The sequence below is a fragment of the Myxocyprinus asiaticus genome, chromosome 39 (assembly GCF_019703515.2).
Source record: "Myxocyprinus asiaticus isolate MX2 ecotype Aquarium Trade chromosome 39, UBuf_Myxa_2, whole genome shotgun sequence".
Lineage (NCBI taxonomy): Eukaryota > Metazoa > Chordata > Actinopteri > Cypriniformes > Catostomidae > Myxocyprinus > Myxocyprinus asiaticus.
Window position 1 is genome coordinate 22,145,832 of NC_059382.1, and position 144,179 is coordinate 22,290,010.

The 144,179-nt window shown below is 38.3% G+C and overlaps 5 protein-coding genes and 2 pseudogenes across 21 annotated transcripts; 3 read left to right on the plus strand and 4 right to left on the minus strand.

Moving 5' to 3' along the window:
- Nucleotides 1-30,562: 30,562 nt before the first annotated feature.
- Nucleotides 30,563-35,667, minus strand: LOC127430219 (zona pellucida-like domain-containing protein 1; annotated as a pseudogene).
- A 3,267-nt stretch (nt 35,668-38,934) lies between these two features.
- On the minus strand, nt 38,935-46,567 carry LOC127430011 (zona pellucida-like domain-containing protein 1). Its single transcript, XM_051679410.1, has 10 exons — nt 46,462-46,567; nt 45,430-45,650; nt 44,030-44,211; nt 43,486-43,558; nt 43,160-43,257; nt 40,949-41,029; nt 40,130-40,301; nt 39,516-39,621; nt 39,401-39,430; nt 38,935-39,098 (listed from the first exon to the last, which is right to left on the minus strand). The coding sequence occupies exons 1-10, from the start codon at nt 46,565-46,567 to the stop codon at nt 38,935-38,937; spliced, it is 1,233 nt and encodes a 410-aa protein (XP_051535370.1).
- A 9,672-nt stretch (nt 46,568-56,239) lies between these two features.
- LOC127429835 (phosphatidylinositol-binding clathrin assembly protein-like) lies at nt 56,240-86,231 on the plus strand. 14 transcript variants are annotated; one of them, XR_007895362.1, is made up of 24 exons: nt 56,240-56,774; nt 64,477-64,619; nt 64,751-64,826; nt 64,966-65,068; nt 65,424-65,517; nt 65,680-65,791; nt 65,965-66,071; nt 66,160-66,201; nt 70,844-70,929; nt 71,074-71,197; nt 71,532-71,665; nt 73,177-73,268; nt 73,410-73,562; nt 77,853-77,936; nt 78,193-78,282; nt 79,822-79,932; nt 80,261-80,389; nt 80,512-80,542; nt 80,650-80,749; nt 80,836-80,895; nt 80,995-81,099; nt 81,335-81,446; nt 83,854-83,925; nt 85,536-86,231. XR_007895362.1 is itself a non-coding variant. In XM_051679099.1 (23 exons), the coding sequence occupies exons 1-22, from the start codon at nt 56,645-56,647 to the stop codon at nt 81,425-81,427; spliced, it is 2,199 nt and encodes a 732-aa protein (XP_051535059.1). In that variant the 5' UTR covers nt 56,240-56,644; the 3' UTR covers nt 81,428-81,446; nt 85,536-86,231. The 14 variants fall into 14 exon arrangements, 12 of the variants coding, with proteins under 12 accessions (XP_051535059.1, XP_051535061.1, XP_051535060.1 ...); XM_051679099.1 differs by lacking the exon at nt 83,854-83,925; XM_051679101.1 differs by lacking the exon at nt 81,335-81,446.
- Nucleotides 86,232-92,518: 6,287 nt separating this feature from the next.
- Nucleotides 92,519-113,916, plus strand: LOC127430246 (synaptotagmin-like protein 2). 3 transcript variants are annotated; one of them, XM_051679897.1, is made up of 19 exons: nt 92,519-92,636; nt 94,295-94,518; nt 101,145-101,296; nt 101,752-101,863; nt 102,388-102,454; nt 102,891-103,017; nt 103,134-103,958; nt 104,618-107,275; nt 108,449-108,541; nt 108,797-108,850; nt 109,046-109,140; nt 109,239-109,352; nt 110,126-110,295; nt 110,377-110,479; nt 110,585-110,746; nt 110,861-110,954; nt 111,085-111,184; nt 111,340-111,545; nt 111,777-113,916. In XM_051679897.1, the coding sequence occupies exons 2-19, from the start codon at nt 94,418-94,420 to the stop codon at nt 111,923-111,925; spliced, it is 5,382 nt and encodes a 1,793-aa protein (XP_051535857.1). In that variant the 5' UTR covers nt 92,519-92,636; nt 94,295-94,417; the 3' UTR covers nt 111,926-113,916. The 3 variants fall into 3 exon arrangements, 2 of the variants coding, with proteins under 2 accessions (XP_051535857.1, XP_051535858.1); XM_051679898.1 differs by having other exon boundaries at nt 108,797-108,838; nt 111,777-113,915; XR_007895426.1 differs by lacking the exon at nt 111,777-113,916 and having other exon boundaries at nt 111,090-111,184; nt 111,340-111,375.
- A 4,849-nt stretch (nt 113,917-118,765) lies between these two features.
- Nucleotides 118,766-120,289, minus strand: LOC127429684 (zona pellucida-like domain-containing protein 1; annotated as a pseudogene).
- A 4,013-nt stretch (nt 120,290-124,302) lies between these two features.
- Nucleotides 124,303-129,550, plus strand: LOC127429870 (heat shock cognate 71 kDa protein). Of its 2 annotated transcripts, XM_051679182.1 has the most exons (9): nt 124,303-124,449; nt 125,412-125,628; nt 125,749-125,954; nt 126,864-127,016; nt 127,103-127,658; nt 127,748-127,950; nt 128,076-128,274; nt 128,361-128,593; nt 128,688-129,549. In XM_051679182.1, exons 2-9 carry the CDS (start codon nt 125,424-125,426, stop codon nt 128,871-128,873), a joined length of 1,941 nt encoding a protein of 646 aa, XP_051535142.1. In that variant the 5' UTR covers nt 124,303-124,449; nt 125,412-125,423; the 3' UTR covers nt 128,874-129,549. The 2 variants fall into 2 exon arrangements, with proteins under 2 accessions (XP_051535142.1, XP_051535143.1); XM_051679183.1 differs by lacking the exon at nt 124,303-124,449 and having other exon boundaries at nt 125,414-125,628; nt 128,688-129,550.
- Nucleotides 129,551-129,695: 145 nt separating this feature from the next.
- LOC127429871 (lens fiber membrane intrinsic protein-like) lies at nt 129,696-132,786 on the minus strand. Its single transcript, XM_051679184.1, has 5 exons — nt 132,705-132,786; nt 131,908-132,104; nt 131,646-131,795; nt 130,060-130,194; nt 129,696-129,885 (listed from the first exon to the last, which is right to left on the minus strand). Exons 2-5 carry the CDS (start codon nt 132,080-132,082, stop codon nt 129,827-129,829), a joined length of 519 nt encoding a protein of 172 aa, XP_051535144.1. The 5' UTR covers nt 132,083-132,104; nt 132,705-132,786; the 3' UTR covers nt 129,696-129,826.
- Nucleotides 132,787-144,179: the final 11,393 nt, after the last annotated feature.

A 144,179-nucleotide genomic window follows, 5' to 3' on the forward strand; every position in this document is an offset into this window, starting at 1 on the left:
ACCTGCGGTGGTAGACACGTTCACTCAGGCTAGGGCTCCCTCTATGAGGCGCCTGTATGCCTTTAAGTGGTGTCTGTTTGCTAAGTGGTGTTCTTCCCATCAGGAAGATCCCCAGAGGTGCGCAGTCAGATCAGTGCTTTCCTTCCTGCAAGAGAGGTTGGAAGGGAGGCTGTCCCCTTCCACCTTGAAGGTGTACGTTGCTGCCATAGCAGCACACCATGACGCAGTCGACGGTAAGTCCTTAGGGAAGCATGATCTGATCATCAGGTTCCTAAGAGGCGCCAGGAGGCTGAATCCCTCCAGGCCACGCCTTGTTCCCTCATCGGACCTCTGTAGTTTTTCAAGGTCTACAGAGAGCCCCCTTTGAGTTTTGCAGTCAGCCGGGCTTAAGGCACTCTCCTTGAAGACTGCCCTCCTGACTGCGCTCACTTCCATCAAGAGGGTAGGTGACCTGCAAGCGTTCTCTGTCAGCGAAACGTGCCTGGAGTTCGGTCCGGGCTATTCTCACGTGATCCTGAGACCCCCGACTGGGCTATGTGCCCAAGGTTCCCACCACTCCTTTTAGGGACCAGGTGGTGAACCTGCAAGCGCTGCCCCAGGAGGAGGCAGACCCAGCCCTGTCGTTGCTGTGTCCGGTGCGCGCTTTACGCATCTATTTGGATCGCACGCAGAGCTTTAGACTCTCTGAGCAGCTCTTTGTCTGCTTTGGTGCACAGCGGAAAGGAAGCGCTGTCTCCAAGCAGAGGATCGCCCACTGGCTTGTTGATGCCATAACTATGGCATGTCTCGCCCAAAACATGCTGCCCCCGGTAGGGCTACGAGCCCATTCTACCCGTGGTGTAGCGGCTTCTTGGGCCCTGGCCAGAGGTGCCTCTCTAACAGACGTTGCAGAGCAGCGGGCTGGGCAACACCCAACACCTTTGCAAGGTTCTACAACCTCCGGGCGGAACCGGTTTCGTCCCAGGTAGTGGCACGCAACACAAGCAGATAAGCCCGGGATAGCCGGCCGGGTGTATCGCTTGCACATAGTGCCTTCCACCTCCTTTTGAGCTGAAGACGTGCGCTGTTAATTCCCAGTAGTGTTCACAAAAGTTGTTCCCTGGTTGACTTCCTCCGAGCCCTGTGGCAGTCGAGTTTTCGGAGAGACTCGCTGCCGGCCCAGTACACACGCTAACTAAGAGCCCGGTTCTGGGGTAGGTGCTCCGCATGTGGCGGTTCCCTGTAAGGCTAACCCCATGCGATCTATATCTTCCGCTAGTTCGTTTCCCTACTGGCAAACTGCGTCTTCCTTGGGCAGAGCCCCTCAGTCTCCATGTTGTAGTAACTCCTCCCCCATTGGGTAGGATCTACCTTGAAGGCTCTCCACATGGTTGGAAAGACCATGTGATGTATTCTTCCACTTAAATATCCCCCCTTTCTTGGGGCGAGGTGTGGTCTCCGCGGTGTCCTCCCCTTGGGAGGGACACCCCCCGACTAGACCTGGCGGCCCAGTCGGATAATCCCCCTTCTTTTTTAGGGAGTGGAAAAAGAGAAGGGGAAAGAGGCCATGACTGGGTTAAGCCTGTCTCTATCTCTGGGTAGTCGACTTGTCCCCAAAAAGGGCCGTTCGACACTCATAACTGTGTTGGGGGAGGTTACGTGTCGACCTGGTGTGCTGGCTATGAGGCACACAGCAAGTCTGCCCACCACACACCGCCAGTTCACGTAACACAGTTCAGCCTTGTGGCGTTTTGTATAGGGACCCTTAGTGTCACTACATCGACACCAACGTCGAGTGAGTGACAGATAGGGAACGTCATGGTTACTGGTGTAACCTCCGTTCCCTGATGGAGGGAACGAGACGTTGGTCCCTCCTGCCACAACGCTGAACTACCCGCTGAAATGGCCGGACCTTATATCGGCTCCTCAGCGTAAAACCTGAATGAGTGGTTGCATACCAGCTCCTTTTATACCCGTATGTTCGGGGGAGTGGCATGCAAATACCACTCGCCAATTTTCATTGGCCTTTTATCAAAGACCAGAGGTGTCTCGGGCTCCCAAGAGTGACCCCTAGTGTCACTACATCGACACCAACGTCTCGTTCCCTCCATCAGGGAACGGAGGTTACACCAGTAACCATGACGTTTTAACAAGGCATGGCAGCCCCTCAGTATATTAGAGCAGAACTGAAAAAACATTGACTTACATTTATGTGCTGAAACTTTGTTTGGAGCACAACAATCTGGAATAATATTAAACAAAGCAACAGTTCCCTCTATGCAACCTGAACTTGTTCAGAATGTTGAATCTTTGTGACAACTGCAATATCTAGATGCAGCGCAAAGAATAAAACAGAGCGCAGGTGTCTCGACATGCATTTTTGAAAATTTGAAGTTCTTTTTAACTTGACACGGTGTTTAAACAGTGCCTGTCCAGCAAGAGATGCTGAAAAAACAGTGAGACACCACGCAACAGTCAAAGACATTCATCTAGCATGTGTTTGCATAGAAAAACAATGGGAAAACAGAATAGACATGTGCAAATTCACATTTGGTGTGAACGGCCCCTAACTCGTCCGTTTGCGAGTGTCTGTGAGTGAGAGCGCATGCGTGAAACAAGCTCGGTAGGCCGTTTTTATTTTTTATTATTAATACAAATCCGACCCAAACCCAAAGTCCTACTTGAAAAACTGACCCGAACCCGGCCCAAAACCCGTCGGGTTCTCGGGTCCCGTCGGGCCTGGGTCGGGTTGCAGACCTCTAGTTTGACAGGTCCAGACATGAATTGTCAACTGACAGTGCTTGCAAATCACCGACCTGTTTTACTTAGGCCAATGCGGTCTTAAGAGAAAGCACACGCAATTCAACCTAGTCCAGAGGCTCGAAGGGAGACCCCGTGAACACTTTTAGGACTAAAGTTAGGTCCCAAGTCAGGACTGTAGCCGGGCGAGGTGGATTTAGCCACCCCGTCCCCTTAAGGAATTATGATTAAATCATGTTTGCCAATAGAGGTGCCCGTTTCAGGTGCGTGATATGCAGATATAGTCACCACATAAACTTTGAGCATTGATGGAGTGAGCCCTGGGTCCAGTCGCTCTTAAAGAAATGTACGAATTTCAGGTACGGGGCAGTTCACTGGGTCTTTGCCATGTGAAAAGCACCAATTAGTGAACACATTCTATTTCAGTGCTAAAGGAGTCTCGTGGATGGTGCTCTAGCTTGTAAAATGGTGTTCATAACAGACTGAGCCAATTCTGTGGGTTCTGTTCAAAGGCCACATGTGTAGGCTTCACAGCTCTGGCTGGGGATGCCAAATCGTGCCATGTGTTTGAGAGAGAAGGTCTTTCTTCAGCGGTATTTGCCATGGAGGCCCGTCCAGAATTTCTACCGTCTTCAGAAACCAGGGCTGACTGGGCCATTTCGGTGCAATTAACAGAGCCATGTCCACTCGGAGTTTGCTAATGACAGAATGGAGACACATGAGGGGAAACGCATACTTGCGTTTCGCCAGCGCATCCTGGCGACTTATATATGGCACTACTGTTGTGTTGTCCGAACGAATCAGAATGTGGTGATTCAAGATGTTGGAATGAAAAGCTCACAAAGCTAGAAAGACAGTTAGTAGCTCTAGGCGGTTGACATGCCGTGGCCGTTTAATCTGTCCAGTTCCGACACGCCCGTGAGGAACAGCAGGCTTATTAATTCATCTGAAACAACCTCTATCACATTCTATGCGAGAAGATTGTGTTTTTTGGCTCGTAACACCAGCGCATCTTTGGATGGAATCGTGGAAGACAGAACACCATTGAAACGGGGCAGCCGACGTGCAAATTGTATCGTATAACGATGTTCGATCGTTTTTAGCACCCAGTCGGAAATGCCAGCAAGGCTAGCCATGCGTCTGTGTAACGGGACAGAGGGCAATATGGTTTGTTCATTGTATGATATAATGTGCCACTCACCATTTGGAAGTGGTTGTGCATAATGTGTGGGCTTTGAATTGGGAAAGCTTTTTATTGAAAAAGTGTGAGCGTCTTGTGCATGTGCAACTAACACTGTACTCTTTTTTGCATTTTTATTGCATGTGATTGAATGTGAGACACAGAAACAACATTTTGACCAACAATATTCTTTTCCCGACAAACAGCAGTGGGGAAGAGGGGAACAGCATTGTGTGTCGGGGGGGATCACCTTGGCACGGGGTTTGCTCTGAGGCGGCTACCTTCATTTGGGCCAATGCTTGCATGGCTTTACCGGCGGCTTGGCGGCGACATTTTGCGGCACTGAGGCAGCAGGTATTGGGTTTTTAGCCGAGACAGAGCGGGAGCGAGCTGGTTGTGATGAAACACTGCTCCGTTTTGGCATAAAATGTCTCATAGCCTGTGAGCATCAAATAGAGTAGCTTTTTCTGTGTCATGCATTTCCATGAGGGTCAGCCAGATGTGACAATCCAAAACCACCAGGTTGCTCAGTGACTTGCCAATGGCCTGTACAATGACTTTCGTGGCTTACAGCGCCAAGTCCGTAGCAGTGTGGAGCTCTTTGAACGTCTCTGGATCGTAGCCTTGCTCATCCATTTGCTTGAGGAGCTTAGCTTGTAAAACTTAGAGCACTGCCATTGTGTGGAGTGCTGAACCAGCTTGGCCCGCCACTGAGAATGCTTTTCCAGCCTGTGCGGACCTCAGTTGACACTGCTTTTGAACAGGCCGTGATTTCCACACCCTGCAACTCGATGGGCAGAGATGTGCCGCTACCGCCCCTTCCACAGGGGGTAGTTCGGCATAACCTTCGTCTTCCCCGTGGTCCACTTTAGTGAGGGGAATGGAATTGCTGTGTGAGCAAGCTGAATAGTGTGCGCGCCAGGATTTTGTCAGTTCGTTATGAACTTCCGGGAAGAACGGGGCAGATCTGCAGAACACAGTCAATTGAAGGCGTCCAGACTGCAAGAACCATTCATCAAGGTGAGATTTTTCAGGTTCCTCTGGAGAAGACCAATTGAGATCGAGCTCTTTGACCTCCCTTGAAAGGACGCAAAGCATCTCCTTTTCAGTGGTGCGTGCACGCTCCTCACCCTCGCTGGTGGAAGGGGCGGCAACGTCCTCTATTGACCACTCGCCAGATGCAGGGAGAGACATAACATCATCCCCAGCGTCAGAACCGCCGAACGCGCCAAATGTATGAGAGCCGTCTCTGCGTGGGCATGGCCCAGACAGTGAATGCAGCTCTCATGCTGATCTGATGGCGGGATGTGTCCCTCACAGAAGGAACACTTATAGAACGACATCTTTAAAAAGACACGAACACACAAGCAGCTCTTTTAGTTATAAATGTGTATGTGTGTGTATGTATATATATATATATATATATATATATATATATATATATATATACACACACACACACACACACACACACACACACACACACACACACAATATCACAATCATTTATAAGGAGAATCAGGATGCTGAAGCGGCCCATTCACCAGCAAAGCGTCAAGTGCGAAGCGGAGTAAATATTCGCCGGAACAGTGCAGGGGAGTGGAGAGTCTGTCGATGGCGAAGTAGTAGAGGGTTTCTAGAGGAGAGATGAATCGCTGTCTTGAAGGAAGAAAATTCTGAGGAATGATGTTTGCACACCTGCTTTTATACCAGACAGCTTTGCGCCTAAAACAGCGGGGCTTAAACACCATAGCCAATTTTAGAATTGCTGTTATTGTTGAAAGGTTTCAACTAGGTTGCATAGAAGGACACTCCCAATAGTGTCAGCTTCCTGACGCAATGTCAAGTGTATTGAGTCGTAAGGGAAACAGGTAATTTACAGTGTGACAGACATATGGGAAATTGGTACCCACATCTTACTTTTAGAAGCAGAATGAGCTTTATTGCCTAGTATGCTTATACATACAAGGAATTTGTCTTGGTGACAGAAGCTTCCAGTGCACAAACAATACAGTAACAAGACAGAGATAATAATAAAAAAATACTGAATAAAAATAAAAAGTGAATAGAAAATAAAGTATTTATAGAAATACACAATAGGACAATATATATATATATATATATATATATATATATATATATATATATATATATATATATATATATATATATATATATATATATATATATATATACGTATGTACAATATACAAATACAAATACAAATCTGCCATATACAGAAGCTGTTGTGAAAGTTGCACATCTGCAAATATTGTATGAAGATAAATCAGTTGCAAAATTTAAGAGCTTGCATATTTGGATTTGAGAACTTGTACAATACATATTTATACTCGTAAGTTGATACTTACTCTGACAGCACCAAAAACTTGTAAAATAAAAATTGTAATTTGGAATGTTGCAATCTGCACTCACAGACAGTAATTCAAAGCTTGTGTTCTGAATTCACAATTGCAAACAAGTAGTCATAAATGTGTAAAATAACATGAACATAAATACAACTACAGACATTACACATTAACTTTTGTATTAATTAAACTTTTCATTTTCGCAGTACAACCACAAATCGGCACTTACAACCTCTCAAATCTGGCACTGCAAATTTAAATCTTCACGCCTTGACTTTTGCAACTAATTTTGCGAAAAACCTGTAGCAAAACTCACTTGTGATTTTGTAAATACTGATGCGAGAGAGCAAGATCAGTGTTCCGCGGGGGAGGGGGTGATGAAGTTGATTGGTTGATGTCTAGCCAATGAATGCCACCGGTGTGGATTGGGTTAACTGGGGATGTGCGCATGCATGTGAATAATTTCACTTGACTTTTCAGCAGATTTGTTCAGTGTGAATTGCCAAGGAGCAAAGAAAACACGTTTTGCACATTATAAAACATTTTTGGTAACATTATTAACCCACTTTGTTTCACTTATGTCTGTTCTAATGAATTTGACACAGTTTAAGAGCGATTAAACAGCTTCAAAGGGTAACATGGTTACTGTGACAAGTTCTTTAACTCCCTTTGTGAAGGAGGAAGCTGGAGCTGGTTAAACAATCCACATAAGCATTTATTTTCCACACTTTTCAGTCTACACACAAAGGGTTTTGCTTTTCAGCAACAATGCACACACAATCACTCTGCTGCATGCATCTCTCTCTCTCTCCTCTGGCGGTTTGGACTGACCTTTTATCCTCCTCCAGCTCTCACTGCAACACAGAACAGCTGTTAGAGATAATTTCCTCTACAGGTGTCAATCCTTACCGTTCTCCTACAAACATCGCCGACTCAGGCCGGGGAGCCATCCGGCCTGTCAATTACTAAAGGTTCCTTGCCACTTGGCGAGTAATTTAGAGCTCGATGTGGGGAGCAATACAAGGACTTTATCTCCAGATGTAAATTCCCGTAGTCGAGTACCCCTATTATACAGCTGGCTTTGATGTTCTTGAGCCTGGAGCAAAATTTCCTGTGTTCATTGCCCCAGTGTGTGGAATTTTGCTCTCAGGTCAAATATGTATTGAATTTAGTTTTTGCTGTTTGACGGTCCCTCCTCCCAATGTCGAGCACGCCATGTGGTCGATGCCTGTACAATAATTCAAATGGGGAGAACCCTGTGGAGGCTTGTGGGACCTCTCGTACTGCAAATAATAGGGGCTCGAGCCAGTTGTCCCAATTTCGAGCGTCTTCGTGCACAAACATACGAATCATATTCTTTAGGGTCTGATTAAATCGTTCAACCAAGCCATCCATTTTGGGGTGGTAAACGCTGGTTCGAATCAATTTAATCCCCAATAATTCGTACAGTTTGCGTAGTGTACGTGATGAAACGTAGTGCCTTGATCAGTGAGGATTTCTTTCGGAATCCCCACTCAGGAGATAATTCCGAATAGTGCCTCCGCAACATCTTACGCTGAAATGTTGCGCAGAGGCACTGCTTCCAGGTATCGTTTTGCGTAGTCCACCAGAACCAACACAAAGTGATGCCCACGTGCCGTCCACTCTAATGGCCTGACGAGATCCATACCAATTCTTTCAAAGGGGACCTCTATCAACAGATGCAATGGTGTTCTTGGGGTGGCCGGTGGATTCACCGGCTGACATTCACGGAATGCCACACACCACTTGCGAACTTCCCCACGAATGCCCGGCCAATAGAAACGGGTCATTAGATGGTTTAGTGTTTTTTCCTGCCCTAAGTGACCCACCATTGGATTATAATTAGTGGTATTAACAATTGGGTTGTTTTCTCCTTTGTCTGAGTGTCCTGTGTCACTCAATACAACTGATCCTTGATAATTGAAAAATACGGATATGCAAGTGCAATGTCTGGCTGGAGGTGTTGACCATCAATCACTTTCACCTGGTCAAAGGCATGCCTAAGGGTCTCGTCTCGCATCTGCTCCAGAGGGAAATCCCCTGCAGGGAATCCTCCAAGGGCTGGGGAAGCTGAGACTTCCCCCTCCCACCCATCTTCCTGATGTGGAGCTGACATAGACAGCCCTGGCACCACCTCCCCAGCTAGCGAATCACACACCACTCTCCAATACACTTTGTTTCAGTATATGTATCCACACATATTCCCATCAATAAAGTAGTAAATTCCGGCCAATTCGTACCCAAGATTAGTGGATGGGAGAGGCGGGGACTAACCGCAGCCTCAACACTATGCTTTTGTCCCCAAAACTGAATAATGACCGTCACCACAGGGTCATTTTGAATATCCCCATGCACACACCTTACCTTCACCCGCTGGCCTGTATCCAGAGCCTCAGACTGAACCAAGCTTTAGTGAATGGAGGTTTGATTACAACCTGAATCCATCAAGGATTGGTATGTACCCCACTTAATACTCACAGGTATGCTCCTGCTCAATCAGGGGTGGCCTGTGGCATGTCGGGGGTCCAGACCAATGTCTCTACCTCCATCGTGGGGCATCAGTCCTGGAAGTGCCCAGGCTCCCCACAGCTCCAGCAGACCGGCCCAGACTTCACGCCCATACCCATGGCAGCGGGTTCAAAGGTCCACAGGACCGGGGAACCAGTTTTGTTGTCTTAATTTCCCGGTTCCAGGGAATAGGAACAGGATGAGGGGAAGGAGAGAGAGAGAGGGAGAAGAAGAGGGCTCGCCAGCCCCCAAATACTCCACCATATGGTCCTCAGCCAGCTGGACCGCCTCATCCAGCGATGCCGGTCAGTGGCACTGGACCCACTCCGCTGTCCCTTTTGATAAACTGCTCCAGTATCACCAGGTCTATCACTGCCACAGCGTCGCGTTTGGCTGTTAGCAGCCACCGCCGGCAAGAGTCACGGAGCTGTTGGGGAAAGGCAAATGGGCGACATTGCAACACAGAACAGCTGTTAGAGATAATTTCCCACAGGTGTCAATCCTTACCATTCTCCCTCTCCTGGCCTCACTCTCCACAGACATCGCTTGACCACGCCCACATCACCACAGTTACCTATGTTAACGTGAGACACTGGTTTGAATGGGAACTGATGATTACACTTGTCAGAGCAGTAAATCGCAAGTGGAATTATTTTATTTGCAACATGAAAGCATCATAGGCTGATATGTGTCAATAATATACTTTAAATTGCCTTTATGTCTTTATAATGAATAATGACTTGATTAACCTGAAAATCAACAAAGTGACAAATCAAACAGAGCTGTGATGCTGGTCCAGTGGTTAATTCTACTGGCAGTACATTCAGTTCAAATCCAGGTCAGACACAATTCATTTGTAGCTTTGCTGCAGATTTTGATATATTTTTAACAGATATAATGAAAACAATTTTGTAAAACACACATACACAGACAAACGATTTATAAAATTGTTTTAAATAAATAAATCCAAATTGTAACTGAATCTGACAGCCAGCAATTACAGTATAATCTACTGAATTTTCGGAGAATGCTTGAATTACTGAGAAGAAAAAATGAACTAAATTTTCCATATATAGTTAAGAGGCTTTTTCAATTTGTCAAACCAATTTAAGATTGAAAATCTTAAGATTTTGACAAACAAACAGAATTCAGTTAGGACAACTCTCAAGTAGATTTGACAAAATAGTTTATTGTGTAAATGGTACTGAGAGTAGGTTTGGTCTTGGCAGACAAGATCTGCTAATGCATGCAGCTGCTGCTGCTTGACATGGTCAATACATGGCTGCTGTTGAGATATGCTGCTGCTGCTGCTGCTGAACATGACAGTTACCCCTGTAAGCAGATCTAGACAGGGGGATCTGGGGAGGTGGAGGGTGAATGCCATATAACACTGCGCTGTTGGACTGTAGTCGAAGCTGTAGATGTGAGTGCCTGCTTATAAATGATTTGACAGAGGGTTAACAACTCCTGATTGGTTAAGGAAGAGGCATGTCGGGAACCGGACATATCGACCTGCACCACATAGAGTTTCCAAACTGAACTAATAGGATATTTATTAAGTTTCTGAAGAAATTTCTCATGCTTACTCAGTTTATTATCATTTATTTTCACCCATTGGTCAATTTGGCCTTGCTCTCCACACACATACACAAAGCGCTGTTCTGAAAGATCAAGATTTTGGCAGTGTAATGGGTAATTATAAACATACGACATTGTCATGCACATAACCTTTGAAAAGTAAAGGATGCTGTTATAACAATGCAATTAAAAATACAGATGTTCTGTTCACAGGGGACTTGAACCCAGATCAATATACATGGTTATCAAACATGCTACCACTTGACCAACGGAACCAATGAAAAAATATTAATAATTTTATCAAGATATTATTTTTCATAAATAAATGTAATTTGTGTATAGGCCAATTATTGAGACATTTCAGCCTATGATGCTTTAATTTTGCACATAAAATAATTCCACTTATGATTTACTGCTCTGACAAATGTAATCGCCAGTTCCCATTAAAACCAATGTCCCACATTAGCTTAGGTAACCAGATGTTACCTTGTGAATCTGTTAAAATCGCTCTTAAACTGTCAAATTAATTAGAACAGACATCAGTGAAACAAAGCGGGTTAATAATGTTACCAAAACATTTTTTATAATGTGCAAAACATCTTTTGCTCCTTGGCAATTCACATTGAACGAATCTGCTGAAAAGGCAAGTGAAATTATTCACATGCACACGCACATACCCAGTTAACACAATCCACACCGGTGGCATTCACTGGCTAGACATCAACCAATAAAATGACTTAATTGCCCCTCCCCCTCCGAACACTGGTCTTGCTCTCTCGCATCAGTATTTACAAGCGCACAAGTGAGTTTTGCTACAGGTTTTTCGCAAAAGTAGTTGCAAAAGTCAAGGCGTGAAGATTTAAATTTGCAGTGCCAGATTTGAGAGCTTGGAAGTCCCGATTTGTGGTTGTAATGTGAAAATGAATTAAAGTACAAAAGTTAATGTGTAATACAAGTTTGTGTCTGTAGTTGTATTTATGTGAATGTCATTTTACACATTTGTGACTACTTGTCTACATTTTGAATTATTGTCTATGAGTGCAGATTGCAACATTCAACTTAAGCATTTTATTGTACAAGTTTTCACATTGGTTCTGTAAGTATAAGTTTCAGCTTACAAGTACAAATATTTATTGTACAAGTTTTCAAATCCAAATATGCAAGATCTTGAGTTTTGCTACTGATATACCTTCATAATATTGCATTGATGCAGGCTTAAACATTGTGAGGTTGCAGCAAGTTCTCTTGTGCAAAAGATATGCAGAATACATATGGAAGCAAGAGAAGTCCATATGAAGAAGTGCATATATATGTATTAAGTAGTAGTGTATAGACAGTATACACATGCACATTTGGAAATATGAAATTGTATATAGAAGAAATTATATATATATATATATATATATATATATACACTTTTATGTGTGTATATATCGTTTATATATTAACGGTGACGGATCATGAGGGAGATGCTTTTGACTGTGACCACGCGAGTGACAGGCAGTGGCAGGCCGAGTGGGAGCTCTCCCATCCACGGAAAGATTTTACCCTCTCTCCAATTTACAACTGTCCTGATATGCATTTTAAAACTTTCAGGCATACGTATGCCAAAGGCTATAATAATTTAGAAAAGTAATAATTATATTTTTTATCAAATTAAATCAATTAAAAACTAAACTGGATTCTTTAGAGAATCTCCATCAAAACCTGGTCACATAGATAGTCATAATAGCATGAACTGGGTTCAAATCATTTGCATCTCTCTCATTCTCTCTCCCTCCATTATCACTCCCTCCTCCCTGTCAGCCACCAAGCCATTTTTTCTCCTCCTTTGCATTTTATTGCCCCAATATTAGCTGAAACCCCCCGTCACACACACACACACACACACACACACACACACACATCTCAGTGGCAGGTGGGCGCATGGGGTTGGGTGTTCCCTCATCTAATTCAGTTTGCATTGTACTTCCTCACACCTTCTAATGGCCTGCCTGATAGATACGAGACCAACATGAATGCCCAAAGAACAAAGGCAAACCATGACAATTCCAAGGATAAAGAAGATAAAGATAAAGGAGTGCCTACCACTGCTCAGAGAGAGTTCATAAACAGGGCACAGTAGTCCTCTAAATGCACATTCTTACCTAGTTGTTTTAGTGTTGTCGTTAATAGGGGCCCCTTGCTAAGAGAGCAATTTTCAAATGATTATGTTCATGTTTATTGGATGTGTTGATATTAAATTTACCAGATTCTTTTGGAGAAGAGAGCAACAAAGATGATTTAATTAGCAAGCACAATCTCATGGGGTAAAGATTTGCCTCTCAAAGCCAGACCACAGAAGCAAATTAACAAAACAAAGCCATGAAATTTTGCTTTTAGGATCAGTGTGTAGATGGACTGACACTTGAGTACACATATGCGCGCGCGCGCACACACACACACGCACACACACACACACACATTTAGTTTATCCAGTAAGGGCATACCTAAGATTTCTATTGTTAATATATAAAGCTAATTACAAATACTATAGACAAACCCAATCCCTTACCCTATCCTTAAAAGAAAACTGTTTGCACATCAACAAATGTCCCCAAAGAGAAGTTTTGTCCTAAAAAGTAGGTTATAAATTAATGCAGTCCAACGTGTATTGCTAAAAAGTTGACTAAAAACTCTGATGGTGAAATGATGCTGATGAGAACCATTTGCCTAAAATTTGTGTCTGGGCTTCACAAAAGATCATCAGCACAATTATAAGTGAAGTGGGAAGCTCTCCTCCAGTATGCTCAATGGGACATTAATTCACTCATTCCACAGAGTGTGAATGAGAGACTATAGCAGCAAAGCCTCATTATATTGAAAGCAAAAGAGAGTGCATGGGTGCCAAGAGTGGAGGGCGGCACTAGGACTGTGACATAATCTCCAGGTCTGTAGGAGGTGTGGATCCTCTTAATGACCAGCTCAGTATCAGTCAATAGCCAAAACTCAAATGCTTCATTAGTTCATCTGACTGTGCTTGGCAGTGAGAACATAACATTGGCTTGGTATTCACTGTGCATGCTCTTATTTGTTATCTGGGCATATATATATATATATATATATATAAGATAGATAGATATTACTTTTGTTAGACTATTACAATTACAGTATACTACTACTACTAGTATTTATAACACTAATAATACTTAATAGTAATAATAATAATAATAATAATATATTTTTGCCATTTTTGTTAAGTTTACTTTTCTGAAAGTGAAAAAGAAATCCAGTCCCTGTAATCATCTGTATGAACTAATTTAATATAATTTATCATTAAACTTACAGTGGTTGTTACATGATTATATTTATTAGTTTAAAAACTTTATGATGGATCTTTACAGCCCTGTTTAAATATGAGTATTGGAAAGGGTGCACACACAATGGAGTTGTTTTGTGTGACACGGTTCAGGTGAAATATGAACTTGAGCACATCACTCTGGATTATAGCCCAGAATGACTCTCAGCCCCAGGCTTTGAATTACAAGGTGGTGTCTCCTGTGTGCACATGCTCCCTATAGCAATGTTGGGCTTTTTTTTTTTAACAAGTTGTTCACAAACAATCATTAGTATGTTAATGACAAATCTGCTGAAAGAAACTGGAATGTTTAAGAGATCAGAGTTCATGCCTCCATAACTGGACTGGACTGAAGTTATACAAATGTTCATGCAGTTATTTTCACCTCAATAAACAAGTTTTACACAAAGCAATAAATAGAAATTTATTTCTGTAACCCCATTATTGGACATTTTCACTCGTGGAATAATTTAATCATGGCTGGCTGTGAGTAGCCCATTTCTACAATGGTAGATCAGCTTTTTCATGATCCTAAAAGGATCTAAAAGGCCAACCACATGTAGTGCAAACCAAACTATTGATTTCTTTGATGTTCTAATACTATAAAAGCAATCTTTCCCCCAGATTTGTAACTTGCTGCAATATATTCTTATCTGTCTTAGTTATAACATTACTTAAAGAGATAGTTCATGAACATTCTGTCATCATTTAGTCACCCTAATCTTGCTCTAAGCCCATATGTCTTTCTTTCCTCAATGGAACACAAAAGTAGATGCTAGGCAGAATGTTAGCCTCAGTCTCCATTTACTTTCATTGTATGGAAAAATTATGCAATGAAAGTGAATGTTGCCTGAGAGTAACTGCTTAGGGCTAACTTCTCATCCGAACAAGGGTCTTCAGCAGGTAAAATGGAATCTTTTCTTTAAACTGGATTTAGAAAAGGAAACTTAAAAGGGATTGAGTGAGGGGAGTGTTTTTAGTTGTCCTGCAGGGTCTGGTCTCTGAAATGTCCTTTAGTTCTGTTTTTTTTTTCCCAGTGGTTTATTGTATAAGGTTTAAAAAGCAGATTTACCATTAATATATGTTCATTTCATTATAATCTCCAGAGCAACCTAAACCCATTTTTGGAAAATCATATCATCATATATATCTCACACAATTACCATGGATAATGTTTATCACATTCTTTGTGCATCAAAGCGTTTGAGAGGTTTCACATGCTCTTGGGTCCTGATATGTGGAAATCTGGAGTCTGTCAAACCAAGACCAGACGTCCAGACAAAGACCCAATATCTGAAACTGAGATCAAGATATCTGACAAAAACAGGCCGAAGCCCTATAAACAATGATGTAGAGTGGTATCTGTTGGATGGTTGTTAGTGTTTTCCTTTAATGAGCACCACATTTTATGTGAGATTGAGAAAGACAAACAGTGACGAAATGTCGAACACACTGATCACAAAGACATGTGGACTCAACCTCAGCTGATCAATAGATACAAAAAAAAAGTGACTCTCTAATGAATCCTTACAGAACAGGGTGTGTCTGCTAATGAAAACTAACAAAAAAGCTAATGAAAGTATTAATATTTCAGGATGGGATAAATCGACAGTTGTGGTAAAACTAAAAAAACTTGTTCTACTGGAGGCAAGCTCTGCGCACTTTGCTTGTTTTATTACTATTTATGTCATAAACTGGTGAGATTCGATACACCCTGATTCTTAACTGTTCTAGTAAGACAATATGTCAAAGAATTCAAAATCCTCGGGCTCTGGAGATATTAAAAGACACTTACAAGCTCAAGCTGATTACCCTCAGTGGCAGGCCGAAATGGCCGGACTCAGTTCGGATGGTGAACTGAAATTCTCTGAGTAGGTTACAAGATTGTCATACGTCGATTATCTGGAGTCATCGGAGAGGGAATTAGCTGCTAATCCGCTAGCGACCAAGATAGACTTGGAACGCGTTTGGGAAAAACTGGAGGATTTGGAGAATCGTAATCGATGAAACAACATCCGAATTGTTGGCATTCCTGAGCATGAGGAAGGCCGAGATATGGTGAAATTCCTAGACAAGCTTTTACCGAGTCTGCTCGACATAACAGGCCATAAGCTGGAAATCAAATGAGCTCACAGGGTTCCAGCTCAGAGATCCACAGAGGGAGACAGGCCCCGATCAATTCTGGCCAAATTTCTGAGATCATCCGATAAAGATCTCGTGTTACGTGAGGCAAGGAGTAACAGAAAGCTTTCTTGAAAGAACCACAGCATTTTCTTATTCCCAGACTTTGTGAATTCGACAAGAGAGAAACATGATCGATTCAAAGAACGCAAGAAACTCTTACATCAACGGAAGATCCCTGCTGAACTGATGTTTCTGGACAAATTGAGAATAGATACTAAGGATGGCCGTAGAGAATTTATATGCCCACAGCAAGCATTGTCCTACATAAAAACATTGGAGTAAGCCATTTGGTGATTTTCATGTTGCCGCCTAGTGGACCTATCTCACTGAACATACACTTGACTGTCTGAGGAAACTGGGCACCTTTTTCATTTCGCTTTGTGCTGGTTCCACCTAGCGGCTGGAGTTTGTGTTGTAAGGTGTCATTTCTTCCGGACAGCTTGTGGATGAATCTGCTCGTTTTGGGTGCTTATGCCTCCTGTTGGCTGGAGTTGGTTCTGTGCAATACTTCTTGCAGGATATTGGAGTGAATTTGACTGCCTGAAGAACTGAACGGCCCTTTTTATTTATTTTTTTGTGCTGGTTCCGCTAGAGGCTGGAGCTTGTTTTGTGGACGAACACACCTCAAGACAATTAAGTGGATGAATCTACATGTTTTTTTGTGTGTGTTTATTCCGCATATGGGCTGGAGGTTGTTTTATAGATTATCTTCTGTTGTGTAATTATGTCTCACAAATTTTTGTATAGAGGCACTGGACTTGAGCAATCCAACGGCAAAGCTGTCGCGGGGGCTCTCGTAGGCGTACATGGACTGTTTGAGTTTAGAGGGATGGACGCCAATTGGCGCTGTTGTGCGCAGGGTTAATGCGCACGTTTTTCTTTTTTCTGTTTGTTTTGTTCTGGGGAAAGTTCGGGGGTTGATTGTTGCACCGATATGGACTTCATAATTACATTTTTGACACACAATCTAATTTTTCTAGTATGTCAAAATGTCAAATGTTAATATGAGTGGATTATCTCTCTCCACGTGGAATGTAAATGGGTTGGGGCACCCCATAAAAAGAAAGAAGGTTATTTATTTTCTTAAACGTAAGAAATATGATATAGTGCTTCTTCAAAAAATGCATCTTTCCCTGCAGGAAGCTGAAAAATTTGGGAAGATATGGGGTGGGCATGTTTACTTTAGTGCTGGCTCAGGTAAGAGCAGGGGAGTCATTACATTGATATATAAACATCTACAATTCAAGAGTCATCATTGTTTTAGCAGAAATTCAGGGGCAAAGGTTGATTTTGGCTAATATTTACGCACCTAACGTTGATGATCAGGGCTTTTTTATAGATCTTGAAGGGATGTTGCAAACCGCTGGCACCCCTCATGATATAATATTGGGAGGAGACTTTAATCTTTGACGCTTCATAGGATGTGTAAAAATATTGGTCTTACAGATATTTGGAGACTTTTGAACCCATCATACAGTATGCCTCATTCATCAAAAAATCCAAAGCACGAGAACTCGTGGAGTTGGAAGGGAATATTAAAAATGCCAAGGCAGAGCTGAAGCGACGAATGTCGTCTGATGGCCTCAGAAAACTGACCCGATTGAAATACAGATATAATACTATTTTGTCGCGGAAGGTGGAGTTTTGGCTATTCAGGGCAAGACAGTCATACTTTGAGTCGGGGGACAAAGCAGGGAAGCTTTTGGCTAGAGACATAAAGCAGAGAGAGTCTTTTTCTACCATTCCCTCAATGAAATCTGCTGGTGGTGAAATATTTACCTCAGCCATTGATATTAATAATGCTTTTAAAGAATTCTATCTTGATCTTTACAGTTCTACATCTTCGTCTACCAATGAAGATATTAGAAACTTTGTGGAACCATTAGAACTCCCTAAACTGATGACTGAGCAAAACCAGATAGTTTTGCCACTGAATGTTTTAGATCTTATGCTACAGAACTGGCTCCACTTTTGTTAGAAGTTTATATGGAATCATTAAAGAATGGAAAGCTTCTGCCAACCATAACACAAGCCCAGATCAGTCTGATTCATAAAAAGGACAAAGATCCAAACAAGTGTAAGAGGTACCGTCCAATTTCCCTGATCCAGCTAGACGTAAAAATATTTTCAAAAATTCTGGCTGACCGATTAAGTTATGACATCTCTTATACATATAGATCAGGTGGGGTTTATTCGGGGCCACAGCTCTTCTGATAACATTAGGCGTTTCATCAATATCATGTGGTCAGTGGCGAATGATCAGACTCCGGTCGCTGCCATCTCACTTGACGCTGAAAAGGCGTTTGATATGGTAGAATGGGATTATCTTTTTAAGATTTTGGAAATATACGGGTTCGGGAATACTTTTATTGGATGGATCAAGTTACTTTATAGACACCCGGTAGCGGCGGTACAAACAAATGGATTAATTTAAGATTATTTTACTCTGGATAAGGGCACCCGGCAGGGTTGCCCTCTTTCCCCATTATTGTTCTGTCTTGCCCTGGAACCATTAGCAACCGCGATAAGAAAGGAGGATGATTTTCCAGGGGTGGTGGCGGGAGGTGTGGCGCATAAGCTTTTGCTTTACGCAGATGATATTTTATTATTCGTCTCCGACCCCACTAGATCTATGCCTTGCCTCCAAAGAATTATTAATTTATTTTCTAAGTTCTCAGGATACAGAGTCAATTGGTCTAAATCTGAAGCTTTGGCTCTGACAGCATACTGCCCAGTACCTGTTTTCCAGCCGGGCACCTTCCAGTGGCCCAAACAGGGCATTAAGTATTTGGGTATTTTATTCCCAGGAAATTTGTCTGATTTTGTTAGAGTTAATTTTGATGAATAAAAAGGTTTTCGAGCGATGTGGGCAGGCGGGCTTCATTTCATTTATCTATGATTGGGAAGGTTAATGTTATTAAAATGAATTGTATTCCAAAATTTGACTACCTGTAAAAATCTCTCCCTGTAGATGTCCCCCTCACTTCAAGCAATTTGATAGCATATTGAAGTCCTTTATTTGGAAAGGTAAGTGTCCTAGATTACATTTTAATAAGTTACATAGACCGACTGACAAAGGTGGGCTAGGCCTACCCAAGATTTGGTTTTATTATTATGCATTTGGTCTCAGACATTTGGCTCACTGGTTGCTTCCACCTGAAAGAGCCCCTCCCTGGTTTTGTATTGAACAGGAAGTTCTTGCCCCTATTTTCCCATTGCAAAGCCTGTCTATCAAACTAATCGGAAAAGTTAAATTACACCCCGTTATCTCGCATTTGCACTCGGTATGGACCAAAGTGTCCAGAGTGTTTAATTCGGACATTTATTTAAATGTTGCCTCAAGCATATATGGCTGAACCCTAAATTATGTATTAATAAGTCCCCTTTCTACTGGTCAGAGTGGATTGTGAGGGGGGTTAATACACTCGGTGACCTGCATGAGAGTGGAGTGTTGGGATCTTTTGAAAATTTGGTTCAACATTTTGGAATTCCCAGATCTCAGTTCTATAGGTATTTACAGCTGCGCCACCTGCTGTGTACTGTTTTTGGGAGTAGTTTACACCTCCCTAAAGCGGTAGATTCTCTGGGAGAGGAGATTACGGCTTTCGGAAAGGTCATGAGGCATCAGTGTATTACTCCTTGCTAATTCAGAGTCTGGGGGATGGAGCTTCAACTTCTCTTAAGAGATTATGGGAGAAAGATATACATTTGGTATTGGAGGAGGGAGTGTGGGCTAGGATTCTAAAAAATGTCAAGTCTGCATCTAGAGATGCAAGGGTGCACCTTATGCAATTTAAGATTTTACATAGATTCTATTGGACACCCTCTAGATTGTATAGGCTTGGTCTTAAGTCTTTAAGTCTACACCCACCTGTTGGCGATGCCAGTCAGAAAATGGAGACACAACCCATGCTTTTTGGGTGTGTGTTAAGATCCAGGAATTTTGTGTGTGATGTTTTAGGCACTCGAATTTCACTCTGGGGTGATCATAAATTTTGGGGATAAACACATAAGAAATTGGGTTCTGACCAGCATTATTGTTGGCAGGCAAATTATTTTAAGGGGATGGAAGTCGAATAGGGCTCCCTCGTTTCCGGAGTGGTGTGCGGAGATGGGGAGAGTGGCTGCTTTTGAAGGGATGTCAAGCAGAAGGCTGGGGGTTCAGAATTTGTTCGACATGAAGTCGGGCAATTACTTAGTGTTTTTGGGGAACTCTCGGGGAGGGGCTGGGGGGAGAGATGTTTAGTTTTAATTATAAATGATTATTATGTTTTTTGTGTGTGTGTGTGTGTGTGTATCTATTTGTGACCATAGGGCTGTTCGTTGTGGTTAGGGTGAGTTTGGTGATTGGGGAGGGATATTAGGAGGGGTTAAATGTGAAATGTTGATTCAGTGTATATATGTTGTGTTTTTTTTTATTTTGTTATATGTTTATGAATCAATAAAAATATTAATTGGAAAAAAAAAAAAACACTTGTTCTCCTAAACGATTTAGTCTCCCTAAATACAAACAGAGGAGAATTCAAAGAACTAAAAATCAAGCTAGGAATTGCTGAAAGTGTTCTACTCTTATTATCTTTTATCTGTTAATATGACAAAATTTTTTTGGGTGGACTATTCCTATAAGGCAACCTTTGAAACAGCCTGTTGTTTGGAGAAACAACCTGCTCCTGGTTCATAATAATACATTTCATCATAGGAAGGAAAAAAATGTCTGAGGAAATATGAACACATGATTTATTGTTTCCTCTCATCCCATTAGTGAGATGCGGCACTATGTCAAATGATAAGAGGAACAGAATTACAAGAATAGGAACAAAGATTCATGACTCAATTTGTCTTTTCTGATAAAAGTGGAATTCCAGTTTTACACTTTAAATTTCAGTGGTAAAAACTGAGATAGCAGGGCAGACACTGAGGGAGGCATGAGGAAGTACAATTTACTACTCAATAAGAGATACATTGGAAAACAATGTGATTTGTTTTTTTGTTTTTTTAAAAGATCACAGACATAAAGGTATGTAGAATACCACAGATCTGCTTTAATTCATTGCCATGTTTTGTCCTGTTGGGTTCATAATTCTTTGCAATCCTCTGTTGTGGAACCATGGAAGTCTGTTTGAGATCCTGTCATGCCACTGACTGAATTTCACAAGCCCTCTGGCAGTTTTTCAGACAAAAAAAATGCCTTTTGCGCTTTTCAGACATACTCACATTCCAACTGAGGTCAATCTGCTCTAAATTTCCAAAGCCCAAAAACATCCGCACCCAAAGATCTGCTTGAATATCATGACAATTGTCAATTGTCACTTGTCACTGACTAAACCTCCTCCCCCCCCACCCCCTGTATTTTTCACTTCCCCACCATGATCATTATTAGATAGTTTTCATATATCTGTGTAGACTGACAAATTCCTCTTGCAGATTCATTCCATTCTTGTGTCTGTTGTCTTAACCTTTTTGATACCAAACTGCAGTAAAGCTACATAGTCTGAAGGAAGCCATTTATATGAAGAACATTCTCACAGAGTAGTGTAGACAATGATAGTGTTTGTACTCTTAACTGAAATGTCTCTGGATCTCTTGAGGCTATAAATCTTTAATCAAGTGGTTGTCTGCGACTCACAGTACTCTGAACCCCTCAGCCCCAACCATCCCTATCAAAACCAAAACAGTGTCTAAGCCACTTTGGAACCGGTAAGGCTTGTTTCGAGTCTGTCATAATGACTGCATGCTAAGTTACTGCTGAGTCCTGCTCAAAACGATGTTGTAGTTTAAGCATTGTGAACATTTTTAATTAATGAGATTCCCACATCTTTTTACCAAAGAATGATTTTTCTAGTCATATACTGTATTTCCATATTTGTTAAAAATTAAAAAATTTTGTGAATGTACTTAAAAAGAGCACTTTCTAGCCGATTAAATATGTTTGAGCTGAGCTTTAGAAAAAATTATATATTTAATATACACTGAAGAAAAGTTAACCTAGAAATGTGCTTCATGTGCTAACACATAAATTAACTGGTTTTATTCAATCACTGAATAAACCTGAATAAATTAGGTACCAACAAAATTAATTTTAAGGCTTCGATCAGGTAGAAATAGCTCCTTAGGGTTACAGTTGTGGGTTACCACTTTTTACAGTGTAGAAATTTCCAAGCCTTTTCCATACATTTTCAAGATTGGATTTTTTTTTTCATTACTTTTTCAAGCCTGGAAATCACATTTTTAAAATACCCTAATCTACTATCCTCTAATTTGCTTCAAATAACTACTGTAGAGTTAACACTTCATTCGTTTCCTGGTACATTCACCATAAGTGATGCACATTGTCCATTCTTTATACAAGGCTGTTGTTATCGATACCTCTCTCTCACAGCAACAGTTCCTCACTTAGCCTTCCAGTTAATTCTATGATCATTCTTGTGTAAAATTCTGCGTAGTGACAGTTTCGTGCTGATCAGGCACATTATTTGTGAGGAGCATTTTCACAGATCAACCGGGTCACCACAACACAAATTGACATTTGCACTCTCTCCCAGTCACTCAATGATTCAAGCCAGACCTTTGCTCAGTCAGAGACCGAAAACATAACATATCCTATGCATTATACAACACGTTGGTTTATACCCTCATAGCACAGCCTGCAGACAGCCTGCATTGTGCCTAGGCCCCACAATAAATAATGAAAGACAAGCAGCTCCTCAGCAGCTGGAGCAATTCGGGAGATGTGTGGCTGGCCCGTTCTCAGTAGGGGGTCTGCTATAGGGGCACTCAGCCATCCCATAACCAACTGCTGGCATGGTCTGGTGCCTCGGTCTTAACTCTCCTTAACATCTGGGTCAGAGACGATAAATGGGCATGCATTCCTCTGGTGCAGTATGTGATGGTAAGACCACATGCTGCTTTCACTGTTAACATATAAAGCGTCCTAAATCAAAGTAATCAAGAAGATTAAATAGAAAATGGTTTGGGAATTGTGTGGCCAAAAATCTGTGCAGTATATCCTGTGTTCTTCAGAACTGTAAATACTAATTGCCACACTGATGATACATGTTCCAAGCAGCTTGTGAGTGTCTAAATGAGTTTACAACTCCATGAATGAAACCAGTTTTTGCTAGACTTGCCATTGCATTGCACATTACAGACTGTAACTGCAGAATCTTCAAATGGAAGTTGTGTCATTTGAGCAGAACAGTATAATTCAAGAGAAACGTGCATGGACCAGCAACAAACGTAGAAAATGTTTAAATTAGGTTTCAACTTAAAATCATACTTAAAGGTGATTTAAAATTTGCCCATTATTACCCCCAATGAAAGCTGTTAGACTTTACATAGAGCTGGGCTGCTTCACGGGGGCCGCCATGTTGAGTTCACATTAACAGCGGAATACTACTTGCTTTATCCATGTATCCACCTGATTTCAGACACTTTTGCTGACTGTGAATAACACATTTTAACAATGGAATTGGTGGTGATTTTTACGGAGATTTTCAACCTTTCCCTCTCTTTGTCTGTAGTCCCCACATGCTTTAAAACATCCACCAATGCACCTGTTCCAAAGCAATCAAAAATCACTTGCTTAAATGACTGGCGTCCTGTTGCTCTGACCCCCATCATCAGCAAATGCTTTGAGAGACTAATCAGAGATTACATCTGCTCTGTGCTGCCTCTCTCTCTAGACCCATTGCAGTTTGCTTACCGCAACAACCGCTCCACTGATGATGCCATTGCATCTACAATACACACTGCTCTCTCCCACCTGGAAAAAAAGAACACTTATGTGAGAATGTTGTTTGTAGACTACAACTCAGCATTCAACACCATAGTGCCTTCCAAGCTAGATGAGAAACTCCGGGCTCTGGGCTTAAACAGCTCGCTGTGCAGCTGGATCCTGGACTTCCTGTCAAGCAGACGCCAGGTGGTTAGAATAGTCAGCAACATCTCCTCATCACTGACCCCCAACATTGGAGCCCCACAGGGCTGTGTTCTCAGCCCACTACTGTATTCCTTGTACACACATGACTGTGTGGCAACACATAGCTCCAATGCCATCATTAAGTTTGCTGATGACACGACGGTGGTAGGTCTGATCACTGACAATGATGAAACAGCCTACAGAGAGGAGGTGCACACTCTGTCAGGAGCACAACCTCTCCCTCAACATCAGTAAAACAAAGGAGCTTGTGGTGGACTTCAGAAGAAAATTCAGAGAACACAGTCCCATCACCATCAATGGAGCACCAGTGGAGAGAGTCAGCAGCTTCAAGTTCCTGGGTGTCCACATCACTGAGGAACTCACATGGTCCATCCACACTGAAGTCGTTGTGAAGAAGGCTCATCAGCACCTCTTCTTCCTGAGACAGCTGAGGAAGTTTGGAATAAACCGCCACATCCTCACACGGTTCTACACCTGCACTGTAGAGAGCATCCTGACCGGCTGCATCTCCGCCTGGTACGGCAATAGCACCGCCCACAACCGCTAAGCACTGCAAAGGGTGGTGCGAACTGCCAGACACATCATCGGAGGTGAGCTTCCCTCCCTCCAGGACATATATACCAGACGGTGTGTGAAAAAAGCTCGGAGGATCATCAAAGACTCCAGCCACCCGAGCCATGGGCTGTTCTCACTGCTACCATCAGGCAGGCAGTATCGCAGCATCAGGACCCGCACCAGCCGACTCCATGATAGCTTCTTCCCCCAAGCAATCAGACTTTTGAACACTTGATCTCCCACGATCAAAATACATCAGCACTGCACTTTATTACTCTTACTCTTATATCTCACACCTGACTGTCATAAATTATATTATTATTCTCTCTTAACAACACACTGGCAACTTACTATCAACAGACAGCCTGAATGTCAATACAGTACAATACAACCTACTGTACATTCTATATATACTTTTTTTTAAATTGTATAATGTGTATCTATATTGTGCATATTGTATACTGTACAGTGTATGTTATTATTTGTATATTGTGTTATGTGTAATTATGTGTATATAGACTTTAAATTGTGTTGTGTTAATTTGATGTTATTGTAAATTGTTATATGTCTCATCACTGTCACGACTGCTATGTTGATCGGAACAGCACCCAAGAATTTCACACACCATTGCGCTTGTGTATATGGCTGTGTGACAATAAAAGTGATTTGATTTGATAACTGAAAATGTTTGTTTTTGCATTATACTACATTCAAGCCACTAGGTGTCAGTATAAGTCCAAGATGACTGCCATATTGGCCAATGCAGTTCATGTACCCTGAACCCCAATTTGCCAAATTACTGACAAGCACCATCCCCCATCAGATATTTTTGCATCAGTTCAAACATGAATACCTTTCTCTCTAGCGCTACTTATAGGGTGTCATACAAGCAACCTCTAAAACATGCGTTCTGGTCTCGAGGAAACCAGGGAGTAAAATACAAACAGTGTTGAGTGAAGTTACTTCTGTTAGCACAAACCGGTGTCAGCAGCAGAACTTTCAACCTACTGTCGATGAATTTACGGATAAAGCCTGGGGGATAATATCTTCACGCAAAAAGCTAAAGGTCCTTGAAAAATTATAAGAAACATGCAAAGAAAATGTACAAACACTCACATTTTATGAGATTTTATACTGTGTTTTGAGCTTGTGAATTTTGATAACCACAGGATTGGTTTCGCAAACACAGATTAACCCTGGTCTTAAATTACATACAGAGAACTCTTCATATTTAGTTATTTAGTCTACGCCTCACTCTTTGCCTGGGTATTTGTCCCTTAATGTTTTGTTTGGGTAAAACATACGAGCTAATTTTCCAGCAGACTATTTTCCCATTTCCTCGTTCTTAGAACAAAACAGGTTTCATTATATTGTCCAAAAAAAAAAAAAAGAGCTTAACTCAAAATCATAGCAATATTGCACAGCCTCTAATAGACGGAATATTTCATTTGGTGCTAATGTTTTAGCCACAGTCTCCAGAAACAGACAGAGGCAGATAGACCCATCTGTCTAGATACGGTACAGTGCATCAATGTTTCATGACTCTTTTTCTGTCTGGTAATTTCTCACAAACTCCATCTCCCAAAAAGACACTACATGTCTACTTTCAATATATCTGCTCTCCATTAATTAGCTTAACCCTGACATGTAATTTAACATAACATGAAATGACATCATAGAGAATTCCATTATGACACCATAAATCACCTCTCACATATAACCTTTATCCACTGCAATTAGTACATTGCACTGCAACTGAAACCGTGTCATCCTTCTAACTAATGAAGGCACACCAGTAGTTTCTGTAAGAGGGATACTTCACCTAAAATGAAAATTCTGTAATCATTTACTCACCCTCTGTTGTTCCAAATCTGTATGACTTTATTTCATGGAACACAAAAGGGGATTAGGCTAAATGTTATTCTCAGTCACCATTCATGTTCATTGCATCTTTAGTCAATACAATGAAAGTTAATATTGACCAACATATAGGCCAACATTCTGCTTAACATTTTCTTTTGTGTTCCATGGAAGAAAGAAAGTCATATGGGTTTGAAATGACTTGAGGGGATGAGTAAATGATGACAATACTGACAGGTATTGTTCCAGTGACATTTCATGGACAACCTTACTCTCCATTAATTCAACTTAACCCAGTGGAGAACTGTCATATTTACCTCTTATAACCTTCTTCCCCCTCTCATATATTATTCTCATAAATTAACTCCATCTCATGACTGTATAATGAAAGTAATTTTTCTGTGCATTTATCATGACCTACTTAGCACCATTTACATTTTTAATTTGCAGTGGGTCTGACATTAGAGCAAGTCATCTCCTTCCTTAATAACACTTGAATATATCTAACTGTACTAAATGTTTCTCACAAATGTAATGTGTGGGAATATAGCATCTATAAACAGGGACAAATTTGCACTTTTAATATGGTGCAAATATCCAGTGTCAATAGATAGTCAGTACTGTATGTGTATTTAAACAATAGTAGTATTATAGAACATATGAAAGCAGCTCCAATTCAGGGAACATGAATGTGCGTTTAGCTGAAACAACAGCTATGCTTACATGGACTGCAATATTCAGACAATTGACTCACTTAGACAATAATCTGAGAAGAAATTTGCCATGTAACATTTTTTTTTTTTTTTTACAATTGTTTTAACCTGAAAAAGGTAATTTTTTAAATAAGAATAATCGAATAAAGGTGCAGAGAATTCCCATTTTAGTTATATCATTCAAGGTGTGTACACCTTAATCATAGTGAGCAACAAACTGCTACTCTTTGTGACATCCATTTCCTATGATGCTTCATTTTAAAAAGGTATAGTTCACCCAAATCCATGTGTTCATGGAGTCCCAAACCTGTTTTTGCATATTTTTTATAAACTTTTTTTTTTTTTTTACATGGAACACAAAAGGAGATGTTACACAAAATGTTACCTTTGGTCACCATTTACTTTCATTGTATCTTTTTTTCCATACAATGATAGTGAATGGTGACTAAGGCTGTCAGTCTGCTTTAAATTAAAATAATTCATTTGGTCTTATCATTTACTCTAAGACCTCCTAGATGTTTATGACTTTCTTCTGCTGAAAAAAATAAATAAATAAATAAATAAAATAAAAAATAAAGAAAAGATTTTTAGAAAAATATCTCTGGTCTGTTGATTCATTAAATGCAAGTGAATGGTGGCCAGAACTTTGAAATTCTAAAAAGCTTATTAAAGCAGCATAAAAGTAATCCATACGATATGGTTAATTCCATGTCTTCAGAAGTGATATGATAGGTGTGGGTGAGAATCAGATCAATTTTCAAGCCCTTTTTTACTATAAATGTCCACTTTCACAAGCCCTCCTAAGTGCTCACTTCTCTCGGAAGAGTTTTTCTTCTTTTGTTTTTGGCGATTCACATTCTTCATGCAATTCGCCACCTACTGGGCAGGGAGGAGCAACAGAGGTGAGATATATATATATATATATATATATATAAATTCTTAATTTGTGTTCAGCAGAAGAAAGAAAGTCATACACATCTGGGATGCCATGAGGGTGAGTAAATGATGAGAGAATTTTAATTTTTGGGTGAACTATTCCTTCAACATCTCACTAGAGGCCCTAAAGTGCTGCAGACATTATGCATACTGTGGTATAAAAATAAAGTTGAATTCAATTGGCAGTGTATACAGAGTATAATTATGATGCAATAAATAAGTGTTATTGGTATGTTGTTTGTATCTCTCATATGATAAGAATTTCTAAATTATGTGGCATGGAGAAAATATGCTGTGAGTAACATAAACTGGATAAAAGGACAACCAAAGAATTCCCTATACATTACTGTCCCGACTGTTCCCTTCATAATGACTAAAACTTAAAGTAGGAAAAGGTAACGTCCATCTGTGAGAGAAAGTTACACACAGCAGATCTCAATAACACCAAGGAGGTGGGAAATATTATACTTAAAAGACAGGAAGGTAAACAGATCAGTGGTCAGGTGGGAGGAGTCGGTTTTGACGAAAGCTTTACTTCATATGTATGTATGTATGTATGTATGTATGTATAAAATGATAGAAATAACCGCTCAAAACACCGTTTTTTGTAAAAGCTTTCTTTAGAAGATAGCCACAAGGCAATACTACTGTAGCAACAAGACATTAATAAATATTTAAATACTTTATTAAATCATTTAAATACTTACATACGTAAAGTCTGTGGAGGACATTGCGTCTTCAGGCATTACTAACGATATTTTCCATAGTGCTTTAAATATAACTCTGACAGTTCTGTAAACAGATTATTTGCAAAATGCTCAGTGTGCAGAGCATTGCTAGTCAACACGCTGTTTCAAATGACGGTGAGGCTCCCCCTAGTGGTGTTCAGTATTAACAGGAAATCATTAAGGATGTTCATACAATCCTACAATCCTGTATTAATGACATTACATGCAATAGGACAAATTCACCAAATACATTTCAGAAACAATGTGATTCTTGGAAATAAATATAAGATCAATTACCAGTTTATTTTTTACATATTACATTAATTGAAGTATTCAAAATAAAAAAACCATGGCTTTGCCTACTATCCCCTACTGTTCCTTCGACATGAATAACATACAAGTTTGCTAAATCAAAGAAAGGCTCTTAATGCAGCAGTTAGAATAGCTTTACAAAGCAAGTTTTTCTCTTACTTGTCCTTTTAAAGCTGTCAGTCTTAAAGCCCTGAATGAAATACAAAGCAGTCTTAAGAAGATAAAACATTTTTAAAATCCCTTGTTTGCACTCTTGATTCAAGAGCATGGGGCTCTTTGAAATTATCTGTCTTACACAACATGCTTTAGACTACTTAAGTGTTTTGCATTTAAATGTAATGCAGCTCAGTTGTATTTGACACTCTAGATAAAACTTGTATCTGAAGTACATAGGTAAAAAAATTAAGTGTAAATAAATGAATAAATTCAGCAAAATACTTACTATCCTGATACAATTGGAAATATTGTATTTGTTCTGTAACTGCATTATATGGTACTCGACTGCTACTGCGTTTGGAGCTACATTCTTTTCCTTTGTCCATAAATAATTTATATTTTATTTTATTTAGTTGCAATTTTATTTGCTTTTCCAATGACAATCATGTTGTCTGCTGTGCTGACGAAGTTTTCATTTTAAAAGTCAGACATTTATAATAGTATGGTTCCCACCTCCACCAGCGCTGTTTTTTTCCTATATGAAAAGAGCTCTGGGACCTTGTGCAGTTAATGTAGCATCCTGAGTTTGCAGTAAAATGACAGAGCCATGAGGGCAGCAACAGAGCCCGCAATGACAAGGACAGCCAGAGCAATGCCCAGTCCAACAGAGGCCCCGTTACCATTACTGTCTTTTTGAGCACCAGTCAGGGCTGTACAGGGATACAAAAGGGAGAAAAAAGTTAGTACAGTTTAACTAAAATGACATGTTTGCTGGCACTCAGTAATCATTTTTAGTAATCTTACACATCGAAACTCACCTTCTTCCTTAGAGGTAATAGCTGAAAGAAAGTAAGAAAGAAAGTACAATGAGATATTATCCTTCTCCATTTACTGTATATGTCTTGAAATAATTTTGAAATATTCTGGCTCAGGCCGCTGATTTAATAAAACCCTAAAAAAATATGATTTGTAAGTTTGGACACGAGGATGTTAGAAATTGGAATAAGTGGCTCAATCCCCTTTTATTTGCAGTTCGAGAGGTCCCACTAGCCTCCACAGGGTTTCCCCACTCGAGCTGCTGTATGGGTGTTGGCCACGCGGCATGCTCAACGTCATACAGGAAGCTTGGGAGGAGGGACCTACAAACAGCAAAATGAAATTCAATACATTCTTGATCTTAGAGGAAAAACTCAACACTTTGGGTCAACTAACACAGAAGAATTTGCTCCAAGCTCAGGAATGTCAAAGCTGACTGTACGACAGGGGCACTCAACCACGGGAATTGGCAGTCCGGATGTTGCCCCGGCCTGAGTCGGGTGGTGGGGGTATGTGGGAATGGGGGCGTGGTCGTGTATCTGTCTGTGGGAGAGAGAGAGTGGTGAGGCTCGTCACCTAGGTTGTCATTATCTCTAACACCTGTTTCTTGTTGTAGTGATGGCGGAGGGAGACCTGAAAAGGCGCACAAAGCATCAGAGTGGCAGAGAGAGAAAGCAGAGAGAGTGTTGGCTGCATGTGCCCGCCAAATTATCAAAGACTCGTTTGTGTGTGTATTTGGCCACTAAGAACCCTTTTTTGTTAAAGTTTTTGTGTGAAGTTGAAGAGTAATAAAATACTCACGTTGACAATTTGCTACCTCCTGACTCCTCCATTGCCCAGAAATTACGAACCTTGTCACAAAAGGAAGGCTGGGAAGCTGAAGCGAGCCTTCTGACTGTCCCCGTTCTCCAACATGGTGATCAACTGATTCCTTGAGCACCTTTCAAGAAAAGGTGAAACTCACAAGTAAACTTCACAGGACTAGATACGGTAGAATATAAAAACTACACTGTAAACCCTAATGTTGTCATTACTTGAAAAATCAAGTTGTTTTAATTAAACATTACTTAAAATGTCAAGTTTGGGGCTCATAACTCAAATACATATGTTCATTGAACTTATTTATCTTAAAAATCTATAGACTTGTGTTAGTAACTCAAACAATTGAGTACAAATTTGAGGATATGGGGAATATCCATAATCCCTTGCGCTTGAGTTATTTAATTATGTTTACTTGGTCAAAGGGAACATTTGGAGGCATTTAAATACTTTAGTTAAATAGTAGGATTTATAGGGCTTTTTTGTAGTATAATTTAAATGCATTTTGTTGCAAATAGTTGTTTCGTGGGATGACACCATTAAAGTGATCTGTCTCCTTTGTCAAATTGGACACTGTTAACTCTATTTCAGTTCACCTAGTGCGTGTGAAACAGAAGTACAGGTTTTTCAGAAGTACATGCATTTCAGTGGACAATAAAGTTTATTTAATGATTGACCTAGAATCGTTTATAGGCTAGTCTTCTTTATTTAAGCTGTTTTTGTATGATTTAAATTTGAGTCAATTCTACTAAAATTATTAAATAGAATGAACAATATTTAAATAGAAAATCTGAGTTAAGTCTACTTGCATCTAGTTACCTTAACTTAAATAGTTAGGTACATTTTATTTGAACACCAAGTTAGAAAACTTTATTACACAAGTTTTGGAGATGCCATTACTCAATTCAATTAAGGGAACGAGTTTACTCAGTCAATTGAGTAAAGTCTACTTATTAGGGTTTTCAGTGTAGAATATATAGAAAATATACAAAAATATATTGGTCTAACTGATTTCATTGCATAGCCTATTCAGTAAATTTTTTAAGTATCTTACAATACCAGAGAAATTATTTTAGAAAGGAGTTAATTCAATTCAATTCCAAATTTATTTATAAAGCACTTTAAAAACCACAGAGTGTACCAAAAAGCTGTACAATTACAAGAAGATAAAAATATCTTATAAAAAAATGAAAACGAAATTAAAATACATAACAACAATACACAGCACAAACGCGACTGTTCAACACCTATTGATCATAATAAAGTAACAAAGGCTTCACTAAACAGATACGTCTTAAGATGGGTTTTAAACATGTTTACAGTGGTTGAGGGCCTAACAGATGGTAACAGTGGTATTCCTTTCCACAACTTTGGGGCAGCGACCGAGAATGCGCGATCTCCTTTACCCTTTAAGCTTGACCGGGTAATATCAAGAAGCAGCTGGTTATTAGATCTAAGCGATCTGTGGGAGCGGTGGAAATTAATAAGCTTAGAAATATATTCTGGTGCCAGTCCATGTAGAGCTTTAAAAACATATAGCTACACCTTATATTGTGTTCTATATTGAATAGGTAGCCAGTGCAGTGATGATAGAATGGGAGATATATGATCCCTCTTTCTTGTATTCATCAGCAGTCTTGCTGCAGCATTCTGCACCCTTTGCAGTTGTGTAAGCGAGGACTGACTTACACCCAGCCAGGGCCGTAGCAAGGTAATCCGGGCCCCCTGACTGTACATTGCTCTGGGCCCCGTTCCTATTAAAAAATACAGTTTAGAATTTGTTGTGGGGTCCCCTGGACATTTAGGCCCCTAGAATCGTTACCACCTTTCACTCCACTAGCTACGGCCCTGCACCCAGATATAAAGCATTACAATAGTCAAGACGTGATGGAATAAAGGCATGGATTACTTTCTCCAGGTTATTAAATGATAAGACAGATTTGAGTTTAGCGATATTTCTCAGTTGAAAGAAACTATTTTTCACAACTGAGTTTATTTGCCTGTCAAACTTTAGGTCTATGTCAAAAATAAAACCAAGATTTTTGACATAGGCATGCAAATTAGATGGCAGAGGACCTAGACACTCTGGGATAACATTAACACAGTTACTAGGGCCAAAAATTAAATCACTGTCTTTTTGTTATTTAACTGGAGAAAGTTATTGTCCATCCAGCATTTTACATCTCTCAGACACTCAAAAACAGATTTAACAGATACATCATCACCAAATAACAAATTTCCAATGCTCTCTTTTCAATTACCACATGAAAATGGTTTGAAATGACAAAGATAAGCAGAGTTCATATTTGACTTATATTTCAATATTGGTTCAATATCAGTTAAAAATAACAGTCTTGTTTTTATGGACTTACGGGACAAAGAGATTGAAAAAGGTTGAATTGGACTGTAGGGCTGAGACAGAAGCATAGCATCGGTCCAGCAGAACATAGTACCTGTGGAGGAAGTGGAGAACAGCTTCAGTCATTTTCTTACACAAACTAATGGAGGGATATCTAATGAGAAAAATCAACAAATGTCACCCACTGTGATGTCAGGTTTTGCTGCAATGACTTGCACGTAAACATGGATCCTGAGCTCAATACACAGAGATGGGATTATGAGTGGAGAAGTGTAGTTCACATCCTGGAGACACAGTTAAAAGTTGAAATGCTTGGCAGAAAAAATAAAATAAAAAATTCCAACACGGAAGGAGTTCTTGGGAAAACAGGCTTTCCCCAAATGTTTTATTGCAGGTGTGGTTACGTTAAAGAGCTGCATGCTTAAAGTGCTAATGAAACTTCCGTTGTTGCCCATCACTGCAATGGAGGAGGATGACCTATAGAGGTCGGTAAAGGTTAGATATGAGAAGTGCATTGGAAATAAAGATTCTTCTGTCTGTCAAGAATGGCACATATTTAAATGTTTAATCTGTGGGAACATTTGTAGGCCAGTCCAAAAGCTCAAACATTTCCTGTGTAATAATCAAAGCTTCCACTTTCAAGAACAGAACCAAATTAAGAATCCATTAAAGAATAAAGAAGATCTTACACATCAGTTTGTGTATTGTTGATCATGTATTCGATTGGGTATGCACAGGAGTACAAATATTTGAGCTTAGCATTGTAGGTCACTGTTCCAACTGTGGGGCCAGAAGATCGGACCACCCCACTGATGTTAACCGACTGGATGTTAGAGAAGTCAGAGAATGGGCCGGGCGGTGCCTGGAGTGTTGGTGGTCTAAAATATAAAACATAAGTTGTACTTGTATGTGTACTTAGTACAAGAACAAGTGAGCTAGAGATAGTGAGCAAGGGAAAATTTATAATATTTTCCCCCCTCAAAAGTTATTTCACAAGATTCCAAATAAATTATTTCAAGACATTTTCACATGTTCAAACATTTTGAACAGCCTACTATTAAACAACACATCGTTAAAGGTCTGCATAGGATAAGAAGTAAGGGGCCGTTCACAACAAACTTGTTTATGCATCCATCAGCACTGTTTTTGAATTGTTTCCCTATGTAAAAAAGAGCTAGACAGACATCTTTAAAAACATGTCTCTAGACTACTGCGGTCTATTCTGTTTAGTAAGTTGCACTGCGTCTAGAAGAACGCATTCAGTCTGAATGGCCCCCCAACACTGCTCCCTTTTGGTAAGACTCAATAATCAGCCTAAGCGTAGCTTCGGATGTGACATTACTTACTAAGAAGATGCTGCCACAGGAGTCCACTTGTCTGAGTGGGAAACTGAAACACACGACAGGTGGAGTCACAGACGAATCCAAAGTTCCTCAACACAGCGGGTCATTTGCAATTTGGTTCAATATCAACAGACTCTTGTTATATCCTGTGTAAATGACCAGGCAAACCTGGATTGACAAATGTATAAATTCGGTCCCGCAACTCACTGCGATGTCAGTGCACTCTGTCAAGGCAAAGATATATCAATGTTAGACTGTGAAGGTCCTGAATGATACTCCTACAAATAGCACTTAATAATTATTTTAGTTAGTTTTAAAGCAGTTGAGAAAAATCATAAGAGACAAAAACATTCAGGTTGCACAATTTCACTGTAAACAATGTTTTGTTGATTCAGCTCATATTTAGTGCCATTTTTGCAGGCACTTTTTTTGAGTTTAACTGACTTAATCAGATAAATGTATCTCACAAATTAAAAAGTGATCTGAATCGATTGAATGTACTTGTGATAACTAGTTAGCTGAACTGAAATTGGATGTAGTTATAACAACCTCATTTTAGTTTAATGAATTTGAAGGCCTGCCACAACAAAGTTAGTATTTAGTGAAGCTAATTTTAATTGTTAAGTACATTTTGTATGTTTTGCAATGCAGAATGGCCTCTTCTTCAGAGACAGATTATAGGCATGACAACTTGATGTGGAGGCACATTGATGTCAACACTTGACACACACAAACCTCAGTAATGGTGATACTCAAAAAAAAAAAATCATTAAGTCATTAAGATGAGCTCTTAAAATCACCTCACAACTATTAATCAACAGCAATTACAAAAACAACAACAACAGCACAAATGAAATCTGCAAATAGCAAATTAAATAAATAAATAAATAAATAAGCCTACAACACTAACCTCATTATTTATTCATGCTGCAATGCATGCTGGGAGCTGGCAAATCTTTCTTTGTTGACAATGACAAATACACTTGTTGATTCAGCTTAAGTACAAGTTGATAGAATCACAACTTAACATGTTAAGTTGACAGGGCAATTTAGTTGGATCAACTCAAAAAAGTACCTTGATACAGCTAGATGTCCAAAAATATTTTTACAGTGTAGAAAAATACCTGGGCATCTGAAGTAAGTTCCACAATCAGTCAAAGTGAGAGCCAGGTGGCCTTGAATGAGCATTCCCAAAATCAAGAGGCTGAGTAGAGCCATGTCAGCTATCTTCCCTTCATCAATTTCAAGATTAATAAAAATTGACCATCAAACAAGCCGGGTCCCTATCAGAACACCAGAAAAAGTCCTTAATGCCTTGATCGTTTTTGAAGGTATTCCTGCTGTTTATTGTAAGATCGCTCTTACTATACCTCCTCAATTTGGCTGTTGGATTAAGTTTGACTAGCTTCACCCTGTTCTTTATATATATATATGTGTGTAAGAGAAGTTAGTTAGAGCACTGCCACAGGATTGGACCAAAACAAGGTCATTAGAGATCTTTAGAACAATTCATTTTTGTGGATAAGGACTTTACCTTCAGGCAAAAAAATTAAACCTTAAACATCACCTTCAAAGTTAGACCATAAACAATGACCACTGTCTTTGTCATTTAGTGTGCCTATTGAACATCCTGGAACACACTAAGATGTAATTTAATAAGTGCCAACTCTACTGAAGAGACACACAATATGTGGGAAGTCCCTTCTTCTCTTTGGACTTTAAAGTGTAACTCTGTCAACGTGACATCTGACTGTGGATGTCTTTTAGCCGATGCATGTTACCTGGACACCTTTGTGGACATTGCCAGAAATCACAAGCATAATAGTGCACTATAAATAATAGCTATCTCAAATTGAAAAAAAATTGTGGACTGAACTTAAGCTTACGTTTTTACTATTCTTACTAGTTTAAATCAAGTTACCATTACAACGTAGGCCCTAAAGTTGTCATTATTTGAAACAATCAAGTGGTCCTAATTTAACATTACTTAAAGTGTCACATTTTGGAATCATAACTCAAATACAGTATATGTAGCCAAGTGGAGAAATTCCATGTAATTCCATGTCTACCATATTTCATTATACCAAATTTTTTTCTACTGAGTTTCATTGTGCTGAAATTCACTGAATCTTTTTTGCTCTGCTGGATTGTAATCCAATTTTTCATTCTCCAAATAAGTACAAAACAACAACAACAACAACAACAACAACAACAACATCAACAACAAAAAAACACACAGTTAATATATTTTATTTTATTAGTCTCTTTTTCTATACAGCCCCATCAACTGTTGTCCTTTTTCTGAGACAGTAGTCAGAATAAAAGCCCAAAAGATATGTTTGAATCCTGTGTTGTTTCTTTACAACCCACCGGCTACATAAATACATTCCTTAAACTTTAGCTTCAAGTGCTACTAACTCAAAATTGTCAAGTACACAATTGCATCTGTATGGAATACCCATAAGCTGCTGCGCTTGAGTAAATTTGGTCAATACAAGAGAACACTGGTCAAAACAAGGCAGCAAATGTAATAACTGTTAGTAAAAATTAATAATGTTTTTGCTCTTTTGACTATCATTGTTGTTATGTTGTAGCTGATTGGTAGTTGTGATTTGTGTGAGGTCACTAGGTGATTAGAGTTGCCCCTGGTGAACCTGGAGCCTGTTAAACTCAAGCCATTCCATTCCACTCAAATGTAAGCACTTTACAAATGTGCAAATACTGTAAGTGTTCACTAAGAAGTATTGAAGAGCATCCAGTATGCTCTATAACTGATCTATGGTCAAGTCATATTTTCTCTAGATTGAATAACATGTTATAACTCATTGTAAATAATTAAATAAAAACAACAATGCTTGACTCACAGATGAGTTAAGTCCACATATAACTAGTTAATTGTACTTGTACTAGTTTACTTTAGTCAAATAAGTACACTCTCTTAGATTTTTTAGGGCAATCGGTTTGCATGCTTTACAAGTAAGGTCAACTAATTGGATTTTACAGTGTGATGGTTTGTCTTATATGCCCAGTGATGGTTGTGACAATGATTTAGCCTGAAATGCTGCTTTACTTTGCAAAAATTTGGGCCATTTCAATAGGAGTGTGATAAATCAAATCCAAGTTTTCATCCTTCAAATAAAACAATAATTTACTAATTCTGAAGCTTGATTCCAGCAAATCCTATAGTTATACTGAGATGGAACTTTCAAAACAACTGAAAACCCATCATCAGTACTGGATTCTTGTTATATTGTCACACTTATACCATGTCAACAGATAATGAGGTGAAATCAGTGACAGCTAGACTCTAAATTGGTTTACCTTTGGTGTGAAAATATAGTACAGATTCACAGGAAAAGCCATTAGAATGGTAATATGATCATGTCAGCTAAGCTACCTGGGAAGGAAAACATTTTTTTTTTCTCTAATTGGGGTCAAAACCAGACTGCTGGGTGTTGCCATTCCTCTGTTGTAAATGATAGAAAACCATAGAATTTGTTACAAACCTATAAATAACATGATCCTGGCCATGACATGTTCATTAAATTACATTGATTGAGGTCTTTACCATGCATAGGAATTTAATTTCAAATGGTCCATGGCATTGTTTTGCACTCTATAATATTGCAGCAGATATTTTCCGGCTTTTGAACAATTGTTCAGACTCATTGCAGGGCCTGCTGCAGTAATCTGGGATTATGTGGAAAAAGGATTGTGCTGATTGTGTAGATCTACAGTTTCACTCTGAGAATTAAATGGTGGTTGTACTGTATCTATATATTCAATGTCATTACTTATAGTTGAATAGAAAATACTCTGTAAAATGTATGATTTTTTTCCACTTTATGTTGGTGACCACCTGTTGCTGACTGATGTGAACACAGACAAATGACATCTAAATATGTGAATTGAGACTTCAGTTGGATTGTCACACATAAAAAATGTCCAATTCAGTTGAGAGAGTCTACAATTGTATGACATACAATCATAATACATATTGGTCAAGCAGGCTACAAAGGCACCTCATTGCAAATAACACTATAAAGAATATCTCATAATATTTCATATTTGAACCATTTTAAACACATAGAAAAAACATAAGAAGTCATGAACAAATCACCTGAAATCATCTATGTGTGGATGCTAGATGGTACTCTTGTGCTCTGCACTTAAAGACATAATGGATCACAGACCCTAAAATGAATCATAATTAGGTAATAAATAGGTATTAGAAACATTACCAACAAAACCCCATTAAAATGGAAATATAAGACTCATATACAGTCTAAACTCTTTGTAATGTGGCCATATGCTGATTTTGGAATATAAGAAGCACACACACGTTGTATACTGTAAGAGTAGCATTGAGGATTAGACTGAAAGAAAAATGTCAGATTTCACTGAAATCTGCATTGAGATTTGTATACACATCTTGCTGTAAATATATGTACAGTTCAACCAGATAGGCAGGTCAAAGAGTGGGGGTCATCTGAAGCTGGGGTTCCAGACCCATGTCAGACCTGAAGGGCTGGGTTTCCTGAGCAGCCTGAGGGACAGGATGAAGAGGCCCAGAATCATCACGCCCAGCACGACCACACCCGATATCAAAGCACTTGTTACAGCATTCAGCTGCTGGGAGGAATTGTTCACTGAAGGGGCACAGAAAGGGGTAAGATGATGAAAGTGTGGGGGATGGTGGTGTTGGGAGTGAAATGGGAATGGGGTTGGGGTCAAAGGACAGAGGCAATGGAGAACAGATTTCTGTAAACGGGATCCATGGTTGTCATGGATCTTATTTAAAGAACTTGACTCTGGAGTCCATTATTTCATTGTGAAAACAGCTGATGTCTAAAGGACACAGCAGCGGAGTGGTAGGGTGGGGTGTGGGTTGGTCTACTAATGAAAAAACTAGTCAAACATTAGCCACTTGTTAAGTAAAGAAATGTCTTACCAAGTTGTGAGTTGTTGGTTGGAGTTTCATCTGCAAAAGAGGCACAAGACGGACGTTTTAAAACTACTTAAAGACATGGAAAAGAGTAATAATAGTGACGCTGAGAGGCTCTCACCACTTCTAGTGATTATTGGGCCTGCAGTTATGACTGCATCCCCAGAGGATGAACCCGACACTACATGATCATCCACAGTATCTCGCCTCCTGCGCTTTCCACAGATCTGCCACAAAGTGATTTTACTCATTCAGTCAGGACACTTTTTTACTTAAAAGTAGTTTTGCTTAGAATATATTATTAACCATAACATTCTTCAGCATTAAGGCTGAACACTGTGTACAACAGAATATTATAGAATAGTACAAATGCTTTTGTATAAAAAAAAAGGATAGATCACCCAAAAATTAAAAATTGGGCATCATTTACCCACCCTCATGTTGTTTCCAACCCATATGATATTCTTTCTTAAGTGGAACACAAATGGAGATGTTAGGCAGTACGCTAGACTCCACATTCATTTCATTGCATCTTTTTTCCATACAATGAAAGTAATGGTGACTGAGGTTATCGTTCCCTAATATTCTTCCTAATATCGACTTTGTGTTCCACAGAGGAAAGAAACTCATACAGGTTTGGAATGACATGGGATGAGTAAATGTCAACAGAATTTAACCCTTTAATATTATTAACTGTGTATTTGAGCTCATGCCTGAATCAGTGATGCTGTTTACCGGCATTAACATTGCGCAGTCATCTACTCGACACAGCTTGGTGACACAGTGCAAGAACACAGTGGACATCTTCTGGTTCTTATGTTTTACAAAACGGAAGACTTCAAATGCAAAGCGGCCTATCTGACTCTTTCCGTTCTCAAAAACTGTAGTCTGTGGATCCTTGTAACACCTGTTTAAGCCCCCCACAGAGAAAAAAACAAAAAAAAATCAGTATATGATTACCCAGATCTGCTGAAATTTAGTAGAGTGATTCTTTTCAGTCATACCCAAATGTGCACACACATGCAACTGTACGCAAATGCGCGCACACACACACACACACACACACACACACACACACACACACACACACACACACACACATACACACACACACACACACACACTCATGTTGGTGCAGCTATCATTATGAGGTCTCTCCATAGACATAATGATTTTTATACTGTACAAACTATAGATTCTATCCCCTAACCCTAACCCTAACCTTACCCCTAAACCTAACCTTCACAAAAAAAATTCTGCATTTTTACATTTTCAATAAAACATCATTTAGTATGTTTTTTAAGTGATTTAAATTATGGGGACACTAGAAATGTCCTCATTAACCACATTTATAGAATAATACCCTTGTAATTACCAGTTTGTAAACTACAAAAAGTCCTCATAAACCACTTAAACCTGCCCACACACACACACACACACACACACAAATAATTTCCTCTAAAAGGCCTTTGTGCATTGTATAGTAGTCATTTGAGCAGGTAATGGGGACCCACCTACTTAATGCCTACATAATTTCAGAAAATACAAAATTACCCAAAGAAAAGGTCATAGCGTATCTCATCATTAGGGTTCCCAAAGGGGGTGGCGTAACAGTGATCCATTAGAACATTCCACCTGTGGGAAAAACAGTCATTTTTGCTATCAATGGGAATCTAATCTCAAATCTCTGTTGCAACAAAATAGAATTAGTAATAGCGGCCCAGGAGCATTTACTCAAGAAGTCAAGGGAGTATTTCTCACAATGGATACCACTGACCTCTCCACATATTCTTATACACAGGCTAACTAATACATTTTGATGTGATATAGTTTCACAGCAAAATGAATTAGTAGTGTTTCACGAATTATGAATGATAAATTTAACCTGGGTGCACAAAGAATGTTTGGGTCGAATTCATCCCCAAAATTAGAGGATTTTTTTTAATTATTTTGCATAAAGATTTTACATAAAGAATTAAGCCTATCTACTCCCCCAACCCAAAATCCTCATGAAAAACAATGCTTTATTTAATGAAACATAAATACAATTCAGTAAGAGAAGTACTGCCATGATGTACACTTACCATTACATTACAGTAATGACAATACATCAATGACAATAACAATGTTTTTTCGTGTTACACGAAAAACATGTGCGTCTCTCGGCCGCGCTGCATGTGTTCATCTTATGGTTTATCTTTGTTTTATGTTGAGTTTGATATTGAAATGTATGTTGACTGTTCAGCCAGTTCCCACCTACTCCTTGACCATCCTTTAACTGTTACAGTGGTGCTGAAACCCGGGAGGGAATCCTCGGTGCTGCCGTTCGCCAGAGGAGCAGCCGCAGCCGTCTGCCTGGGGACGGAGGGGTCGCTGCTGGCCACCTAGAGCCAGAAGAACCGCTGCTGTCTGCCGAGAAGGGGAGGAGCGGTTCCGTCCACCAGGGGTCAAAGGGCTCGCTGCCATCTGCCGGGGGAGGAGCGAGCTGTCGTTCACCAGAGGGCGGAGGAGCGGTTGAGGACTGGGCTACAGCGTGTCCGGGGACCGGCGAGCAAGTTTTACTCTCTCCTCTCTCTCTCTCTCTCTCTCTCTCTCTCTCTGTGTCACCCGCTTACCCTTTCCCTCTCCCCCAGGTTCCCAGGAGGTGGGGTGGACCACCGGCTGACAGAACTGTCGGAAGGGCAGCGTCTCCCCTCTAGAGATGGGGGGGTAAGTCAGTCCGGTGGCGCCCTGGCCTAAATCAGACAGGGGAGGGGTGTAACGAAGAGGAGGGCGTGGCCGGGCCGTGAGTGTGCACGGCCGGCACTGAATCAGATGATCAGCAGGAGAGCGAGATAAAGGGGAACCGGAGATGCCAGTTTGAGAGAGAGAGAGACGCATGTGGCCGCACTGCATGTGTGTGTGTGTGTTCGTCTTATGTTTTATGTTGTTTTATGTTGAGTTTTACATTAAACTTTATGTTGACTGTTCAGCCGGTTCCCGCCTTCTCCTTGCCCATTCTATCTGTTACTGAGGGGTTTAAAATGTGCTTAAAGGAATAGTTCACCCAAAAATGAAAATTCTCTCATTATTCACTTACCCTGATGCCATCCCAGATGTGTACGACTGTCTTTCTTCAGTAGAACACAAATAAAGGTTTTTAGAAGAAAATAGAGGTCTGCCAGGACCATATAATTCTAGTAAACAGGTGCTAGCACTTTGACGATCCAAAAGTCACATTTAGGCAGCATAAAAGTAATCCATGCGACTCCAGTCAATCAATGAATGTCTTCTGAAGCAAATCGATATGTTTGTGTGAAAAATAAATTGATAATTAAAACATTATTCATTTTTAAAAAGCACTTCCTGCCAGCAGTTGATGCATCATGTAGCTGTTGAGTTTACGTGAGAATTCGGAAGCGGTGCTTATTTACAACAGAAGAATGAACATCACGCGAGATTTCAGCCATTTCAAATAGCATCAGAGCCCTGGACGGAAGCGGCGATTTGAAATTAAAAACTTTTTCATTATCGACTTTCATTAATTGACTGGATAAATTTTATGCTGCCTAAATGTGACTTTTGGACCGTCAAAGTGCCGGCACCTGTGAACTTGGACCTGACAGAGCTCTATCTTCTAAAAATCTTCATTTGTGTTCTGCTGAAGAATTTTCATTTTTGGGTGAAGTAATCTTTTAATTGTCATGGAAAGAATGTCACAATGGTAACAATTTCTTATTTTTGGAAATGCAAACATATATTTCTCTGCACTCCAGGATGATTTACCTCCTGTCCAGATTTGTAGCCTTAACTGCAGCAAACACGCGAGTCTTCAAAGACAGGCCAGCCACTGGTATAGAGATTAGCTGACTAAAGGTTGAGTCCTGTTAGAATATGAGAAGAAAGTTAGCGTCGCAACTGTGATCTCGCAAAAATATTTGAAATGTATGATAAATAATGTGATGAACCTTTACTGTACAGTTGGACATGCATAAATATTTTCTTATCCCTTCTTTGCGACATACATATTTTATATTAATATAATATAAATTTTAATATGTATACTAACTTTGTGTAGTTGTCAGTGTAAATAAACTTTGGAGGACACTCACATTGTAAAGAACTAAACTGAGAGTGCTTAGGAAAGTGCCATTGTTGTCCTTTACTGATATTGCAGCAGATGAGCTGGTAAAGGAGAATGGGAGTAGATCAAGACATTGTTACTATCTATTCACAGCAGAAAGTATCGTCAAAGCATGCTCTTGTTAAACAGTGCACTCAGTCAGAACCTGTGGTGCATTTTCATAGGTTGATAAGGGAAACAAGATAAAGAAAATCTTTGAGTTAAATTTTGGGGAAAATACTTATTTAAATTCGGTCGTCATTTACTCACCCTCATGTTATTCTAAACCTATATGACTTCCATGGAAAACGAGGAGACATTTCAAGGCATGTTGATGCTGCTCATTTTTTCTATACAATGAAAGCAAATGGTGACTGAGGCTATCAGTCCCTAACATTCTGCCTAGCTTGTTACATGAAATAAAGTCATACAACAACAACATGAGGGTTAAGGCATGCAGTGCAAGGCTAAGCTGGGTTTCAGAACTAGTAATGTAAATAAAGGTGTTCCATCACACAGAAAAACAGACGTACGATGCAAGCTGGCTGTTGTTGAGCAGATACTCCAGAGGATAACTGCAGCTGAATTTATACACCAGACCTGGCAGGTAGCTGATGACAGTAGGAGGGTCATGGGTGTCAATGTAGCCCGATATACTCCCCATCTGCACCATGGAGATATTCCCATAAGCATTATTGCCCTGAGCTGTAGAAACCTACACACACCGAAAAATATTTAAAGCTCAAAATGTTACCTTAATGTAACTCTCATATGCATAAGGGAAATCAATCAATCTCCGTATTTATCTTATCTGTAATAACTTTAAAATTACATGTGCAGTTCTAGCACATCCAGTGAGTAAATAAGTTACATTATCTAATACAGTATTAACACACAAAAAATATCTAGGACAAAAGGTAATGCTGGCACAAGTTCAGAAACAACAGGAATATTTATTCATAAGGAATGATACTAATAATTATGAACATTGTTCATCATAGTTCATTCTATGGACATGCACTACACAGACTTTCCCTGCTGAATGCATTTAGACGCACTCCTCCCACAAATATAGACTGGTGAGAATAGGGTAGCGGACACCAAGAATGGTGGCACCCAGGAAGTTAGGGGTCCTTGTGTTTCAGCCTGTGTAAGCCTGTGCATTAATGCTCTCCAGCTAAGGACAATGGTCTAACAATGTATTTTTTTACTGAATTATAGCTTTTGTACTGTTGGTGGTGGTGTACAAAACTGAACTGTACCAGTACCGTGGTGCAATAATGATATCAGATGGTGCACGGGAAGTCTGCTTGTTGTTTCTGAGAGTTCCAGTACCCTAGGATCGGTCACATAATGCGGACTCTCTGATATGCGCCATCTCCTATCAGACATTTTTGCACTGGCTCCACTGTGTTTACCTTCCCTTGTGGTGTGACTGAAAGCGTGTTGCATTAGCTGTGTGTGAGATACCATGGTACTCAAACACATCTTAGGGCATCTGCACCAAAAACTACAGTTAAAAAATTCACATACAGTATGTGGTATGTAAGCTCCAAAGCAATTAAATAAAGAGGTGGAAAGCTCACACTCTAGATCCATGGAAAGATTTCTGGAAAATAATTTATTTCGAGGCCAGTGGAAGATAAAAAGTGCAATGTGCAAAAAGTGTCAGGTGACAAAAAATGTTTGTGTTATCCCTTCATCTGTGCTATAGAGTTAAACATGCACACCTATGTCTATTTTAAACCCATTTGTTTACCATCAGTAGTCTAATACATTGTGAACATACCTCCATGGTACTAACATGTTTGTTAATGAATGATTATATTTAATGTGAAGAACTTCAAAGAATACCCTAGTATTACCATGGTACCATGTCCAAGAATGATGAGAATACTATGATGTTTGTTTGTAAGTGTAATGTATTTCTCACCACCAGCGTGTTCCCACAGGCCTCCAGAGTGCTCAGACTGATGCTGAAGAGCACAGCTGTGGGGAAGGTGTTGTTGTTGATGAAGCCTCGACATTGGGCATCTCCATGACGACCATTCAGTGCCAGGTCAGCATCAGTGTATCCAGAGTACAGCACAGGGCATAGGTTAATCTTTAGTGTGATTGTCTGTACACCACAGTAAACACTAATATCTCTCTCACCTCATGGGGAAAACAGAGAGAAAGACAAAGTTAATAACATGACTTGAACACCTTAAAATATTGTATGTGTTGCTGTTGGGGACAGCATTATTCACTAAATGTGTGCCCATATAAAACAAGAAAGAATATATTGTGGGTTTCCAAGAGTCTGAGACCACTAGTGAAAATACTTTCATTTTCTAATTTAATTCTCTAATTTAATAATCATTTTTTTAAAATCAGTAACATTATATTATCAGCATAACGATTTGAGTGAAAAATTGAAATGAAAACAATTAACATAAATTTCAGAATGCGACGGTATTTGGTTTGTTCCCTTTTTGCAGCTTGCACTTGAGCTGTCATTGACTCCACAGGTTTGTGCAAACTTGATGATCCATGTTATCCAGCATGATCTGTGAATATTCCAAAGAGCATATTGTGTGCTTCAATGGAAGCAAGGAAATCTGACCTTTTGTATAAAGGAGTTTCACAGTCAATAATGTCACAAATTTGCTTATGTGATTATTAGTGCTGGAATAATGCAGAATCTTAAATACAGTGGTGCTGATACATTTAACATCAAAACATATTTGATGAATGACTGGTCACAGAAAGTTTTAGAATTTAAAAAATTTAAAACCAAGAATTGTTTGAAACTTTTTCAAAATTCTAAAACTTTCTGTTAATTTCCAGGTTTAAATTAGATTTTGAAGCCCAGGTGTTCAATGTGGTCTCAGATTTTGGACCCCACTATTTCTTTAATATGGACAAATTTAAATGTCAGTGTTTACATACTGAGACATATAGATTTTGGGGGTTGATTTCTTACCAGGAAACCTGCTGTGGTAGGTTGGATCACAGTTGAATCCACTGAATTGTGTAAAAGCTAAATAAATCCCACTGAAAAGCAAAAGAATTACACATATCCACTCCATTTCAACACCTGGAAATGAACGAGAAAAATGTCATTCTTATCATATCAAAAATACACTCAAAACTAATGTAACAACTGGCAGAACAGTAACGGTTTTTGCCTTAAAGGGATAAATGGACACCTGAAACTGAAAATTCTGTCATCATTCACTCACCCTTATGACTTTCTTTCTTCCATGCAACACAAAAAGAGTTTGTTAGACAGAATGTTAGCTTTAGCCACCGTTCATTCATTGCATATTTTTCCGCAATGAAAATGACTGGTGACTGAGGCAAACATTCCAAGATCTCATTTTTAAGTTCAACAGAAGTCATTCAGGAAGAAGTCATTTAGGTTTGGTACAACATGAGGGTGAGTAAATGATTACAGAATTTTCAGTTTTGGGTGAACTATACCTTTAACATAGACATTGTAATAATAGTTACAGTGATGAATTAAAAGCGCTGAGGGCCCTCTCTTACCTCAGTCCCCTGATGCAAGTAAGCTGCGCTCCATGTGTTTGGACCTGCTGCCGGTAAGTGAATGGGCAGCCTGGCATTTCCACAGGGCCTCCTGCACCACGGGCCCCTACTGCAGCCAAAACAATGAACCATTATCAGAACCCTTTAACAAAAAGAGCTGTCCTAGACGACATGGGAAAATCCATCAAAACCTCAATCCCTTGAACAAATCTTTTTTAAGGACCAAGAAATATGAGCAGCTTTTACGATTTCCCATTCGCCTCCTCATGCCTGGATCTGCCTCTGTCATCGCTCAATAATGTCTGAGCTCAGTGAGGGACTGAAAGCAGGAATTATGTTTTCATCATTGGCTGAAGCAACTAAAGGGCCTATTCTCTCTGTCAGTTCATCAGGGTTGATAAAGTGAGTGTGTGGCTGCTATTGTCACTGTGGCCTCCCTGCTCCTTGTACTTAGCACAACTAGAAACGTTCACTGATCCACTAGATGCAGACACAATCACAAACTGTCCATTTCTGTACATTAGACAGTAATGCTAATAGTTGGATATAGCTGATAATAGCAGATAATAGCTGTATTGTCTATGCTGCATTGTAAAAATGCAAGGTAACAAAAAATGCTTTATCTAGTAACATCTAATTGTAATGCTCAAAATTTGAGAAATTAGAATTTAACATAACTGAATAAAACTAACTATATTCGGTTACAACAATCAAAGCAATATTAAAGGGTGCCTTATGGCTATACTTTTGAAATAGTGAGTATTTAATGTTTACAGATCGGCCCCATTCATTTCCATTGTAATTGCCTCACTGTAACCCAGATGTTTTGTGTTTTTTTTTTTTAAGAAAAGGTGGGGCAGGTCAAAATACATTTTTGTGGTAATCAATATTATACCACAAATGCTTTCAACCGAGCGTAACTTGTATTGAACTGGGAATATTCTTTAAAAACAGTTTATTATACAGTCTGTATTCTTAGTTTTATCCTCACAATTTATACATTTACAGTAAAATGTATAAACCACAAGCATATAGGGCACTACACTATAGTTTACATCCTCTTATGAGTTAAATCACTACAGGCCGGTATCGTTAACCTCTATCATAATGAAATGCTTTGAGAAAATGGTTCAAAACAATATGCTTCCATATGTTCTACCATTTTTGGACTGTCTCCAATTTGCATATAAGGTGAAGAGAGGTACAGAGGATGCAGTGGCTTTTTATTGACTTTAGCTCCGCCTTAAATTCAGTTCAGCGTCATCAGGTAATCAAGAAACTACAGTGTCTGCAAGTTCCATCACCACTAGTATATTGGATTTATAATTTCCTTTCTAATAGACCACAAGCGGTAAAGGTGGACAATGCATTATCGCCTATTATTGTTCTCAACACTGGCGCCTCTCAGGGGTTTATAATTAGCCCATTTCTTTATATTCCCTATACAAATGACTGTCAGAGTCCAGTTGCCACCACTCATTACTTTAAATATTCAGATGATACTGCCATTCTTGCACTGTTTACTAAGGACAATGATTCTTTTTTTGGACTATCAACTCTCTATAGCACATTTTAGTACATGGTGTGATGATAACTTTCTCCACTTTAATATATCAAAGACAAAGGAACTGGTTCTTAGCTTTTCCAAAACATTGATCCATCCTTCCAGTATTATCATTAACAGAGAGATAGTTGAAAGGGTGGAGCATTTCAGATATCTTGGCATTAAATTGGATAAACATCTCAGCTTCAATCAGCACACTCTAGGTATTTACAAGTGCTGTCAACAGAGACTTACAGTTATTCGTAAACTTAAACATCTGTCTGTTCAGCCTAGTCTTCTTCTTCTTCTTCTGTATCGAAGTATTATTGAGTCAGTTCTTATGTATGGTGCCATTTGTTTTTTTCATATGCTAACAGTTACCAATAAGAACAAACTCTTAAAGATAACTAATTTAGCGAGAAAAATTATTGGCATTCCTACCCCTAATTTATCGGAATGTGTCATTTCATATACGCTCCGGAAGGCACATTTGGATCACAATTTTAAATGATCCAGACCATCCACTTTATCAGTATTTCATCCTCCTTCCTTCTGGCTGAAGGTATAGACTACCCATGTGCAGAAAGGCCAGCTATGGTAGGAGTTTTGTTCCTATGGCTATACGAGCTTTAAACACATAGGTAATCTGCCATTGTGATGCCATCTTATGCTCTGGCATTTGTTGTATGATCTTGTTTTTTTTTTTCTCCTCTATGTTTGTGATTGTTTTGATAGTTAGTTTGTAAGGTGTTGTTGTGTTTATGCTTTCTACGCACCCACGGTGGAAACAAATTTCCTCTTTGAGGACAAATAAATGATCTATCTATCTATCTATCTATCTATCTGTATATCTCTTCAGATGCATTCTACAGTCAACCAGATACAGAAATAAAAATCATCTAAAATTAGATGACTATGCCTGTAGAAACACTGTACCTGTATAGTTCTACATTACTATCAGATAGAATTATTAAAACTAATCACATAGATTATAAGTAATTTATTTATTGCATTTTTAATAGGCCTATAACTATTCATTACTGACTTTCATATCTAATAGCTTATATGGTACATATCCATTTTCACAGTTAATGCACGCACTACTTATACTAATACTAATGTAAGTGCATACTATTAGTTAATAAAATGAATATAAAAAAAGGTAATAACATTATGGCAACAGAGTGACAGCAGCTCTTGTTTGTTCTGTCTGTTGTCTGCAAACTGGTGTTTATCTCTCATTGGCAGAACTGTCTAATTAAGACTCGTGTTTAGAGCATCACAAGCGTTATTATGCTTCGTCATCGCCCTCTTGTGTTTAAATCAGGCGGTCTGAGAAACGCTGTATTCTGTAGCCATGATTTCTTGGTATTAGCTTATATAGATATAGGCCTACTGCTGTTTACATAAATACAGAAAAGTAATGTTAACATTTTCAAAAGGAATTATTAATTGATGGACATATGGAAAGTTTAATTTTCCATAAAGTTTAACGTTTAACCCTTAAATGCATGGGTTTTTCACCAAACACTCTTACATACTCAAGTCTTTAGAGACCCAGCACATATATCTATCTATCACAAATGGATCTACAAAATGCTAAGATAGTGTAAAATTTTCAAAATACTTTCAAGACAATTAGAATATAATAGAATATAATATATTCTGATGTATTCTAAAGTGTTTTATTTATATTTTTTATATATATCAAAGACACAATGCAACAAATCGTGACAAATCTAAAACAGGATTCATTACTTTCACACTGAAATTTTAGAAGCAACAGGCTGTCAAACACATATTGAGGTACACATAACACATAAGATACACAGTATTTTCTCAGGCAGTAATTATTAAGTCTAAACAGATGCACAATTTACATAACTTCAAATTATACACCCCGATGGCAGTAGGCAAATCATACTGTTCATGTGTTGTACTTGCTATAGTTTACTTCCATGTTATTTTTTTTTTCATCAAATAGCAATGTCAAATGTAAATCAAGTCAACCACTGAAACAGCAGCGCCACCTTGAGTAAAAATAGCATGTATAAAATGTATGTGTTCAGGCAATACAGACAATTCACCATTGTTGCACAGAAATCAATGTGATATAGTATTTATTTGTATGAATACAGTACTCATTTGTCTTGTAATCAACAAAGAAATAGATATCCTGTGATAGTAAACTTATATAGATATGGAGGTAGCTTTGTGCTCTAATTCAACCTGATGGATGACATATTGTTTTTAGTGATCACTGTACTGAGCAACTGGTGAGGTCAGATTTGTGGGGACAAAATGTAATTATATTATATAGATATGAAATAATCATAAAAACTTGATTTATGGAAGTGCAAATAATAATAATAAAAAAAAAAAAAGAAGACACTATTACACAGGGTCCCTAATGACCCTATACACAGTATTCTCAGCGAGTCCACCGTATTTCGCAAGGTGGGCGGAATTTCCGGTTGGCTAGAGGAAGTGCGATTTTGGCGTTTTGTGTGTTTTAATTTATTCAGTTCCTGAGATATTTGGTTCCAGTGGGCAGAGCATACATGAATATTCATGAATTATCCTGACATGCGTGTTGAAGTGGAACTAAAAATGTTACCGCACCACCGTCATGTCTCAAGTTCAACTTGTCTGAAGGATTATTTCGAAAAGGTAATTAAACCTTGACAAAGTTAGTTTAAACTACAACAGTTTACATTTCTGTAACATTTGATAATTTGTCAAAAGTGCTTTTGATTAGTCTGTGCACTTTGCATTCTTCAGCCACAGGAGAGCAAGCTTAAACCACTAAACTTCCCCGTAGCTTTTTAAATTCTTAATTGTGTTTTCTGTTGTATATTATTAAATAATTTTTTGCAACAATTCATAGGTTGTGTAAAATTTTTCAACAAAAATTTTATTTTGTTTTATTAACAATTAAGGTTTCAATGCTACTATAATTGGCTGTCAGAAAACAATAAATAAAAATAAAACAAGTTTTCAGTGAGTCTTAACATTTTATGGCAAATTTGCTTTACAAAGGATGTTTAAATATTTCTACTGGAAACAAGAAACAAGTTTCTGCCTTTATCACAGTTAACAACCTGATAGCGATTCATGTGGGTCAATTATCAATATATGCCGTAATATAATGTTGCAACATAAAATGTAGATTTATGCTTTGTTCTTGTGGCACGTTTATTATTATTATTATTATTATTATTATTATTATTATTTTGATTTTCTCCACTTTTCTCTCCAATTTGGAATGCCCAATTCCCAATGCGCTCTAAATCCTCGTGGTGGCGTAGTGACTCGCCTCAATCTCAGTTGCCTCTGCCTGAGTCCGTCAATCCGCCCATTTTATCACGTGGCTTGTTGAGCACATTAACGTGGAGACATACCGTGTGTGGAGGCTTCACACTATTCTCAGTGACATCCAGGTACAACTCACCATGCGCCCCACTGAGAGCGAACCATGTTATTGCGACCACGAGGAGGTTACCCCATGTGACTCTACCATCCCTAGCAACCGGGCCAGTTTGGTTGCTTAGGAGACCTGGTTGGAGTCACTCAGCACACCCTGGATTCAAACTAAGGACTCCAGGGGTGGTGGTCAGCGTCAAAACTCGCTGAGCTACCCAGGCCCCCATTTATTATTATTATTGTTGTTGTTGTTGTTGTTGTTGTTATTGTTGTTGTTGTTGTTGTAGTGTGCAGAGGCACCAGTTCTCATTGGAATTTATGGAGAAAAAAAAAAACAACACCGGCCAGCAGCTACCACAAGAAGATATTTTTTACATTGATATGATAGGAAATAGTACATATGTTATCACTACCAATATTATGAATGTTATGATTTAGTTTTGCATTTGTGATGCACTTGTTTCTACAAAAGACAACAGATTTGTGTTTAGTATTTAAATATAATTTCACAGAAGACACTGTGAGTGGACATTTTAGTGTTAATATGACAACTAATTTATTTCAGTTTGCTTTGCAAAATTCAAATATGTATTAACCTAACATGATCTTGTAAGAATAAATTCATACTCATGTGTTGTCAATGTCCTTGTCTCTTTCAGACTGAATGTGAGAGCTGCAGTGGCTGGTACCACTGGCAATATGTTATCCAAGCAAATATAGAGGCTGTTTAATTTGTCCAGTGTGCCAAATAAACTATTTTCTGGGGCACTTGCTAATCTTGTGTTTAATTTCGTACAATGTTTTTGAAGCTTTCATTATCTTACCAAGAAGAGCCATGCTCATTGTGACTGCTTCCTCAAATTATTAGGCTTTGGTAACTTTGTTTCATGTGACTAATATTTATATAACTGATAATACAGAAGGCCGGAATTGGTGCAACATGCCTTTAGTGTGTGCAGCAGATGACTTTCTCATTATACATAGACTGGCTAAACTTGAAAATAAGAAATGAGAAGAACACCTGTGAATACATACTTATGAAGACCTTTTTAAATGAAATGACTGAAAGAGGTTGTATATTGTCCACAGTGCAACACATGGTCAAAGAACAGACAACAGTGTCTATTTCATGTTCGCATGTGGTACTAAGCTATTAGTCCTATAGTCATAGCCTGTTTACAAAATGAGCAAGAAATAAAGAGTGACACAGAATAATCACACCAAGGTAGGTTACGAAAATTGTATTAAATCACAGATACTTCTGCATGTTTATTTTAGTCGTTGTTGTTAATGATAACAACTAACAGAAATATGAAATTAAAGATATGAAAGAAAAACAAGGCACGATAACTGTAGACTACTGTATTTGTATTTGCTAAAGTTTGCTCTGCTGTACTCTAATTTTGCCTTATACCTACTTCAGTAAATGCTGTATTCAGGAACACAAAACTAATCAAAACACATATTGCATTTATAAACTGCAAACTGTTACGAATATCTGAATATTGTAGTTATTACATACTTCGTTCGACACTGAAATTTATACCTTTTCGAAATAAGTTGAAAGTCATGACGGTGGTGCGTCAACATTTTCAGTTCCACTTCAACACGCATGTCAGGGTAATTCATGAATATTCATGTATGCTCCGCCCACTGGAACTAAATATTTCAGGAACTAAATAAATTGTAACACCAGTCACTGTTTACTTGCGTGTCATGCGGTTAGAGTCTTGCTTTTTAAATGTTGTAAGATGTCTTAAAAATGTCCCGGACAAAGTGTGCAGTTAATGGTTATCCTAATAATCAAGCGAAACTAAAGTTTTGTCTAAAACAGCAATGTTATGATCAGAAACCACTCGCAAAGCAAAGCGCTCCAGTCCCAGATGCTGCTTCTTCCATTGGCTGCCTACAGAAGGATTGACTTAGAAACATCTGTTTGAAAAAGCTTTAGAATAATTTGTTCCTGTGCTCTTTTCACTTAACTGGCAAGAAGTTAACAGCAGGGATTACTTATATTATCCACCATGACGGTCCAGCTACGATAGACGATCAGAAATGGAGTGCAATGAGTTACATATAAATTATAGCATTATTGTACAGGTGTGTGCGCATGTGCTGAAAGTTCATTAGACATTTTGTTCATTTCTATTTAGCATCTTTTTTGTGAATGCTTCACATGTTTTGAAATGGCATTATTACTGAGTATAAAATGGAACAGTGTTTTCCTGAACTGTCTGTGAATGTTTTCAACTGTTTTCATGCTGTGATGCTAAATGGATCAATTCTACAGTGGAAGACCATAATTATTAGATGAGACATGTTTGAAATTAACTGTATTCTGATTTTCCTCTTTCCTGCATTTTTCCTGCTTGATGATTTGGAAAACAGTGTGGACATTAATTCAGTATCAATTAAATGTATTTGTACAGTACTTTTAATAATACATACTGTTTTATAGTTACTTTACAGGGAATATTGAACTTTTGTGTACAATGTTTATAATGTACTGTATGTCCAAATAAATATGTTTATATGTATTGCATGTAGTTCTTTTTGTATGGTACAGTTTATTGTGTCGCTGCTAATACATTGTTATTTCCTACACAAGGACAATAAATTCAATCTATCAACAGGATCAGTTGTTCAGTCAACACTAAAACATTTCATGTAGGTTATAGCATTTAGATACAGAGATTATGTATATAAACTAACAATTATAAAGCTAGATTGAGCTTTCTACACAGTCATCTCCCACAAAATACTTGTATTTTATCTGGAAAATGGCAGAATGACAGTCTCATTGCCTGAGTCCTGTAATACACGAGCAACCTGCTGTCTGGAACTCCTCTGTATCTGCAGTAAGTACATAATCTCGGTATAACAAACTCTTCAGGTTCTGACTAGACTCAGTATATGCTTTAAAATAAATTATCTACAGTTCTCAAAACATGTCCAACTTTACAGTTGTGAAGGCACTAAGGCTACATAGCTTTTCAGGTTAGTCTGCTCAGGTTCTTCCATCGATGGATAAAGACTCAACAAAATACCTAAAATGCTTCTATATCTGGCCATCATCCTCAAACCCATAATCATTAACAGATAGGTGGGGAAGAACAATATCGCCTCGCTATAATTCATTTTTCTCAAATTTCTGTCATTTTTATTGCTGCTTAGTACTTAAAGATAGTTTATGTTTAACCAGAAGTTCCACCCACATCGCTCGCAAAGCATCATGGGATTCAGGAATATTGTGGATAGGTACTTAAGCCATTATAAAAAATATATTTTATGCAATTTTGGCTTTGTGTGTGTGTGTGTATGTGAGTGGGCAGGTTTAAGTGGTTTACGAGGACTTTTTTTTAGGTTACAAACTGGTAATTACAAGGGTATTATGCAATAAATGTGGTTTATGAGGACATATTTCTGTAAAACTTCAGAAAGTTTTTTGTGAGAGTTAGGGTTAGGGGATTGAATCTATAGTTCGTACAGTTTAAAAACCATTATGTCTATGGAGAGTCCTCATAATGATAGCTGCACCAACATGTGTGTGTGTGTGTGTGTGTGTGTGTGTGTGTGTGTGTGTGTGTGTGCGCGCACGCGCGCTAAACTATTTATAGGTGTGGGCACAACTCCCAAAAAATGTATTAAGTGCAGTGGGTGGAATGAGGTTCTGGGTCACTAAAGTCTGGAATGGCTAGTCTGGTTTAAAATCATTATTTAACTATTTAAAACAATCTTCTAAATCAGAAGCTCTTCTGAAAGACATGTCTTCTACTCATGAAATTAGTAGCACATTTCTCTTTGAAAAAAAAAAAAAGGAATAGAAAACCTGTTGGTAAATTATTGTGAAGGAGATTTCTTTTAAGGCTCCTTTTAAAGGTTTCATATGTGGACAGAAACAGTGAACTGGAGCCTTTACTTGTCTTTATATTTCATATTTCACTTACTAGTCTTTTTTTAAATTATGTTTATTATTAGGAAACCAGTGATTATTCAGAATTACAATTCAAGTATAAAGTATATATTTAAAAAGCAAAAAATTATGAGGGGAAAAAACTTTTAATCAGTAGGCTAAATAAAATAAATTACGTCTAGATGTGGAAATATAAGTGACTATATATTCTTTGCTACATTATTCCCTCACAAATCAAATGCATGTATAATGAGTAAGGTGTGGGTGACGGCAGCACTGCCTGATCCTGGATCAGTAGCAGCATCAGCGGGCAGTGTCCTATATTCACCCAGCTCTCATGGAACAGCACAGGCCCGCCATTTCACTCAATGCCTTCGCTGCTTTCCAATCCTGCGGGTTTACTAAAATAACACAGGCGGCGGTTAAACGGCAGGATTAGTGTCGAGACAGGTATGACAGATGAGTCAGCCAACGAACCTTTAGAACGCGCGTTTAAAAAGAGTAACAATGTAACGATTCCGCGGGAGATATTCAGTAACATCATTTCTGGATTCCTCATCGTCTCGCGCAGTGGATGACTGTATTCCAGAAGGCTTCCCATCTTTGTCTCCCCGTGTACTCGTTGCGTACGCTAGGAGGTCGACCTGGAACTGTGAACGAGGGTGGCAACTGAGTAGCATCACGATTTTAAATACACATATTTACTATTCCTTACTTGATCGCTGGAGAGCTTTGAAGATGTCTGGGCAGAGCATTACGGACAGGATAACTGCTGCTCAGCACAGCGTTACTGGATCAGCCGTGTCCAAAACAGTGTGCAAGGCAACAACGCACGAAATTATGGGCCCTAAAAAGAAACATTTGGATTGTAAGTATCACACGCGACATAGGTTATATTAAGCGTTATGAACGTGCGATAATTCGTCTTTTTACAGCTGCTGATTTGATTGTTTTGTATTTTTAGGCTATTGCTCAAGGGACAGGCCCTGGTTGTGCTAAGCTAACGTGCTCAGACAGACTCCTCTTATAATATTGGAAATACCGGCCTTTTATTAGAAAACATGTATTACATTAAACTTTGTTGAAGCAGATCAGTGCGTGTGCAATGAATTTTATTTAAGAAAAAATGTCATATGTTTGTAGTCAAATTTGATCCGGTGAATCTGATGATTTTACAATTGTATTTCTTTTGTAGTGCTAAAAAAGTTTATTATACGTTCAAACAGATCTCCACAGCATTGTCATACTATGTTGTTTTTCTTTTGTACATTAGGCCAGTTCATTCCCAATACTGCTGATTGGGTTGTTATACATTAGTAATAATAGCCATTGTGTCCAGGTTAATGTTAGGGAGATGTTTCATATGTTTCTGATGTGTTACAAGTCTTGGCTGCATTGCACAATGCCCATTTGGCTACATCACAGAACAAGGTTGTAGGTGATGTCAGTGAATTTTTGCACCTTCTTAAAGCAGTGCTGGAAGAGTGCCAGCCTAGTAAGTCTGTGGTGCTCTCTAATTGAGAATAGACCTCTAATTACATCTGTCTCAGTCAGGGGTGTCAGTTATTTCTTTGTGTTTTGACAGCATTATAAGACATCATTTGTTTTGCCTCTAATAATGAACATTCTGCAGGGGAGAGTGTTTTTATATAAACTACAGGTGTGCTCAATGCATCCTATCGTGAACAAGACGAACAATCTATTAATATATGCATTAAACTCACTAACGTTGTTGACAATTTCTGGTACATTATCCAGTTTGATAAGAAATCAGTTTACAAAAATGAGCATTCTGGACGGGAAAATTTTATAAACTGCATCAATACTCAATGCAATATATCAATTATCAACACAAAGATTGATCTTTCAGTGTATCAATCAAACTCACTCAGAATGCTGACAATTTCTGACACGGTTTTACACACATCACTGTTTTATTATATCCATGTAAGTTGTTACAGAAACATGATATAGAACAGTGAAATCGATGACAATAACAACTCCTCCGTCTTTCCTGCACTCGTCTCCATTATCTCACAGAAGACTGATGATGTGAGCTTCACTGTCTTGTCTACCTGGAATCATGTTTAATGATGTAACAGTTACAGTCCTCTTCATTGCAACCTGAACTTCTTCAGAAAGCAGCGCAGTGCAACAAATGAAACAATGCAGGTGTTTTGTAATACGTTTATATATATTGTAAAGTTCTTTTTAACTTTAATTGGTGTCTAAAAATTTGCCGGTCTTGCGCGAGACGCTGAAAGAAAAAACAGTGAGATTCAGTGCAACTGTCAAAGATGTCCGTCCAGCGTGTTAACAGTACATAGAGAAACATCGCAGATGCACAAAAAGCATGTTTGAACCGCCCCTAACTCACACTATACTTGAAAAACGGACCCAAACCTGACGGTTTTTCAGGACGTCGAGTTCAGGTCAGGTTGAAGACCTCTATTGCACATGTAGAATAACCGAATAGTGATATACTGAATGTTGACTATCCGCGCACATCCCTATCACATGTGCAAGGAAAAATTACAAGGCTTGAACAGGATCCAAGTTGACCACTAGTGGAACACTAATCACCCTAATGGTGACCTCACATAAAACAGCTATTTACAGTAAAACATCAATACTAATAGTAGCTGAAATCTCTATGAATTCTTAATAACATGCCCACATAAGTTCCTTTTGAGTAAACAAACATGCTTAAATTATTCAAGTGCAAGAGCTTATGGGTATTCCCCACAACCTCAGTTATGTACTTTACATGCACTGTACAAATCACATACTCGTTACTCCTGTATACCTGCAGCTCGGTCCATAAGCAGCTTTCTCCACAGCAACATAATTTCCCTGCGACGCTTATGTAATTAACAAACATGGCATCCAAGGAAGACTTTGCTATCTTATTCTGCGTTGCTTAGCTTTATTTCCAAATGTTCCAGAGTTGTTGTTGTGTCTGTTTCCTTAACTTTCCATTGCGACCTGCAGCAGAATTGCACTGCAATTGTGGGGTTTCCCTCTTACATAAACTATGGGATAGGGATTCCATGATTATACGGTTTCACTATTAACCGCGATTAAAAATGTCACGGTTAATATAACTGCAAGAATTTAGAATCCACTGTTAAAAATCGTGAAATTCTTTATTTAGAAATGGCAAAAATAATATATATAATGTATAACTATATCATATAAAGAGTTATTCATAAGATTTTGTTAAACTAAATGTAAAAACTCTTGTGCCTGTGTGGATACTGGAGCTGTTGCTATGGTTACAGATGGTGGCCGTGTGGTGCTTAGCCAGGTGTTGCGGACTGAACGTGAACTTTCAATTCAAATGAAACTGGGGCTTAAACACACAAACTCCAATATATAACAGAGGAATTCGATCTACCAGGCTCATATCCACCAAAAAAGTGGCTGTTTGGGAGCATTTAAATAGCTAAATGAAGATGACAGATGTAAATTATGCAGAAGTCATAGAAAGATACACATCCTACAAATGAGACAGGATGCTCCACTAGTCGTCCAACAACAAACTAGTAAGTTTAATATTTTTAGCTGTGGTGATTTTAAAGTGATGAATTAAAAGATGCAACTTTTGTAATGTTTGAGCGTGTTTAGTTACTATCAGCGAGTAAACTTTGAAAAGTTGCGTCTTTCGTCCTCATTATTTAAAGCAATGCTTCTGTACAAATTCATCACGTTCAGCAATAAATGTATATTTTAGTCATTATTAGACTTTATATTGCCTGCTGTGAGCAATCTTTCCATTATTATGCATAGTCCACAGGTTTATTTGTAAGGTGTTCTGGACAGTATTTTTATAGACTCGAGTCTGTTGCTGATATGTTGGGGTGTCTGACAGACAACGAATTGCTTTAATTAACTGTTGCAGAAGAAAAACTGTTGGATGCCTTGAATTAGGCTACATGTTGCACACCCACAGTAATCTTGCATTTACAATCTTTTGAAGCACTCTGGTTATATTGAAGTACATCACTGAGCTCGGGATGCGTGTAAGCAGTGTCATGCCGTAGATTGGAGCGTCTGTTAGTATTAGGGATGCACCGATAACCGATATATAAGTCAGAAGTTTACATACACTTAGGTTGAAGTAATTAAAATTAATTTTTTTAACCACTCCACAGATTTCATATTAGCAAATTATAGTTTTGGCAAGTCTACTTTGTGCATGACACAAGTAATGTTTCCAACAATTGTTTACAGACAGATTGTTTCAATTTTAATTGACTATATCACAATTCCAGTGGATCAGAAGTTTACATACACTAAGTTAACTGTGCCTTTAAGCAGTTTGGAAAATTCCAGAAAATGATGTCAAGCCTTTAGGCAATTAGACAATTAGTTTCTGATTGGCTAATTGGATTCAATTGGAGGTGTACCTTTGGATGTGTTTTAAGGCCTACCTTCAAACTCAGTGCCTCTTTGCTTGATATCATGGGAAAATCAAAGAAATCAGCCAAGGCCTCAGACAAAATATTGGACCTCCACAAGTCTGGTTCATCCTTGGGAGCAATTTCCAAACACCTGAAGGTACTACATTCATCTGTACAAACAATAGTACGCAAGTATAAACACCATGGGACCACGCAGCCATCATACCACTCAGGAAAGAGACGCATTTGGTCTCCTAGAGATGAACGTAGTTTGGTGTGAAAAGTGCAAATCAATCCCAGAACAACAGCAAAGGACCTTGTGAAGATGCTGGAGGAAAAAGGGTGAGGCTTTCAAGCCGAAGAACAGCTGTGAAGCATGGGGGTGGCAGCATCATGTTGTGGGGGTGCTTTGCTGCCGGAGGGACTGGTGCACTTCACAAAATAGATGGCATCATGAGGAAGGAAAATATTAAGGATATATTGAAGCAACATCTCAAGACATCAGCCAGGAAGTTAAAGCTCAGTCGCAAATGGGTCTTCCAAATGGACAATGACCCCAAGCATACCTCCAAAGTTGTGGCAAAATGGCTTAAGAACAACAAAGTCAAGGTATTGGAGTGGTCACCACAAAGCCCTGACCTCAAAAAGTTTTGGGCAGAAATGAAAAAGCATGTGTGAGCAAGGAGGCCTACAAACCTGACTCAGTTACACCAGTTCTGTCTGGAGGAATGAGCCAAAATTCCAGCAACTTATTGTGAGAAGCTTGTGGAAGGCTACCCAAAAAGTTTGACTCAAGTTAAACAATTAAAGGCAATTCTACCAAATACTAACAAAGTGTATTAAAACTTCTGACCCACTGGAAATGTGATGAAAGAAAGAAATCATTCTCTCTACTATTATTCTGACATTTCACATTCTTATAATAAAGTAGCGATCCTAACTGACCTAAGACAGGGAATGTTTTCTATGATTAAATATAAGAATTGTGAAAATGAGTTTAAATGTATTTGGCTAAGGTGTATGTAAACTTCTGACTTCAACTGTATATCTGGATATAAATCTACATTTTGTGTACCTGATTACAAAAACAAAAGGCACACCTTATAAAGCCACATCCGGAGCACTTCTAATGAAATCAATCATGTATAGTGGAGTATTGTTTTTATTTTAAAACAGCTTCAGTTGCAGAAAACAAGGAACCTGCAAGAAACATCTAAAACTTATAAATCATTTACCAAATGTAGCCTACATTGAGCCAGTTAAATACATTTTACATTCCTATGGCCAACTTCCTTTTATTTCAAAAAACCATAACGACTCTTCAATTTAAAATTAATTTGATAAGTGAGCTACTTTTATAAATATAATACATTGCACTTTATTCAAACCTGTGAAAAGACAAAACTAAGGAATGCAAGCAAGTCTTAAACTCACTGTAAACACAACAATATGCTTTAACATACTAAAAGAAACAAAATGCATGTGACATAAATAAATACTGTATAATGGAGTGTTTACTCAGATCCAGTATGATCCTCTAAAGCAAAGCCAGAAGGCACAAATCAGAACCCACATGGTGAGTAGCATGTGCCTGAAAAAAACATTATTTATCGACTTTAATATAATGTCCAAATCTTATTATCAGACCGATAACTTTAAAATGAACATTTATCGGCCGGTACAGATATAGCCGCCGATATATTGTGCATCCCTAGTTATTATATACCTCCTATTTATTTGTTGTGCATTTATCAGTTTTCTTATTGTAGGGCTGCCATTAGTGTCCACATTTCCTCCAGAAATACATCCACTAAGATGTTCATTTGTAATATGATATGCATTTTTTGCATTAGTGCTGTTGTATAATAAGAAAAATTGCAAATAATCATAAAACCGGTTAACCGTGATTTTTTTCTCAGAAGGTAATCTCACGGTTAAATACTCACACTGCGGTATCCCTACTCTGGGATTCCCCCAATGAATGTGTACCTACTGTATACGCGAACGTGAGGGACAGTCAAAATTTTACATTGGTGTATATAAACGGGTATAGTTTATATTGTGTTCTTTTCCCACTGTAATCTCAGAAATGAATAATCCTTACCGTGTGTGGACTTTTTGTTGGGCGTCTGTTCACGCACATGCTCACTCCTCAAAAACCTGTAAGAATGCCGCTTATTTGTTTACATGACCACATAAGCTGCGTTCTCCGGGAGAAATCCAGGTGGACCTATGGATAGCAAATTTTAATAAGGGTGCCAGTAAAGTTTTTAGTCGCCCATGAGAATGTAAACATGTGCCTTTATTTGTTTCTTTTATGATTTACTTAATTTTAATGTATTTTTATTACTATTTAGATTTTGATAGTTTTTAGGAAGCATGTCATTATAATGAAATCTCAGTAGTTTGTCAGCAGCACCCAGTTTATTTTGTGTTATTTGAGGATTAGGACTTCAACATGTCTCTTAAAAAAAGGGATATTTGCAATAGTGCATTTTACATTGCATTTTCAAGAACATCTACCAACATACGGAGTTAGTAATGGGCTATGCAATTCCTGTGCTCTTTTACATAAAGCACACTTTATATCTACATAGTAGAGCTGCATGATTAATCGCTAAAAGATCGCGATCTCGATTTAGACACCCACTCGATCTCATTTCTAAATGAAAACGATTCCGCAATGTATATTAATGTTCTCGTCATGTGGCATGCCTTTGTAAGGCGGTCAAATTTCATTTAGAAATTCACTTCAAGACTAAATGTTGATAAACTTGATATGGCATCTACAAAATACAGCGCTCCTGCACGAGATGCTGAATAAACTAAAACTCAACAGCCAAACATGTTTGTCCAGCACAGTGCTTTACAAACTGCAGGGTGCAGTCACGATTAGCTAGGAGTGTGACATAATCTCTGTTCAGTTCAGTATTTTAATAGCCACCGATGCTACAAAAATACCGGCATTACCAAGATCTGACTAAATTCACTACCTCTCAAATGCTCACATGCGTGTGTCTGCCTGTGTGCTTGTCTCGTGATGAATGCAGTGCTCCTGCACGAGACTCTGCACCGTTTTTAATCAAAATACCTTTCTTAGGCGATATTAATGTAATCAGCTCTTAATGAATTACGGGAGTGTAAACAGACAGGATTAATGTCTTGACGCTATATTAAAGCAAACAGCTGTTAAAGTGTAAACAGACGGGACAAATACTTCAAAGTGTCAGAACTGTTCGATGTCTAAATGTATATAAGCTGCATGCTGTCTGTTATAGGCATTCGGGCACTCTTACTGCATCAAATCAGTTTTGATGTATATCTAATAAACACAGAGTAAAGAGTGTCAAATATTTAAGAAGGTTCATTTTGAATTAAATTACTTTTTTATGTTTTATATTCTAATTTTTTAAATGTTTAATTGCTACTATTGCTAAAAAACTTAAAGCACTGTTTACTCTGTTCTCTATTTAATTACTGGCTCTTGAATAATAACTTCACAAGATTGAAGCAATTTTTACAAGAGAAACACTGAAGGCCTCATTGTTTTATTTTAAATTGTTAATATTTATTTTAAAACAACTTGTAAAATAACAGTGTTTTATTGCATATTTGCTTACAAGTGCAATACCAAGTTAACATAGAACTGTTAATGAAGCTTTTTTCTGCTCGTTTTACTTTTACTTAGCATGCGAGAACCAGGTAAATGTTTTATTTTTATTTTTTATTTTTTATGCAGTTTTTTAACAGGATTTTTTTTTTATTGTGTTTGTTGCGCCCTCTTGTGGACTTAGAACATTTTAAATTTATATATTTGATTTACAACTTTATTGCATTTTTGCATAGATTGAAGCAGGGAACATTTTGTCAGAACCTCTAGTACATTACATGTTACTTTGTTTTGTACCCTTATGTCCAGGTTTTGTAAATCACTGAAATAAGCATTTTTCTTCAGAATCATGAGAGAATCGTGATCTTTAGTCTAAGCAAACAAATCGTGATTCTCAATTTGTACAGAATCGTGCAGCTCTACTACATAGATGATTATTTTTCCCTGTCTTGCTATAAATAAATACTAATCCTTTTATTTATTACATTTTAAGCTTATACCAGTGAAATCTGTTTCATTGATTCTGTTGGTAATGGAAAATGTTGTTTTTATTGTAGATCTAATACACTGTACCAATGAGATGAATGTGAACATTCCTCAGCTGGCAGACTCTTTGTTTGAGAGGACCACCAACACCAGTTGGGTCGTCGTGTTTAAGTCCCTAATCACAACACACCACCTCATGGTATACGGGAACGAGGTGCGTGACTATGGGAGACCCGTCCACTTTATAAACATATTCTTTGCATGCAAAATTAAGCGTTTATTACAAAGATCTGGGAACAGTATTAAGCACTGAACTATTTTTTTATTTTTATATTTTGGTTGCAGCGGTTTATTCAGTACTTGGCCTCCAGGAACACATTATTCAACCTCAGTAATTTCCTGGACAAAAGTGGTCTACAAGGTAGAGTATTCTGCTGTCCATCTTGATGTTTGGTGATTTGGTACACATCTTTAGATAGTTTTTTTTACTCCATTATTTTACAGACCTTCACAGAAAAATATTTTTTTATTGTCTTTTTTTGTCTTTATTGTCTACCTAGGTTACGATATGTCAACATTCATTCGGAGGTATAGTCGATATCTGAATGAAAAAGCGGTTTCATATCGACAGGTGGCATTTGACTTTACAAAAGTAAAGCGTGGGTAAGTCATTTACGTAAACCTTGTACATTTAATAGAATGTCATTTTAAACCCATAAATAAGGTGCAGTGAAGGTAGTTTCCTTATGAAAAATTCTTTTTTTTGGTGTGCTGAATATTGCATTAAGTGCATTATGTAACCCAAACGGTGATTCATTTGACTGGCAAATTCTTCACTCAATACAATAACTTTTTTAAGTCTGTGCTATAGCTGTAGTTTTTGTCATAGATCATCCAGTGCAGGATTTGTGCAGGCCACGTTATGCTTGAAGTCATTGTACTGGATCATGCACTAAACCTCCATGAACTGATCCCCCCCAATGTCATTTGACCTATATTTTAAAATCTTGTCCTTAAGGGTGGATGGAGTGATGAGAACCATGAACACAGAGAAGCTTCTTAAAACCATTCCCATTATACAGAACCAGATGGATGCGCTTCTTGACTTTAATGTAAGTTATAGCTGATGGCTGATCTACATACTTTACATGCATGTCTCACAATGCTCATTGTTTCAAGATGCACCGTCTAAGATATATGCAAAGCACTTGGACAGAATTTACAGTGCATTCATGCAAATATGTAAAAATAAATTAGGATTTGTGTCTGTCCAGGTCAATGCCAATGAGCTCACCAATGGGGTTATCAATGCAGCTTTCATGCTTCTCTTCAAAGACTCAATCCGACTTTTTGCAGCTTACAATGAGGGGATAATTAATTTACTGGGTAGGTCTTGCAGGGTACATTTTCTCAATTCTGAATTATCTTTATGAACAGACTTTTGTAAGTGATTTTAAACTCTGGAAATATAAACCTGTGGAATCGATTTTAATACTCAACATGCAGAAATCTCCACATTGCTAATTGGTAATGGGTTAGTTTATGCCTTCCTCTCACAGAAAAGTATTTTGACATGAAAAAAGTTCAGTGCAAAGAGGGCCTGGATATCTACAAGAAATTTCTTACCCGAATGACCCGGATTTCAGAGTTTCTTAAAGTGGCAGAGGTAAGATTCTCATGTGTTGCTCTGGTTTAGCAAGGTAAAATACAGTAAAAGAGCATTGTGCAACGTATTTGTTCTTCTCATCTCACAGCAAGTGGGAATAGACCGTGGGGACATACCTGACCTGTCCCAGGTAAGACCTTACTTTTTATCCTGACTTTAATTCCTTCACTCTTTTAGTATTATTAACTTTCCTTAGTATTTTCCAAAACAGTTCTGCTTTCTCTCTTACTTTACCTTGCACAAATGCATTTCTGATTGCCAGAAGCATGAAGGTCTTTAGGATGCGCATGTCACTGAAGGCTTCTCACTTTTTCTATCTTAACTTTTCCCTGTCTACAGCAAATAAAGGTGTTATGGGATCAGTGGAGTTTTGAGAATAGAGATTTAATAATGTAGTAGATTGAATGGCTGCAACGGTACTCAAAATTCACGTTTCGGTACACAAAGAAAGGGAAAACAAAGAATCTTTCTTTAAATTATTTATTTTGAAAACAGTGGCTGATGGGCAATAATACTTCTTCTGAAGGCTCATTTATACATGACCGCGCTATGCATATTTCTTCAACGAAATTACAATACAAAACTTATGAGCCTCTTATATGCACATTGTATAAAAACCTAATAATAAAAGTAAAAAAAAGTGCAATTATAATAATTGTAACAAAATTAAGACATTAACAGCACAGATTTCTGTATCTTTTGCCTTTCAGCTCACCACTTGTACTTATCACTATCAAATTTTATTTTCAATTACAATTTTGGCTTCCAGCGATTATGAAAACAAGATAATCAAGATAAAATGGTTATTGTGCCGCAATGAAACACCCCGGCATCTTTAATGCATCCTTTATTAAAGTTAAAATAATAAGGAAGCGGGTTATGAAAATAAACTCCGAAACTGCCATTTCTCTGTGCGGTCAGCGCCGTATCTATGAGTAGCGTGAAGTGACCGGGGAAGAGATTGAATCTTTTCCCGGCTGATGCACACTCTGGAGCGGGGACGCTCATCACTAGCGCTCGTTTGCCACAGCTAGATTATAACGTGATGGCTCGGGATGTAGTTAATCATAATATATGTCACGTTCACTCTGTGTATCTTATCATGAAGAAAAACAGCGATACACAGCTCTATTAAGAAATGAAAATTTGTTTTTTGTGAGATAAAGATGGATCGAAGAACATAAAGGTGAGAGAGTGTAGTCTTAGCCCATTATACACTGGAACAAAATACATTTTTGATTAGTCTTTTTTGGCTTGTATTCCAAAATAATATCTAAAACTCCTTTAAAACAACGTACATTTACTTTAGGAGCTATCCTGCAGAAGAAAAAATTGTTAGCGGAGAATGTTGAATACAATATTTAATCAGGGCTCAACATTAACGCTTGTCTGGGACAAGTGGATTTATGAAGGGGCAAGTGAAAGAGAATTTTACTTGTCTGACTGATTAAAACGACGAAAAAACGAAAAAATAACCAGCTATATTGATTGACAGGCAGCTTATGTGTGTGTGCTGAACATGCGTGTGCGTTCCGAACATGCTCGCGTTAATGCACACCTGAACGGTCAAATACATTTAAAAATTCCACCAAAATGCCCATCTTGGTGAGGTATTCGTGTGAACACAGAGAGTGATGAAAGTGATGTGAATGTAAACAGTGGAGAAAAAAGCAGATTTGTATTAAAATGTTGGACTTGTAAGTATAAATGTAAGCTAATATACCTGCTGCTGTCTAGTGTAGTGTGTCATTATAATAAACAAGAAAATGCTCACTGCTCTTGACTGGGTAACTTTAGTGGCTTTAAAAAGTATTAATGTATTATAATCATACAGTAAAGACCAGTAGTAGTTTGCATTAGTAGTATGTTGCATTTCATTCTGAATGTTTACTTGAATACATGATAGCCTACTGCTGTTAAAAACTTTTAAAGCTGTTAAATAAGCACTGAATTTTCTTAATTTGAATTTTTTTTCTATTATTTTTTATCTATTACTATTCATTGCTGTTTTTTTATTGTTATTTTATTACTGACTGTTTACTAGTCTTGAATAATTACTTAAGAACTTGAAACCACTAACGACTTTTCTTTTGGTATTGTGATAATGTATAGCCTTTATTGTACATGGTAGATCTTGCTGCAATAACATGATGAAAAAGTAGACCTCATTCCATAAAACTATGAGCATCCCTGCGGTAAATGGTTGCGATGGAGACTTTTCTTTATTTGACTACCATACGTAACATAAAATAATTATCATGACAATAGCCTGCTCCCTTACCCAGTGCAGTTTACATTTCAAGGTCAAGGAAATCCACTGTTAAAAAGACAAGTTTTTTTTTAAAGTTCAATAAATGCATGACGTTTCCAAAGTCAATGAGTAATCATGTTAAATAATCGTGATCTCAATATTGACCAAAATAATCATGATTATGATTTTTGACATAATCGAGCAGCTCTGCTTATCACTCAGTTTTCAAGTTTGTTTTCAGGAAAATCAGAATGATCAGAGGAGAAGACAATTAATGGACAATTACAGCACGTGCTTGTTTATATATAGCAGACACTACAGAATTGCTGAAATGCGTTCTTGTAGGAACTTTATAACGGGGCTGAAGCACGTTAAGCGGATGCTTAAATCCGGTTGTGGTGATGTGGGCGTGGCCGAGCGACATTTGTGGAGAGCGAGGCCGGGAGAGGAAGAACGGTAAGGATTGACACCTGTGGGAAATTATTTCTAACAGATGTTCTGTGTTACAGTGAGAGCTGAGAGGGACAAAAAGGGTGTCCGGATTGCTGGAGGAGAGAGACACACGTAGCAGAGTGTTCTGTGTGTTCATTCATTTTATGTTGTGCTGAAAAGCAACTTGTTGGTTGACGCTGAAAAGTGTAAAAATAAAACTCATGTTGGATTGTTCACCCGGCTCCCGCTTCCTCCTTCAAAGTAGCAAGAGATCTGTCACACCGGTATTCTCTATGACTGAGAATGGTCGCATATCTGCAGCAATAAATAATCCTATGGCGTTCGTTATCGCTTTAGCTCTGTCTGAGCTTGCAGCGAGAGGCTGCTTGAATGCCGTGGCGAGACCAACTTGCATAGGCTGTTTATGTTTTGCTCCCATAGATCAAGAGACATGTGATGATGTCGGCGCAAATAAGTCATCATGTTATATGTGCTTCCTGACATACCCGACTTCGGTAAAACAGAGCCAACACACAGCCTTCATCCTGTCACTACTCGTTACCCAGTATTACTGTAGTTTACTGCGAAAACATAATGCTCCCAAACAACAACTTTTAGAGATGCAGTGGTTCTTCAATCTCTGGCGTATTCAAGTCTGAAATATTATATTTTGTCAAGTTCCATCACAGTTGGGAAAAATAGCGAACTAGCTATATAAACTTCACATGCATTTATCTACCATACCGAAAGCCCTGTATCCATTCAGTTCAGCGCAGATACATGTACCGTTGCAGCCCTAGTAGATTGTGGCTCCCGTGAATTGCATTATAACACATGTAGGACCGAGTCATAATGGCTAATGTTAAAGGCATAGTTCACCCCCCAAAAAAATTCTGTTAACATTTAATCACCTTCATGTTATTCCAAACCCGTGTGACGTTTTTTTTTTCTTCTGGGGAACACAAGAGGGCAAATTCTGAAGAATGTAGACGGTGCTCTTGTTTGCAGTACAATGAAAGTGAGTGGTGACAAATGCTGTTAGCCATTCTGCCTCATATGTGTTTGGAACTACATGAGGGTGAGTAAATGATAACAGAATTTCATTTTTGAGTGAACTATCCCTTTAACTTTTGTTCACTGTTCGGTCATTTTTTACCAAAATAGATTTTGTTGGTTGGTTACTTTTCATACTCTTGCCATATAAACACAGAAATGTGGACTGGATTTGATTAGTTTAGGCCACATGACAAATAAAGCGACACTTGTGTTGTTCATGGTCAAATTTGACAGACCATAGGAAATGAATGGGCGAGACTACAATTTAATATTTTTTTCAAATAAAATCAAGAATTCAGCCACAATGCAAACACACACTGACAGAAATGATGGGGTGAGACTGTAACACATCCACAATGCAGAACACACACACAAATTCTTCTTGTTACAAGGGATGAATTAGTGGATCTCTGCAGCCATCTACTAGTTATACTTGTCATTTCATGTCATTTTTGGCAGCAGTCTGCCCCCAATACATGACACATTCTTATATTTTCTTCATTTCAACGTAGAGAAGTGTAGGTTTTTACTATAGTGGAATTAATTTGAATATGCAAATGCACAACTTTAGTGTTTTTACATAACTAAAGTTAGTATTATTACATTTCTTTTATAAAAATAAAAGAATTACAAGTTTATTGTTTTCTGTCAAATTTGACCACAAACAATACAAGTCTAAAACAAACAGTGCACAAGCGTTAAACATGGACACATGGAAATGATAGAGTATATAATCAGAATAAATACCATCATAGCCATAATTAAGAGCAGATTGCTGCTTTGAAATACATGCACTGTATGTCTGACCAAGACCACCTTTATGTTCTGTATTTTCACTTTATCTTTCCACCTTCTGTCCTCCTTCAGTTTACAGTTTGTGTAAGTACTTATTTTTTTACTCTTTTCTGCACTCCTTTGCACTGTTTTTTTCTTATTATCAATATACTGTATGTCAAGCTCTTTACTGTCCTTTCAATGATGTGTTGGTTCAAACAGTGCAATATTCCTGAGTAAATGTTTTGCATTCCCTCAGGCCCCCAGCAGTCTTTTGGATGCTCTGGAGCAACACTTGGCTTCATTAGAAGGAAAGAAGGTTAAAGACTCCACTGCCGCCAGCAGGTGGGTCTTTCAAATGAGGCATTTGTTTTAAAAGAGGCATTATGTTGAAAGGACTTGATAAACCTTATATACTGCAGTAGCTCAGGATAGTGTAGGTGTAATTTCTCATCAGAAGCCCAATTTATTTCTCTTCAACTTTTGTAGGGCAAGCACACTCTCCAATGCGGTGTCATCTCTGGCCAACACTGGCATGTCTTTCACCAAAGTGGATGAAAGAGAAAAGCAGGCAGCTCTGGAAGAGGAGCAGGCACGATTGAAAGCTCTAAAGGTACATTACAGGAGCACATGTATTCAATGATTTCCCACCGTTTCTGTTGGCAACTTTTGTTGTGGACTGTTTGTGGTTTTTTAAGCATCACATTCATAAAATGTAAACTGTTGTTGTTATTTTATATGTCAGTCCATGTACATTTCATTCCATGTTATCTACCAGTGTTTTTGAATTATAAAAAAAATCTACCTATTTCTAATCTTCTGTTCTAATATTTAATTTTTAGCCCACTTGCACAAGTGCTAACACCTAAACAAGTGTATACAGCTCTGCCTTGTTAACATGCGTTACATGCGATTTCAACAGGACTTTGTGTGCTTTATATAAACAGGAACAGAGGCTGAAAGAGCTCTCCAAGAGGCCTTCATTTGCTACAACTGACACTTCTCCAGTCTCCACCACAGCAGCATGCATCAGCACAGCTCCTGCCATAGACCTGTTCTGCACTCCCAGCTGCTCCAATGGGTTTGCCTAGATATTAACTCACAGAATGTGCTGTAGCCAGGGTTGGGCAAAATTCAGCAGAATTTAATTGAATAGTTCACCCAAAAATGAATGTTCTCTCATCATTTACTCCTCATGCCATACCAGATGTGTATGACTGCAGAATGCAAATTAAGATTTTTAGAAGAAACTCTCAGCTCTGTAGGTCCATACAATGCAAGTGAATGGTGACCAAATGTTTGAAGCTCCAGAAAGCACACAAAGGTAGCATAAAAGTAGTCCATTAGACTACTAAGTGTTTAAATCAATGTCTTCAAGCAATCCAGTCATTTTTGAGTGAGAACAGACCAAAATCAAACTCCTTTTGCACCGTACACCTTGCCATTGCAGTCTCTAGGCACAATAATGATTTAATGCTCAATTACACTTCCTAGTGCTTAATGCATGCACAGAGCACTAGATGGCGCTAGGAAGTGTAATCAGCTTGAAACTGCCAAGGATACTGCTGATGTCAAGATTTATAGTGAAGGGAAGTTACATTGTAGTTTGTTCTGACCCACCGATTAGATCACTTCTGAAGACATTAACCACTGGAGATGTATGGATTACTTTTATGCTTTTTGGAGCTTTAAGGTTTTGGTCATTATTCCATTACATTGTATGGACCTACAGAGCTGAGATATTTTTCAAAAAATCTTTGTTTGGGTTCTGCAGAAGAAAGAAAGTCACACAAATCTGGATGGCATGAGGGTGAGTAAATGACAGAATTTTCATTTTTGGCTGAACTATCCCTTTAAAAGGAATTTAAGAATTGTCTCCCTTTTAGATCATGAGTTGGAATTTAAATTGGATTGGCCACACCCCACTGAATGTTGAATGATTATTTGGTATGACAGGAAGATAAATGTACATGTAGTAAATCCACATTTTTATAATGTTTCCGGAAATACCCCATATGTTGAGTGTTGGAAAGCCTGTTTATGGGTAATTCAGAATGATAAATGAAATACTTTGTTAAAAGCTGCATTTACAGCAGTTTTTAAGCATTTTAAGTCTACTTCCTTAAATTCAAATTCTGAAAACAATTGGAGTACAATTCTACTTTCTGTTTGCTATCTCAACTCAAATTCTGAAATTCTGAAATTCTTTTCAATCTAAAAGAATTTTTTTACTTCACTGACAGTTAGGTTTTAGTTTGGGTAAGGGAGTAATCCTGTTGGCTGTATTACATCATTTACAACAAAAATTCTTGCTTTTGGTGCCAATGTGGACATTTCACTCACGTATGTCCATACGTTCAACAACACTTCCAGCTTCGACAACTTGGGGGCAGTGACTTGATTTTCAATAAGCACAGACCGATTTCAGCTGCAGAACTTTCGACCTACTGTCGCCGAATTCACAGTGCGATCAGCCTGGATATATACCAAACATGTTTAATCCTAGCAACACTGATATACTGAGACTCAAAATTCTTTTACATTTCTTTGTGATCAGGTGATATTTTTGTAATCCTCTTATTTGACCCTCAGTGCCCTGAAGATGGAGAGTGACCTCTTTGACCTGCAGACTAACTTTCAGCCAAGCATGCAGCCGGGACCCTCAGTGGCCACGGCATGGGGAGGTAGTCTCATCTAAAATATGTCCTTTGCATGTGATGTCTCACAGATTCAGCATGCTGTAGCTTTCTCTGTGTTAACTTGAGTCTCGTTCTAATGTCCTCCTGTTCGACTCTTTCTGTCTCTTTCTCCTTTTGCCTGCTCAGATCCTTTCTCTTCTTCTGAAGCTGTCGATGACTCCATTCCAAACCTAAACCCTTTCCTAACCAAACTTGTTGTTGATGGTGCACATCTACCCGTTATGTCATCCGATGGTGTTAGTTTCTCCTCTAGGACGTCAGGTCATGAGATATTTGGTGGTAAACACGCTTTAGTTTCTTCTCCCCACCCATCCAAAGTGTTTTATTAGAGTTTTTGGTCACTGAAAGTCCCCCTTGTTTCGCATACTCAGTATCCTGTTGCGTCAAATCAGGAGTCCTCTGATTAAGTTTGGTCACGCTGTTTTTCACTAAGTCTGTTTATCCCCAGGCAAGAGTTTATGTCGACCTTTGAGTAAAAATGCAGTCTGTAATTGGAGACTAAATTAGTGGCAGTGCTGAAATCAAGTCTCTGAATGTTGGTTAACACAAAGCTTTGTTTTAGCAGACTGTACAGATATTTAATCAAGCCTAAAATTAAGCAGTTGTAGGTAGTGTGAGACCAGGAGATCTGAATAAAAAAAATTAAAAAAAATGCAAGTTTATATGTTGAATGCAAAAATAAAGATGATGTAGCAGACTATATACTATGTGGATCACTTTGCCCAATTTCCAACATAGAAAATCAGTTCATATATCATAAAATCCGACTACCGTTATTGTTAAAGGAAAAGTTCACCCAAAAAGGAAAATTCTCTCATCATTTACTCACCCTTATGCCATCCCAGATATGTGTGACTTTTTTTCTTCAGCAGAACACAAATGAAGATTTTTAGAAGAATATCTCAGCTCTTTTGGTCCATACAATGCAAGTGAATGGGTGCCAAAATTTTGAAGCTCCAAAAATCACACAAGTCAGCATCAAAGTAATCCATATGACTCCATTGGTTGAATCAATGTTTCCAGAAGCGATTTGTTAGGTGTGGGTGAGAAACAAATCAATATTTAAGTAAATTTTTACAATAAATTCTCCCTGCTTAGTCAGGCTGCACTTTAACTTTCACTTTCACATTCTTCTTCTTGTGTTTTTGGTGATTCTCATGCTTCATACATATGCCACCTACTGGGCAGGGAGAAGAATTACAAGCAAAAATTGACTTAAATATTTATCTGTTTCTGACCCACACCTATAATGTCACTTCAGAAGATTTGGATTTAACCACTGGAGTCATGTGGATTACTTTTATGCTGACGTTATGTGATTATTGGAGTGTCAAAATTTTGGCACCCATTCACTTGTATGGACCTGCAGAGCTGAAATATTTTTCTAAAAATCTTAATTTGTGTTCTGCAGAAGAAAGTCATACACATCTGGGATACCATGAGGGTGAGTAAATGATGAGAGAATTTTCATTTTTGGGTGAACTATCCCTTTAAGGAATGAAGAATAATTAATGTACCAGTAATAATATTGTTCATAACCTTATAGTGTCCCATTTAAATCAACTGTCATAGCTTTCATATGGGATGTTTTAAACAGGGTTCACATATTTAAAGGTGTGTAAGTGATGTTTTTATGAATTGACATACAGAAAATGCCTCTATTACCTGTCAGAAGGGGCACTGTTAGGATTTTTGGGACCCCTGACAACTTAGCACTCTGGGCCCCCTGTCTTATCGCAACCTGTACAACATTTTATTTTATTAAATTTAAATTTTTTATTTTTTCATTCAAAATTATAATTATATATATATAAAAAAACAAAAACATAATCATGATCGCACATTCAATAAAAAAAACACTAAAAAGAAATTTGACTTTGAAAAGTTAATTAAAATAACTTAAATCACTGAAAAAGGTGCCATGAAATATCACATCTGTCTCTGTAACAGCCTTAGTCTAAGTAAACAGCAGGGGAAAAGATGTCCGCTGGCAGCGGTCAGATCATTTGTTTAGCCAATTAGAAGACTACCTGCCTGTAAATCATTGTGCGCATTCACTGGGAAGCACATATATGCTTGTATAAGTGCCGATACATTGTCCTGCTCCCGCAAAACGCTCAGGGTCGGACGGTGAAATGCTCAGGGGGACCCTCCCCCCTCCATCTGCTCCAACACAGCGGTCTCTTAATAGGTCTGTTGCGACTATTAAATAACCATCTGATCGCAGTTATTTGATCTAACTGTGGTTATTTGAGATAACCGCGATTATTGGGCATTCTAATTCTAATCACATTTTAATGCCCAAAAAGGGTCATTTTAAGCGAATATACTATATAAATGCCATAAACGGTGCGTTTTGTGTGTCATTCAGTTGAAGTCCGAGTATCACTGAGCAGCACCGCAGATGTCAACCAGCTCCTGTCCGGAAGAGCGCAAAGCACTCTGATGCGCACACTGGCAGCAGAGACTCCTGCAAAAACATAAACGAACAAGTATAACCAGTGATAGTGAACGCAGAGCATTTTGGCTTCACTTTAAACGATTGTGTAATGGCAAATGTTCCTGGTTCATACACGCAGTGTTAATGACACGCAGTGACACAGAGGAGGAGACGCAGCTTACTCTATTTCTGTGGAGTGATAAATTTATGAAATTAAATCTCAAAGGTTTTGCTTCATGACAAATAAGGGCCCGTGGGTTTAATCAGAGCATTAAAATAATAATAATGTGCGAAAGTGAAGGAATTAGGACAGAAATATTTAACTATTGCAGATTATAATACAATTTTATATAAATATAATAAAATATAAATACAAATTATTTTTAATTTTTTTACAAATTTATAATATAAAAATATGAGTTCAAAGTGTAAATGTAAAATTGACCAAAACTAAAGTTGACCAAAAAGAGAGACATATTTTAAGTATTTAGAAATATTTTGATTTTTAAAACATAATTTCTCATGTAATTCAGAAATTTTTAAAGCCTTAAAAGGAAACCATATATTCCTATTTTATTATTTGCTATATATATTTCAAGTTAAATAAAAATGACTTCATAAGGTGTATGAAGCACACATGCAGAAAAAAAGCACAGCTTAAAAAATATGACCATTTATATGACAGTTAATCGTGTAAGCCCTTAAAGAGACAATGAATCGCCATAGCCCTAAAACAGACAATTAATCATCATAATCGCAATTATTTGTTTGACAATTAATCATCAGTCAAATTTAATACTCGTGAGAGCCCTAGTCTCTAGCGTGTGTCTTTGGAGTGTGGGGATTTGGAAAGAGGGGGTGTGGCTAATTCAACGGCTAGTCTGGTGGAAATTCCAAAACAGCTAAAATCACTTACAGCACTTTTAATTGAAATCTTGGAAATATCAATGAATTTTTGTGATTTCCAGAGCTGAAAAAGTCATGGACATTTATAAAATCTTCGGTGTGTCTGTTGAGGGTGTTTGTATTTTTAAAGGAATAGTTCACCCAAAAATGTAAATTTCCCTCATTTCGTTCCATAACCGTATGACTTTCTTATGCAGAACACAAAAGGAGATGTCTTGCATTATTCAATCTTAAAGGGGTCATTACATGCTTTTTTATTTTAATATGTTCCTTTAGGTTCACTTATAATATTAGTAAAGTTTTTTGCACAAAAAGCAGTCATATAAAACGTGATCAGTTTCCACCAGCATTTTGACCCTCTGTCAGAAAAGCTTGGTTTTAGTGCTGCATCTCCTTTAAGACTTGACAGTAAACGCCCACTGTTATGATTGGCTCTCTGCTCTTGACTGACCAGTACTCTCATTAACATGTCACTGGGTGGGACTACAGAAGTGATAAGGTAAAGTAGGCATTGATGTATTGTTGTGGAGGCAGTCAGATGCAAATGTCAACCCAAGTGTGACATCAAAATGTGGAGGAAGTAGAGAACGAGTCATTTTGGCAGGTTGGTTTCAACAAATGCTCATGTTCAGGACGTTTTGAGTTCTGAAACTTACAGTATGTTTTTATAGTACAACGAGCTCTTATATGTCAAAGATCAAGGAACATTTTATCCCTCATGTTATGACCCCATTAAGGTATGCAATAGGTTTTGGTGAGAAACAAAGCAAAATGTAAGTAGTTTTTTAATGAAAATCTTGATGTCCGTTGTGCGTTTATGAGTTTGGAGCGAAATGAGGGTCAGTAAATTATGACAGAATTTTATATTTTGGGTGATCTATACCTGGAAGTATTCTTTTAATTCCAAAAAACAGTACATGACATACAAATGGAAATCTGCCCCAGTAATCTCTAGAAAATTATGAAACAAGATGTTTTTTCCAGTAATCATAAACGACTAGATAGGTCATGGAAAAGTGGAAATTCATTGGTCAAAAATTGTGGGAACCCTGTTTAAATGGTCGGAATTAGTCATCTCCATGGCAAGTTAATGTTAGAAAATAATTTTGACATAATATTTAATAGCCGTTTTCACCTCAATGTATTTGTAAATGAATTGATATGGTTTAGTAGTTAAACTATAAAGATATATGTGAATGATTGTTTTTCCTTTTTCACCATAGATCAGTACAATCCCTTTATTGATTCAAGTTCATCTGTATCAACCGATTACAAACGCACTGTGCGGATAGAGCACTTAATCTCAGGTACCATGATGGCAATCCATCCCACCTATGTTTCCCCTCTCGCAGGAAACATAGGAGCACTGAAGCAGTGCACAGGGAAAGCTCATGACTTACCTGTGGATGCTGTGTTTGCCTTCTTCACATGGCTTTTGTTTAGCCTTAATTTTGCTGTCTAATTTCGCTCTACTAATCTGTGCAATCTGAAATGTCTTTTCATGTCTGTTTAACATCGTGATGCTTGCCGTGTTGTTTCACCTTCTCCCTGCCTGCTTGTCAGACTCGTTTGGTCAAGCGTCTATGGTCCAGCATCTCCCAAACCCCTCTCCCTTCCAGTCTGAGCCCTCCACTGTTGCAGGCCTATTCAGAGGTAGGGAGCCTGTGGCTGGAGGTTGCCTTGGTGGCTTTATCCCCCTTTGTGATAAGTGTTTCCCTCGGTTGTGACTCTGAATCCCCTCTTTAATGCAGTCTGATCGAACGTGTGTTATGGTTCCAATTCAGGACAGATCCTTAAAGGGAGAGTTCCCCAAAAAAGAATATTTTGGGGTGAATTCACTAAACAGTTGCGCTACTTTTGCGGCTGGTAATTCAACGCAACCCGTGTCTTATTCACTAACCACCCGCAATCTAGTCTAAGAAGGCGCAATCATCGCTGAAATGGCACGTTTGCACCATTGCCTTATCTGCATAATTTCTTTAGTGAATAGGGCACTAAACCAGTGCAGATTGAGCATGCAATTAACCAATGCTTTTACCAAGCACAATTCTTTCTTAGTGAATTCCCCCCTCTGTCCCTCCTCATTTTGTTCCAAACCCGTATGGCTTTCTTTCTTCCGTGGAACGAAAAAGGAAATGTCAGACAGAATGTTAATTCTAATTTATTTGAAGAAGCCAAATCTTTTCTATTTTTTTGCATGAACAAACTACATAACAACATCACCCAAGGTGAACTTTACCTGCATTTACACTACACGCGGCAACGTTTTAAAATTACATTGAACAAAATAAATAAATAAAGAACATCACGTCCAAACCACACTGATGATTAGTTTTTACCAATCATTAACGCTCTTCGACTAGCCGAGTTCTCTTTGGTTAAGAATTTCATGAATATCACCAAATGAACACCTTAGCAGAAAAAAAACATCAGTGCATTTTATTATACTTTTTAGGCAAATTAAAAGAAGACTGTTCGCCCAGCAAGTATGAATTAGCCTTTTGACAACCTCAGTCCCCATTCACTTTTATTGTATGGATAAAAAAAAGAGCGGAGTCAACATTCCTCAAAATGTCTTCTCATGTGTTCCACAGAAGTTGTACATGTTTGAAACAACATGAGGGTGAGTAAATGATGACAGAATTTTCATTTAAACCCTTTAAAGGTGAAGTGTGTAATTTTGGCTCCACCATATAGAATTGCAAAAAGGGATTGTCTCCAAATGGGTTTCCCAAACACTTCTGCCCCACACTGCCCCCATCCAAACAGATAGTTCCATCATAAACTCACACCACTGGTTGAGCCAGTAGACCACTTAAACAAATAGAGCAAAGTTTACAAACTTCAGGAAGTCAACCTACTTCAGTTTGTCATTGCAGTAAACTAGTAAACTTTCTTTTTTACCATTGACAAAATTACACACTTTACCTTTAATATGGTTCTTTTGAGTGTGTATTTGGTGTACACATTTGCTCAAGCGAAAAGCTTGAGTTAGTACAGGATGCCTTGTGCATGTTCACTCATTTTGACATGTGACCGTGCACACTGGTCCATTTATAGGCTGGTCTGTTACTTAGTAAGTGTTGAAATTGCCCTTTACTCTGACTCATGTATTCTTAGACTTATATCCTAGCTTAAGTGTTGGACGCTATTAGTAGGTGTAAATAGCTTTTTTGTTTGCACCCTTTGAAGGGTATGGAGCTCCACAGATGCCTCCTCCACAGAGTTCAGGGGAGCTGCACGTTGACTTTGAGTCTGTATTTGGTACTAAAGCTGCCTCCTCTAATAGCCTGGATACAGATGGTATGGAGCATTTCAGTCATTATCAAACAAAACATCAACTTTACTGAAATATTGAAGTACTGATAATCTTTAAATGTTATTATAATTTTTTTTTAAACATATTTAAATTATGTTCTTTACATGTTATCAGTTGTTTCTAAGACAGGAAAACAAAGTATTTGAGTCATGTAGTGGACACATTTTTCTGCCTAAAATGATTTTAAACTGGATTTGTTTTTTTGTTTTTTTTTGGTTTATAATTTTGTAAAGCACGTTGAATCACAATTGTGCATGAAATGTGCTTTATAATTAAACTCGCCATGTTTTGTCTCACTTGTGAACATCACAGCAGGGATTTTGAAACCCACTGTGGCTGGAGCAAATCAGTCCTCCAATCAGAACCCAGAGAAGCTGGTATCAGATGACCTGGATTCTTCATTGGCCAACCTTGTAGGAAGTAAATGTCAATTATTCAGAGGTTTATATCTGTTGTTTTCAGAGCATACTACTTAAATTTATATGTGATACAATGTTATTCTGTTACATCTGTTTATATTATTTATGTATTTCATTGTGAAATACATTCCATCTTGCTTACAGATCTGGGTATTGGAAATGGTACCACTAAAAAGTAAGAAAGTTGCCCTTTCTCTGTTGTGTACACGCAATATATCTTTTTAAACTGAACAAACTTTTCATAGTCTGCTTTGGTGTTTAGTTTTGTCATCTGGTTTACAGTGATATCCATTGGAACCAACCAGGAGAGAAAAAAATGACTGGTGGAATGAACTGGCAACCCAAGACTGCTCCATCTACTACATGGAACCCTGTCTCCATGGTAAAAATGTACTTTTATATACAGAGACAGTACATTCAACATCCAATTATATTAGTCATCTTCATTACTCATCTTCTGTTTTATAGCCACCATCTATCATGGCTTTCCCTGCTACAACACCTACAGGAATGATGGGCTACGGCATGGTAAATACTTGCAGTGGAACAAGCAGTCAGAATGCTTTTGTTTGAAGAATTATATGATGTCATCTGACTCCTAATGACTCCAAATTCTGATTTGTGTAGCCTCCACAGTTGCCTTCCATGACCATGACGACCCAACCCACAATGATGTACACACAGCCAGTTATGAGGCCATCCAACCCTTTCGGATCAGTGTCCAGTGCACAGGTACAATCCATTGAGTGTGTAATCCTTACGGTCTCGCCAAACGTTAATGTTCTTGTGATGAATTTAGCTTTCTATTAACACTCTTCCATAATCATGGTCCATTGTGTTCTAATGGGCCATGTGATAGAGGACTCCCTTCCAGACTGCAGAGCATTCCTCTCCTCCACCATGTGTGCTTTCCCCTGTCACTCCAAGCTCTTTCCTTTCTCTCTCTGTCTCGTTCTCTCTGCATTAGCCCTCCGCTGCCTCTAGCCCCTCCAGTCAGAGTCCTCTCAGAGCCCCAGGACAAGACCCCTTTGCACAGCTCTCTCTCAAGGATTTCTTGTAGAGCTTCGTCTTTTGTCTAGGTACCGCATGCCCTTGTGCTCGTGGATGGTCTTGCATGCATTTGAATAACTCATGTAATCTGTTTCACTCCATAGCTCTTGCAAGACGTAGACCATAAATGTAGTTTGTATGTAATAATTAGTGCAGTTTGTGAATAGTTAGTAAAAGAAGTAATAGTTAGTGTCCTTATTGATGGGTTGGTGTTTCAGGCTTTACATGAAAATGATTTAAATGCCAAAAATGGGAAAGAATAGGGAAACAAAAACAATTAAATGGAAAATCCATTTTTTATGGTTCCCATATTCATTGAAAATCTGGAAATATGAGATTTTTTTTAATTTTTTTTCAAGCCTGGTAAAACCATTAAAGGGATAGTTTGCCCAAAAATGAAAATTCTCTCATAATTTACACACACATATGCCATCCAGATGTGTATGTTTTTTCTTCTGCAGAACACTAAAAAGATTTTTAGAAGAATATCACAGCTCTGTAGGACCATGCAGTGCAAGTGAAAGGTGACCAAAACTTTGAAGCTCCAAAAAAGCACATAAAGGCAGCATAAAATAGGCTCTGGTCGTTTAATCCATGTCTACTGAAGCGATCCAATTGGTTTTGGGTGAGAACAGACCAAAATATATCTCCTTTTCACCGTACATCTTCCCATTGAAGTGTCTTGATGTGATAATGATTTCAAGCTCAGTTACACTTCCTAGTGCTTGACGAATGTGCAGAGCGCTAGATGGCACTAGGAAGTGTAATTAAGCTTGAAATAATGATTGCCAATGAGACTGCTGATGTCAAGATTTATTGTGAAAAAGTAGTTACATTTTGGTCTGTTCTCACCCAAAACCAGTGGGATCGCTTTAGAAGACATGGATTAAACCACCAGAGCCTTATGGATTACTTTTATGCTGCCTTTTTGTGCTTTTTGGAACTTCAAAGTTTTGGTCACCATTCACTTACAGACCTACGGAGCTAAGAAATTCTTCTAAAAATCTTTTTTTGAGTTCTGCAGAAGTAAGAAATTCAAACACATCTGGGATGGCATGAAGGTGAGTAAATGATGAGAGTATTTTCAATTTTGGAGAACTATTCCTTTAAAGTCCCACTGGTTTAACCCCTAAAACCTCAACTTTGTTAATCAAAATTACATATTTAAAAAAAAAAAATTCCATGAAAATAATCCCTTCATGCCTTAGATGGCATCAATGGCTTAGATATAACTCTACACCTTTGCCTCATTTAGTATGGGCGGACCTATGAATACGCAAATTAGTCCCACCTCCACCTCCACCTCCACTCACCCCTGCACCACTCGCCTGCAGCTTGGGCTACCTGCTCACCTCCAACTCTGTACACTGTTAAAGTACTAAACGCTACACAATGGCAAGTGGTAATATTGGAGTAATTCAGCCATCTATGTTCGAACCGGAAACTGATTCTGAAGAAGAAGAGCGAATTGTACAGGGTCGCCTACAAGTCGATGTATCCCAACGGTAATGTATTTTATGTATTGCTCTCTACAACGTTAGAAACGTAAGTTACGTAACAGTAATAGGTAACATGATCCTTCAGCTTGACTACGTTATCAAACAGCTAATAATGTGTTGCTAATGTGAGACAAACGTTGTTCCCGTTCGCCACCTCTGACAACTTAGGTACCTTGTAAAGACAAACATTCAGATGTGCCGTTAGGAAGAAATGCTTTGAACACCATAGAAAGTCTCTGGAGAAAGGCATATAGTTCATCATAACTAACATTGTAATATACAATATGTATGTGTTTTGAGTAACGTTTGCTGTAACTTTCTTTGTCAACATACCCAAGCCATATAAAATTTCCTGTCAGCATTTAACATGTATCATCATGTAACTTGGAATGCTAACATTGGCTAACTTTATCTAGCATACTGCAGATTTGTTGGACACAGTCAACGGATAAAATACAAGAAAAAGAAACTTACCGGTTGACCAACATGTTGGCTCGTACTCGCTGTGTCCCCAGGATAAATTGATAAAACCGCGTTGGGCTTCATTATAAGTTTAGTGGCAAAACCCATCTGTTTTTGGGTAAAAGTTTCTAAACAGTTCTCTCGAAAATGACTACTGCAAACCCGAATTTTCTCTGGAAATTTTGTTTGGACATTACGATTTTTCCAAATAAACTGCACCCATTTATCTCAGATCCTATTTTCAGATTCTTTGGTAATACATGAAGGCTCACCATTTGTCCTTTCGCAACTTTGCATCCGAAAACAGAACATGTCTTGCAAAACACCGATACATAGCTACACCTTGCTTCTCCTGAGACCCCTTGCTTCGCCGTAGCGTATGCTATTGATATGGAAAGCCCCACCCTGAAAGTTGACGGGATTGGTTCCGTAGGTTTGTGACGTATGAAACCCTGGCTGTCTGAATCTTTTTCAGACTGTCTTTGGTACACTGCCTTTCCAAGACGAAAATGCTCAGCCATGGCGTTGACTGCTGATTTAACTCATGGTATGTCTTCTAGCATATAAAAAAAACACCATATGGACATGTAAACAAGCTTAAAAACTTGATTTTCACTGGAGGGGGTCTTTTTCTGATTAACAATTTTTTATTGATTTAAATATTGAACACAGAAAAACAAAACATATATATATATACAGAATCAACAATTAACCCCCACTACCACCCCTCCCCCTCCCAGTCCCCAACAACATCCCAGTGGTCGTACATGATTATAGACACACACAAAATAATAAAAAAATTAAATGAAAAATAATAATAATCACACATCCAGCAACGTCAGATATCCTCCCCATTTCTCCATAAACAAATTCAATTTCCCTAGTCTTATAAATGACCCTTCTTCAAAGGCCGTCACCCTCCCCATCTCCAGGCACCACTCCTGAAATGAGGGCGCTCCAACTGACCTTCAACCCCTTAAAAGAATCTGTCTGGCGATCATGACGCTGGTTAGGACCCAACTCTTTATGTGTCTATTCTCAATTTCGATGACAGCCTCATCGCCCAGAATACAGAGTCTGGGGCAAAATGAAACCCGAGTGCACAATACATCACACACAATACTCTGAACCTTCAACTGAAACTCCTGGATCTTAACACACCCCAAAAGACATGGGTTATATCTCCATCCTCTGATTGGCATCGCCAGCAGGTGGGTGTGTATTTAAGACCAAGCCTATACAATCTAGAGGGGGTCCAATAGAATCTATGTAAAATCTTGAATAGCATAAGGTGCACCCTTGCATCTCTAGATGTAGACTTTATGTTTTTAGAATCCTAGCCCACACTCACTCCTCCAGTACCAAGTTTAAATCTTTCTCCCATAATCTCTTGAGAGAAGTTGAAGGTCCGTCCCCCAGACTCTGAATTAACAGGGAGTAATACACTGATGCCTCATGACCTTTTCCAAAAGCAGTAATCACCACTCCCAAAGTATCTGCCACTTTAGGGGGGTGTATGCTACTCCCAAAAATAGTACAGAGCAGGTGGCGCAGCTGTAAATATCTAAAGAACTGAGATTTGTGAATCCCAAAAGGTTGAACTGGAGGGGGTCTTTAATAAAATTCTAAAGTCATGGAAATTTAGATAGTGAATATAAATGTTTCTTGCTAGTAAGTGCAATCTCTATAAAATCATAAAAAAAAATTCCTATCCAGCGATCATAAATTAGTGGAAAAGTTTCCTTGACCAAAAGGTGTGGAACCCTCCCTGTTATTTATGTAAAATAATATTTTTTTGGATGCAAAATATACCATTGAAGTCAACATGAAATCAAAATTGGACCCTTTTTACATTCTTGGAAGTAATTCACCAGTGGATGCCATTCCAAAGAAAAAAAAAAGTTCTTCAATCGTATAATCGTATCTTCAATCAAAATGCGATAACTTCTGCCAATGACACAACTTCATTTTCAGCTGACGTCACCAAGCCCTCTCATTTTTTTTTCTCGTTCAGTATTCAGTTTCATTTAGAAATATGTCACATTGTTTAAGTAAAATGGGTTGCGAACATTGTTTCTGGTTGACTATTGTTTAAAGCACTAGGGGAAGTTTTCTTTTTCTATTGTACTTTTAATTGATTTTTTCTCCACCCCCCAGATGCAGTTTATGTAACACAACATGAAGTTGCTCCCTGATGTCAAACCATTAAGCTCTGTCCTCTGTGCTGGGATGCTATCCAGAGGACCAATCCCACAACATACTTAGCGTCAAAGATGTAAACCAAGTGTGTTGAAAGACTGGGAGCCTACTGCAATCATTTCGTAATTTGTTTAAGATGTCAAGTGATGCTGCTGTTCAACCCACAAAGGGATTCCTCATACATTTATAATATGTTAAGATAGGTAAGGGCACCGAGAGACTTGGATATTTTGTGTTTTTGAGAAGCTCTAGTTTGATTTTCCTGCTTGAATTTTTTTTTTTCTTCAACCGGGAGCATTTAATGAGAGGTAATGTGGTAAAAGTTTACCTAAATCAGACTGTAACTCAGCATCTGATATAGTATATGTTATAAAATAGTATCAGTAACTTTATTTTACATTTGATCTTTTAGTTATGACTTCAGTTGTATTCACCGGTAGACACTTCTTGCGTGTTGTTTGTATTTATTTATGATTAATGCCTAAAAAATAAAACAGGAGAGTGTATGAAGTACATTGGGGAGGGGAAACTATAAACAATTCAACATTATTCATGGGTGTTGGATTGTTTAATGAAGGTTAGATTTTTAAAGTAGATTTTATGTATAAAAAAAAAAAAAAAACCTTTAAGGTAAATGATAGAGCACTAACTATTCTCTAAGTCTAGAACAACTTCCCGTAGATGAAATGTTTGCAGCTCAAGGCTGTTGGGAGGATGATCATTAGTGAATGGTTGGTTATTCTATTTAGTCCATGCTGTGCTTAGGGGTTTTGCAATGGAGTAGAAAAGCACTTCTTCTGTGACTGTGAAGTGTTACACTTGGGAAGGGATGTGCTCTGCATTATGCATGTCATGCCATAAATTTCACATGGACGGTTGGATATGGCTGCCACTGATTTGAACATTAAGAGTTTCCCACATGTTTCAGACTTCTTGTCAAATAAACGCCCTGCTCTCTAAAGCCCAGGAATTCTGGCTGGGAGCTGGCTGCTCCTCAAGATATTGGTCGTGGACAGGGTAATTGATATCACTGTAAATTTGTAGTGTAAAATATAAGACGCATTGACTGGGAGAAAGTTTGAGCACTGTTGATCGGTGCTTTTATGTATATATACATATATCATGTTGGCAGTTTGTCCTGGGGTTGGCTAAGAATGGTTTGAAATATGAAAGCAATTCAGTCACATTTGAATTTACTCAAAGTTTTGCTGAATAATTTCTGTGTTGTCTTCACGGATCATTTTATGTATTTAAAAGATGTACGAAAAAGTTAGTGAACTTTCTTTTTCAAATAAAGTGCAGCTTCCACAAATTTTGTCTGCTTGACTTTGGAGTCCTAGTTAAAATTGTAATTGAAAGAGCCTGTCACGCATTAGTTCTTTCAGGTCAACCTGAAGTGGTTTTACTGAAGCCTAGTGATTAATCATGTATAGGTATTCATGATTTACAAATACACCTAAATATACCATATTTACCTATAGAAAATGGTAAAATATAGTGTTTGTAATTGTTTGTTATTAATCCAAGAATAGTACATTGCATGCAGAAGTTACAGAAATTGTAATGTTCCTTAAATGGAGGTATAAAAGTTTAATAGACTACAAAAATGTTTACATTATTGTCTGCTTGCTTGCCCTCTTTAGACTATCTACTGATTTCAAGATCTCACTCCTACTTGTTAAACATAAATCAGGTAAAGGGATAGTTCAGCCAAAAATGAAAATTCTCTCATCATTTACTCACACTCATGCCATCCCAGATACATATGACCTTCTTTCTTCTTCAGAACACAAACAAAGATATTTAGAAAAATATTTTAACACTGTAGGTCCATATAATGCAAGTGAATGGTGACCAAAATGTTGAAGCTCATAAAAAAGCACATAAAGGCAGCATAAAAGTATGCTAAACAACTCCAGTGGTTTAATCTATGTATTCTGAAGTGATCTAAGTGATTTTGGATGAGGACAAACAAAAATAGAAAAAAAAAATTTCCCTATAAACCTTGACATCAGCAGTCTCCTTGGCAATCATGATTTCAAGAAACCACGATAGTTCCTAGAGACTGCAATGGCAATATGAATGAATTAATGTTACATTTATATAGCGCTTTTCTGACACTACACTCAAAGCGCTTTACACAGTGAACAGGGGACACTCCTCAACCACCACCAGTGTGCAGCATCCACCTGGATGATGCGACGGCAGCCATAGTGCGCCAGTACGCTCACCACACACCAGCTATTGGTGAAGAGGAGAATTATAGAGCCAATTAGTGGATGGGGATTGTTAGGAGGCCATGATTGAGATGGGCCAATGGGGGGAATTTAACCAGGTTACCGGGGTTACACCCCTACTCTTTACGAGAAGTGCTCTAGGATTTTTAATGACCAGAGAGAGTCAGGACCTCGGTTTAACGTGTCATCCAAAGGACGGTGCCCTTTTACAGTATAGTGTCCCTGTCACTATACTGGGGCATTAGGACCCACACAGACTGCAGGGTGAGCACCCCTTGCTGGCCTCCCAAGATGTACAATTAAGGAGTTACATTTTGGTCTGTTCTCACCCCCAAACCAATTGGATCGCTTCAAAAGATATGGCACACTGGAGTTGTATGGATTACTTTTATGCTACCTTTATGTGCTTTTTGGGGCTTCAAAGTTTTGATCACCATTCACTTGCAATGTGAGGACCTACAGAGCTGAGATATTCTTCTAAAAATCTTTGTGTTCTGCAAAAAAAAAAAAAAAAAAAAAAAATCACATCTGGAATGGCATGAGGGTGAGTAAATGATGAGAAAATGAGCATTTCTGAGTAAACTATTATTTTAAACTTGTTCTAATATAAACTTGTTGGGGGAATCAACAATTTTATATACAGTGCATTCATAAAGTATTCATACCTCTTCATTTTTTTCACATTTTGTTATTCTAAATCATTTAATGCTTTAAATGATTCTTTTTTCACATCAATCTACACTCCATACCCCATACTGACAAAGCAAAAATAGATTTTTGAATACTTTACACATTAATTAAAAAGAAAAAACTGAAATATGACATTGACATAAGTATTCAGACCCTTTGCTATGACACTTAAAATCCAGGTGCATCCCATTTCTCTGGACCATCTTTGAGATGTTTCTACACTTTGACTGGAGTCCACCTGTGGCAAATTCAATTGATTGGACATGATTTGGAAAGGCACACACGTCTTTAAAAGGTCTCACAGCTGAAATGCATATCAGAGCAAAAACCAAGCCTAGAGGTCATAGGAACTGCCTGCAGAGCTCAGAGACAGGATTGTGTCGAAGCACAGATCTGGGGAAGGCTACAAAAAACTTTTGGCCGCATTGAAGTTTCCCAAGAGCACAGTGGCCACCATAATTCTTAAATGGAAGAAGATTGGAACAACAAGGACTCTTCCTAGAGCTGGCTGCCCGGACAAACTGAGCAATTAGGGGAGAAGGGCCTTGGTAAGAGAGGGGACCAAGAACCTGATGGTCACTCTGGTTGAGCTCCAGAGATCATGTGTGGAGATGGGAGAAACTTACAGAAGGACAAACATCACTGTAACACTTCACCGATCTGGGCATTATGACAAAGTGTCCAGACGGAAGCCTCTCCTCTTTGCAAAACACATGAAAGCCCGCTTCGAATTTGCAAAAAAGCACCTAAAGGACTCTCAGACTGCGAGAAACAAGATTCTCTGATCTGATTAAATGAAGATTGAACTATTTAGTCTCAATTCCAAGCGTCATGTCTGGAGAAAACCAGGCACCACTTATCACCTGCGCAATACCATCCCAACGGTGAAGTATGGTGGTGGTAGCCTCATGCCGTGGGGGTGTTTTTCAGCGGCAGGGACTGGGGGACTGGTCAGGGTTGAAAGAAAGCTGAACGAAGCAAAATACAGAGATATCCTTAATGAAAACATGGTCCAGAGCACTCACGACCTCAGACTGGCCAAAGGTTCACCTTCCAACAGGACAATGACCCTAAGCACACAGCCAAGGCAATGCAAGAGTGGCTTAGGGACAACTCTGTGAATGTCCTTGAGTGGCGTGGCCAGAGCTCGGATTTTAACCCAGTCAGATATCTCTGGAGAGACCTGAAAATAGCTGTCCACCGACGTCCGTCCCCATCCAGCCTTACAGAGCTTGAGAGGATCTGCAGAGAAGAATGGCATAAAATCCCCAAATCCAGCTGTGCAAAGCTTGTCGCATCATACCCAAAAAGCCTTGAGGCTGTAATCGTTGCCAAAGGTGCTTTAACTAAGTACTGAGTTAAGGGTCTGAATACTTATGTCAATGTGATATTTCAGTTTTTTATTTTTAATACATTTGCAGTTATCAAAAATCAGTTTTTTGCTTTGTCATTATGGGGTATCAGAATGAGCTTTATTGCCAAATATGCTTACACATACAAGGAATTTGTCTTGGTGACAGAAGCTTCCAGTGCACAAACAATACAATAACAAGAGATAATAATAAAAAATAAAAAAATAGAATAAAAATAAAAAGTGAATAGAAAATATAAGTATATATAGAAATACACAATAAGACAAAAATTCAGAAGGTGTTGATGTTTGTGTGGAGTGAAGGTCAGAGTGGGTTTGGGGTGTGAGACTGGGCCTTTCAAATCTACAGTAAAATACATTCAAGTTGTCAGCCAGTTGTTGGTTCCCTACAGTGTTGGAGGATGGTGTCTTGAAGTTAGTAACATTTTTTAGGCCTCTCCACGCTGATGCAGGGTTGTTAGCTGTAAACTTGTTTTTAAGCTTATCAGAGTAGCTTCTTTTAACCATTCTGATTTCATTATTCAGTGTGTTCCTGGCCTGATTGTACAAGATTTTATCCACACTTCTGTAACCATCCTCTTTGGCCTGACAAAGCTACCTGAGTTTTGCTGTAAACTATGGATTGTCATTGTTGTATGTTAAATAAATCCTAGTAGGAATGCACATATCCTCACAAAAACTGATGTATGATGTCACATTGGTCCATCTCGTTACTGTCTTTACTACAGGTTTAGCTGATTTTAGTTTCTGCCTGTAGGTTGAAAGAAGATGAACCAGACATTGATGGAGTGTATGGAGTCAGTCGCAGTTCTGGCTTACTTGGTGCCCAGGCGAGATCCGACGTGGCGCCCCCCCTTAACTTCCCTAACATATATATAAAAGGGTTAGTTCACCCAGATGTGTATGACATTCTTTCTTCTGCTGAACACAAATGAAAACATTTTTAGAAGAATATCTCAGCTTTGTAGGTCCGTACAATGCAAGTATAAAGGCAGCATAAAAGTAGTCCAAAAGCCCTAAATCCATGTCTTCAGAAGTGACATAATAGGTGTGGGTGAGAAACAGATAAATATTTAAGTAATTTTTTTACTCTATATCTCCACTTTCACATCTTAAAGTCACATGTGATGCCTGTTTAGTTTTTCAGATCTGCAAGTGTAAGTGGAGATTTAGTGTAAAAAGGGATTATTGATCTATTTCTCACCCACACCTATCATATCACTTCTAAAGACATAGATTTAACCACTGGAGTCTTATGGATTACTTTTTTGCTGCCTTTATGTGCTTTTATGAGCTTCAAGGTTCTGGCCAACATTCACTTGCATTGTATGGACCTACAGAGCTGAACTATTCTTCTATTTGCATTCTGCAAAAGAAAGAAAACCATGTTTCTGGAATGGCATGAGGGTGAGTAAATGATGAGAGAATTTTCATTTTTGGGTATAACTAGACAATGAATATAGAAATGTATAGTAACTACATATATATATATATATATATTTGGCAAATTATATTAACATGTACATTATATATACAGAACTTAAATTGCACAATTAAATGATAGAGTCAGTAAATAAAGAAAATGGCAGAATACTTACAGATTGCTGCTTGTGCTATTACACATAATTCCTAATTTCAAATTTAACCCTCCCCTCCTAGTTTTCATTGATGCAAAATCATCAATGACTTTGCCAAATCTGCCCAGCAATCACATGGTTGATACTTATTTTCTCAAGGCCACTGAGTCGATCCTGTCACGGTGTACCTATGCTGTTGATTATGGTTATCTTATGTTTATTCAGAATGTAAGAATGCATTATGAACATCTATAATCCTAAACATTTAGTGCCTTATAGGCTGAGTAGCTTGACAGGAACAACTCGGGGCATCGCGATCTTGCAAGCTCTGTGCTGGGGCGGGGTGGCATGATTTGAGGCACCTCTCTCCCATTGATCTTAAAAGCTCGGGGTGGGGTGGTACGATTTGCGGCACCTTTCACCCATCCCGATCCAGGGGGCGAGGTGGCACAATTCGGGGCACCTTTCTCCCATCGCGATCTTGCGAGCTCTGTGCAGGGGCGATCGATCAGGTACCCTGCCCTGCTGCCCCAGAGAGCCCTAGGCGCCTGCCTATATCACCTATGCCAGGATCCGCTACTGTATGGAGTGTAGATTGATGTGAATTTAAAAAAATAAATAAATAATAATAAAAAAAACATTTTATCATAAGGTTGCAACATAACAAAACGTGAAAAGAATTAGGGGTCTGAATACTTTATGAATGCACTGTAGGCCTATATATATCGTTTTTCGGATTCCATATATTTACAATTATTATTATTAAAAAAAAAATTTGTACCATGGTAGTAGTGTCCATCACAATACTGTGTACCTACAGATATTTTAACGTTTACCACAAAGCTCATTGAGAAAAGCTCAAAGTATTAATGACGATGGGTTCGTGCATTTTTTTGTAAGAAATGAGCGGTAGTATCAATATTTTGGGTGAAAAGTTAGGGGGAATGGGTTTGCACTTGAAGTAAAGACAACCTTTCGACAGCTAAACTAGAACGCTCGCCTGCTGTTTACACAGAGCGTTCAAGTTTGTTGAGTCTCTCGCCTTAACGAATTCTTTGATTGGTCGACTGGGTGCCAACGTAGGATTCCGTCCAACACAGACAGACGGGTCGCTCGTGTCCTGTAGATGTGTTCTCTGCTTTGCGCCAGTGAAGCGCTCCAGAAGTTTTGCCGCGGAAACAAGGTAAGCTGAAACGTTTTAAATACAGTAGAGATATACATGTCGTTGTGTCTATGAATAATCGCCTGTTATCCCTGTAGAGTTTATCGTCTCTATCATGTTTTCGGCCAAAGTAACCTATATGCAATATAAATGATACTGTTACGTATTACAATGATACTAGCAATCTTGATATCGAATTTTTAATTAGATTACAGTTACTACTGTTAGAAGTTCTTGACTTAATTGTATTGGTGAGCTCACAACCAAACAGGTGTTGCACTCGGTTGATGTATTCAAAGGATGTGCTGTTGTTTACACATTACTGTAATACAGATGATGAAGGAATTCTTGTTAATTCTCTGTTTTTTTTGTTTTTTTAATTATTTATTTATTTATTTATTATTATTATTTTAATGAAATACATTTTGGATAGAAAATGAGCACAGTAATTCTGCGAGTACAGTTATGATTTCATACCGTTGTAGACAGAAATAAATCACATTATGTCTCAAAAATGTTAATGCATGTATATGAAGTCAACAGACAAAATCTTAAAGCTCTAATGGGCTCTTTAAGTGCTGAAAATGTTGCATAGGCTATCCCCCCATAAAGCAAATAGACTGTTACTTTTGGACTTTATTGTTAAGTTTTATCCCACTTTATAAAAGTTGCAATGTAAAACTAGCCTATTACATTTCAAGAACATTACATTTCATGCTGTTAACCTACCAAATAAGGACAAATCTAATTTGCTTTGGAGAGCTTCAGTGATGAGGCAAAAACTCTCAGGACTGAAACAAGAGGAGTGGTTAGGTACAGCATTATTGCTGCATATACTCAATTAAACAGCACATTACATAATTTCTTACTGAAAGTGTCCTTTATACATTGGTTTTGTGTAATAATTCTACCAGACACCTGTAAAGTCATTATTTCCGTCATGATTCAGACTCTCACTGGAGAATATTTATTTTATATACACACTCCTTATTAAACACCTCACCACTGTAATGTATTTACACCTCGTCAACATCTCATTTTGTTTGTATAATGTTCAGAATTAGATTGCTTTTGGAACTGCATGAGGCTTGTTATGAGTAGGGTGGAACCCTGAGTAAATGGCAGTTTCCAAATATTTGCACAGCTAACTTGACACACTGCTGTTTTAAACATTAAATGTGGCCATATGATCACGTAAGGAAGCAAGTTTGTTTTACGAGTGGATCCTATTCTTGTTTTTCAGAACAACTTCAAAAAGAAAATAAATAAGCCTTTAATATTAATAGAACAATAACAGAACATATTAAATTATCTGAAATGAATCCTGTGAGGATCAGCATTAAACAATTAATCTTCAATGGAATACTGCATAATTCCTCGTAAATGCACTTGATCAAAAGGGCAGCCCATTCTCATGGTCAACGGACAGTGCTGTCACATGTTTTGTCTAATCTCAAGAGTTCTCTGAACAGGCCCTCTTTCTGTTGTGCTCTTATTTAGAATCACATTTCATTCCAATTTACAACCAATTCCTCATACAAATTGAGTTACATCTATGTCCTTTTCTACATTTAATAAATGGCTGCATAATATTTCGGATTATTTTCTTTTCATATTGAGAAGCCTTTTTAAGTTGTGGCAGAATAATTGTGGATCTCTGAGCTCTGTGTGCATTCCAGGTTATTACTCAGTGAAATGAAGGTGATTCTGGAGCAACAGTAGATTTCAGGGCTTACTCTGTGAGTCTCAGTACTTGAGTTACTTAAGATCAGCCAAACTGTGAGAGGAACAACAGCTTCATCATGATAGACTTGAGCCACCTCACTGAGGAGGAGCAGGAGATGATCATGGTGGTTTTAAAGAGGGATGCTGAGCTGAAGAAATCAGAAGAGGAACGAATCAAGTAAGATTCCTCATTCTCAAGGCACCAACCAACAGGGCTGCATTAACGCACAGAGGGGGGGGGGGGGTATTCTCCCCAGTCTACATTCTCGGGAGGGTGCAAATGTCAACATGTTCAGCGGGAGACGCTGATGAAAACACAGAGAGTATGCACAATGCTAAACCCGTCCGTGTAGCGCATGGTCATCGAGTGATAACGTTCCACACCCATACCCTGGATGCATTAAAATATATGTGGTAATATGTGGTAACACCTAAATTAACTGGTTTTATTCAAGTCAAAAAATATTTAACATCAATGAATCAACCTGAATACTGAAAATAAGGTTACACCAACAAAACAAATTTTAAAGGTTAGATCAGTAAAAATATCCTTATGGTATCAATTGCAGGTTTTCACTTTTTGCAGTTGAATATACATTTTTACCAACATAGACTCATGACAACTTATAATAATAATATACATATAATTGTAAAATATTTTTCGACTTGACTTGCACGAAAGACACAGATTTTATCCCCATAGAGACCAACCAATCAAAAAGATAAATACAAAAATTCAAATCGATACAATACAGGCATCAAATTTTAGCTAGCCTCCTATCAATCAGTTTTTTTTTATGAATAGAAACGTCTGAGAAAAAATTTGGTTATTCATTCCATAATAATTTCTGCAATACAAATGACTGATGTCAATTACCTATAATACACTTCCCTCTTATTCCAAAAACCCAATGTTTTCTTTATAATATCTTGGTTAGGTATAAGGTTTGCATGGGTAAGGGTTAAGACTTAAGGGGGTAGGTTTGGGATTGAGGTTTGCATTTGGGGTTAAACTTAAGAAAAATCATGAGAACGCTTTTATAAAACCCACTTGTTTCTCTTTCCCCCGTGTTACACAACAGTGATTTTCCTCTAAAAAACTGTGATTAGATTTATAGGTTTGGGTAAGGGGTTACACTTCATGGTTAAGTTTAGGTTTGGGTTAGGTTTTAAACTTAGATGAAATCATAATATCATTAATTTAAGGAATAGTTCACCCAAAAATTAAAATTCTCTCATCATTGACTCACCCTCATGCCATCTCAGATGTGTATGACTTTTATTCTTCTGCAGAACACAAATGAAGATCTTTAGAAGAATATTTCAGCTCTGTAGGTCCATACAGTGTAAGTGAATATATATATATTATTTTGAAGCTCCAAAAAGCACATATAGCAATCATAAAAGGAATCCATATGACACCAGTGGATTAAATAATGTCTTCTGACGCAAAACGCTAGGTGTAAGAAATTGATCAATATTTAAACTTTTTTTGACTAAAAATGTTCGCTTACGGCCAGCTGAGGTATGCACGTTCATGAGGGTGGAGTTTAAGCTACCTCTTGCGTGACGTAAGTGCTTTGGCAAGTTCACGTAAGAACTGACGCGTGAGATATGAAAAATACGGAAACGCAGTGTTGTTTACGACAGAGGAGGAATGTTATACAGAAGCTGAATTGGTTTTGTTGTAGATTTGTATTTGTATCTGTTTCTTTTTCAAAATGGTGCTTGTGTGTGCTTATCTTGGATGCGTCAACCTACTGAAAAATGTTAAATGGCATCCACAGGCATCATCGCAAGAGGAGAGACAGATTTTAACAGATTCCCTATCAATGATCCTGAGCGACTGAAGCTATGGCTGCTCAATACACCTATTGAGTCACTCAAAATATTGAGGGTGTGTATTGAACATTCATCCCCTGCCGATTTCAGGCCAGCCGAGGGATCTGACGATATCGATATGCCAACATGCTTACGTCATGCAAGAGGCAGCTTGAACTCCACCCTTGTTAATGTGCATACCACAGCTGTCCAGAAGCAAACACTTTTTGTAAAAAAAAGTTTAAATATTGATCTATTTCTTACATACACCTAGCGTTTCGCTTCAGAAGACAATAATTAATCCACTGGAGTCATATGGATTACTTTTATGATGGCTATAAGTGCTATTTTGAGCTTCAAAATTTTGGCACCCATTCACTTGCATTGTTTGGACTTACAGAGCTGAGATATTCATCTAAAAATCTTAATTTGTGTTCTGCTGAAGAAAGAAAGTCATACTCATCTGGGATGGCATGAGGGTGAATAAATGATGAGAGAATTTTCATTTTTGGGTGAACTATTTCTTTAAAAGGCAGCCTGTACAATTTCTTACGATTTCATCATCTCATAATATTAAGACTTCTCATTAGACTGGGTTGATGTTTACACTTATTACAAATATATATATATATATATATATATATATATATATATATATATATATATATATATATATAAAAACATTAAACAACAGGGTGTTCATTCATAGACATACAATGAATGGTTCAACCAACTGAATGCAACAGAATTGGCAAAGGATTTGTTATCTAGTTTAATACTTTGAATTGGAAACTGGAAGTCTGTGTGCCTACATAAAAGGAAGAATGTAGAATGTCTGGGTGATTTCCCTATTTTCAGCCACGGCCTTACTCAACCTTGTACTGTATAAAAGGATCAAGTCTACCCTTGTGGAATAATTGTCTTGCCCATTTCACATGACCAACATAGTTTCCCCTCCTTCAAAATTAAGATGTGTTCCTGTGTTTCTTAACACATGATTTTAATCAAACTATTTTTATTTACTTCAAATGATCACAATGTCCTGATTAAGATATGTTTAGGTATTATATTAGGTATCATAATTGTAGGTATTTGTAGCATTCAACAGCAGTCAGCTCTCAAATAGTCATAATTATCACGGTTTCTTTGATTGTTTTTCTTAAAGAATTGTTTCATTAAACATAGTACCTCTGAACAAGCCATTTCAAGAAATGTTGTATTCACAAATCAAATAGATGTTTGTCCTGACTCCTTGGCCATCCAATAAGCTATTGCTTTAGGAGGATCTAGTACAGCCAAGTTTTATAACTGGAAAGACCACATAAAGTAATAAAGCGATATAATGAGGAGCCAACATTTGGGCTACTCTGTTTGCTGGAACTCAAAAAATGTCTATGCATTTGTACATAAGACTAGTGAAATATATACAGCTCTGGAAAAAATTAAGAGACCACTCCAAATGTTCAGTTACTCTGGATTTACTATTTATAGGTATGTGTTTGAGTAAAATGAACATTTTTGTTTTGTTCTATAAAATACTGACATTTCTCCCAAATTCCAAATAAAAATATTGTCATTTAGAGCATTTATTTGCAGAAAATGACAACTGGTCAAAATAACCAAAAAGATGCTGTGTTTTCAGACCTCAAATAATGCAAAGAAAACAAGTTCATATTCATTTACAAACAACACAATACTAATGTTTTAAATTAGGAAGAGTTCAGAAATCAATATTTGGTAGAATAACCCTGATTTTCAATCACAGCTTTCATGTGCCTTTGCACACTTTCCACCAGTCTTTCACTTGTTGTTGGGTGATTTTATGCCACTCCTGGCACAAAAATTTCAAGCAGGAATTCAACAGACACTGGAATGGAATGGCTGCCATACATGTAGAGATGCCAATTTAAGAATTTGGAGTGGTCTATTAATTTATTCCAGAGCTGTATATATACACTGGCAGCCAAAAGTTTGGAATAATGTACAGATTTTGCTCTTATGGAAAGTGGCATTCAACTGATCACAATCAGGACATTAATAACATTAAAAATTACTTTTTTTTTTTTTTTTTACTACTTCAAAGAGTTCTCATAAAAAAATCCTCCATGTGCAGCAATGACAGCTTTGCAGATCCTTGGCATTTTAGCTGTTAGTTTGTCCAGATACTCAGGTGACATTTCACCCCACGCTTACTGTAGCACTTGCCATAGATGTGGCTGTCTTGTCGGGCACTTCTCTGATGCACCTTACAGTTTAGCTGATCCCACAAAAGCTCAATGGGTTTAAGATCCATAACACTCTTTTCCAATTATCTGTTGTCCAATGTCTGTGTTTCTTTGCTCACTCTAACCTTTTCTTTTTGTTTTTCTGTTTCAGAAGTGTCTTTTTCTTTGTAATTCTTCCCATAAGGCCTGCACCCCTGAGTCTTCTCTTTACTGTTGTACATGAAACTGGTGTTGAGCAGGTAGAATTCAATGAAGCTGTCAGCTGAGGACATGTGAGGCATCTGTTTCTCAAACTAGAGACTCTGATGTACTTATCCTCTTGTTTAGTTGTACATTTGGCCTTCGACATCTCTTTCTGTCCTTGTTAGAGCCAGTTGTCTTTTGTCTTTGAAGAGTGTAGTGTACACCTTTCTATGAAATCTTTAGTCTTTTGGCAATTTCAAGCATTGTATAGCCTTCATTCCTCAAAACAATGATTGACTGATGAGTTTCTAGAGAAAGCTGTTTCTTTTTTGCCATTTTTGACCTAATATTGACCTTAAGACATGCCAGTCTATTGCTGTGATGAGGAGGAGGGTGGCCCCGCCCTCCTCCTCGTCACACTCCTTCCTCCTTTGCCTCAGACCAGGGAACCCCCCCGAGCACAATAGTGATGGTGCTGTTTTTTTACATTAGTAATGTCCTGACTATATTTTGTGATCAGTTGAATGCCACTTAAAGTGAATTAAAGTACAAATTTCCTTCAGAAACAGCTAAATCTGTACATTATTCCAAATTTTTGGCCGCCAGTGTATATATACATTTGTGCTCAAAAGTTTGCATACCCTTGAAGAATTGGTAATATATGTACCATTTTTAAAGAAAACATGAGTGAGCAGGCAAAACACATTTATTTTATTTCTTATGGGATTCATATTAAAAACAGAATCGCACAATCATAAAACATAGCAACAAAAAAAAAAAAAAAATGAAATGACCCCTGTGTATTGCCCCCTTTAGCATCAATGACAGCATGCAGTCTTTTGTAATAGTTGTCTTTGAGGCACCAAATTCTTGCAGGTGGTATAGCTGCCCATTCGTCTTGGAAAAATGCCTCCAGGTCATGCAAAGTCTTTGGTCGTCTTGCATGAACCACATGTTTGAGATCTCCCCAGAGTGGCTCGATGATATTAAGGTCAGGAGACTGTGATGGCCACTCCAGAACCTTCACCTTTTTCTGCTGTAACCACTGGAGGATCAACTTGGCCTTGTGCTTAGGGTCACTGTCATGCTGGAAGGTCCAAGAGCGTCCCATGCGCAGCTTTCGTGCTGAAGAATGCAAATTGTCTGCCAGTATTTTCTGATAACATGCACATTCATCTTGCCATCAATTTTCACAAGATTCCCCGTGCCTTTAGAGCTCACCCCCCCTCCAAAACATCAGTGAGCCACCACCATGCTTCACAGTGGGGATGGTATTCTTTTCACTATAGGCCTTGTTGACCCCTCTCCAAACATAGCGCTTATGGTTATGACCATGAAGCTCTACTTTGGTCTTGTCACTCCAAATTACAGTGTGCCAGAAGCTGTGAGGCATGTTAAGGTGTTGTCGGGCATATTGTAACCGGGCTTTTTTGTGGCATTGGCGCAGTAAAGGCTTCTTTCTGGCAGCTCGACCATGCAGCTCATTTTTGTTCAAGTATCGTCGTATTGTGCTCCTTGAAACAACCACACCGTCTTTTTTCAGAGCAGCCTATATTTCTCCTGAGGTTACCTGTGGGTTTTTCTTTGTATCCCGAACAATTCTTCTGGTTGTTGTGGCTGAAATCTTTCTTGGTCTACCTGACCTTGGCTTGGTATCAAGAGATCCCAGAATTTTCCACTTCTTAATAAGTGATTGAACAGTACTGACTGGGATTTTCAAGGCTTTGGATATCTTTTTATATCCTTTTCCATCTTTATAAAGTTCCATTACCTTGTTACGCAGGTCTTTTGACAGTTCTTTTCTGCTCCCCATGGCTCAGTATCTAGCCTGCTCAGTGAATCCACGTGAAAGCTAACAAACTCATTGACTATTTATACACAGACACTAATTGCAATTTAAAAAGCCAAAAGGTGTGGGAAATTAACCTTTAATTGCAATTTAAACCTGTGTGTGTCACCTTGTGTGTCTGTAACAAGGCCAAACATTCAAGTGTATGTAAACTTTTGATCAGGGTCATTTGGGTGATTTCTGTTACCATTATGATTTAAAAAGGAGCCAAACAACTATGTGATGATAAATGGCTTCATATGATCACTATCCTTAAATAAAAGACAGTTTTTTTGCATGATCAGTCATATTTTCAAAATCAATGCCAAAATTTCACAATTTCTGCCAGGGTATGCAAACTTTTGAGCACAAATGTATATATATATATATATATATATATATATATACACACACTCACACACACACACACACATATATATATATATATATATATACTGTATATAGATGCAAATAACAGAATAAGTTAAAATAATAAAATGAAAAAGTAGGATCCCTGATGACACAACATGTGATAAATAATGTTTTGATTGCTGGTGGACTAAACAAATTTGCAGGGAATGGAATGTACGGTATTTGTCCAAAGCACTCTCTGTGGTGAGACTATATTAGGTTAGATGGATGTTGAACTCAAGTGTCTGGAACTTCACTTATGTTTTTTTTTATTTATTTTTTTTGTAGCCCAACAATCGTTTTTTCACCCAGTTTAACCTCTGATTTGAATCTTAGACAAGTGCGGAAAGTTGTTCATGAGGAAGACAGATGCAAGTATATGACAGGAGAATGGTTCTACGAGGTGAAATCACAGAGACACCAGGACAGAATTCATGGATCCGACATCATCATGGCATCAATGAAGCAAAAGAAACCCTCAGTTGTTGGTCAGATATGCAGAACTACAGTAGTAACTTTAATAAAATTCTTTGCTGGAAACATTAAAGGAACAGTTCACCTAAAATGAAAATTCTGTCATTATTAACTCACCCACATTCTCTAAACCGGTTTGAATATCTGTCTTCCATGCACAGATTAAGATGTTAGGTGGCATGTTAGTCTCCGTTACTATTCAACTGTTACCCCGTACTCCGTTACCCCCCCCATATCATGAAAGAAAATGGTGACTGAGGCTGTCCTTCTGCCTAACATCTCCTTTTCTGTTCCATGGAAGAGAGGAAGTCATACGGGTTTGGAACAACATGAGGGTAACTAGATAATGAGAGGATTTTCATTTTTGTGTGAACTATCCCTTTAATTGTGGGAAAGATATCAGTAATATACGTTATAACATAAGTCAACGTGACCTCTCTATCTACAATAACACTGTCCTCTCTTGTAGAGTATTTAACTAAGTCATGGGGTGGCAGATCCAGGAGTGTCAATAGAAAGAACAGTGATGGTATCATGACACCTAAACAAGCTACAGAGTCCTCACAGCAGCCAAAAGAGAGGTATCTAAGTGTTTACATACAAAAGTACAGAATCTATGCTTAATCAGCCAATATAATCCTACAATATATATGTAGTCACTTCTGGTCTAAGGTACATAAGTAGATACTCTATGGATTAAGGAGAACATGTGCTGTAGCAGCCCTTGTACTCTTGATTTATTCACCCTGTGTTTATCAACTTATCCAGCACAATAGGAGGGTAATAACTGTTCAAGCTTGCCAGACCTACTTGGCTTGCATTGTGTGTGCAACCTCCACCCCTCCCAGTTTGTGCTTGTATGTTTTATAGGTGTGGGTACATCATGATTTCAAGATCTTTATGACTCAAAAAGGGTCAATAGAGAAGTTTGTACAATGTAGTTTTGAAGAAGTGTGGACACCTTAGAATGAGATAAAAGTACTTTGCCTGTGAAGGTTTTAATTGATCCTAGTCAAAATCAGTTTCTTATCAATGCAATCACTCATAATAATAAAAGAGCAGGTTTCAGAGTGTCTCTGACATTGCATTACTGTCTGAAAATCAGGAAAAACAGTGACACATCAGAGGCCCAGCAAGAAAGACTGAACACTGGCATGAGATCACCTTGCAAGGTATGTAAGTAACCCTGATCTCTCAACAGTGTAATTGTTAAGAATCTAGGCTAGAATGCTGGAAACCAAAAGGGGCTTTTGCGTGGAACACAAAAGTAGATGTTAGGCAGAAGGTTAGCCTCATTCACCATTCACTTTCATTGTTTGAAAAAAAAATATGCAATGAAAGTGAACGGTGACTGAGTCTAACCTTCTGCCTAACACCTCTTTTTGTGTTCCATGGAAGCAAGAACATCATTCGATTTTAGAACAACACGGTAGTGAGTGCATGATGACAGTATTTTCATTTCTGGGTTGACTGTCCCTTTAATTCCAGGTCACTTCAGATGGCCTGTCCTTGTAATAGATTTACAAATTTACAAATAAACAAATCATTGTAATAAAAATAATCAGTGTATTTATTCAAAGTTAACTTTGCTTCTTTTCCTGGTTCCAGCCAAGGCACAACCCATTCAACAGTGTTCCAGTGGAGCTTGACTTTGAGGAGACTGACAGCCCGATTACCAATGGAGCATCAGGATCTGGACTCAGGAAACCATTTGACAGAGTCTCTGATTCACAAGGTTGATGTGGCAAGATTTCTTATTGCATGATATGACCATTTGTGTTTAGAAGATTAAGTGTATAATGTTTTGTGTTTACTCATGATTACATGTCCAACATCTCCACACCTTTGCAGTAAAACATCTGGAAGCAAGTCATTCTGAAGATAATACTGAGGTCTATAACACCATAAACAACAGAGCCCCTCGTCAAAAGCCCGTGCCAATGAAAAGGACCAAAATCTACAAACCCCAGAGCTCTGTCTCAGACAGTGCCAGCTCTGTGTCCACCCAGAGTGTGTCCACTCAGAGTACTTCCACCACAGCAGGCTCAGGAATCAGGTCCCCCCTACAAAGCGGTATCCTCAAATACACCTCCAGCTGCAGTTCCAATGAGTCCACTCTCAGAAGCCAACTGCCACAACCAGTTAAAACTCACTATGTTCGAAAAAACAGCAGTCAAGGAAAGGATTCTGAAAAGAGAACAATAATTCTGGAAAGCATAGAGAAATCCGGTAGCAAAACAGAAAATAAAGAGCCACTTATATCCCTGTCATCATTGAAGTTACCAAAATCACGTTTACCAGTGAGAGCCTCATCGCAATTTATTGACCCTACACAGGCCATACAAGAGAAACCAAATATACAACCTCGTCTCAGTCTGAGCTCCATCACAAGATCAGATGATTACAAGAATGTGGAAGAATTTTTAAAACAAAAGAGAGAAACAGATAGTTGCCATCCTCAGTCATCCGTGGCATCAGAGGGCCAAAAGAAAGAAACTGTTTATTTTCATCATGAGAATGCAAGGTCTGCATTGACCACCAAGTCTCAAAAGCTATTGGATGAGATCACTGCCCCTCAACCTATGCAGCACAAGTCTGAGATAGTGGAGACTCCTATGACTAAGTTTCCAAAGGAGGAAATGACAAGGGTAGAATCACATCTAAGGACTGCTGTTGGTATGATTCATATTTTTCTTTCATAAGATATATAGTATATTAAATGTTACTGAATATATTAGGGGTCTGGGTAGCTCAGCGAGCAAAGACGCTGACTACCACCCCTGGAGTTGCGAGTTTGAATCCAGAGTGTGCTGATTGACTCCAGCAAGGCTTCCTAAGCAACTAATTGGCCCAATACATTTTAATATGGCATTACATAACCAACTACATTTGCATGGTAACTCAACTGATAGAGTGTTACATTTGCAGTGCAAAGGACCGGGAAGTTCTGAAGAGCACACGAGCGACACATGAGCAGAAAGTGTCGCAGAAGCACCACAAAATTATGTGGTTGTTTCAGCAAATGCAATTTTCATCTCATATTTGCTTTTTATGATACTATTGGTTAGGTTTAGGTTTAAGGTTCAGGGTAGTGGGGTAGGTTTTTTGCAATTTAAAACTCGATATAGCAATAACCTTAAATACCTCATCAGTTTGTGAGAAAATGTAAGTAGCTTTTAGCGTTACTTATTAGACGTAGGACCCACGTGATATCATTTTGAAAATATTTCACCACAGTTAAATAATTTTAATGAGATCAGACTTGATATTTGGGTGTAATTCAGCTTGCCTAAAGTTTGCTTTGGTCATTCAGTAGTTTACTGTTTGTCTTACAGATGAGCAATTTCCCAGCACCCTCAACACAGCAAATACATCCAGTAAGGCAGATGTTTCTACTGATTGTGAGACTGATGGCAGCCCCCCTGTGCTCAATATAAAAAACAAGAATAATAACTCAAAGCAAGAAGATGCCAAACTGACTATCATGACAGATTCTCATATTCCCAAGCCTAGTGATGAACAAGGAGATTCCATCACCAAAGTTCTTGAGTGGTTTAGCAAGAGCACAGACAGTAGCGATATGCTTGATTTAGAGACATATGTGCAGGATATAGAGGAGCATACCAATTACATAAACTTTGAAGATGAGGTTAATCTGAGAGCCAAAACAAGGGATAATATGTACATGATCATACCACACCAAAGTGATGAGAAATCATCCAAAGTGAATAAAGTATTTCAACAAGAGACCAGCTGGGGAGTGGAACAAAGTGATGATGAGCCTCTCGAGAATGCTCCAAAAGAACGGAGAATATCTGAATCCACCTCTCAGAAAGAATATCTCATCATGAAGCCTTCTATTGAATCTTTTATTCCAAACGAGGTCACAAAAGCTAATATGTCTGTAGCTGGGAAAGTTAATCAAGAAGAGAAAAAGACTGAGGCTTTTATCAAGAGGGAGGAAGAGACCAAAGTCAACCTGGAAAACACTGACATCAAACTGACTCAACATGAACCGAAAGAGAGAACAAGTCTTGAAGAGAACCAGCGACCAAAAATGACTAATTTGAAATCATTCTGGGAGAAAGAAAACATTGGTCCAAAGATTTTGATAAGTAGATCTAATGTACCAGTTAAGAATGAAGATTTAATCTCTAGTAATGTGAGCAGAAAGCTAACTGAAGGTGTAGAGGACCACCAAGAAGCTGAACAGAGTTTGAGAGCAAAATCTCAAGAACATAAGAAAAAGAAGTCAACAAACTTTGGGGACATTTTAGACCTTGAATATTTAAGGAGTACCAACACAATTTACAAGCCCCAGGCACCAATTGCTACAGATGAGTTGAAACATGTAAATCCACCACTGAACAATCAGAAGAAAGACCAAATTCTTGCAAGTGCTCCCTTTAACAAAGGAGTTCCCACACTTCCACGTTTAAAATCATCTTTGCATGATAGTGGATCCTTGTTAGCTAGTCAAAATGGGGAAAGCATGAGAGGCACAATTAGCATAAGCAGCAATGATGGATATCCCATCTCACCAAAGGAGTTAGAGGTTAAATCTAGGGCTGCACCAAGGCCAAATCCAGTGCCTCTTGTTAAGCAGAATTCCCAGCAACAAGAGAACATGGCAGAGAGGATCAAACAACTCAAGTCATTTTGGGAGAAAGAAACATTGGAACCCATAACATATATGAAATCCACTGCAGTTCAAAATAAATCCTCAATCAAATCTGCTGCTAGGCTGAATAAAAGATTTACAAAGTCTGAGTTTGATCTCAGATTAATAGGCACTGAGTTTGATGATGATCTTGAGGACAATACTTCTTCCAGAGGCAGAATATCTCCTAATTTCTCAATACAAAAGGATAAGCCCTCTGTAACTAATGGTATGAGCACTTCACAGTTTAAGAACCTCCGAGACTTCTGGGGTGCATCACCTACAAAGCAGCATGGACAAAGGTCACCCATCCTTGAAAGTGGAATTCAGAGATCCTTGAGTCCACATAGCAAAACAACAGATATATCCAAAGAGACAGGCTTACATTCCTTAATAGATGTAACATCACATACAAGTCCAAATGTTTACAATATCCAATCAGAGAGAGCCAGTGTCAAAGCCTTTGCAAATGAGACCCAAAGTACTAAAACATCCTTGTTGTCCTCACCAGCCAAGACAGAGAAAGTGTTCCAATCCCCTTCAAAAAAAAGGATTACTACAAGACAGTCGCATGTGGTTTCAGGTGAAGCAATCTTCCATGGAGAGTCTTATTCCCCTCAGCTACTAAAGGGCTCTCAGACCTCTTCGAAAGACACAATGCCACCTAAACCCGCCATAGGTCAAGAGTCACGACCTCAGCAGAGCAAAAGAAGCAGCAAAGGCAGTCTAAACGGAGAAGCCAATTCCATGAGACGTGCCTCTAGCATGTTTTCTGTAAACTCTGCATTTGAGGAGCAAAGCCAGGGCATTCATCTTCAGTCCAAGAAGTCCCAGGGTCCCAGTCTGCACCAGGTCAAGAGGCCAACTGAAAGTAGCCTTACACAGTCCAGAAAAATTCAGGACGCTAGCTGTACACTGCCAAAAATGTCCCCTGAAATCTCTCGAGACAGAGAAAAAATCACTCATAGAAGACCATCTCGTACTTCTGAGGATTCTGACTCTCAACCCCTCGCCAGGTCCTTTATTCCACGTGATTACCAGCATTACCTTGGAATCACAGAGAACAGAAGTATTTACACTCCACCTCCAGTTACAGAGCAAGTGGATGACTTTATCTGCACTACATTTACAACATCTCCAGAGACAAGTCCCAGCTGTAAGTGTTCGCCCGTAAGAACCAGTACTCCAGTACAGGGTTCCCCTGATCTCCAAACCAGGAAAGGGAGTCTGGGACTCCACTCTACCACACAAATCGATGATGGAGATGCCAGTCGAGAAGCCTCAAAGAGCAGTGCAACAGACACATGGTCCCGCACAAAGGGGAATTCGAACCGTGAGTTTGCAATTTTTCCTTTCTCATATTAAACTGTAGAGTTTTGGCTGGCCTACTGACACAACTTTCTCAAAAACTTTTGGGGCATATGGGGTTGATACATATGCTGCATTCGTGTGTTTTTCAGAATTAATATAATTACAAGATGAACTTCCTGAAGATTCTAAGCTGTTCACATTCTCAGACTCAGCTTCTATGTCAATGCTCAAAACACTTATACACTGGCCCTAAAATGTGTTCTGATGTTTTTGGACGCTTTTGGCATCTGCTGACAAATAAGCTTTTCTCAGCAATTACATAAATCGTAATTTTTTTGGCAATTGCTTTTAACCAACTAGTCCCATTGTGAATTTCAGTAGATGTATGAGTCAATCAAGTTCCAAAAAGTGTCCAAATAGTTTTGTCTTAAAACCTAACAAATTCTTTTAGCTTGAAAACTGTTTGAACTATATTAAAAGTATGTGCCACTTGGTTTAATATTTTGTTATATGATGCAATGACTTTCATACATTTATAAGTGTGGCCAAATACTTTGGCCAAATACTTTTTGTGGCCACTGTGTATTTTCTTGCAAAATATTATAGAACTAAGAAAGAGCACCAGGTAATATCAGCTATAATAATATGACAAATTAAACAGTAATATGTGTAGTGGTAGCTCCCTGATACCTTTAACTGTTAAAGCCATTGCCATTTTTGTTGTCTTTACATGACATCACAATGGTTTCTAACTAATTACAATGGACGGATTTTACTACTTGTAAATTCATAATTACAGTAATTATGACAAGGCATGAATGCACCAATAATCCTAAAGTCTAAGGAAGGATTTTTTAATATGACAGTACACATATAGCCTGTATATGTAATTTTTTTTATACAAGGTTGTTCATGAGAGTATTACTAGTACAGCATAAAGGGACTGAAGGATTCTAAATTTAATCTGCTGACAAATTAGGCATGAGTAATTAAATCACTTGCACAGGAATTTCCAACAGCGTACCTTTCAAGTGTGTAAAATCAAGACCAGCAAAATTCTTCTTGATTTCTGTACTAACTCTGTATAATTTAATGGAACAGTTACAGTAGTTGCTGGCAGTTTTAAAGAGATTATGAGAGATTAAAAATGATTTATTGTTGTTGTTAGTTTTGATCAAACTGTAAGATCTCACAGGTGACAATGAGAATCCTGTTCAGAGAGCTTTGAGACGGGCTGCATCTAGACCTGTGTACCATAAGAGCATGGATGAGATCAGCACTCTTACTAGTGAGCATCACTCCTGTTCAGCATGGCAAAGATTTTTTTCAGTATTAAATTATATTGCAACATCGTTTTGAATGCAGAGACCCAAAAGTACTATTACATTTATAGTTATCTCTTTCTTACATGCACCTTATCATGTAGTAGCACAATGCTTTCTTAAGAGTAAAATACCTCTTTGTGTGGCTTTAAATGGAGGGTTCAATTGACAACAGAATCTGTTCCACTTTTACTGTTTTGTTATCATGATCTCTTCCCAAGGACAAGACCAAAAAATCGAGACAACAGATGACTCCATACAGGGTAATTATGATGGCAAGTTTGTGCTTTAACCTCTTACAGTTTTTTTTTTTTTTGTTTGTAAAATGTAATTGTAGAATATCTGTGCTGAGATGTGGATTTTTATCATTTGTTTATTATATGCTCATCACATTTGCACATACTTACTTTTCATGATGGAGTAGGATTTGTGTCTGTACTGAATCTCACTTCAGCCCTCTTGTCTCTAAGTCTCTAGCACACTTGTCCAGACCTCTTTTGCTACCGCAGACCTGGAACACCTTAAGCAACTTAGCAAATCAGTGCCTTCGTTCCTACAGAAAGAGGTTTGTTTATCTAATATTCAATCAAGATGAAAAAGCTAGGTCATGAAAATGTGGTACAAAAAACATCAGCTGCTGTTGATGCTGTCCTGTATTTTTAGAGCGATGGAGGAGAGAGTGACTCCGAGAGCAGTTCTCGCAGCGGCGTGCGACAGAGAAATGGCAGACAATTCTCTAACCTCAGCAACTACTCTGGTTCTGCCTCACTCTCATCTGTATGTTCATATACTATATTTTATATACTATACTTTATATTATGTTCATGGCATGTGCTGATCAAATGTCTGAATTATCCTACTTACCTCAAATATGATTTACATGTGATATGTCATAGACATTTTTTTAAAGTCAACATGAAACAGCAATTCTCAACCCATTTTACATATCTTAATCTGGCGTATTTTTTTTAAAAAAACAATACAAAAAACAATGAAGGATGGGAATTAAAATGGGGATTATAACGACTGAGAAATGATTAGACTGTGTAAAGCAGGCGTTACATACTAGAATAAAACCAAGCATTTGAGGGGAGGGGTTAAAAAATAGGAACGTTGTTTCAGCAAACCATTGGAGCAATTTATGACATTTTGATGAAAGATTATGAAGACAAACTTTTTTTGTCTTTGGATTACGAGCATTGATGAATTGTGCACAATAGGATCTCAAACATGTATTGCGTAAGGAAGTAAATAGGGTCAATTTTTATTTTGCACATTGATGTACTGGGGATGACAATATACTGTAGTATTTTAATCATGAGAATTTAATCACCTTAGAATTTAAGAGTTGGGGGCCGTTCACACCAAATGCGATTTTGTTACACTTGTGTTAAATATATGTCTTTGACCACTATGCTGTATATCACTATTTTTTCAGTGTCTTACACATTTTTTAGATGCCATGTCAACAGCCTCTTATTACCTTTATTGTTGGTGACAGTTAGAGCCGTTTGTCTCACATTGGCTGAATGTGTGTTTGTTACCCCTAGGTTAGCAGCAGTGTTGCAAGTGTTTACAGCAGTGACTACAGCAGTGTTGAAGTTCAAGGGACCATCCAATTTTCACTGAACTATATTCAAAGGTTGCGGGAGTTCCACATCTTTATCGTCCAGTGCGATAACCTGGCAGCAGTGGACACGAAGAGGAATCGATCTGACCCGTAAGAATACAATCTCAGTACCTGTCCCTTTCCCCTCTCAATAGAATGTTTCCCCATAGAAAACTTGTGCTCGTTTTCTAGGTATATTAAAAGTTACCTCATACCAGACTCTACCAATTTGGGAAAAAGAAAAACTGCTGTGAAAAAGAGAATGCTTAATCCTACATTCAATGAGATTCTGAGGGTAAGAAAATCATAATAGAATAGTATGTGTGAAGTATTTGAAATATTTATTATGCCTAAATCCTAGTAATCTTTTTATTTTATTTTTATTGTTTGGTGTGTACAGTACAAAGTCCGAATGGAGTACCTGAAATCCCAGATTCTCAACCTTTCAGTGTGGCACAATGACACATTTGGCCGTAACAGTTTCTTGGGTGAGATAGAGCTTGATCTTTCCTCGTGGGATTTTAACGACACTGAGAGGAAGTTTTTGCCTCTGAAACCAAGAGTATGAATTTTTCTTCTCAAAAATTGCTTTTATGTACAACTCTAGCATTGGTTGAAACACAAATATAATATATGTAATATATAAAATATAACAGTTGTATTGTTTTCATTCCAGAATCTCCCCTCACAGACCACAAATAGCCTTCAGCCCTCAGACTTGAGAGCTCAGATGAAACTGGCTGTTCGCTTCCTGCCTCAGATCTCCCTCTGTAAGACTCCTTGTGTTACTGAAAGACTGAAAGAATTCTATCTACATCTGGATATACTATATAGTCACAGATGAAGTCAAATGGCAAAGGATGGATTCGCTATCAGTTAATTTGTGATTCTTTATCCCAGCTCAGAATATTCCAGGTTCAGGTGAAGTGCATATCTGGGTCAAAGACTGCAAGAATCTCCCTCCCATTAGAAGTCCATCTATTGACCCATATGTAAAATGGTAATAATAAAAAAAAGACTAAATATAGTTTTAATTCCTTGTGATTGCTGTCTTGCTGTCTTATTTATGCATTTAAAAAAAATCATGATTGCATTGTGTTTAAACACTTTTTTTCAAGGCTCACTATATAATTGTCTGTTTAAATGCTTGCACAGCTTTGTACTTCCTGACACCAGCAAAAAGAGTCGTCAGAAAACTCGGGTCCTGAAGAGGACAACCAATCCCATATTTAACCACACCATGGTGTATGATGGCTTTAGGACAGAGGACCTGAAAGAGGCCTGTGTGGAGCTTACAGTTTGGGACCGTGACCGTCTAGCTAATCACCTGCTCGGAGGCCTAAGACTCGGCATGGGCACAGGTGCAGTCTAATAATCTTAATGTGGTGATCTGACGTCAATACACATACTTTTGTGTTCATCACATTATAATTTACAATGATTACATTCTAAACGTATTTCACATTTTATGGCCACTTCTTAAAAACCAAGTATGATATTTTATACTATTTTTGGGATCCTAGTATTGGGATTTTTTATATTTTAATTAATTACTTTAAATAAAAAATATTTTTAATAATGTCATTGTACAGGCAGGAGTTATGGAGTACAAGTGGAATGGATGGACTCTACAGCAGAGGAGGTGGCTTTATGGAAGAGAATGATGGAGTCACCCAATGTATGGGTGGAAGGCATGTTACCACTGAGGCTGGTAACGACTACCAAAAACACTTGGAAATGAGATTAAAATTAAGCAAAGTGTTTATTAAAGATGTACTATTATTAAAGTACATCTATAAAATTATATTTCTCCACATTTTATATCTTGCATTTGTCATAATTTATAATGATTAGGTTTTTGCCATCACTTAAAAACAAATGTGTTTTTATCTGATTCATAACATTTGATATTAAGAAACACATTTTAATAAATCAGACAAAGCCATCTTTGGTTATTGTATGGTATAGATGCTGTGGAAGGGGTTTGTGACAAATGTGCTTTAAAAGAAAATTTTACACCAGAAAAATGTATAGAAAAATTTACACTCACATGAGACTCCTTTCATATATCAGAAAAAGAACAAAAGGCGAGGTAAAAAAAAAGGAGGTGGAAAGGCCTAGTAAAGGTGTTGAATTCAAGGCCGGACCCAACCCCCCCCCCCCCCCCTTTAGTGGCTACCTTGTTGAAATCACATGACCACTTTCTCGCCAAACACTGTCAAATTGGCCAGCAAAACAAACAAAAAATTACTTGTGTATCTACAAATACCTTGTTTTCTTCCTCTGGTTGGTTCATTGTCCCTCACATGTGATAGTGTAGCCTGTGTAGCATTAAAAGAATAAAATACACTTATTTTTCCCTGTCTGCTGCCTTTGACATCATTAGTAAAAGGCTTGTAACTGCTACAAGCAGGTTGCACAGAAAAAAACTGCCATTAAGATAAATGGGAATGATAACAAAGCTTTCTTCAGGTAATCTAGAACTCTTGAGTTTGGAACTCCTGATTACTATCTCCACCTACTGTATAGACTAGTGAATTAAGTGACTAATATTGTGGCTTAAAGGGATATTTCACTCAAAAATTAAAATTTTCATAATTTACTCACCCTCATGCCATCCCAGATGTGTATGACTTTCTTCCTTCTGCTGAACACAAAGATTTTTAGAAGAAAATCTCAGCTCTGTAGGTCCTCCCAATGCAAGTGAATGATTATCAAAATTCTGAAGCTCCTAAAGCTCCAGTGTTTAAATCCATATCTTTAGAAGTGATATGAAAGGTGTGGGTAAAAAAAACAGATCAATATTTAAGTCCTTTTTTACTATCTGTCAGGGTTTGCAGGAAGGAGGACCCAAATGCAGGCATGAAATAAAGAGATCTTTATTAAATGAAAATAAAACAGAACAAAAACATTCACGATGGAGAAAAACAGGTAAATAAATAAAGATACCAGGAACCAACTCTGAACAGGACTAGAACAACATGACTGAACAGGGTAACACACAAAACCATTTAACACAGGACAGAGCACAGGAGGGAACTATAAAGAGGGAGAAATCAAGAGGTAAATCAGGAAGGCAGGAGAAGCATACAAACTAATAACAAGTTAACAAGGAGGCAGGGTCTAGATGAGAGACAGGAGAGCACATGGCAAACAAACCTGACAGAAGCCATGTGCTCACACCAAACACGATGACGAGACATGGAGCATGGGTATCCGGATCCTGACTCAGAAACAAAACCAAACCAGACCGAAGAGTCAGGATCCAGACACCATGCTCCGAACATGTAAACACAGACAGAACAGAAGAGTGCACGGCATGGAATTAACACCCAAAACCGTGTGCTCCCATGAAAACACGGAACATGAGAGTCAGGATCCTGTCACCACAATAAACATAACTGACAAGGTGACAGGACCTTGACACTATCAATCTCCACTTTCACTTTCATGTCCTTCTTCTAATGTTTTTGCCATTCTTTGTGCATATTGCCACCTACTGGGCAGGAAGGAGAATAAATAGTAATAAAGGACTTAAATATTGATCTGTTTCACACCCACATCTATCATATTGTTTCTGAAGATATAGATTTAAAAGGGAGACTTAACCCAAAAATAAAAATTCTCTCATCATTTACTCTCCCTCATGCCTTCCCAGATGTGTATGACTTTCTTTCTTCTGCAGAACACAAACAAAGATTTTTACAGTAATATCTCAGCTCTGTAGGTCCTCACAATGCAAGTGAATGGTGGCCAGGCCTTTGGAAATCCAAAAAAGGAGATAAAGTTAGCATAAATGTAATCCATAAGACTCCATGGTTTAATCCATGTCTTCTGAAGTGATCCAGTTGTTTTCGGGTGAGAACAGACCAAAATATAACTCATTTTCACTGTAAATCTTGCCATTGCGGTATAGGCATGATCATGATTTCAAGCTCGTTTACACTACCTAGTGCTTCCAGAGCACTAGATGGTGCTATCGGAAGTGTAATTGAGCTTGAAATTATGATCGCCAAGGAGATTGCAGTCAAGATGTACAGTGAAAAAGGAGTTGCATTTTGGTCTGTTTTCACCCAAATCAAACTGGATCACTTCAGAAGACATTGATTTAGCCACTGGAGTTTTATGGATTATGTTTATTCTGACATGATCTGATTTTTTGAGCTTCATATGCCTGACCACTATTCACTTGCATAAATGGACCTACAGAGCTGGGATATTCTTCTAAAAATCTTTGTTTGTGTTCTGTAAAAGAAAGAAAGTCACACATCTGGGATGGCATGAGGGTGAGTAAACGATGAGAGAATTGTCATTTGTCATCAAAAAACAAAACAAAACAAAAACACATTGTGTAAATAGATGTGATCTAGGACCTTCCATCCCTCACAGACTCATTTTCGTTCCTGCCAAAAATCAAATATGGCGCTACTGTTCATAAGATATAGATAATACAGGTAAGAGTTCTATAGGCTATTTATGTATCCATTTAATAGGAACTGTACTCTGCTGTGCTACTGTGAATAAGGTCTTCTCTCTGTAATAACCTTTCCACATTCTGTTTCAGAAAATGTGTCTATTAAAATGTATTTTCTGAAAATGCATCAACTAGCTGTGTTAGGCATGTTCTCATACTACCTTAAAGAGATAGTTCACCCGAAAATGAAAATTCTCTCATCATTTACTCTCATGCCATCCCAGATGTGTATAACTTTCTTTCATCTGCTGAACACAAACAAAGATTTTTAGAAGAATATCTCAGCTCTGTTGGTCCATACAATGGAAGTTTTTACTTCACTTTCACTTTCTCCTTCTGTTTTGGTGATTCACATTCTTTATGCATATCGCCCCCTGCTGGGCAGAGAGGAGAATTTATGACAAAAAGTGACTTAAATATTGATTTGTTTCTCACCCACATCGTATCGTGTCTGAATACATGAACTTCACCACTGGAGTCACATGAATTACTTTTATGCTCCCTTTATGTAGATTTTGGAGCTTCAAAATTTTAGCACAGAGCTGAAATATTCTTCTAGAAATCATAATTTGTATTCTGCAGAAGAAAGTCATACACATCTGGGATGGCATGAGGGTGAGTAAATCATGATAGAATTGTCTTTTTTGGGTGAACTATCCCTTTAAAAGCTTAAAAAAATAAAAAAAAAAATACACACACACTTACGTTTTTAGTGATACAGGCCTGTAGTATTTGTGATAAGTCCAAAATAAAATGACCAATAATTACAGTGGCACTCGAGCGGCCATTCTGTCAGGTGAAAATACATACTAACTTATTAAAGTAAGTACTTTAAGTTTTGTGGTGACTGAAATATAGTTTGAAAATGCTGTAAAGTACTATGTACAATATACAGATTTAAAAAAACAACAATAACAGAAATAACAAACTACTTTTTAGGACCTTCCCAAACATTTTGTTTGACTTCCTTTGGGGCGTTCAAGCCTTAACTACATTAAATGTGAAATTGTTACATATATATCCCTAAGATACAAATTATATAAATATTCCCATGAACTGTAATATATGCATAAACAGTTGCAAAAGTTGCTGTTGTGTACACCAGTGTTTCCCAACCTTTTTTCTGCCACGGCACACTTTTTACGACTAAAAAATTCTACGGCACACCACTATCCCACATAGGATAACCATCGTCAATATTTTTCGTTTTCAAGAACTTGTCTATGTTTTCTGTCCGTCTTAGTAGCATGTTTACTTGTAATGTTTGAAATTCGGCTAAAACAAGTCACATAGGTAGGCTACGCTGTGTGAGGTCACAGGTGGCAAGAGCGCTAAGTGGGTAATGACATTTTTGTTTCCTAATTTGTAGATTTGATCTTGCAATGCCACAACAAATTACAGGGATGCAAACTCATGAGGGGCCAAAAAGGTAAGACAATCACTGGTCCACGAAAATTGTTTCTGGGGATATTTTTTTTTAAAGAATAAGCTAAAAGCACCAATTCTAGCTATTTTAGTGATTCAAGTTTGTTCAAGTTTACAACTGTGCAGAATTAGCTGCAAAATAAAGAGTATTTTGGTGAGGCTTGCTTCTGTTTCACAAATTTGTTCAATTTTATTAACTGATTAGTTCAGTGACCCCTTCTGGAAATGTCACTAGGTGGCGACAAATGAGCATCTTATGTGCTATGAGTGAGTCAGTGAATCATTTTGAGTCATTCATGACCGAAATCTACTAAGAGACTTTATAGTGTTTAAGCATTAAAAGAACAAAGCAGCATTATTCTGAGCATTATTTTACATCCAAAAAGACAACAATAATAGTAGGTTTCAATAACGTCCTTACCTTCTCCTTTATCAAAACTTGGATGGCTACATATCTACTGACTTCAGTATAAGAATTATAAATACAAAGCAGATCTACAGTATCATTTTCCTACAGTAGCCAATTTAAACAGCTGAGCATGGCTTTTATCAGAAAAGACCACAATAATAGACAAATAATAATAATTTTGTGTTTCAGTAATGTTCTTTCGTCATTGTAAAGCACATTTCACATGAGTTGAGTTGAGGCGTCAAGCGCCGCATTGCCCTCCACATGACGAGAGTTGCAGAAAGCGTCACAGAGGGGCGATTCACGTAAAGAGTGAAGAATTTTCCACGTAAAAAAGCGGGAGGTGTGCACAATAAACATTGAAAACATGTATTTAGAAGAGAGAAAAAAAAGCTTGCAGTTGCTTTGATGGTAATAAAAGGACTCGTTTATGTTGAGGTCTAAGCATTTTCTTGGTGAATTTAAATTAGTTCAATAACTGGGATCTCTGATATTCGTAAACAATAAGGTAATATTTAATTAAAAGAAATTATGAGACATTCAATGTCTCTTCACAAATTTGGACAGTTTTTAAATATTTCTTGTTGCTTAGTACTCTCAAAGACATTATTGGTGAAGCAAAATCGTGTGTGTGAAAAACATTTTGGTGTAAAGTGGCAAGTCACTTCATAGACTTCTGTATTCTGCAGCGCTGACGTGAGTCATGTGAAAGACCCTTAACGCGTATAAATATTAGTCACTTTTGCACATTAATCATTGTTCCCTTATGACTCAGTACACTTGACATTGCGTAGTTACGCATGTGGGGAGTGCCTTCATACACGACCTAGTTGAAGGCACTCCCCATATGCGTAACTACGCAATGTCTCATTCCCTTCATCTCAGGGAACCGAGGTTACGTACGTAACCGAGACGATCTTCACAATCACAGAAGTGACCGATTATGGTTTCAAAACGGCAAGTTTTGAGTTTGGAATTATTATTTTTTTTCATGCATGTATTTATTTTGTGGAATTTGAAAATTGGTGGGGAAACACTGATATATGTGATCTGCTGCATCCATACACACCAGCACGCACTCTTCGTTCTTCTGATTCCAAATGGTTGTCTATCCCTAGATTTCGTCTATTCACTTTTGGTGTGAGATCCTTCAGTGTAGTTGCACCTAAACTGTGGAACTCTCTACCTCAGAGCCTCCGTAACATCTCCTCTATTTCTATCTTTAAATCTCAGCTTAAAATTCATCTTTTCTCAGCACATTATCTGTCTATTACTGATTGATGTTTTATTTCCCCCTTTGTAATTGAGACTGTAACTTCTGTTGAAATGTATATTAATGTACTTTGTCCTGTTAAATGTATATGGAGTGTAAAGTGTCCTTGAGCTTGTGGAAAGGCGCTATATAAATAAAATGTATTATTATTATTATTATTATTATCATCATCATCATTATATTAAGATTAATAATAGAAACACTCCAACAATATTTCCCCACTGCAAACTTGATGTGGTATGAGGAAAACCCGCGAGAGCTCCCCCTAGTGTACAATCAGGCAAAACTAATCAATCACGAACCTCTTTTTACCTGACCAATTGATCGCAGATCTACTGGAAACCATGGAAATGATCTTTGAGATCTTTTATCATTTTTGGATATAAAAAATTATAAACACTTTTTAAACACATTTTATAAACTATATGAATTTGAAATATGAACAGTTATAGAAACAGTTAATTTGCATTAATTATGAATTTCTTCATCAACACTATGTTAACATTTGTTAAATTTGAATACATTTCAATCTATCACATTCACAGAAGATAGAAAGTCAACTGAGTTTGGAACGACACGAGAATGATTAAAAACTGCTTTTCATTTTGGAGGAAACCACCCCTTTAAATAATTGGTGTTAGTGAATTCTTACTTTGAAAGGTCACAGTGCCACCTGACGATGAAATGCAAAAAAAAAAAAAAAATAAAAAATAAAAAAAATAAAATTCCATATTCGTTAGTCGTTTGGTTTGGTTTTATTTTTTGATTCATTCTTAATTTTTTTAAATGCAAAGGTTGGAAAATTGTCATGTTTCTTTTTACCATTGTCAACTCAGGTTCTGATTGGTCCTTAGGAGACGGTGGCTACCTCACTAGAGTTGATTGGAGATTGCGCCTCTCTCTTTTGTCCTTCTATCTCTACAAAACAAAAAAGATCTGATGATATCCACCTTCTTTAAAAGATTCCCTGCTACCTTCTAATACAATTAAAGCACATGCATCACTGCACATTATTAATTACCAGAATCAAGGAGGCACAAGATGAGTTCTCACACAGTCTGGTGACACCATGCAGATAGAAAGTGGACATAGTCAGGTTTTTATGCTCTACAAAGCAGAAGGCCTCAAAGGAGAAGTGAGATTTCTAAGATACCCCGTTCAAATCCACCTTTGTCTGAGAATCACGAGGGCACCTAATGAAAACAATAGATGATGTTGTCACAACAGAACTTGGCATCATCTTAACTGCCCTCTTTCATTCCACTTTTCATGAATGACTCACCCAGTAAAAAGGTCATGGGAGGCGCTGCTGGAAGGATATGGGCTTGTCGTGGCGTAGCAACGGTCCAGCAGCACATTGAACCTTAAAATACACAATTAGATCAGATTTTTTTTTACATCTGTAATTTAGTAATCAGCTGTGTGAAATTCTGATACATCCAAAAGTTACAGTCTTATTTGTTTGTGAGATTTGTTGCCTTAATCTGAACATATATTTGAGTTTTCATCTGCAGCCCAGTTACTGGTATCTGGAGTTTAGCACTATAGTCTGCAGTCTTAAAAAGTTGGAAAGTAAAGGGATGGATGTTATGAAAATTGGCTTGACTGACTCTGTAATTTGTGTAAATTGTATTTAATATTCAGACATAACGAGAAGATCTTTACACTGAAAAGACTCATGCTTAGAGTACTGATGAAGGTTCCATTGTTGTCCTTAATAGCAAGACCCTCTCCTGACCTGTTCACATGAAGAGAAGCTTTTCGGTAAGTTTCAGTACATGTAAGAATTTAAGAAATGTCATCATGATAAAACTGAGACATTGTTGTTGACTACACACTGAAGTGGATATGCACATGAAAACTGGTATGTCAGTTGTTGCCGATAAGTGATCGTGCTGATGCTGGGATCTCAGGAACTGATTAATCCAGAGATGTAAACAGACTGGATTTGGGAGTAGTCTGCAAATACTGTGCCCACTAGATTGTGATCTAACCAAAAACAATGCCACAAACAAGAAATGTTGGAAATCTATTTAATTTGTTTTTATGAGTCTGCACATCTTGTTTTTAAAAGTTGAATACTTTAATGTTGCTTTAAACTACCTTTGAAAGCTCTTACATTCATATTGTTGCAAGAAAAGGACAGTGATTCCTGAGAGATTGAAAAGTTGAACTGCAACACAGGAGGATTGGCAGTCCAGTCTGCTACCCCGAGGCAGGCTGAGATTCGTTGTAACCTTCGAAGTAAATTGAACACAGCAGAACTTTTAAGTACATATAATTGGTTCCACACGTCACTGACATATCAGCATTTTCTGAAAGATATAGATATTTGATTACTTCAGTTTCTCCTAAATTATTCATTTGACACATAATAATTGTGTACATCATGTCATTACTGATACATAATTCTTTCTGTATCTATAGAAAGTATAACCTGTTCAAAATGAACTTTTTGGAGAATAGAGCACTGACCTGCCAGTTTGTAGGAAGGGGAAAAGACACGTTGTGAGACCCTGAGCATCGCATTATAGAAGGAGGCCCGAAAGGCATATCAGATGGGTTAACCTTATCATCTTGAGACAAACTAATAAAGACAAACCATCAAAATTTTGGTACCGATTCACTTGCATTGTGAGTTGCATTCAATACAGAGCTGAGATATTCTACTAAAAATATTTTTTTGTGTGTGTGTTCAGCAGAATTACTTCTCATTTTTTAAATATATATAAAGTACTGTGCAAAAATCTTAGGCGCATTCTATTTTTCACAGAAATATTTGTCTTATGATGGTTATTTTATATATTCTGCTTTTAGTGTATTAGTAGGAAATATCAATTTTAGATTGCAACGTTCCCTTTGCAAATAGAATTGGATAGAAGAAGAACAAGGAGTCCTACAGCTGATGGTATGACCCCCAAAGAGCCCGGATCTAAACATCACTGAGTCAGTCTGGGATTACATGAAGAGACAGAAGCAATTGAGACAGTGTACATAGATGGAAGAACTGTGGCAAATTCTCCAAGAAGTTTGGAACATCCTATCTGCCAACAACCAAGAAAAACTGTGTCCAGGTGTACCTAGAAGAATTGGTGGATGCATCCAATATGGTGGATGTAGAAAGGGAAGTCCCGCCTCACAGGTAAAAGAGCCAATCACCTTTAAGATACAGACATCGCTTGTCAGTCAACTTGGGAACGTGCATGTGCATTAGCTGGACCAGCCTGAAAAATTTATTTTTTTATCTTGATCTGAATTTATCAATTTATGATACAATTGTTGTCAGATTTTACTGCTGAGTTGAAATATGTACTTTGATCGTAAAATTGACTAACATTTTGGAGATTTCGGTCTTTCTCCATTCAAGTAGATAGGAGCTGTACCTTTATGCCACTTGTACCCATGGAAAATAACTGCCCAAGAGCATTCCAAAGATAACTGCCGAGTGGACTGACTTGCCTTTAAATCAACTTTGCTTTATATACACTTGGCTTTGGGGGGGGGGGGTCTGTGAACATTCTTTGTATATAAACTCAGCAAAAAAAGAAACGGCCTCTCACTTTCAACTGCTCTTCTTTTCAGCAAACTTAACGTGTAAATATTTGTATGGACGTTTAAAGATTCAACAACTAAGACATAAACTGAACAAGTTTCACAGACATGTGACTAACAGAAATGGAATAATGTGTCCCTGAAAAAAAAAAGGGGGGGGGGGGGGGGGTCAAAATCAAAAGTAACAGTCAGTATCTGGTGTGGCCACCAGCTGCATTAAATACTGCAGTGCATCTCCTCCTCATGGACTGCACCAGATTTGCCAGTTCCTGCTGTGAGATGTTACCCCACTCTTCCACCAATGCACTTGCAAGTTCCCAGACATTTCTGGGGGGAATGGCCCTAGCCCTGACCCTCCGATCCAACAGGTCCCAGATATGCTCAATAGGATTGAGATCCAGGCTCTTCACTGGCCATGGCAGAACACTGACATTCCTGTCTTGCAGGAAATCACACACAGAACGAGCAGTATGGCTGGTGGCATTGTCATGCTGGAGGGTCATGTCAGGATGAGCCTGCAGGAAGGGTACCACATGAGGGAGGAGGATGTCTTCCCTGTAACGCACAGCATTGAGATTACCTGCAATGACAACAAGCTAGGTCCGATGATACTGTGACACACCGCCCCAGACCATGATGGACCCTCCACCTCCAAATTGATCCCGCTCCAGAATACAGGCCTCCGTGTAATGCTCATTCCTTCGACGATAAATGCGAGTCCGACCATCACTCCTGGTGAGACAAAACTGCGACTTGTCAGTGAAGAGCACTTTTTACCAGTCCTGCCTGGTCCAGTGAAGGTGGGTTTGTGCCCATAGGCGACATTGTTGCCGGTGATGACTGGTAAGGACCTGCCTTACAACAGGCCTACAAGCCCTCAGTCCAGCCTCTCTCAGGCTATTGCGGACAGTCTGAGCACTGATGGAGGGATTGTACGTTCCTGGTGTAACTCGGGCAGTTGTTGTTGCCATCCTGTACCTGTCCCGCAGGTGTGATATTCGGATGTGCTGATCCTGTGCAGGTGTTGTTACATGTTGTCTGCCACTGCGAGGACGTGATCAGCTGTCCTTCCTGTCTCCCTGTAGCGCTGTCATAGGCGTCTCACAGTACGGACATTGCAATTTATTGCCCTGGCCACATCTGCCGTCCTCATGCCTCCATGCAGCATGCCTAAGGCACGTTCACGCAGATGAGCTGAGACCCTGGGCATCTTTCTTTTGGTGTTTTTCAGAGTCAGTAGAAAGGTCTCTTTAGTGTCCTAAGTTTTTATAACCGTGACCTTAATTGCCTACCGTCTGTAAGCTGTTAGTGTCATAATGACCGTTCCACAGGTGCATGTTCATTAATTGTTTATGGTTCATTGAACAAGCATGAAAAACATTGTTTAAACCCTTTACAATAAAGATCTGTAAAGTTATTTGGATTTTTACAAAATTATCTTTAAAATACAGTGTCCTGAAAAAGGGGCATTTCTTTTTTTGCTGAGTTTATATACACCGATCAGCCACAACATTAAAACCACCTGCCTAATATTGTGTAGGTCCCCCTCGTGCCACCAAAACTGTACCAGAATTATATTCTTCTCACCACAATTGTACAGAGCGGTTATTGAGTTACCATAGACTTTGTCAGTTTGAACCAATCTGGCCATTCTCTGTTGACCTCTCTCATCACAAGGCATTTCCATCCACAGAACTGCCGCTCACTGGATGTTTTTTGTTTCTGGCACCATTCTGAGTAAATTCTAGAGACTGTTGTGCGTGAAAATCCCTGGAGATCAGCAGTTACAGAAATACTCAAACCAGCCTGTCTGGCACCAACAATCATCCATGCCATTATCTAATCAGCCAATCACGTGGCAGCAGTGCAGTGCATAAAATCATGCAGATACTGGTCAGGAGTTTCAGTTAATGTTCACATCAACTATCAGAATGGGGAAAAAATGTGATCTCAGTGATTTGGACCGTGGCATGATTGTTGGTGCCAGATGGGCTGGTTTGAGTATTTCTGTAACTGCTGATCTCCTGGGTCTCTAGAATTTATTCCGAATGGTGCCAAAACCAAAAATTCTGTGGATGGTAACGCCTTGTTGATGAGAGAGGTCAACAGAGAATGGCCAGACTGGTTCGAACTGACAAAGTCTACGGTAACTCAGATAACCAATAGGGTTGGCGCTGTTTTGGCGGCACGAGGGGGACCTACACAATATTAGGCAGATGGTTTTAATGTTGTGGCTGATCGGTGTATATATTTAAATCTCAACATTATCTGAAATAACTATGATTAAACCATGGATTAATCACAGATATATTATTCGATTGACTTTCATTGTTTTAAACCATAATAAATAAAACAAATCTGCATATAATTTCAAATTTTATGAAAAAAGAAAAATCGTATTTGTAAGAAATAATGGTTTACTTCACCATTCCCTTTAAATCTGCTTTAATACAATATTTATTGTGAAAAGTGCTATACAAATAAATGTGTATTGAAAATGTTTCACTTCGGGTTTAAAAATCACCATTAGAAAAAAAGACAAATCAAATTAAATCAAATTAATATAAAAGTATATATTTTGCATCTAAAATTTTATTATTAACTTTGCTTTTGAACAATGGCATTATAAAAAAGCCAGTTATTTTTATTTTGCAAAAAATTAAAAAATTTAAAAAAAGACTTTTTAAAATAATTTTCCTGTATTTTCTCCCCATAATCATAGCATTCAGTTCTATATATTCATTTCTTCGTTTACATTAATCAGTAATCCCAATTCAATTTCCCTAACCATTCGTCTGAATTACTTTCAGAGAGGGTTGTTTGAAAAGTGAACTCTGTAATATAAATGCTAAAAATTATTTACGGTTTGTTAGAGAATGTTCTAGAACTCTATAGGTCGACAAGTTCCTCTGATCATTCTGTCGTTTTATAGGCTGCATTCTGCTGGCGTTCTCCATCTCTGAACGTCTCGATGTGATTGGCTGCAGCGCTCATTCCATGTTCTGGACTGTTCTTTCTTAGAAAGTCTTAAAGCGCTTTCCATCCGACTGCTGCTGCAGTGTCAGTGAGTGAGTGAACTCGAGAACAGACAGCACTTGTGTTTCTTTGACAGAGTAGTCGGCGTTTCAGCTGGTGAGAATTATTACCTTAAGTCTTTAAAGTAAAGGAGCTTATAGGTTTAGTTAAAGATAATGAACTAAACTGATTTCAGTCGCACAATTACAAATGTGGTCACTTATTTTCAAAGTTACGTTAAAACTATTCGGATTTAACCGACATAAATAACGAAGTCGCGCCGTGATTAATATTGTTCGGGCTTGCCAGTTTACTAATTTAAAGTTATTTTGACCGGATTTATAGTCGCGTTTGTCAAATATTACATTGATAACAGGTTTTATATATTCGATTTATGTAGTCTACGAAATTAGCGTACTAAACAGTCGTTAATGTGGTTAACGTAAATGTTCTTACGTTAATATTTCATGACAGTAGAACGTTCTCGAATTGTCGGGTAAGCGTACGCGCGCTTTAATGGAATGTTCTAGTTTGTAGACGATTCCAGAATCAGACACTCCCAATACTTATTCTGGAATGCTTTCGGAAATCACGCATGTTGTGTAATTGTTTGGAGCAAGCGAGAGCAAGTTGCCCACCCTTAACTCCGCTTCTCTGGGACAGTCACTTACTACTTTATATCTTACAACTAACCAATGAAACCAAAAGAATGATCTAGCTGTTTTTGTTCTAAACAGAAATGCTTTTCTCGGGAATTTGCTGAGCTCCGTTTGAAGTAGCATCCTTTTACACAGTGACAGTTGATCTTTTTAGCAGTTGAGCTTATCCATTGCCTGTACTGTAGGTCACAGAGGCTTCTGATGTCTAAAACCTTAGTAAACCAGTTACAATTGAGTAAACACATTTATTATTAAATTAAAGAAAAATGTATGCGATGAATTGGATACAAATCAAACTGAAATAAAACGGTTATTTTTTTTAAGTCTCCATACTGAAAGACTTATGTTGCATTGCATGCATAGAATACTGTATATTTTAAACCATGAATATTAAATAACCGCTAACATGTCTGTTTGCAGCCAGCAGAAGCCATGTCAAAGGGACCAGCAGTTGGCATTGACTTGGGGACCACCTATTCTTGTGTGGGGGTCTTTCAGCATGGCAAAGTGGAAATCATTGCCAATGACCAGGGCAACAGGACCACACCAAGTTATGTAGCATTCACAGACACAGAGAGGCTGATTGGTGATGCAGCAAAGAACCAAGTAGCAATGAACCCCACCAATACTGTCTTTGGTAAGCAGCCTTGTGAAAAGCATGCATCCTTTTTATATTTGCAATGTTGCGTGTCTTTATGTAGGAATATACAGTAAGTGATAATGTCGTTGATGAGTTTGTTGCTATATTTTTCGGTAGATGCAAAGAGGCTGATTGGACGGAGGTTTGATGACACCGTTGTGCAGTCAGACATGAAGCACTGGCCATTCACCGTTATCAATGACAGCTCGCGCCCCAAAGTTCAAGTTGAATACAAAGGGGAGACCAAGGCCTTTTATCCAGAAGAGATTTCTTCTATGGTGCTTACAAAGATGAAGGAAATTGCAGAGGCATACCTTGGAAAAGTAAGCACCTGCCAAGTATTTCCAGTACGCCGTAATGCCCCCAAGTCAGCACATTGAAAATATAGAGACTATTAAAATTTCTCTCTATATTAAAGCCCAAAATGTACTTCAGTCAGACGCGAACACTGAGTGTCCGTGCACAGGATACGTGACGCAGATCTCATCATCAGCAGCAGAGTGCTTGAGTACTGAATGCACAGCCTGATTTTTCTAACCCAGCGTCTCTGAACAGGCAGAATATGCCAAACACCTGTGAATGCGCACAGTCATGGAGCATACTTTGACAGGTCCGTGTTCGACTCTATGCAGACGCTGAGCGTTCATGTCAGAATCGAATTATACTGAGGGCTTAAGAATTCTCTCTATGTTGAAGAAATATCCTCCATGTTGCTGTAATTTCTAAAGCTGTGTACACCATCAACCTGAACCACACTGACACATGGCAGTTTATTAGAGCATTAAGAAGGCCTGATGTATTCATATTGTCTGTTTAAATGACACGTCTTAAAGCATTAGTAGGTTAAGAAAATGTTTTTGCATAGTCGAGCTACAGTCTTCATCTGTCTGCCCAAGTATTCATCACACAATGTGTAATAGAATATATGAAAGGAGGACATCAAATAAATACATCATGCATCACCTCTGTCTATCGGAGTGCTGCGCACTTGTGGTGCTATTAATCTGTATACATGCTGGATGAAGCCGAGCAACAATCGCATTGTCTAGGTCTGTTAGTATAAATATATCGGCTGGTACGACTTCAGTCACCCTAAAGTGTTTACTTGACATTTGTTAAAATGTTGAATAGTTGTTTTAGGCTCACTGAAATTGAACTTTTAAATGTTTGTAAATGTACTGAAAGTAAAGTTTTACTAAACTCATGAAACTATGTTCTATGTTTGTTCACAGACTATTATGAATGCCGTCATTACTGTTCCTGCTTACTTCAATGACTCTCAGCGTCAGGCCACAAAGGATGCTGGAACTATCTCTGGTCTTAATGTTCTACGTATTATCAATGAACCTACTGCTGCTGCCATTGCCTATGGCCTGGACAAGAAAGTAAGAGGGTTACTTTTACTGTACAGCAATTGTAAGGCATTGACTTAAAAATTGCAGTCCTGTAATCTAATTTATGTTTGTGCCAGGTTGGCTCTGAGAGAAATGTCTTGATCTTTGATCTCGGTGGTGGTACTTTTGATGTGTCCATCCTTACCATTGAGGATGGCATCTTCGAGGTCAAGTCTACAGCTGGAGACACTCACCTCGGGGGAGAAGACTTTGACAATCGCATGGTCAACCATTTCATCTCCGAGTTCAAGCGCAAATACAAAAAGGACATCAGCGACAACAAGAGGGCAGTTCGTCGGCTGCGGACAGCCTGCGAGAGGGCCAAACGTACCCTGTCCTCCAGCACTCAGGCCAGTATCGAGATCGACTCTCTTTATGAGGGAATTGATTTCTACACGTCCATCACTAGGGCTCGTTTTGAAGAGCTGAATGCTGATCTTTTCCGTGGCACCTTGGATCCAGTAGAGAAGTCCCTCCGTGATGCTAAACTGGACAAGTCTCAGATTCATGACATTGTCCTAGTTGGAGGCTCCACCCGGATTCCCAAGATCCAAAAGCTGCTGCAGGATTTCTTCAATGGCAAGGAGCTTAACAAGAGCATCAATCCAGATGAAGCTGTTGCCTATGGAGCAGGTAATCAGAATAATGATAATTCTGATGCTTCATCACTTGAACTTACTTGAATGTAAGTCCCTATCAAAAACATGTTTCCTCCTCAACAGCTGTTCAGGCAGCCATTTTATCTGGAGACAAGTCTGAGAATGTCCAGGACCTGTTGCTCCTGGACGTTACCCCTCTGTCCCTAGGTATTGAAACAGCTGGTGGCGTTATGACCATCCTGATCAAACGGAACACTACCATTCCAACCAAGCAAACACAGACCTTCACCACCTACTCAGACAACCAGCCTGGTGTCCTCATTCAGGTGCGGGCCAAACATCCATCATAGCATGTATTAATTAAATAAATCTATGCGCTATGCATTTTTTTGTTTCCAATAGTTTCACGCATAGTCAAATCAAGATTTAACTTTAAATTGCATTCTCCTAGGTGTACGAGGGTGAGCGAGCCATGACTAAGGACAATAACTTGCTTGGAAAGTTTGAGCTGACGGGCATCCCTCCTGCTCCTCGTGGGGTTCCCCAGATTGAAGTAACCTTTGACATTGATGCCAATGGTATCATGAATGTCTCTGCTGTTGACAAGAGCACCGGCAAGGAGAACAAGATCACTATCACCAATGACAAAGGTACCATAGGCCTGACCTTCTGATTGCCTCTCACTATTTTTGCTATTTGAAACCTTAAACTTAATCAATGGCCCCAACTCTTTCAGGTCGTCTAAGCAAGGAGGACATTGAGCGCATGGTCCAGGAAGCTGAGAAGTACAAGGCTGAGGATGATGTCCAAAGAGAAAAAGTGTCGGCTAAGAATGGCCTTGAGTCCTACGCCTTCAACATGAAGTCCACAGTTGAGGATGAGAAACTTAAGGGCAAGATTAGTGACGAGGACAAGCAGAAGATTCTTGACAAGTGCAATGAGGTCATAAGCTGGCTGGACAAAAACCAGGTATGGCTTATTGTGCTAAACTTTAAGACCTGTGATGCACAGTCGGCTTTATGTATACAGAGTAACTCACCTGTATATTGTCATTTCTATACAGACCGCTGAGAAAGATGAGTTTGAGCATCAGCAGAAGGAACTAGAGAAGGTGTGCAACCCTATCATCACCAAACTGTACCAGAGTGCTGGTGGAATGCCAGAGGGCATGCCTGGAGGCTTCCCAGGAGCTGGAGGTGCTCCTGGCGGAGGTGGATCCTCTGGACCAACTATTGAAGAAGTTGATTAAATCTTTCTGAGAAAGTTTCTCACTGTGTAAAGAAGCTTACTGTGTTGTTTTTGGAGCACCTTAATATGTTGTATTTGTTCCCAATCGCATGTTTCTAAATTGTAACATATCTCAGACTTCTAATTCAGACCATTTGTGAATTGATATGTAACTCAAATGGGCATTTATTACAAGAGTGCAGCATGTTTTCGTTCATGTGTTAAATTTATGTTAAAGATTACGCTGAATGCATCACACCCTGTTGAGTCTAGACAAATAAAGAATTTGGCATTCACAATGTAAAGTGTTCTTGGTTCTGTCAGTATATGGGTATGTATTTGTTGCAGTATGCATAATGTACTCTGTGTAAACTGTTTAAAATTAAATTGCAACACTTTACAATAAGGTTCTAATTGTTAACTTTAGTAAACGCATTAGGTATCATGAACTAACTTTGAACAATATTTTTAAGTGCATTTATTATTTATTAATTTTGGTAATGCTAAACAGAGCATTTAATTTTAAAAATGTATTAGTATATTTTGAAATTAACCTAAACCACGATTAACAAATGCTGTATACCTTTTGATTATTGTTCATGTTAAATAGTTAACAAATACATCCTTATTGTAAAGTGTTACAAATTAAATACAAGTGGAATTACAATAAATACTTTAAGCTAATTATCTGCATTTGATTTTTATATTGTACCATAAAAATCTAGAATTTCTAAATGCTTTTAGCTGTCTCTTACCAGCTAAAATATGTAATGTCTGACCAACCTGAGCTGCCAATCATTTGTATATTAGTGTAGAAAAAATAAGATTGTGTAAAAAAAAAAAAAATATTTGAACTGAACATTTGTATTAGCCATTTATTAGTTGATATTTTGTAATTTAAAATAAACAATAAATGTCAGGTCTAAAATGAAGGGACCAGGGATGACATAATGGTTCACATTCAAACTGAATGGATTAGCGTGACATGGGGCCTCTTGGTTCATGCATCCTGTAAGCACACATATAGAAGATCCCTGCAGAGAAAGACAAGGAATATTATCCAACAAAGTCCTTACTAACTGCTAAGGAACACCGACCAAAATGTCATGCTGTAACAATATTTACTTTTTTGTACTGTTGTTTGCTTGTTCTGTTTCATGTAATATAAATGGGCACTTTTAATTAAATGCTTTGGTTTGTTACTATACCTGAAAAGAATGTGAGCACAGCAGAAACCCAACCCATTATGTACGACCAAGAGAACCGCCATTTCCCATAACGTTTTCCATAGTAGTTCACTGTCATCCCAGTATAGATAGCCATGGCCAGCAGCACAAATAAGCCTGAAAGGTAGAACAGAATAAAACTCAATTTAGCTAACAAAAAATTACACCGTGTAACAAATTATTATTATTTTGGTTCCTGGGTAGTAAGTGTTATTTCCTAATTGCTTATGCCTCAAAAGTATAGAAAATGGCTATTATTCCCCACAAACTTTGCTTTTGTGACCAGGACAGTGATACTTTGAAATTTACCTATTTTCCAGAACATTCCAGATAGACTCAGTGTAGAGTAAACTTGGAGTAACTACTAGAACTTTCCAGTAATATAAATAGTAGTATAAATACAGGGGCCTTAAGCCCACCAGTTCAGTTTAGTTCCAGCTGCCTAAGTGGATACATATCAAGACCTTGCTGGACGCCTTGAAGTATGATGAGTACGGCTGGGAGGTCATAGGAGACTTCAAAATGGTGGCATTCCTGATGGGTCTCCAAGGCGGTTTTACCAAGTTTCCCTGCTATCTTTGCCTTTGGGACAGCAGGGACACCAAGGCACACTACCATAGGCGGGACTGGCCACAGCAGACCGAGTTCTCTGTGGGGAGGAGCAATGTCAAGTGGGAGCCACTGTTGGACCCCGGAAAGTGCTGATGCCACCACTGCACATCAAATTGGGCCTTATGAAACAATTTGTCAGAGCTCTAGATAAGGAGTCGGCAGCCTTCAAGTACCTTCAAGACTTCTTCCCTAAGCTGACTGAGGCAAAGGTCAAAGCCGGTGTCTTCATCGAACCACAGATAAAGAAGATCCTGGAGTGCAATGAATTCCCCAAGAAGCTCACTAGTAAGGAGAAAGCGGCTTGGAACAGCTTTGTCGCAGTGGTTCGGGCTTCCTGGGCAATCACAAGGCCGAAAACTATGTGGAGCTGGTTGAGACTCTGGTGAAGAACTACAGCACAATGGGCTGTAGGATGTCCCTCATAGTCCATATCCTTGATGCTCATCTTGATAAATTCAAGGAGAACATGGGAGCGTACTCGGAGGAGCAAGGTGAGCACTTCCATTAGGATGTACTGGACTTTGAACGCCTCTACCATGGACAGTATAACGAGAACATAATGGGAGACTACATTTGGGGGCTGATTCGTGAAAGTGATTTACAGTATAATCGTAAATCTCGAAAAACTACTCACTTCTAAATCTTTTGTAGTCATTTTTGTATTACTTTAGTATAAATACATGTTAATTTGGATTCATATGTTGTTTTTTTCTGACTTTATGTGAACGAAAAGACACAAATTCGCCCGTTTTCTCATTGGAAATAGGTACATTTCAACATATCTCTGTCCTGGTCACAAAAGCAAAGTTTGTGGAGAATAATAGCCATTTTCTATACTTCTGAGGCATAAGCAATTAGGAAATAACACTTACTACCCAAGAACAAAATTGTGTTACATAGTGTTATTATATATATATATATTTTTTTACTGTATTTATAGACATAGGCATTCTTACATGAAATGAAATAGAGAATTCCCGCAGCAAAGGTTTTGTCAAAGCTATCAAAGGAGGAGTAATTGATGAAAGCCATGACACCAATGACGATGCCAAAGAAACAAGCTAGGATGGCCAGGATCATGAAGGCTCGGGTGGCATCCCAGTACGCTGTTTAAAATGAAATCAGAGACTTTTCAGCACATATAAGAAGTGGTTTTAACTTGTAAAATAATGTTTATATTGTATAGAACAGTGCCTATCCATGGTGTGATAGTCTCACCAATGCTGTCTGTGTGTGTCATGCATTTCCCAGGTACACAGTAGCGCCACAGGCCCTGATGCATATAACTGCTGGACTGGCGGTACTGCATCCAGTAATCAGTGGCGGTGGAGATTACCAGGAGTATGTTTCCCACTCCCGCACAAAACAATCCACCTCCCATAAAACTGTACATCTTGCACCTACAGAAACACTGACTCAAAATGGGACAGTACTAAAATGAATCAAGACCATAATTAAACATGAAGCAATACCATATTTAGGAATAATTTTATTTAAAACAAAATTAGTTTTAATACCCCTTTAAAATTCATAAGTAGCATTAATTAAATTTTACATCCAGAAATGGAGAGAGCAAACTATTCATTATGTAATTACTTTTGACTTGGTTAATATGCATTTTTTTCTTTACTTGGAATATTGTGTAAATTATTTCTAAAATATTTTTTGAAATTGCTTTTTTTTTTTTTTTACTTAAATAGTTGTTTCATCATTGTGTTACAATGTATCAAATAATGTATCAAATAATTTACATTTTTGTATGTGTTTTATATTTAAAAGACACTTCAGAATAAACTAATTTGTATAAATTCAAATAAATAAGCTTGACAGCACTATTTACACACATTTAAACCACAGCACGTTTCCATATCAGCTGTGACCAGGAGAACATGTTATTCATTGCCTAGATCACCTCTTGAAATTTGTAAATTGATTTACAAACAAAAGCCACTATAACAAAACCAACACATACTAAAAAAAATAATAATAATAAATTAAAGAAAACAGTAACGTACCTGTTTTTATCAGATTGAATAGTGTGATGCTCAATTATGCCAAGGCAGGCAGATTTCCATGAGCTTTTGGCACTTATTTTTTGTCAGTGCACAAGAGCTAGGTGGAGAGTGTAGAGAAACAATAGATCTGTCAGAACAGCAGCCAATCAGAGAGGTCGAGTGAGTGCTTAAGAGAATCTGCTGAAAATACAAAACTATTTAGTGCTAGTTTGTTTCATGAATACTGATGACAAAGTACTTTCAATTGACAATTTAGAAGCATCATAGAAAAGTTGACAGCAAAATGACAAGCTGTTCTTAGTTAAAATGTACAAATATTTGCATTTGTAATGTTATGCATTACACTGATTATGTTATCTATCAGTGGAGGTCCATGAGATTATAAAAGAAAAATATATTTTGTGCAACAACCATAATTTCAATACCATCTCTGAGCCTTACAAAACTAGAGAATCAAAGGAACATTTAGTGAAACCGTCACTCAATGACACTCAATAGCAACATCATGTGAAATATTGTGATATTACATGAATACCAATGACATCCGCATGAAACTAAACCAGGGGTCTTTAACAGGGGTTCAGCAGCAGTACAGCTGGGGGTTTGCAAATTATTGTTAAATCGCAAATAATCTTCTGTGACATAAGTGAAAATATCCATTAAATAATAATACAATATTAAATTAACTTCAACCAAAGCTAAAGTTAAGAAGGTAAAGTTCAACTCAATGTTTCACTGTCCCTTCCATGCTAAAATGTATCAAGTTTAGTTAAAATGTAAGTGTAAGTTAATGACTGTGTACATTAATAATGGTTAATTTAATGGCTTTGCAATGTAAGCATTGTACTGTAACAAAGTATGTAAACTACAGTAAATACATTACTGTAAATATGCACTACTGTTTGTGTTATTGGCCAGGCTCAAAATGCAGCACTCAGTTTTGTACAATATGAAACAGCGGGACTCTGCTCTGTCTCTCTGCCCACCAAATGGTCCACCAAGACCCCTGAATTGAACTCACAGGGTTCTCTGTGAAAGAAAATCAAAACACTGCCAGAAATGTACTGATACATATTTTAAAAACATGAATACATGAATAGTGTGATACTTTACCTTCTATATGATCACTGGTGGGCCAGTGATTCCCAATAATTACCTAGAATGTGGCGGCCCGCTAATTTGTCCCGCCACAGTTTCATAATGAACAGGAAATATTTGTACACTTCTCATATAACATAAAAGATCTCTAACGTTGTATTTTGCACAGTTGCTTCAGCAAAGCATCTCTCACTCCCAGTCAGTCAGTCAGCAAGTTGGCTCATCAGTTTAGGCTATTTGTAATGTTAACTAATCACATTGAAGTAACGCTACTGTTTTAAGCTTAATGTTTGTTCCCTTGATTTTCAGATCATGACCGTTTTTAAAAATTTTAAGAAAAGAGAGCAAAATCCACCACCAGATGAGGAAGAAACAGTTACAGAGGTAGCTAGCTAGTATAGCTAGGATAGTTAGATAGCAAGTCAATAGCCAAACAGATTATTCGTAGGCTTTTGTCAAGAAATAAACTGGAGTAACAGTGGAATTTTAATGTCACTTGCTTCTTTGTAGCAGAAGAGACAGATTCTCCAGGAAGCAGAAGAGACAGCAGGGGCAGAAGGAGAGACAGCCTCTGCTGACTCTCATAGAGGGACGGACATTAAGAGAGAGGTAGCAGGGGAGACAGCCTCCCCTGAGGGAGGCACAGCAAGTGATTTTGACAGCAGAGAAAGGGGCAGTAGGTCAGAGTAGTTTCAGTTCAGCTTTTGAACTGCATTAAACTCCATCTCATTTACCATGCTTTGTGGGTGTGAATTTTTTGCCGTGTCATCACCATTCATATCTATACAACCAATGTGTTTATGATTAAATTACTACTAGAGCACAAAACTGTTTACAAGAGCACAAAGTTCTTCATAGATCTAGCCTCTTAATTTTGCTCTCAAAGTGCACCAGATTGATGCATTTAACTTTAAAATGTACAAAATTTTCTTCCAGGGGAGCATGGACCCGGACTCCCCTGGAGGGTCTGAGGTCCACCCACCACAGTCTCACAAAATCCTGTGGGAACTGGAAAACACTGTGTGCCCTTGTTTTTTTAGAGCATTTTAATAGCAGGCCATCAATTAAATATCAAAGCCCTGGATGCAAATGTTTTTAAACTGTCTACCAAAGGTTGAGAATCCATCCAGTGAACATTCTGTTTTTCCTGAAAACTCGGTTTCTATTTAAGTGCCACCTATAGAGCCTTTCCATTAAAGTAATGCAGTAGAATAAAAATAGAAAGTAATGAGCAGAAAAAATTAGAACTCATCTGCCCACAAGAATCTTCTGGAGAATAGTGTGCATAATGGAACCTTAGTAACAATACCCAGTGTTGGTGAGTAACAAAATACAAGTAATGGGAATATGTATTTAAAATAAAAATTCCTGTATTCCACTACAGTTACAATTTAAATCATTGGTAATTAGAATACAGTTACATTCAAAAAGTATTTTGATTACTGAAGAGATTACTTAGCATTTTATTGTCATTTGTTTCATTTAATATTTAATGAAATATATTTTTAACGTGTATTTTGTCTTACTGTACTGGCAGAGTTTTTATAGTCAAAACAAGTGAAAAAATCTACCAGTGCTGAAGAAGTAATCCAAAGTATTTAGAATATGTTACTGACCTTGAGTAATCTAACGAAATACGTTACATTTTACAGCATGTATTCTGTAATCTGTAGTGGAATACATTTCAAAAGCAACCCTCCCAATACTGACAATACCATATACACTTCAGTCAGTCAGTCACATTCATTTAAATAGAACATTTAAAAACAACAACTGTTGGCCAATGTGCTGTACAGTTAAACTAGTTAAAAAGTAAGGTATGTATTACAAGAATACCAGAACATTATTCACAAAAGGAGATAAAAACAATACACAAAACAGTAAAAGTAATATGTTGCAATTGCAAAGTATCAAATGCTAAAACAGACAAGTGGGTTTTTAGAAGTGATTCTAAGTGACACAAACACACACCCCAGTGGCCTGACATCAAACCAACAATGACACACAAAATAAACAATAAATCAAAAGACAGTATTCAGAAAAAAACAAATAAAACAAATAAAAAACAATAAGAATGCACACACACAATCAATATTACTCCCTCCACCGTCTCCCCCCGAGAGCCCTCCACAAAATCCAAATATCTACCCCATTTTTTATCAAATAATCCCGTGTTTCCCAGCCTTCTACAAACCATCCACTCAAAAGCTGCCACCCTGCCCAGCTCCGTGCACCACTCCAGAAACGAGGGTGCTCAGCTGATTTCCATCCCCTAAGGATGACTTGCCTTCTGATCATGACACCAGCCAGGATCCAACTCTTCATGAACCCATCTCCTACATCAGTGACCGTCCCATCGCCTAGAACACAGAGCCTGGGGCAAAATGAAACCTGAGCAGCCAACACATCACAAATAAAATTCTGAACCCTCAACTAAAATTCTTGAATCTTCACACACCCCCAGAAAACATGGGCTGTGTCCCCATCTTCTGATTGGCATCTCAAGCAGGTGGGTGTGTCTTTGAGACCAAACCTATACAATCTAGAGTGGGTCCAATAGAATCGATATAAAATCTTATATTGCATCAGACGCACCCTTGCATCTCTAGATGTAGACTTGATGTTTTTTAGAATCCTAGCCCACACTCCCTCCTCCAATACCAAGTTTAAATCTTTCTCCCATACTCCCTTGAGAGAAGTTGAAGCTCCGTCACTCAGACTCTGAATTAACAGAAGAATACACTGATGCCTCATGACCTTTTCCAAAGGCAGTAATCACCACTTCCAGAGTATCTGCCACTTTAGGGGGGTGTGTACTACTCCCAAAAACAGTCCTCCTTTCTTATCGCAGCTGCTAATGGTTCCAGGGCAAGACAGAACAATAATGGGGAAAGAGAGCAACCCTGCCGGGTGCATCTATCCAGAGTAAAATAATCCGAAATTAATCCATTTGTTTGTAACTTAATCCAACCAATAAACGCATTCCCGAACCCATACATTTCCAAAATCTTAAAAAGATAATCCCATTCTACCATATCAAATGCCATTTCAGCATCAAATGAGATGGCAGCGACTGGAGTCTGATCATTCGCCACTGACCACATGATATTGATGAAATGCCTAATGTTACCAGAAGAGCTGCCGCCCTGAATAAACCCCACCTGATCTATATGTATAAGAGATGTCATAACTTTACTTAATCGGTTAGCCAAAATTTTTGACAATTTTTTTACATCTAGCTGGATCAAGGAAATTGGATGGTAACTTTTACACTCTCTTGGATCTTTGTCCTTTTTAAGAATCAGACTGATCCGGGCTTGTGTCATGGTTGGTGGAAGCTTTCCATTCTTTAATGATTCTGTATAAACTTCTAACAAAAGTGGAGCTAGTTTGGTAGCATAAGATCTAAAAAATTCAGCGGCAAAACCATCTGGCCCCGGAGCCTTGCCTGTAGGTAAGGCCGTAATTACCTCATCAAGTTCTTCCAAGGTTATCTCAGAATCAAGATACGTTTTTTGCCCAGTCATCAATTTAGGGAGTTCTATTGGTTACACAAAATTTCTAATATCTTCATCAGTAGACGAAGATGTGGAACTACAGTATAAAGATCAAGATAGAACTACTTTAAAGGCATTATTAATATCAATGGCCGAGGTAAAAATTTCACCACCAGCAGATTTCACTGAGGGAATGGTAGAAAAAGACTCTCTTTGCTTTATATATCTAGCCAAAGCTTCCCTGATTTGTCCCCTGACTTAAAGTATGACTGTCTTGCCCTGAATAACCAAAACTCCACTTTCTGTGACAAAATAGTATTATATCTGTATTTCAATCGGGTCAGTTCTGTGAGTCCATCAGATGACATTCGGCGCTTCAGCTCTGCCTCTGCATTTTTAATATTCCCTTCCAACTCCACGAGTTCTCGTGCTTTGGATTTTTTGATGAATGAGGCATACTGTATGATCCGACCCCTAAGAACTGCCTTAAGTGCCTCCCAAGCCACGCCCACAGAAGATACTGAGGACCAGTTGGTCTCCATATAGACACTGATTTCAGTCTTTAACATTTGTTGGAAATCAGGATTTTGCAAAAGGGATACATTAAAATGGCAACTATATGATTTCTTTTTCTCCATATGTGGCAACACTTCTAAACTCACCAGGGCGTGATCTGAGACTAAGATGTTTCCAATTGAGCAATCCACAACAGGTGAAATGAGGGAATTATATATACAGTATATATATATATATATATATATATATATATTCTAGAATAAATATTATGAACTGATGAAAAGAATGTATAGCCTCTACCAGATGGGTTCAATAGTCGCCAAATATCTGCAAGACCAAGATTTTTACACATCCTGTGAAGCGTCAATGTTGCTTAAGGGGGCTTACACACTTTTGCTTCACTATGACCAATGACTGAGTCCATCAAAAGATTAAAGTCTCCTCTCAATATTATATCATGAGGGGTGCCAGCAGTTTGCAACATCTCTTCAAGATCTATAAAAAAGCCCTGATCATCAGCGTTAGGTGCGTAAATATTAGCCAAAATCAACCTTTGCCATTGAATTTCTGCTAAAACAATAATGACTCTTCCTAATTTATCTTTACTCTGTTTGAGAGATTTGAACTGTAGATATTTACTTATCACTGTAATGACTCCCCTGCTCTTACTTGAGCCAGCACTAAAGAAAACATGTCCACCCCATATATTCCCAAATTTTTCAGCTTCCTGCAAGGAAAGATGAGTTTCTTGAAGAAACACTATTTCATATTTCTTACGCTTAAGAATAGAAATAACCTTCCTTTTTTTAATGGGGTGCTCCAACCCATTCACATTCCACGTGGAGAATGATAACCCACTCATATTAACATTTGACATTTTGATATAATAGAAAAAATAAATTGTGTGTCAAAAACAAGATTATAAAAACCACATTCCAACATTACCGCAACAATCAAACCCCGAACTCCCCCTGAACCAAACAAACAGAAAAAAGAAAAATGTGCGTATTAACCCGCGAACGACAGCACCAACCGGCGTCAATCCCTCTAAACTCAAAAAGTCCATGTACGACTACGAGAGCCCCCATGACAACTTTGCCATCAGATTGTTCAAGTCTGGTGCTTCTGCACAAATGTTGTGAGGCAAAATTACATAACAGAAAATACTTTGTAAAACAAACCCCAGTCAATAGGCAGAATAAACAGAAAGAACGAGCGAGCAGATTCATCCACAACTGTCCCGAAGGAGTGTTATTCCACAAAACAAACTCCAGCCGCTAGGCGGAACCAGCACAAAAAGAAACAAAAAAGGCATCCCAGTTCCTCAAATACACTCGGAGGCCACATAAAAAAAACACAACATGACTTCCTCAGTCCGTCAACTTTATAAAAGACATCGCTTGTTGTTGACATATAGATATTTTACGGCCATCCTTAGTATCCATTCTCAATCTGGCAGGGGACTTCAGTATAAAAGCGATCTTCCGTCAATGCAAAAGTTTTTTGAAGGAGTCTTATTCCACAAAACAAACTCCAGCTGCTAGACGGAACCAACACAAAAAGAAACAAAAATAGCGCCCAGCTTCCTCAGACAGCCAAGAGTAAGTACAGCGAGTTAATCCACTCTGGGGCCACATGAAAAACACCAAAAGGCTTACTCACTCCAGTGTTTCTATGAAGGACAGTGATTGCTTGGGACATGTAAATACTTTGCGGCCATCCTTAGTCTCTATTCTCAGTTTGTCCAGAAACATCAGAGCAAAAGCTATCTTCCGTTGATGTAAGAGTTTCTTGCATTCTTTGAATTGATCGCGTTTCTCTCGTTGAATTCGCAAAGTCTTGGAACAAGAAAATGTTGTGATTCTTACAAAAAAGGCTTTCCTTTGCTCCTCGCCTCGTGCAACACGAGATCTTTATCGGATTAAATTTGGCCAGAATTGATCGGGGCCTGTCTCCCTCAGCGGATCTGCGAGCCGGGACTCTGTGAGCTCGCTCGATTTGCAGCTTGTGGCCAGTTATGTCGAGCAGACTCGGGAAGAGCTCGTCTAGGAATTTCACCATATCTCTGCCTTTCTCATGCTCAGGAATTCCAACAATTCAGACGTTATTCCGCCTACTGCGGTTCTCAAGGTCTTCCAGTTTTTCAAAAACGTGTTGTAAATCTGCCTTGGTCACCAGCGGATTAGCGGCCAATTCCCTCTCCGATGACTCCAGATAATCGATCCATTTCTCGACGTCTGACAATTTTATAACCATCTCAGAGAATTTCGTTTCCATCGCCGTAATCGATCGACGTATTACAGCGAGATCCTCCAAGTCTGCAACAACCTTCGTCAGCATCACAGACATGCTCGCCAGTTGACGCTGGATTTCTCCTGCCACACTGTCCAAACCGAGTCCCTGGTCTGCGGACCTGTCAGAGGTTTCAGCTTGAGCACGTAAGTATCTTTTAATAATCTCCAGAGCCCGAGGACTTTGAATTCTTTGCCATATTGACTTCAAAGAACAAATATGGAGCAGGGTTTTTCGAATCTTACCGGATTATAACACAAAAATAATTAAAAACTAGCAAAGCATGCAGAGCTCGTCGTTTATACGTCTGCTCCTCGCATGCCGTCACCTGAAATGTCTTCAATTTTAATCTTGATCTGGGAACAGTTAACTGCAAACTATTTAATAACTGTAAAGGTCTAGAGGAATAATGCAGAAACATTTACTCAGAAATGTACTCAGGTTCCAGACCATGCAAGCCCTTGTAAACAAAGAATAAAAACTTTGAACTGGATCCTGTATTGGACAGGAAGCCAGTGAAGAGAAGCCAGCACTGGAGAGATAATATCTCTTTTTCTAGCACCAGTCAGAAGCATAGCAACAGTGTTTTGAACCACCTGAAGACGTGACAGAGAGGACTGAGAACAAAGTGCATTACAATAATCAAGTCTTGAAGAAATAAAAGCATGAATCACAGTCTACAACTCTTTAAAAGTTAAAAATGTTTTTAACTTAGCGATGGTCCTATGTTGAAAAAAGCTACCTTTGACCACAGAGTTTATTTGTCTATTGAATTTTAGTGAATTTTAACTGAATCAAAAATTACACCTAGATTTCTTGCTTGGGAATGTAAGTTTGAAGATAAAGGTCCCAAATTACTGATTACCATTTTAATGGAATTAGGAGGGCCAAAAACTAGGACTTCTGTCTTAGATTTGTAGAACAGTAGAAAGTTGGCTGCCATCCAGCTTTTAATCCAACCAAAACAAAAATTTTAAGGCAGAGACATAATTTGTTTCTGTTGGAAGACTGAGCTGAGTGTCATCTGCATAGCAATGATATGAGATGTTGTGTTTGTGAAAAATATCACCTAAAGGAAGCATATATAAAGAACATAGAACAGGGCCAAAAATGGAGCCTTAAGGTACTTCACAGGTAATAGATACAGAAGATGAAGAGAAATTCCCAATCTCAACTGAAAAAGTTCTATCTTTGAGATAAGAGGCTAACCAATTAAAAGCACTATCCTGAACACCAACCCACTGCTGTAAACGCTTCAGAAGGATGGTGTGGTCGATCATGTAAAAGGCCGCACTGAGATCTAGCAAAACTAGAATGGCACACTTCCCAAAGTCCACAGGTAATAACAAATAATTTGTCACTTTCAGGAGAGCAGACTCAGTGCTGTGTCTTTTTCTGAAGCCAGACTGAGCTTTGTCTAAAACAGTGGTGTAGCTAGACCCTGGCTGATAGGGCTAAAGCCCTGGATCTTTTGTTAATAGTCCCAAAAGTTTTTTGTGTGTGAAAGAAGTATGGCTTAATGTTAATTACATCAGGGTACAAAAGCAACAAGGCAGGCTTCAAATGTAAATGAATTCCAATTAGTGAGCCCAACTTGCATTAATTAACAGTTCGCACTTTGACTTTTACTTGCTGTTCGTGCTCAAGTTCATCAGACACGTTATGAACGCCTCATGTGGGAGCTTTCTATTGTCTTTCACAGGGGTGCAGCTTTTCTGAATCAGAGGCACTGAGGCTTTATTTTGCAAGCCTTATTTTTAAATACATAATCTATAAGCCTCATTTCTAATCCTCATTTGTTTTTAACAATCCACACACCAAGTAGATTTTAATGCATGCACCAGTCATTTTGTTCGGTTATTCAGATTTAGCTGGGAGTTGGTACGTGGGAGTAAAGATTGTTTTTGCAGTGGAATTTCCTCAAACACAACTCAAAATAGCAGCACAGCTTAAAAAGCAAACAAACACAATTTATAAGCCTAAATAGCACCATACATAAGTCTTAAAATGATAAAATCTCACCTTAAAGTCAAACAGAAATGACTGCCTGTATATGCGCTCTGTCCGTGCTGGTTCACATTTCCATGTCATGTGCGTGGAGTTAAACTGCTGTGTTTAAATAGCCTCTTTGGGGTGCATTGGTTTTTAAATAGTTTAAAATCAAATACCATTGAACTTGTCAAATTATTGTACTTAAGTCTGCACACCAGAGCAAAAGGGGGAAAAAAATGCTTATCAAGCATTGAAACTGCTTTGTTAAAACAACCTGGAATCATGAAACCCAACGCAGGTCTTTCGAGATGCGTTTTATAAAAGTTAAAGTTATTTTTAACTTTACTTGGTGATCCCACAATGGCGATGTATTGCCACGTTAAATAATACAAAAATAAATAATAAGATTTCAATAATAAATTCGTAATATTTTGCAAATAAATAAAAAATTACGAGAATAAAGTTGCAGCATTATGAGATTAAAGTCGTAATAGTTTGAAAATAGTCGTAGCATTATGAGATAAAATTTTGTAGCATTTTGAGATTATTGTCAAAATATTTTAAGAATGAAGTACAAATTATTAGAATAAAGTCTTAGCCTTGTGAGAATAAAGTAGTAGATTGTGTGAATAAAGTAGAAATATTAGGGGGAAAAATCGTAATATTAGGCTAAACAGGGCATCATAAATAACGGACGCTGAGCCAGCAGCTTCATTAATGCAAGAGATGGATGTAGACAGGGGCAGACTGGACATCGGGAGAACCGGGTTCTATTCCCGGTGGGCCGGCAGCAAAACGGGGCCCAGTGGGCTGCGATAAGCTGAAATGGGCCACCACGTTATGCAGAACGGGCCACAAAACGGCACCGCGATATGCCGAAGGGGGCAGCGATATGCAGAATAGGACAGCGAACCCCCCCCAACAACTTTTGGGTCAGTTTCTATGTAAAATCCCAGGCCGATTTCTCTTCCCAGTCCGTCACTGGATGTAGAGGATGTAGTTAAATCATACTTTAGGATAGAATTTAGCAATAAATAAATCCTTGGTCTTTTGGCTCATCAGTACAGAGTTATTAGTATCCAGACACTGCAGTGGTTATGCAGGAAATGTAATTCATTCAGGAGAAAGAATGAGACCGATTTGAGCAGTCCCGCTTGAATTTGTTGTTGGGTTTTCCTTTCTAAACAATAGTATAACTGAGGTGATGTTACCACATACAATGTATTGATATAGATTTATATAATTCACAGCAGTTCCAATTATTTTGCGCTTCACTTGAGTGTGAGCCTATATCTCATGCCTCCCTTGACAGGCGCCCACATGTTGAAAACTCCTGTACTAATGCACACCTCATTCATGAACACAGAGCTCGCAAATCTTCCCACAAATTCAGCTCGGTTGCATAGCCAAAGTTATCTCCCTGGTTAGTGATGTTGGATGTAAAGACCCAGATGCTCCACTTTGCTGTTGTCCACCACATCACTTTGATGTTACTTTCCTTTCGATTTATTCTCAAAATATTACGACTTCAATCATAATGCTTTGACTTTCTTCTCATTATTTTTACTTTATTCTCAAAATATTATGATAAATTAAAATTGCACATTTAAATTGTTAAACTACTTTGCGTTAATTTCTGCACAATGAACAATGAGCCGACAATATGTAATTCTTGCTTTGATCCTCCTTAATTTAAATTCAAATGTGTTTAATCCGTTTATTCTGTGCCTGCCCTTTGCTCATATAAAGTTCTGAACTGGTGTCAGTGTTGCACTTAATATAATTATTATTTGACAGGTAGAGTGGTAATTTTTTAAATCATGGAAGGAAGGATTCTTCTTATTTTTATATTATAATATGGCCTGTGGGCATAGGCGGAGCGTGTGTAAGGCTGGGCAAGGCTTAGCCTTCCCCTGGCCACAGGCATGATGTTCGTATTAATGCTTATTAGGTATTGATCGGAAATTCTTGTTGCCGCTCCTGGATAACCCTGCTGGTAGCTGAACCAGTAACCTGATCAGTTTCCCCACCCCATCTACAAACTTTAATTACTAGCGTAAAGGGAAAGCTGACTCTAGAT

Excerpts from the sequence above, each read along its gene's own strand:
- LOC127430011 (XM_051679410.1), bottom strand. The coding sequence starts at position 46,567 with ATGGAGTGGATATGTGTAATTCTTTTGCTTTTCAGTGGGATTTATTTA. Across the intron at positions 43,559-44,029 it reads AACAACAGCCAGCTTGCATC|CTCATCTGCTGCAATATCAG; the intron begins GTACGTCTGTTT and ends CTCCTTTACCAG. Across the intron at positions 39,099-39,400 it reads AACCAACAACTCACAACTTG|TGAACAATTCCTCCCAGCAG; the intron begins GTAAGACATTTC and ends GTGCCCCTTCAG.
- LOC127429835 (XM_051679099.1), top strand. The coding sequence starts at position 56,645 with ATGTCTGGGCAGAGCATTACGGACAGGATAACTGCTGCTCAGCACAGC. Across the intron at positions 65,069-65,423 it reads TTTACAAAAGTAAAGCGTGG|GGTGGATGGAGTGATGAGAA; the intron begins GTAAGTCATTTA and ends CTTGTCCTTAAG. Across the intron at positions 73,269-73,409 it reads AGTGGCCACGGCATGGGGAG|ATCCTTTCTCTTCTTCTGAA; the intron begins GTAGTCTCATCT and ends TTGCCTGCTCAG.
- LOC127429871 (XM_051679184.1), bottom strand. The coding sequence starts at position 132,082 with ATGTACAGTTTTATGGGAGGTGGATTGTTTTGTGCGGGAGTGGGAAAC. Across the intron at positions 131,796-131,907 it reads GACACACACAGACAGCATTG|CGTACTGGGATGCCACCCGA; the intron begins GTGAGACTATCA and ends CATTTTAAACAG. Across the intron at positions 129,886-130,059 it reads TGTGCTCACATTCTTTTCAG|GGATCTTCTATATGTGTGCT; the intron begins GTATAGTAACAA and ends CTTTCTCTGCAG.
- LOC127429870 (XM_051679182.1), top strand. The coding sequence starts at position 125,424 with ATGTCAAAGGGACCAGCAGTTGGCATTGACTTGGGGACCACCTATTCT. Across the intron at positions 125,955-126,863 it reads CAGAGGCATACCTTGGAAAA|ACTATTATGAATGCCGTCAT; the intron begins GTAAGCACCTGC and ends GTTTGTTCACAG. Across the intron at positions 127,659-127,747 it reads AGCTGTTGCCTATGGAGCAG|CTGTTCAGGCAGCCATTTTA; the intron begins GTAATCAGAATA and ends CCTCCTCAACAG.
- LOC127430246 (XM_051679897.1), top strand. The coding sequence starts at position 94,418 with ATGATAGACTTGAGCCACCTCACTGAGGAGGAGCAGGAGATGATCATG. Across the intron at positions 101,297-101,751 it reads AAAGAAACCCTCAGTTGTTG|AGTATTTAACTAAGTCATGG; the intron begins GTCAGATATGCA and ends CCTCTCTTGTAG. Across the intron at positions 103,018-103,133 it reads CAGAGTCTCTGATTCACAAG|TAAAACATCTGGAAGCAAGT; the intron begins GTTGATGTGGCA and ends ACACCTTTGCAG.